Raw genomic sequence first — 137,291 nt, forward strand, 5'->3', positions numbered from 1 at the left:
CTGATCGTTCTGATTGGTCAACGATGCGGAAAAGTCCAAATCAACCCGATTTTGAAATAAATTTTCGCATTTTTGGGCTTCATGGCGGATTAAGCAAGCAAGATACGCACTTGGAAAATTTATTTTGCTAAACATACACAAAGGTAACTAAACACACTTCACCTGTTTGTCTGGCGCACGCTGTGTAAAGGTTGACCCCGAGCAACAAAACCTATCATTTTCCAAATTACTTCCGTGAAAATGAAGAAAATGTGTTCAAAACTTGAACTTCTGTTTCTGTATGATTGTGCTCAAGCGTTTCAGTAATATAGGACGCTCTGTGGAAAAGTTGTGTTTCCTCTAGAGCAGGGGTGGGCAAGGTTTTCGGACCAAGGGCGAAAATTTGGCCCACATAGACTGACGGGCCATGTAAGTGTGACGTAAAAAGTTACATTTTATGAACAATATTTACAGTGTTACAAAAGCAAAAGTGGAAAACAATAAGCTTTGTGCCAAAACTAAATTTAATCGCAATATCAACGCAATTCCTTGAGCTATTTTTTAGTTGAAATCTCAAAATTTGGTTTCAGTTTGGTTGTGACAGCATCAGGTGGGCCAAATTGAATATCTCCAGGGGCCGGAAATGGACCGCGGGCCAAAGTTTGCCCATGTCAGCTTTAAAGTCTAGATTTTAGAATATGTTTTAAATGACAAGGATTCTGTTTCTTTTTGTGGTCAAGCTGTAGCAACATCTACGTATCATTAATTTTTTTAATCACGAAAAAAAATATTATAAATTAGTTTTTTTTTCGTGAGTACGGAACGGTTTGTACTGTGAACGGGTAATACTTAAACCAGGAAGAACAGGCCAGAGGTAAAATTGATCAATTATATCTTATATATAATTTTTGATGATCTATAGATTTCAAGGCCCACCAACCATCATCTTAGTGACAACCTAGCTAGCCTAAAATTAGAGAGTTTTTGCGATTTCCACAATAATGTGAATGAAAGTAATGTATGATCATTCGATATATGAGCCATTTGGCAAAAATTGTATATGTAATGTTAGATTTATAGAAGTTCTTTATGTTTCACTACTCATAATTGAAATTTATTGGAGACCGATTAGAAAATGCTCGACGGCTCACGATTGGGCCTACAAACTTTATATTTTCTAGTTTATTCCTTCACACTTACACTTCTATTTGTATATGTATGTCCTGTTATTTATATTTACAGCCATAGTAAAGTCTTTTATACTAGCCCTACAATCTAGTAATATAATGGAAACTTTGAAGATTGCTTCAATGGTGATTATCAGCCTTTGGATTCAACAGATTGAGTGTCAGAGCGGAAGCGGAGGTTTGTGCAAGGTGTTATTTTTTGTAAAGAATTTTTACACTTCCACTCTAAGCAAGGCTTTATACCAGTGATTCTTGAATTTTCCCCACTTCAAAAATAACTAGCTAACAATAAGCTACAAATATCAGATAGTAAGATGGAAGTATGTTTTATGCAAAAAACACGTTGAAAATACGTGGATGAGACGTAAATATCCAAATTAAAGAAATGTAAATATCCAAAATAAGGCGTGCAAGATCAAATCCTATTATTTTTTAATTGGCTCCACGTCTCCTCATTACATCATTTGCTTTAGATAAACAGTCATTGATACGTAAACAGCTATACTATAGCTGCTATAGTATTATTGTGCAAGACTGGAATTTTTAAATTTTACCACTGTCCGGTTTATTTCATTATAGTTCCGTGAATTCAATTATAGAATGTATATAAAGTAATTTTTATCTTAAAAACTCATTTTAAATTTATTTCAATCAATTCCGATGCAAACTTGAACCATGGATTTATAATGGAAGCTAACTTTCATTCATGCTTGATTCAATATGTTTTTTGTATAAATGACGGAATTATTCAGGGGTTGAGTCAATGTCTAAATTCTAAGATTCATGCATGATGAGACATTTTATCACGTTCACATGTGCTAAGCCAAGGCGGGCTAAGGTTGCGAGATTGAAAAGCCGCTATAATTTTTGAGGAGGCCTTGTGGGTCGCAGTAGGGAAAACCCAAAATGATCAAAATATTGCGATAATAGTTACCACATGGCCCACGCTTGAAAATAGAGGTATATTTTTAATAAAACAATGGCACAAAAACTCAAAAATGTTATGCCAATGCATGTGCTTGGCCAGATATTTGTTTTCTGATGCATGGATTTGATGATGGAGGAAGCCGTGATCGAACTGCGGTTAGGTAAACCACCTTATGACGGCAAGTAGTCCAGCAATTCTTTTGCACATAATTTCTCCAACGGGATTCGAACCTGCGAATTTGCACGAAATGTTTCCGCGGGCTGCATGCGACCCGCGTTTAGAGATTCGGGGCACCCCGTGTTAAACAATGTCAACGTATATAAGTTTATGTTGCATATGTATGTATAGATACCCAAATTATGGTTGGATAACTTCTAAGAAAAATCTTCTGAAATTTTGAAATCTACAATTCAATTTTGTAAATAAAATACTCATCTATAAAACTGCTTGCTCAGAGACTTGTTTTTAGCCGTTGACTTCAAAGGAATTAATCAATGTTCAAAAAAAGCAAAAAATATCCTTTGGGCAAACAGAATTTCCAATAATCGGTGTTTACACGCCTACATTCGCGCTTGCCTTTATTGAACGACAAGCTGTAGGATCGATTGTAATTGTATTTTACTCTAATCGTGTTATGAGGTGGACAAGCTGACCCCAATCATCGTAAAATTACTTTTTCCGCACTTTAGCGCATGTTCTTTTCTCGTCGAACGATGTAAGATATGAAATTAGATACGCATATTTACAGAAGTTAATAATTAAAAATATTTTAATCCAAAACGTTAGCCGTTTCATGCTGTAGGTCTAATCAATGAATGACATAATCAATCACCTAAGGCAATGCTTTCTCAACGTTTTTCAGTTCGCGGTCCACTTTTATTGCCATTTTTTCGGTGCTCCCAAAGTATTCGTACCAAGATGGCGCACAACCTGAACATAGTATGTGTACCAGTTTAGGATTGTTCAGATTGTGCGTCATCTTGGTGCGAATACTACCGGAGCGCCATTTTTTCCGTGCGACCCACAATAGGATAATAATATATGAGGAACGAAATAATGTATCCCCATGTCATTTACTATCAATGCAAAACTTGCATATTGGATATTGGATATTATCAGATCGAGTCTGATAACGACGCACAATTCAAATTGTTACTTTGTTACTTATCGATCTTGATAGGTATTTGTCTGTTTGTCTGTCTGTTAGATGCACACGATATTTCACGAAAGCGAGGTTGAATATGTTCCAAATTTTGCATGTGCATTCATCATATCTCGGACCAGAAGCTCATTGATTTTGGATGAATTATGTCGTATAATTAGCGAGTTATTAATCAATTAGTGATGCGACACGTCACTATAGAGTCACGAATCGAAACCGCAGTTTTGATCGATAAGTCTTCGGTCTCCGACCGATATTCTCGTTTCATAATTGTTATGTAAAGATAATGCCACAATTTCACGATCTAATTGACGACTGTATGTAACATTAGGAAATACTTCCCATATATCTGGTCTCGCGACCCATCTTGTATAGTTTTCCACTGGGTTGGAAGCACTGACTTAAGGCAATGGTTTCGATGGTAGAGTCTAGGGCAGGGGTCGGCAACCTTTTGTCGTTCGGGGGACAAAGTTAAAGGTTGCAAGTCATTGGGGGGCCTCACATATTTTTAGAAAGATAAAAATCGAATGGATGACCGATGAATCACATTGTTTCACACAGATCAGAAGGTAAATTTTAAGCAGCGCGCGAAGACTGGCCATTTGAATATTTTTTGCGCCTTAAACCATTTGCACTTACCTTCAACTTTTCTGCGTTTTGTTGCCATTTGTCTAAATTATAATCAAATTATAAGCTCATTAAACGAGTAATTGTGACTTATATACTTGTTACGTTATAAAATAATTTAGTCTACACGTAAATTCTTTTGCGTAAAGAATATAATCGACTAAACAGCTATAATTTGTTACTATAATTCAGTGAAGCGTCGCGTGCTGGTTTATATTGCTCCGTAGGTTGACGACCCCTGGTATAGGGGTTCTGATTGTTTCCATTAGAATCAGAGAGTCAAATTAATATTTACATATTGTTCCAATATAATCGAATAACAATTCCGTTCGTCACTATTATTAAACTGGTAACACTTTAAAGATCATTTTAGTTTTCCCAGTGCTTCTCTTTTAAATAACATTATTTAATGATATTTTATTAATTAAATGATGTTTTATTTTGCATAAGTCAATTAAAACTATTGTTTAGGGGCAGGGGTGTGCAACCTTTAATTAATACAGGAGGGTTAGATAGAATTAACTGGGTGAAACCGCGGGCCGCCCCTTTGTTTTACATGGGCTTTCTGGTAGTTGCAAGCACAAAACATTTGATTATCGATCTTATGGCATACATACGTTGTTTGCTTCGCACAAGCTAACTGTTAAGACATTGTAAGGGATTGTAATTTTTTCTTGTGGGCCGCATTTGGCCCGCGGGCCGCAGGTTTCACACCTCTGGTTTAGGAGTATCCTCATGCCTTTGAAATGTTGTATTTGGGTTCAGCTCGATTACCAAAACTTAATTAGGGATATATTGGGTACTTTATCAAGTGAACCCTAAAATAAGCTCAATAATGGGCTGAGGCCAAACTAGAAAACTAGGACGTTTTATGAGATGCCACTGGAGCGTAGCGAAAGAGTGTAGCTCAAATTCCTGTTTCTGAAAAAGCCATAACCTATATTCAAAAGCGCTTCTACTTTTTTCATTCAATTTTATTTCAGATCTATGTTATTCTTCAGCAATCAATTAATAATCTTTATCCTTTACAGGGTTTCTCCAAACTATTTTACCACGCCCCACTCGGCACGGCCAACTATTTTCGCGACGCTCAGGAACTGAAATAAAAATAGAGTAAAATTTATTAATACAGAAGATATTAAAAAAATAAAAATGCTTCTGATGAGACCGATGTTCTTGCATTCTTTCCACACAAAAGATCGAATCTTGGCTCTATTTCGATGATGATGGGTTTCGGTACTAATTCCAATTCTTTCAAATTTGATCAATATTTTGTTTTACCGCAACTAATGTCAACAAATCATTTAACGCAACCTCAATGAGCCCCATCGCGGCTCACTGGGGACGGGACTCCAACTTGGAGTAGATCTGGTCTAATATATCAAATCTAAGTCGGGTTAAACCTGAATCCAAATCAGAGTCCAGGTTTCAATTTAATTTGCGAAAATGTGCCTTCATACTCCTGTTTATGAAAGTGCCGTGCTTCTATTTTTATCACTTGATTTTATTTCAGAAAATTGGGGCTGTGAGAACATTACGTTGCCTTTCCACTGCGACGATGGAACATGCGTAAAAAGGAGTCTATTCTGTAATGGAAAACCAAATTGCCCGTAAGTTTGTATGTTATAATATGCATCCTAAGTGATTGAAGACTCTTCCTGAACACTAACACAAATATATTTTTGTAACGTTTCGTCTTACCAAGGTCAGACTTCCTCAGACATACATAGTTCAACACATATATTTGTGTTAGTGTGCAGCAAGACTCTTGAATCACTTAGGATAGTTATCTTTACTCTTTACTCTACATCATTGCAATATATGCATACGGTTCCACCGGTGCAAAAGCATAGAAGACGGTGAAATAGTTGGTCTTGTAGAAACCTAATCGTTAGCGCAATAAAATATATGTTTTAATTTACACTCTTTGCATGTAGTCTAGAGAAATTTTGTATAAAAAAAAAGTGATGCATATGAACGATGCGTGGATTCAGAAGTCTAAAAATGGATTTTCTTTTGCATTTCTCTCTAGTTTTCTCATTTCAGAAAAATATTCTTAACTTGTAGTCAGTCCTATTATTATATATAGGTCATGTTTAATTATATAAGTCACTGTGTATGCTACATTAACATGACACGTTTTACATGAACCTAATACAACACATACGCTGGTCTTCACTGCAGTGCACGTCACTCATTCGCTGCGTTGTGTAACATCTACTATAAAGCAACAAAAATGATACGAGAACATGTACGTGTGTCCCTACGCAGTCTACATTAACGTGACACGTTTTACATGAACCTAATACATTACTTCCGGAACACCAAATAATACGCTGGTCTTCGCTGTGGTGCAAGTTACCCATTCGTTGTGTGTTGTAACGTCTAAAGCTGACATGGTAAACTACGACCCGCGAGCAAATCCGGCCCGTTGGGTAGCCCCATCTGGCCCGCCTGAGAATGCGACAACCAAACTAAAACCAAATTTTGATGTTTCAGATAAAAAGAGTTCGAGAAATTTGTCGAGATTGCGATTAAATTCAATTTTGGCACGAAACTTATTGTTTTCCACTTTTGCATTTGTAACACTGTAAATATTGTTCATAAAATGTAACTTTTTACCTCACACGTACTTCTCACATACTTTTGAAGGTCCTCTATTTTTGCGGAAAGAATTGTTTGTTTTTATTGTAGTTTTATCCTCGAATGAGAAATCTAATGGGCCATTGAATTTTTGTGCAATAATAGTGGTCCACGAAAGAAAAAAGATTGGAAGACACTGGTCTAGTGCCTTATTTAGATCACATGTGCAAAAATACGAGTAGTTACTAAATTCATTAAACATTTTGTAAGAACTAGATATGGCTTAATAATTATGACTAGCAGATGTATAGACTGATATGGGTAATCCTGAAGTATGCGCACCAAGATATCGCACAACCTGAACACTAACCTTGTACACAACCTGAGTTCAGATTGTGGGTTATTGCTTTACATGAACGATTCTATTGGGATTTATTTGGTGTTATTAAGCCTCAATCTCACCCAGGGTGTAAAAAATTGGGTGGGCAGAGCCAATCCGGAAAGATTCCTCTTTTTCCTTACATAGTGAGACATCAGTGGTTGATTGTACATGGCTGCGTTTGCATCGAAGGACTCGAGCGAGCGCCTATAAAAAATCATACAGCCGCAGCGTCTGTGGGAATTAACTCTCGTATAAGTTTTTCTTCATTTGGCGTTCTGGGGGGTATTCAAAAACTTAATAAGAACCCATTTTCAATTTTGTTGGTGAAATCATTTTCTGTCTGATATTGTTTTCAAGTTCCCAAAGTTTTAAACTTTTGTTTTTCAATCTGGTTGAAATTAAAAGGAATTATTTGAATGAAAGCTGTCAAAAATGTCTGAAGATCACCCCAGAATTTTAAATAATTTGAAAAGGAAATATGGATAGACGTTCCATTTATATAAAATATTTTGACGAATGGAATTACGAATTCGAAAGCAGACAAAGAATATATTAAGACCAATTCAAAACTGAAAAAATACTTCAATAAAAGTAAATATCAGTGTCTAAATAAGGTTTAATAACTTTAACATTTTATTACGTCTTTGCATATAAAGGCAATCTTGTGATCAGTGATCTGGAAACCGGGACGTATTTACATTTATTTATAAGACTTATTCGCATTACTGCATATAATTAATACGTTGGAACTTGCCACAAAGCTCCAAAAATGGCTGTAGTGTCATATAAAATACCCCCATAGCAGGTTTCTTGGGCCATTGTTCTATACCCCAAAAAGGGAGTGATAAACACTGAAGTGGTGAGCAGTCAGTAAAGCAGGGGTGCACAACTCAAATGAGGATACGTTACAAAATTTTCAAAATAATCTTGTCGCGTGCCACCCACAATTGTGGTATTGTAAATTAACTCCCGTAAAACGAACAAATTTGCAATAACAATACATAAAAACGAATATCTATTTATTGAAATAATTCAATGTCCTGAAAAAAAACTGCTGATTTTGATATAAACGTGATATTTTATTGTATATCATAATTTTTTTTTTTTACAAAACCGTTCGCGTGCCACGTTTGAGCGTATGGCGTGCCAAATTTGGCACGCGTGCCCCCTGTTGTGCACCCCTGCAGTAAAGGGTTGAAAAAAATGAAAACCACTAATTGATATCAAATTCTCTGGAATTGAAGATGTACAGATGTAAATTCCTACGTTAGTGAGGCTTTAAATATTTGATCTTTCTGTCTATAAAATTAGGCATCGATCTTTTGTTTTCCTGTATATTTGCTTTCAAAATTTATAATCTTGCATTTTTATTTCAGTGACGGTTCAGATGAAACTTTGTACGATCCTATGATACACAATGGTAGCCGTGGGATAGCCTGTCAGTCCATTAGAAACGTCAGCGATTCATTTTGCTTCTTAGATGAAAGATATCGTTGCGATCATGATATAGAATGCATGGGAGGCAAGTGTTTATATGTCTAAGTTTTAAGTATAAATGCAAAACTTTTGGCACTCCCGTCCGAAGTCTATAACATAAAAACTAACTTTATAAACATAACATCGAAGGTTTTCTCTGTCGTCTAGTTGATTCAAACCAAACGTCATAAACATGGAAATTTCCTTCTTCCGCCTAATTAATTAAAATCACACTTCCTAACATGGCATCAAAGTTTTCTTTTGTCGCCTAATTAATTCAAGATTCGGCCAAACCGATTTGTCAGCCCAATAACATTCTTCGCGTGAAAACATTCGAATGATAATTGGGCAATTCTTAACGAGCAAACTCGTGGGTCCGACTCTACGCCAAGTCTCGACATGTATTTTGTCATGATATCGGTAAGAGCTGAAAAATGCTGCCTCCCACATGTAGGTCGTTGCAAAAAACAATAAAATTTAATCATTAATTGCCTTTTCCGACAGAGACGGATATATAAAGACGGGCCATATAAGGTCAGACTGGTCAGAATCTCCCATTCAAGCTTGATCATATGAAGGTGCTCCCCCTCCCCCCAGGTTAGATAATATGAAGACCCCCCCCCCCCCCCCTTCATAAGATCCAAAGTGATTATATAGGCATTTATGGCACAATATCTATATTGATATACTATTGTTTAGCACAATCATTGTTATATATATTGATAACTATTATTACAAGTCGGTTCATATTTGTGATTCAGTCCCTGTGCTGTAAAATTTGCCTGTATAACAGTGCGGGGTCGTGTACAACGACCAGTTCAATTATGTGGTTTACAACAAGCGTGCGTGGATTGGCGAATAAATTGTTTGGCGCAATAACTTGAAAATTATAGCAATCCGATTATAATGCTATATAATCCCAGACTAACTTAATCTATATGGATTAGTTGAATCTGAATTTGCTTTTCTTGAAATCGATGATAAAACAATTTGCCATATATGTTTACTATTTATTATTATTGCAGCGCTTGATCATTGGTTCTCAACATCCATTCTTTTATGGCTTATTTACACCGCCAAAATAAAACTTGCAACCACAATCATTTAATAAAAATTTCAAGTATCATTATAATATTTTTTATTATTACAGACTATACATTAAAATAGGTGAATGATCAAACTAATTCTTCTGTGTATTTATCAGATTGTAGAGATGAACTTTCTAACCGTAGTTCAACCTTAACATTTACATCAGCAGATAACTAACTATAAATTTCAGCAATACATTTTGACCTTGGGGCCTACTCTTCTGTAGACTCTATGAAAACGTCGAAAACGTCGTCCCATTTTTAAAATCCATCACGTTCGGACCACGCTAGATAATGCGCTAGATCACTCTTAACACGACTCTAAATAAGATATTATTCATTACTAAAAATGCCTATGGGTCGTAATCTTTTAATCTCATTTACTAAGCCAAACATGATTTTTTTCACGAAATTTACTTTAAAGGCTTTGTACAATCATCTAGTTATATATAGGAATGCTACACACATGTCACAATTTTGACAAAATCTTTCCGTTTTAGGAAGGCAGATAGATAACTATGAGCGGGATTATTGCATGGATTTTTTGTACATAGCCACCTTCAAAAAAAAAAAAAACATTTCCGCCAACGTTTAAAACGAGAATACCGGTTGGAGACCGAAGACTTATCGATCGAAACTGCGGTTTCCATTCATGACTCCATAGTAACACCGCGTGTCCCATCACTAATTAATTAACAACTCTCTAGTTATACGACATATTTCATCCAAAATCAATAGGCTTCTGGTCCGAGATATGATGAATGCACTACAAAATTTGGAGCAGATTCAACCTCGCCTTCGTGAGTGATCGCATTGATCTAACAGACAAACAAACAAACAAACAGACAAACAGACAGACAAATACCTTTTAACATACTAACGATCTTAATATCGATAAGTAATAAGGAATTTAGTAATTATCTAGTTAGGGTTTGGGTTAAGGTTAGGAATGTATTTGCGCTGGGAATTCAAATTTTCAAATCATTCCAAACCTTAACTCCTACTAGATAATCACTAAAGTTGTTATTTTGAAAAGTGGCGGGGTATGTTTTCTTCAGAACCCACATTTTTGCATTCGTTGCTGAGACTTCGTGAAAAAGACTTGACTTGATAGCTTGACTTCTTGTTTTCCCGTTACCCGTCAATAGGCATTGATTTACCATACGATTAAGCCATTTTATGGCCTTTTATCTCAACCGGAACATTGTGAAATCCTATTTAATTTCATGCTTATTAGTGTTTTTTTAAATAAGTCTTTCCAATGTACGGTCTTACCGTTCACTTAGCCTTTGCTATACTTTCTGGGCGAAAAATAAATAAAAACAATTCGTTGAAATCACTTTAAAAATACTAAAATATTGAATAAAATTTTGAGTTTAGTCAAAAACTATCTTTTCATGAACTTCAAAATTAACATAGTTTATGTAAGTATGTATACTGAGTCCACGGACGAGAGTCGTGGTAACTTAAAAAAAAACGGCGCCCCAGAAGTGTGTGTTCTAATATGGAGGTAACTATTTTTGTTCGCCTACTTTACATCAAGTTGTGTAAAGGGACTGAAACCTATGGTCAGGGGGTATATTCACTTGGCTAACACAGTCCCCGTACTCATAAAAGAACCAAAACAAGGAAAATCGGAATAAAATTAGGGCCTAACCCTAATCTGGTACACACACTACGGGAATACCTAAAAAACTAATATTCTAAATAAAATTTCGATTTAAGTCAAAAGTAATCTTTTCATGTGCTTCAACGTTGCTTTTTTTTTTAAATAATCGTTATTTGTTCATTTATTTCCGTCAAATCGTTCCGACAACTTCTCCCTCAGGATGGCCCATTAGCATTTAACATTATTTCGAGTCTTTTAGGACGTCAAACTTGATAACAAAGCACGTCAATCACGTCTAGTTGATATTTATTTAGTTGAAGTGGGTAAAAGTGCTATCGCAGGTGACCTAACCCTAATCTGGTACACATACTACGTTCCGGTGTCCGCCATCTTGGTTCACATACTTCGGAGTACCTATTATTTTCACAACATAGTGCAAATGCACATTGTATATACAGAATAAAATAAAATTGTATGGCATCATAAAAGAACAGTACTGGTTACTACCGAACAGCGACAATTATGAATAACATTAAATTAAATTATACTAAAGTAAAATAGGGAATCCAACATCATAACAAAGGTTTGGCCTATGAATACGTTCAAACGACCGGATATCTCCAGTATTCACTAGCAACAAACGATTGGCGCTTCGTAAGGCTGGTCATTTCAAATCGAATTTTCGAATCAAATCGAATAGTAAATTATTCGAATCAGTTCAGGGCAAAATTTTGAATTGCCGTCATCTTGTGTTTTTTTTCCGCCAATGGTCGAGATGAATTTTCAAATTTTTTTTTTGAAAAAGCCATATTTTTTCAATGCAATTCCGACATATGACTTTTCTCTGTAGTGATTTATTGATAAAAACGTGTTTTCATTGTGTGGACGCTCAGCAATCTGTCTGAGTGATGTATTCTCTGTTTTCAGTAATTCATGTGTTGACAGGACCAATTACAATAAAAAAGACTCATACAATTACATATTTCTCATTTACTCCCGAGTATTCGAGATTCGATTCGATTCGAAAAACATACTTGATTTGATTTTGAAATCATCAGATATTCGAAAATGCCCAAAATGTCCAGTCCTATTGATTTGGAGTTCTTTCGCCCAATTAATAGCAATACGATTTGTTGCAGGCGTGGATGAATGCGACTGTGAATCAACTTTTCAATGCGACAACGGAGAATGTGCTTTAAAAATCATGTTTTGTGACGGCATAAAGGATTGCACTGATGGAACAGACGAACACGTATATAACAGGTCAGAATGTAGATACAGTATAAGAAAAATGGTACTCCCAAAGTATGTGAACCAAGATGGCGAACAACGTAACGTAGTATGTGTACCAGGTTAGGATTAGGCCATAATTTTATTCCAGTTTTCCTTATTTTAGTTCTATTACGAGTTTGCTAACTAGCCAAGTTACTCTCGTAGTATTTGTACCTGAAATTATGTCCTAACCCTAACCTGGTACACATACTAGGTTCCTGTGTCCGCCATCTTGGTTCACATATTTCGGGAGTACTGAAAAATATAGTCGTCCGTTGTTCTCTCTAAGAAGTTCGCCATTATTTTATACATATAGAATCAGTAGCTTCTGGTACTTGGATGGTCTGCTGTATTCTCGCTCAGAGATCTCGCTTCTTCATTTCTGACTGAGTGCGCGCGACCTTTCTTCGAGCAAATTTCTTTAAAAATAAGAGTCCCCAACCTCATTCGTTCTCTCTGAAAAGTTAGTCATGCAGATAAGTTATGGTGTTTTTCAAAAAAAAGTCGTTAACCATCGGTCGCACCTGTCCCACGCTTGTCTCATTTGTTCCATACTTAAAGATTATGCATTAGATGGGCTGTTGAAGGGGAAACTAGATAGCGATCGGAGACCGCATGTTCGATCTTGCGATTTCGATTACCTTGCTTTGACTCAATAGAAACACCGTGGCTTTTGGTCCGAGATCTGATGAATGCACAGGCAAAATTTGGAGCAGATTCAACCTTGCTTTCGTGAGATATCGCGTGACATACGAAAGTGAAACAAACAAACAAACAAACAGACAAATACCTATCAACATACCTACCGATCGAGATCGATAAGTAATAAATATTGTTGGACGTGAAGTGGACCCTTGAATTGTTTTGTTGAATTGTTTTTGTTCATATTCTTTTTGATATACTTATCGCTTTTCTCTTTAACTACTGGGCCAAATGATTTGAAATTTCCAGTGGGTAAAATTGTTGTTTTTGCTAGAACAGTGGTTGCCAAACTTTTTGATATCGTTAATCTTCAATCGAATTACCACAAGCTCGATTACCGCTTCCATTAAGTATCGTTATCACTTTTACTTTGACCAAAATAGCAATAATACTAACACCTATTGCGACTTTAATATTTTAAACTTGTCCTGGCTCAGCATTTTGGCCCTCGATCTGTACAGAGAAAGGACTATATAAGAGCATTGAATGTTCAGCTTTTCCGCAGAAATCACAAGTACGGAAATTACAATAAAAATTGTTGAAACAGTGAACGTCTGGATTACCCCTAAAAATTGCCAAATTACCTTTTTTGGGCTAATTACCCCCAGTTTGGAAACGGCCCGGGTTCCAAATAGCGACTGTCATAATGGCGACTTCATAATAGCGACGTAATCAAGTGAGCCACTGTCAAAACAGCAACTGTCATAATTGCGACCGCATTAAAACAGCGACTGTTATGATAGCGACTTAACTTTTTGTACAGGAATGACAAAACCAAGTTAGCCCCCCCCCCCCCCCCCACACACCTTCTATCCTCCACACCCTTACCTTAACTTTGTGCAAACCACTGTGCTAGAAGGCTATTACCTTAATTATTTTCAATTTTTGTAGGCTTTATGGAATTCGTTTTTACTGTAAAGTTTAGCGTGACGTCAACATGAATAAAAAATGCGCACAGTGTGTCAGTTCTGCGATCGTATTTAAGCGATTTCGTGGTCAGACTACCGTTACTGTAAATGGTTCGATACCACTTCGCTTTGCCATTCCTGTACATATATATGAGCATTTCTCTCTTGTATTTTATGAATGAACAGGACGTAGAAAAAAAATTGGAAAAAGTTTGTAAAATAAATACAGTACTTGAGGTGAAATAGGAAGTAATTTCACGTCGAAAGATTAGGAATTTGTACGATTTAGGTATATTATCTAAGCGCGTCATAATTCCATAAGATTTCGGAAGCTATTTGCGTTTTAGTGCTTCGCTTAAAGATTAGTCTTTTGGTGACTTTGGTTGAGATAATTGTTCTGAAAAATATTTTTGATTGATTAATTGAAGAAGACTCAATTTCCGAGTAAGGGTAAACGCACTCACTCAGAAGAAACTCATCTTCTGGCAAAGTCATGGAACCAACTGTGTGCTATTTTTAATACCCTATATCGAATCGATATTTTTTGTTATTTTTTTTCATATACGACGCGACTTGCTCCGCTGATATTTAACTGATATTTAACGGTATGCGAGAAACTATTGACGGATCTGTTTTTGTCCGGTTCGGAATTGCCTACTTGATTTATTATATACCCTGGCTGATAAAGGTACTCGACATGAAACTTTAGTATCCGAGATGTGTAACTTGCAAAGCCAACACAGTTAAGTCGATACTCACGAAGTATGTCTACCAGGTTAGGGTTAGGGCATAATTTCATTCCGATTTACCTTATTTTAGTTATATTACGAGTTAGGGGACTGTCTGTGTTAGCCAGGAGAAAATACCCCATGTCCATAGGTTCAGTTCCTTTACACAACTTAATGTAAAGTAGGGGAACAAAGTTAGTTACCTCCATATTGATACACATATTTCTCATTGCTTTATTGTGCCCGACACTGCGCAAAAATGATCTTATGTATAAGTATAATACACAATACAATCTTTTAAATTTTGGATACCGTACAAGAATGATCTACCGTTCTCCGCCTAAAATACGCATTATCATGTTTCATTAATTTAGTTTAAGATGGTAAGCTTGTTTTTAGCACTTGCGTGATCACATCAATTGTCAAAAACTTCTAATAGGTTTTAGACTTCATTATTTCCCAATGTCAACAGAGAAATTCCATTACCTTATCTGTATTTCATAAAAAAAACTCATGTAGTTGAGTACGAGCCAAAAGTTCATTAAATCGTCTTGTTGGCGTCCACACGGACAAGGGTACATTTCGCGCAATCGTGTCTTTTATTGAAGTCCTGTTCATGTATTTCTTTACTGGTATAACGTCTATATATCATGGGGATGATGTTAAATTTTAAGGCAGACAAACATACATATATACACACATTTCGCCATTCAACTAACGCAATTTACAATGTTATCGGTAAAAGAATTCTGGGAAAGTCCAAGTATACATCAGTTGGATTTACTGAAGGCCAACTACTTACCCTTCCTCTATGTATTTGCGATTGTAGATCCGTATGCTTATAATGATGCATCGATGCTGTTGCCATAATTAAGAGGGTTATTATAATATGACTGTCTGGGGAAGTCTGACCTCGGTCATACGAAACGTTACAGAAATACATTTGTGATAGCCTTGTGCAGAAACCTCACAAAAAAATTCAAATTGGGGTGAAAACTAATCATTATAAGAACGGGATAGAAAAAAATTCATTATGGGATTCTTTGAATTTTAGAAGCGAAGGTGGATTCCAGTGTCAAGTTACCAAGAAACATGTTACATTGAGTTGTAGGTTGCCAGATGCCCATGTGTGTGACGGAACTTCAGAATGTCAGTGGGGAACGGATGAATGTTTCTGCGACTTCAGCGGTGGATCGAAAAAGGGAATTCCAATTGACGATGGTAAGCAGAGTTTTTGTACGGCCTTCAAGTAGAACGATGCCATATTTAGATAGTTTCTCATAAATATGAATATATATATACATCCTTTAACGACTTACGCGACTTAAGTGTTTGTTTTGTAATTGCACTGTTTACCTATTCTTGGCACTATTGTGGCCCGCGAACAATTCAAAAATAATTTTGTGGCCCGCGAAGCCGACAACCTTGGACCACCCTGAGGCCCTAGGCCCTAAAGCAGTGGTTCTCAAACGTTTGAGCAGCGCCGACTTTTTAGAATTTGTCAAGCCTCGCGCTCCACCTCAAAAATAACTAGCTTACAATAAGATACAAATAACAGATAGTAAATATCCGAAATACGGCGGGCAAGCTCAAATCCAACGTATATTTTTATTTTTAAGTATCTTCACGCCCTCTCAAAAAATTAATTCGCCCCCCCCCCCCCCCCTAACGGGCTCGCCTCACCGTTTGAGAACCAGTGCCCAAGAGGTTATATCGTCATACTAAACTATGTTGGCATCGCATTTAACATATCTCGGCTTCCAATGCCACGCACTCTCATAGGTAGGGATTTGTTCAAAAAGAATTGTTTCAAAACATTTGTTTCAAATCAAGTTTTTTTTGCCTGTTTTTTTGTTCAAAATGGCTGTACTATTTGATTTTTTTGTATTAAATAGGTTGAAGAAAAATGAATGTAAAAATTCCCAAGCGCTTCCTATTTGCAATAAATCTCTCAAAACGCCACAAATATCGATAGAGGCTCATGCAAAAGCCATTACGTGAATGACCCTGCTGCGATGAAACCACCTTGCGAAAATTAAAATGCGATCGAATAAATGAGTTTGTATAATCTTGAAAAACTCTATCACTTCGACCATAAAAACAAAGTATGCTAAGCATAAATTAACCAAACAGTATTAACCGTAATATTGCCATCATTTTATGAAAAAAATGTCAATACATGAACTCAAAATTCATATTATGGCTCGTGAGCTAATTTTCATGATTTTTCTTACTCAAAACGTCCCTCTGATAACTCGGCTAAACATTCCGGGTAAAATATTGACTTGGACTTTGGTGGAGATACAAACGTGGCGATAAATGTACGCAATAGAAGTAAAAGTCAAAATAAATTTTTTTACTTACATCCCTGAAATTATAATTCCGGCTGCGTGTGCAGCTGCCAGAATGCAACGTTTTGGCGTAGTTTCGCGGCGATGCAAGGGGTATTTCAATAAAAAATACAAAAAATACAGAAAAAATTGGATTTAAAACAAGCCCTTGTTTTAAAACACGATGTTTGTTTTGTTTGCCCGCGAATTCTAATTCTTTTAAGCAGAAAAATAGTTTTTATACGGCCTTCGCGTGTAGAAAATACCGTATTCAAACTATTTCTTAAATATAAAATTATATATATATACACTATTTAACGACGATTGCTGGTAATTTCACTGTTTTTTTTTATTGTAAACGATTTTTCCAACACATCCTACTCTTTGGGATTAAATTTCTGCTAAACAGGTGGAACTACTACTACACTTTAAAATCGTATTTTCGCGGTTCAGCTTTATTACTCATCGGTTTTGAACTTGAGATCTTTCACACGTAATGCCAACATATCTGGGCTATGGCACTCACGATTTGCAAATAAATTAATGAATTTTAGAATTCGTAAATCCTGGGTTCCTAATAAATCCAAATACTGAATGTTTTTTTTTATATCAAATACATGATGTACTGGTTTATTCAATTGAAGACTAACACCAAATCTAAGTATTCTGTACAAACATTTGGAGATTTGCTTTATACCAGTTGTGAGTTTTATTACTGCGTCTTTACGAGTTTCTTAATATTTTGGTACGTATTTTTAGTTGTGATTAATACAGAAATAGGATTTGTGGGTGTGTCAAAATTTGCAGTTTGGTTTGGCAATTGTTTATAAGCGGAAAATAATGTGGCCCGCACGCTACCTTTAACTGTTCGAAAATGACAAACATGGACAAACTCGCGCTTGGGTAATAATCAAATGTCATGTCATCGCATATTTATCTCGCTACATTTTATCTTCAAACGAGACTCGATAGAAACAATTTATTTTGCCAAAATAGTTTTCTATTGTTCTAGAATTGGAGATAAAAAAAGAATTTCAAATTTTGAGTGGGCGGCAATCCTATCACTTTACTCGGCGAGACCATACATTATGCTTTAATGCAGATTTAAATAAAAAATAAAAAGTGTCAAAAAAAAACAAAAATGTCGGGTGTAAAAATTTTCTACTTTTCCTGGAAAAACGTTCTTCTACCGTATCTCAACTCATTTTCATGTGAATTTAATGTGCCTATTTGACCCAGTAGAACATAAAGTTTGTTGACCGTTGTTATGAGCAAACGACGTGAAAAAGTTTCGTATAAAAAATAGGCTTCTTTTTCAGCGTTTTCGAACGACAAATGTTTCCGCTGTTTGGATAAAAGTTTGGTCATTCCCAACAACCGTGTCTGTGACGGAATAATGGATTGCAAAGATCTGTCTGATGAGTGTTTATGTAAACATGAACAAAAGAGATCGGAAGAAACAAAAAAGCTTTGCGACAGCGTTTGCATAGGTAAGTTTAAGTAAAAATAGGGTGTCTATAAAGTCTTAGAACAATTTTAAAATTACAAGAGGACTTTATTGATATCATATATTGTTTTGGAGCTCACAGATATATTAAATGAAGTAAAACTACTTGATTAAAAACAACAAACCTGGTTAAGGTATATTGAGAACAGACTTCATAACAAAATCGAAAGTGTATAGAGACTTCAGGGACACCCTATATATCCCACGTTTTATAACTGGGGAGAAATTGTCTTTCTTTGGGAAGAATTTTGCTTTGCATTTCCTGTAGTATTTTTATTATTGTTTAGTTCTTTATTATTACCATATTTATCTTTTTCCAACTTTTTTTAAAAAATTACTTTAACTGTACAAATACGGGGGTGCGACTTGTGCAAAACATCATTTAAGGGTCCATTGAAGGTTGGCCAGTAAAGTAACTTTTAGGAATAGTGAAGGTCGAATAAACAAAATGAGGAATTTAACGAAAATAGTTTAGAAATACATCAACGCGAAACATTTTTATGCGGGAACAGCATCGCCCTAAGATGACGATGCAAGTCAATAATTCACCTTATATAAAGACAGCTGGTTTGGTTATTAATTTTGGTTAGAGCTAGAAAATGGGAAAAATAAAAAAAAATATTATAAAATAGCCATTTGTAAATTCATTAAATACTATCGAACTCCGTCATCTAAGTCAAGCAATTATGAAAAAAGATATTCTCATGTTTGATCTGTATTTTTCTAAATGTTCTTGAGACAAAATATGAGTCTAAATCATATGTTTTTGACAGGGTTTAATGTACTCGTTATGTAATATGACTCCACTCATTTTAGGTTAGTACATAGAGTCACGGCAAGCGATGTGTATTTCATTCCCACTTCCGAAGAGGACTTTTAGGCTGCTTTGTAGACACGGATTTGGTTTTATTCCATCCATTCTGACATAACTGTATTATAAATTTTGGTCAGAGGAAAAATAGAATTAAGAAAATCTTATTTGTTGAAATATAAAACATAGTATTATATATTAATCAACCTTATATTAACAAAATTTGAAGCATAAGTGTAATAGTCTCGGGTATCTATCTGAAATATTTTTAAAAAATATGTAGAATATTAAATCTTTATTTTTGACAGGTTTTAATATACTTCAAAGGTAGAAAGACAGAGATTTATTTGCGTTTGGTATTACAATTATATTTACCTCGTGAATAAAAAATCGATATTAATTTGAAGAACAAATAAACTGCCGTGTGTTAACATTGAACCTTTTGAAAACGAAATTTGATTTGGTGGCGTGGCATTAAATAGTGGCGCCAGACAGAAGTTGTTATTTAAATAGGAACAATTCGGCTTTGCTGTTATTTGTCAACCGGTTCATCTCAAATATTTAATATTTGTTAATCGAAGATTTGCTGTTGGAAATTACGTGTTTTTGAATCATTTTTTAGTCAGTTAAGGGGACTCCCAAGATATGCGAACCAAGATGGCGGACATGGTACACATACTACGTTCCGGTATCTGCCATCTTGGTTCACATACTTCGGGAGTACCCAATAAATTATTATTACCAGTAATCGTTATTCTAATCTAGAGAAGTGTTTTTCAACCTTTTTGAGGAATTGGAAACCCAACGGACATTACAAAAGTTCGAGGAATCCCGGTGCAATTATTATTCTCTGAATTGTATATTATTTACGGTTTATAATTTATATCGTAGTTCTAGTCACCAGTTTTCCACCAGTGAACCATGGCCCATTGCTGGGCCACAGGTGGGCCACAAATCTATTAAAAATGTTATACTTATTGATAAATTAGTTAAATTTGATTGTATTATAAATGATTGATAATGCTGTGCTTGCTACTAAATAGTAGTTTTAATCTTAATTATCAAAATGGATGTGCCTATCTAAGGCCAAAGGCCAAACTAAGATCATTCACATTCAATTTTTTTGAAATTCATTACACTCTGTCACGCGAATAAAGTCAAGGTCAAGATTAATAATAATGTATATTAACGGAAACGATAAAATTGTCAAATCTGTCTGACTTTCAGAATTAATTGCAAAAATTTGCATTTATAAGACACCAAATAAACCTAACATTTGAATCATGTAATGTAATAGGCTATTATATAAAATTCTAAAACACATAATCATTACGTAAAACGATGCCAATAGATCAAATTTAAAAATAATTGACGGTTTGCGCAATGAATAACTTGTCGGGAACACGTATGCCACCGTACCTCTGATTACCTTGATCAAGTTCGCAGGTTTCAAATCCCAATTCAAGTTCCGGCGCTCTACCAATATGGAGGTTTTTACATCAAGCTGTGTAAAGGGACTGGAACATATGGACACTCGGCAAACACAGACAATCCCCGAACTCGTAATAGAACTCAAATAGGGAAAATCGGAAAAAAATTAGGGCCTAACCCCCAATCTGGGAGGAATGTGGAATCACACGCTATACGGGAGTACCCATATTCCGACATAACCGAGTCGCAACCCCTGTTCACGTTTAAAATGCTAAACAGTTCGAAATATGCAAGCGCGCCACTGGATCCTACGTATTCTATTGAAATCGTGAGATTTATGTTTTGCATCAATTTTTAATAATTGTCTTTCGAATCAAGAGTCAAAAAAGTACAATAGATACAGTACTTTGTGTAAGATTGGTGTACTCTTTGCGACCCCTAAAATTTGTTGCGCGGCCCCCAGTTTGGGAAGACTTGCTCTATAGATGACTGAGCCGTCTTATCCACTTTCCTCTATCCCAGGATAAATACAAAACTCGTACGACCTATATAGGCCTGCCTACGTTTGTCTTGTAAACGTCCTGAAAGAAGTAAATATATGAACCGAACCATCATGTGATAAAAAGGTCATGTAATAAATTTGAAGTTCATATTAAATTCAAAAGATTTTGATTCTTACAAAATCTCCAGTGCTGCTTACATACCCGAAGCTTTGTTTACCCAATAAAACCCCCAAAAAGTACGTATTTGGCCACATTTATAAAGCTTCAGTAAGGAAATAAATTGAGTAATTAATGCCAAATAGAAACACAATGATCCCGATACCACAACAGCCCCCTATGTATTAGTTGAAGCTTATAAAAAAATTGAAAATTGGAACTTGTGGAATTATTTTGGAAAAACTTACTTACGAAAGCTTTTATACATATACATAATTATATGAAATTTAATAAATATGCACTTTTTATTTTTTACACTTCTAGAGCGCCCAAGAATGACGTCTTATCAGCGTCGTGCGTACTCACTCATAAGTAAAATAAACTAATCTATACTTTTTCGTACACCTTTATGAATATTTTGTCAACTTTCATACAGGCGATCAATGCAAATGCCCAGGACAACTTCAATGTCAACCGAGAGTCAATAACGGAACAAAGGGCACAACAGTATGTATCGACCCGGAATCGATTTGCGATGACATGTAAGTGAAAATATACTTTGTTATGACAAACGCTAATTAGGCACGAAGTGAACCTATGAATTGATTTGTAAGTTTTTTGTTGTCGTTGTTGCCTTTCTCCTTAACTACTGGACCAATCGTTTTGAAATTTTCAGTGGTTAAAGATTGCTGTTGTTATTAGAAGGTTATCAGGATGAGGGACTAGTTTTCCAACAATCTCTCATTTCTATTTATTCTTGCCACCGTTGAAGTTAAACAACTTTTCAATTTCAGATATGATTGTGAAAATGGATTTGACGAGTCCTTCTGTCCTTTGGCTGATGATTATTTCACTTGTTTCGACAACAGTACAAGAGTCAGGAAAACAACTTTATGTAACGGTGAGACAATAATGTACTTTATTGCGCACTCCCGTAGTGTGTGTACCAGATTAGGGTTAGGCCATGATTTAATTCCGATTTTTCTTATTTTAGTTTTATTACGAGTTTGTGGACTGTCTGAGTTGACTGTCATTCAAAGGGCGATTGGGACTACAAATTATCCATCCCTTTTCCTAATCTACTTTTTATACGGTGGCAAAATAATCCTTACGGGGGGAGGCAATAAATGGTGATCTTAACAATTTATTCTTCCCCATTCCTAACTTGCTGTTTACCTGAGAGCCCAATAGTCCTCTATGGGGGAAGATTTTCAAATGGCTTATGTCAATACCCCTGTCCACCTCCTAATAATAAGGGGTGGGTATTTTTGAATATTTGATGATTAGAGAATTTAATCGAATATTTTTTCGAATGGAATCGAAAATTTAATTTACCATTCGATTCGATTTGAGATGCCCAACTCTACTAATAATTATGTAGAGTCTACCTAGTGACATGATTTTTACACTTATTCTATTCTACTAACTTAACTTAACCAGTAATAACCATTCCCGACACCCTGGGCGAAATAAACCAATTTTGTGCTATTTATTTTCAGGAATCAAGGATTGTCCTGATGGTTCGGATGAGTACAGATGCCACGAAGACAAACACATTTGCTACATGTATAAACTTGAATCCCTGTGGCCTCATTTGAAAGGTAATAAATGTAGAGAGAGAAGTAATAGAGAATTTCGTTTTGCCAAACATGTGACCAATCTTCGAAAATCAAGTCCAGGAACTCGTAATAAAAATAAAATAAGGAATATAGAAATAAATTTAGGCTCTCACCCTAACCTAGTACTCCAGACTACGGGAGTATCGTTATTACTATAAAATCTTCGTAAATTTATTTACACGATTTTCTATACGTGTCTCGATCTGCAGAAGTCGCCACTGTTAGGTGATGAGCTACTAATACTGAAAGAAAATGAATGAAGAATTTCATCACACTAATCATATGTCCCACGGATATGGATATTTCATAAATAGTGTTTACACGAAGGTTTAGCCGACAGCCGACCAGTCGCACCATCTTTTGGAATGTATCATACATTCATACATACATAGCAATCTTTCGTAATTTTGAAACGCTTATTAGACCCTCAAGACGTTTAAAAACCGCGGATCATCTAGATCAGGGTGGTCCAAGGTTGTCGGCTCCGCGGGACACAAAATGATTTGCATTGTTCGCGGGCCACAATAATGCCAAGAATAGGTAAACAGTGCAATACAAAACAAACAGTTTTATTGTGCAAACACATAGGTAGTTATCAGGCATAGTCATTCTAATCTAACAGAATCCGAATTCAATTTTTAGTTATCTATGATGCCCATATTGTTATCATATATTCCCGACCAAAAAGTTAGAAAGCCAGAACTATTTAGACTGCCAAGCACATCATTCAACTTTGCTAGTTTCCCCAGCTAGCCAAAACACTATTTAATTCAGTGATATTAGTGATCACATTGAAAAAAAAAAAATTTTTGATTAATTTTATGACGAAACAACACGAAATGCAATTTTTTGATTACTCTCGGAATGTGACGCGGGCCACAGATAATGAAGCGGCGGGCCTGACCTGAACGAGTTATTTATAAGTAAATGAATATCGGTTTTCATATTTTTTATATTTGAAAATCTTCTAATTTTTTTTATATTGTAATTTTGTTTTTGATAAGTGAAAATAAAAGACATCCGCAATATAAACCCTGGTGTTATTTTTCAAAAGAAAATTGAAATAAGACCCTGTCCTACATTCAGAAAAACACGGTATTGTAATTTCCTGTAGTGTTTCAATGGTGCTGTATTGCATACATTCATTTAGATCGAGATCGATTTATAAATATGTGCTTTTTTTTGTTTCAGATCTTGATCTCAGCAATGGATATCCACCTTTGAACAGGAGTAAGTGACTTTTATTGTATTATTTTAAGCGGAGAGTGCAATTAATATCAAGACTAGTATAGTATAAACTGTATAAACTGATCTTTTGTGCAGAGACCCGGTGTCTTGAAAATGTCGTGTCCCAGTTGTTTCTATTATATCGTTACTAAGTGGTCAAGTGGGACACGTGGGACATGAGTGGGACAAGTGGTACAAGTGGGACAAGTGGGTCAAGTGGGACAAGTGGGACAAGTGGGACACGTGGGTTAGTGGGACACGTTGGACAACTGGGACACGTGAGACAAGTGGGAAATGACATTTTTGAGAAACCCGCCAAAAAAGACTCCGCCGTTCAAAAGAAAAAAAAAATTGGTTTGCTATCAACCCTTCTTCCGAACAAACCAACCGAGATAGAACTCCGCGCACTTGTATGGCCTAATTAACTTTGACAGCGAAGTACCTCCGTGAAAACCCTTTTCAAAATATCTTCTAATATCAGATTTTGATTGTACCTGGTTTTGTTTGGATCCGAAGACGCGAGTAAACGTCATAATATAAGCCTCCCCCCTCTAAAAAAAACTATTTTTGGATTGATTAATCTCTGATTGGTACATGAGACCCTGAAATTGAATTGATATATTGAAAGAAAGAAGAGAAGGAGGGTGGGGTGGGGCTGAGAGAGAAAAATGAGAAAGAGAGAGATTTATAGTTAATTAATTGAACATAAACTTTTAGTTCTCTATAGTAAACTCTAATCCGCTACATTTTTATTCCAGGTATCATTCTTAAGCAATGGAATCCTTGGCCTTATCATTGGCCATATTACACCGACGCTTGTGATGGAATTCCTCTGTGTTCAGATAGAGACGACGAATGTGATAACGATACATGCCCTGGCGAATTACCAGGCTTTTGTAGCTTCGACGGAAAGTAAAGTATTTTTCTCCCACTTTTTGTTTGTAGAAAGCAAACCTTTACATCCTGTACTTGATTGGCAGCACACTTTTTGAGCAGAATCTCTAAAATTAAACCCACTGTCTTTATGGCATTCCATATTTCCTCAGAGGTCACTAAACTGGTAATTCATATAATTATATAACCATATATTCATGCCTATTTCTAATCTGCTGTCTATATCATAGCCCATTATTCCCTTGTCGTAGAAGTACTTTGGCGATTAGGACCATATATTCCAACGCTCCAAGAATCATTCCTTCCTACGTTCATGTGTCATTTCAAGATATCCTCCACGAAGCAGGGTATTCAAATGGCAATTGGAACCATATACCCATTCAGGCAAAATTTTCATTTGTTATTGTTATAAAATTTGAAGTTTTGAAAACCCTGTACATATCTAATGAGCATGTATTGTTTAGGTTTTTGTTCAAGATTTGTTACCTACAAGTTTTCCAATCAACGTTAATTTTTTACCTCTCAAAACATTTACCGTACCAAAAATAGAATGAAATTAAGAACAAAATTTTTACCATTTGCATTTCAGTTGTCCAAACTCGGGATCTAGGATAAATGGGTATGAAATTTGTGATGGACAGCCGACATGCAACGATACTGCACCTCATACATCCGTAGATGAGTGGGGGTGTCCAGGAAGGTGAGAAAAATAACTATAAAAAAATTCCAAGAGAGACTAGAAAAACGAAAAAGAAATATTCAGATCATGGACACAAAGGGCAAAGGTTATATAGAATGTGTCCATATGCAATATAAACGTGTGCACATTAATTAGAATGACTTGCCAAATTTTGGGAAAACGGGACTCGGAAGAAACTATTTTTTTTTTTTAAATGATAGCCTTCTAGTGCAGGGGTTCTCAAACTTTTGATGTTATGGAGCCCGTGATGCAGTTGACTATTATTCACGGAGCCCCGCAATAAATTTATAAAAATAAAAACATAAAACACATTGTTGCTCACAGATTAATGTTCCTTACTATATTAAAATACATTATTTAATGACTCAGATGTATTTGCTGCTTTTTATTAAAAAAATATTCAGTATTTTTTTGAGTAGACAAATAACTTGAGGATCCCTCAGGTTTTGCTTTGCAGCCTCGGGGCTACGTATGGAGAACTTTGAAAACCTTTGTTCTAAAGGATTTAACTGACTTTAAGTAGCAAAATTTAAAATTGAATGGTGCATTAGTTCTGGAAAAAAGTGATATTTTCAGAACAACAATAACAACAATAGCACTTTGATGTTTGAACCCAATATATTTACCTTGTGATGCTAACATTTCATAAACTGATATAAAGCACAGTGCCAAACATTTCCAAAGCGCTTCTGCTAGAGCAATATTTCTCAATTTTTTTTTCGTCGTGTCCCACCCAAAAATGTCTGTGGCCCGTTAACTTCTTATTGCGAGGGAAAAACTAAAAGTTGCCACTCAGTGCAAAAAAATTTTCAAAATTTTACAATCAAATTTTTGCTGATTTATCAACGAGAATATCGGTCAAAGACCGAAGACTTATCGATCGAAAGTTCAGTGATCCCCAAAACAGCGCTCTCACTCCATAGTGACACCTTGTGTCCCATCACTAATTAATTAATAACTCGCTAATTATACGATATAATTCGCTTAAAATCAATAGGCTTTTGGTCCGAGATATGATGACTGCAAAATCTGGAGCAGATTCAATCTCGCTTTCGTGAGATAACGCATGCATCTAACAGACATACACACACACAGACAGACAAATACCTATCAACATACTTACCGATTAAAATCGATAAGTAATAATATATATCAACACTTTTAGTAGGTTCGTGGCCCACCTGGAAATGTTTCTGTGGCCCAGAAGTGGGTCATGTGGGCCCCTGGTTGATAATCGGTGGGCTGGGGGAATAATTACTATATGCCACTTTACGATATTGTAAATAACTTATATAAAAATGGGGTAAGTCAAGAGCGTGTCGATAATAAAACTATTTTAAAAGTGAATCTAAAAATCATGTTTTTAATGTTACACAAATCGAATATTTTTTTTTGGAGAAATATTGAATAATATAATTATTGAAGAATATAAAAGTACAAAAAACGGCAGTATCTATATAGAAAAAACATGCAATAATCATTTCATCCTCATTCGTTTTATTTCTATACAGGTTTTACTGCAAAAATAATGGCTCGACCAGGTTGCCTATCCATATACCCGAAGAACACAGATGCGACGGTATAGCTGTAAGTAATACTTATCTGTTTTGTATAGTCTTCAACTTGACAACTATTATACAAAAATATCGTTTCCACAATCAGAGCAAAAATTATTGAAACCATAAATTGGGTTCTTTCTCTATGCTTTTGCAATGGATACGTATATATATATATAATATGTGTATGCACAGATGTAATGGTATTGCTCTAGGACTAGGTAATGCTTTTATAGTCTTTAACTTGACAACTACTACACGAAAAGGTCGTTTCTGGGATCATAACAAAAATTAATGTAACCACAGCCAAGCCAAGTCAAGTATTAATCGAACACGAGAAATCAAATTACGGGAAATTGATAATTGCGAAGTTTTTCTGGAGAAGGAAAGTCGCGGGAAACTAAAGCTGGGTATATTCAGCAGCGACACAAAAATTAATTGGATCTTCCTTCGTATATATGTATAATGCGAAAATGCTTCAGCGATTGGCTCTTTGCACTACTTCCTCAGTGCAATATTTATAATACATATATTGTTTGAATTTTACTGGTACTGGTTATACTGCAACGGCTCTATGAAATCTTATATTTATAATCTATAAAAGTTTATCGATTGATTTGTACTTGGCCTACAAATCTCTTATGCCCATGATGTGGCTGATTTATCCTTGCCCGTTGTTGCTGTTATTGACCTCCTGTTCCTAAAATTTATTTGCGAATATTTTCTTCCTGCGATTCGGTTCTAGGCGAACCAAATTTTAAGCTTTGGAGTTTCTCCAGATCAGTGGTTCCCCCCCCCCCCCCCCTTTTTTCGTGGCCCATGGTGCACAAAAGAATCTGTGGCCCATTAACTCCCATAATAAGGGGAAAACTACAGCGAAAAACAAAATTTCACTTGTTAAGATAGACACCTCCACTTTAATACCCAAAATGAGAACTACCAATCAGTAGCAAAAACAGCACCATTATTCGTTGCTACTACAATCAAAGTTCAACTAATTTATCAATAACTATAGCAAATTCTAACAGTTTTGTAGCATAAAAATGTTTCTGTGGCCTCGGAGTGAGCAATGGTACACTGTTTGAAAACCGGTGCTCTAGCTAGAGAAGAGCTGGGCAAGGGGCCCTGAGCCAAATATTTTGCCCATCTAGTCTGACAGGCCATGTACGTGTGACGTAAAAAGTTACATTTTGGTAACAATATTTACAGTGTTACAAAAGCAAAAATAGAAATCAATAATCCTCCAGCTTAAAATCCTCAAAACTCAATTTAATCGCAATCTCAACAAATTCCTTGAGGTATGGTTTAGGATATAACATAGAAATTTGGTTTTAGTTTGGTTGTGGCGGCATCAGGCTGGCCAGATTGAACTACCCAACGAGTCGGATTTGGCCCTCGGGCTGTACTTTTCCCATGTCAGCTCTAGAGCCCCCTCTCTAAAAGTATTATACCGGTATTATAGCCCAGCTACAGACCGTCTGTTAATCTACTAGATGAATATATCATGAAACATTATAAATGTAAAATGTGTTTGTTTCAGGAATGTGACGATCAGAGCGATGAGATGGATTGCAACAAAGACGGAGTTGTAACTCATTTCTATTGCAATGACGAAGGATCAACATTATTTATTCCTATTGAACAGGTAATGAGGGAGAATACTCAAATGTATGGACACTATCTGCGGGTTACTTGAATATACCTTATGAAATCGTGGAATTTAGTAATCGGAAAAAATCCACCTTGCAATTCAAAATTTGGTGGCCCCAGAAATAGTATATATGAAGATTGTCCAAGGTACGCTCCTGCACACACCCCATAAATGCTGATCTTAGAAATTTATGTATAAAATAACCAAAATTATCTAGTAATCGAATGTATGTGTCGCTAGGAGGTTTACTAGGTGGGGCAATTCAAAGCGATCGGCCACGTCTTTTCCCATCAAAAGTTCAAGAGCCAGGAAGAATAACTAAAAATCTCGCATACCCGTCTTAATGATTACTCATATTTAAAAAAATAGTAGTTTCAACTTAAAGTTTTTTGATTTTGGGTCTTGCTTAGAGAGAGAGAGAGAGAGTGTGAAAAACTCTAAAAATTATAATTGATCTCTTTTTTCGACCAGAAATGCGACAGACGAAAAGATTGTAAAGAAGGAAGTGACGAATGCGCAAATTGCGAAATCAACCCGTTTTCTTCAGATGAAAAATTAATCAAATCAAGAGTTTTGGTTGGATTTTTATGGATTATAGGCAAGATTATTCATTTTCTTATCTCTGTTTTATTAGCCCGTAGTTAGTATCATTGCATCAAATGTAATTTTAAGTTGTGCCGTCATTACCTGGCCTATTATGATCCTTTTCGATATATTTGCCTATTTTGATGTTTTTAAACCTGTGTCTCGAAGATGTCGTATCCCACTTGTCCTACTTGGGACACGTAGAACCAGTGGGGCACGTGGGACAACTGGAACAAGAGAAACAAGGGGGACATGGGACACCTCAGTTCTCGTTATTTGTTCAGTTTGTAACGGATCTTAAGCTAATGTTACACCCCCAAGAATACAGAACATTTCTTCCCCGGTCGAGATATCAGCAAGTTAGAGAATTCAGTCCGCAAATGTGGTCAGTACATCGTCATTAGAGGTTACAAATTCCCAATCCTTCCTCAATGCCTTTGCGCTAGTGGATCCGTTGGCGTAAATGCAAGAATACGGTCGCAGGAATGAACATGGCCATACTATGCAATTCAAGAGTTCTGCTGCAGAAAAGTATTTTGTAACTTTTCGTCTGACCAAAATTAGACTTCCTTAGACAAGCCGGTTATGACAATGATAAGAAAAGTAGGATATTTACAGTTTAATATAGTAAAATAAGAGAGAGTAAAGCTTTTAAATCTGAATTGTTCTTCGCATCTTGCGGACTAAACAATGGTTTGTGGGATCAATACAAGTGTTATGGAAGGCTCGTTACTTGCGAATTTATATCTAATTTAACATTTTCCAGGTTTGATGTCCACATTCGGAAACACAGCCATCATTTTTCATCAAATCATCCACATTTACAAAATCAGAAAAACTACAAATCAAGTGGCGTTGAAGAACAGAGTACTTGTGCTGAATCTCGCATGTGCTGATCTATTGACCGGGGTAACTTGATAGCATTGATCGAATAAATCAGGGGTGTGCAACTTTTAATACAGGAAGGCAAATACAAATAACCGGATGAAACCACGGGTCGTACCTTTATTTAACATAGGCTCTCTAACTAAATTTGGTCTATCTTGTGACATGGGTTTCGATTTGCCCAAGCTAGCTGTTAGGACATTGTAACGTCACGTCACGTGATTCAGGTATAAGCTCTTCAACGCGAAGAGATTGGAATTATTAGCACATACCAGATTAAACCAAGTTAAAAACTCGTTTCGCGGACGCACTATTTCTCCTTGTTGACCACAGGTTGCACACCCCTGAAATAAATGAATGACATCATTTTCAAAGATCATTGAAATGACATAAGGATGATTTAAAACAGTCGGATCTTCTGTACAAAGCCCCATCACTAGTGCAAAAATGTGAGATTTGAGAAAAACACCCCTTTCACGTTTTAAAATACGCAAATTAGCAATTATTTAGTGAGGATTAGGAATGCTTTGAAAACTTGCATGGATAAAATAAGCATGGATATTTTTATGTGGCATACATATGCTCACTTTTATACCTAAAAATTTGCATGGATTTAGGCGAGCAAGGAATCCATTACGCAACTGACTAACTGAGACAAAGTGAGAAATAAATAAAAATATAGGATGCAATGTAGATAATAGAGCTAACCAAATGTACAGTTAAATACTAGCAAGTGGGAAATTGGGTGCTCTTTCAGAGAAAATTATGACATCATATTTGGTGTTGTGACAAACATCATTCATATTGTGACGTAAATATTTAATTTTTTAATTTCCCCCTTCCCTATATATTAGAATTACGCTAGTTTGTATATTTTAATATTCACTTCAAACTATATAAGCTGACAATTTACAAAATTTCTTTTTCGTTACAGATTTATCTTATAGCCTTGGGAATAAAAGATGCACAAGTTGAAAAATATTGTTTGGCGGACCAAGAATGGAGAAGTAGTTCGACCTGTTCTGCCCTAGGAGCCATCGCTGTTATTGGAACCCAAGCATCTGTTATGATTTTACTCATCATGACCTCATACAGATTGTATCTGGTTATTAAGTGAGTGTAAAAACAGTATTTGCTTACACTGGGCCTTCTCCTCCATCCATAATAAAGTTTGTCATATCTTTGTTAATTTAATTGTCTGCAGAAAATTACATTGCTGTTTTAATCATAGAAGACTGGCTGTGTGAGCACACCATTTAATTGACTGTAAATGCATATTGAATGTTAGTTGAATATGCATATCCCATACGCTATAATATTCGTATTTGGTTGACTGTATATGTACATGAATGGGCTTTTTACGCCGTTTTGGCTGTATATGTACAACATCTAATTTGACTGGCTTTAAATGCATATTATTGTTGGTTGTATATGCATATCCCATACGCTATATACATATATATATACGTATTTCTTTGGCTGTATATGTACAAGAATTGTCTTTTTACTCCATTTTGACTGTATATGTACATCACTCGATATTATTGGTTGTATATGTATATTAATGTTGACTGTATAGGCATATTCCATATGACAGTGGTTTTCAAACTTGGTTTATGGTCCCGTTGGAAAGGCTCTTAACACTTGTAGGCTAACTTGTTAACACTGCTACAACGTAGGGAATAAGACAAGATGGTTTTAAAAATGCGTCGCCGCGTGTCACACGGGAGATGTACGACGTCATGATAAAAACTAAAATGCGTTTGAGTTTAACTGGTGAATACCCAAAACCTAACACCCGAGTTAGCAATTATAGTGAAAGATTTTGCACCGTGATCGTTTCTTGTAGTCGCTATAAGTGGCCGGGGGCCCAGTATGAAAAACCCGCTCTGCTATATAAGCAAATTTTGACTTTATATAAACCTTTCGCTGTATACGTACATCACGATATCAATCCCACTCAATGGGCAAGCATCAATTAGAATTGAGAATCCTAAATTTTACGCTCCAGCTAAAAAAATATGATTTGCTCACAAGATATGAGGTCTCTATGCATTAAGTTATGTAACAAATTATATTTTCTGTTTTTGTTTTTCAGGCCATTTAAAAGACAGAAGATGTCAATGGTAATATTGTCCGTCATTATTTCTTGGGCTATTGCGATCTTGCTTGGAACTGCCCCTTTGATTTACTCAGCTAAAGAATATTTCGTTTCTTGTGTGTGGTAGGTGTCAGCAGAAATATTTATACTCAAATATTGTATTGTTTAGTTCCATTTAACATCCCTGTTCTTAATTCGCTCGTTTAGTTACCCTCCCTTTCTTACTTTGGCTTATACACTCCCCCATCCTCTTCATATTAAAATGTCTTGTTCCCTGTCCAACTTTCATTGCGCTTAGTACTCGTATCTTATTTTTTCTGTTTATTTCAACATTTTTTTATACTAATCTCTCATTTTATTTTTTCTGTCACTTTCCTTATTCTCTTCCGTATGTACAATGATCTTCAACCTAATTCTTTTTTAATTTTTGCTGACTGGTGGTGAAAGCGTTTATTATGATGCCATCTTACAGTACAATCTCATCTCATACTCACCACCTCACTAAAAGCGTAACAAATTAGGTATGCAATGCCGAAAACAAGAAAATTTCGGACTTTTGAATTACAGTGGCGGCTTGTCCATGCATCGTTGGGAGCTAGGTACAAATAAATAGAGATCGTATAGAAAATTCTGTTCTGTTTTCCCCTTTCCCATTGCCCTTACGCTAATTAATTCCCTTTTCCTTCACATACCATTTACAGTTGCAATAACGCTATCAACAATCATACATTTTCAGGTTCAGAAGTCATCGTTACCTTGGCTATGCTTGTAAAGCAGATATGATTGAATTTACTGAAAGACTCATCGCTTTTGAAGGACCTGACCGATTGTTCAGCAAAGCTGTTGGGTAAGATGTTGATGTTGTTGCAATCACCGTTTCACACGATTCTTCTGCTGTGTTAAGAGAAAATGAAACAAATATATACTTGTACATTGCACATATGCTTTTTCAGAGACAATAAATAATTATTTGGTGTCGTTAGAGTTAAATTCCCAATGATTTGTGTCCTTTTCATTGGTTGACTTTGGCTAATTTGGATTGAATTCAATTTTTTTTTGACTTAGGCTGTTGATGGGCCGCTAAATGCTTCAGACACATCTTTCCGTTTCTTCCAGATTGAAGCACTTTTTGGTAGTTTCCTTGATGATTCCAACAGCAACAGTTTTTATGCATTATGCTGTGTTAAGCCACGTTCGAACTCAATTGAATTGAATTTTGTTGAGTTTTTACTTGCTTTTCCATTAGCTTTTATATGTTCAGATCTGAGTACACCTGGGACTCCATGATCGAAGCACAGAAAGTTTTGAACTCGAGTTACGAACCTGAGAGATATTTCGGATACTACTCTGCACACAGTGTGTGTCTTCCTCGACTGTTTCCAAACACAGAAAACGACAGATCGTGGGGATATTCTTTGTTCTTGGTGCTACTGAATTTCTTTGCATTCGTCTACATCTTACTAAGCTATATATTTATTTATAAGTAAGTATAATGAAAGTACCATGAGGTACAAAATTGGTCAAAAAACGAGTAACGATTACTAAGAATAAAACTCAAATTAAAAGGAAACCGAATCATATTCACGGTTCCATAGTTTCCCAGAAGCTGTCTGCAGTCTTCAATTATAGTATTTCAAAAATTCACAAATAAAATAGATTCATCAATATAATCTCAAAGTTTTGGAATTAACTCAGGGTATCCAAAAGTTTAGCTAAAACGAATATAAGAAAAATTGAAATAAAAGTTTTATTTTGTTCAACTTAAAACAATAATGCCAACAAGTTGCCTGCTAATTCAACTTTCAACGTTTCATCGCCTCCGATATATCTGGACTGTAAGTGAGGTCCTATAAACCTATTGTCTAAGATATACAGTCCCGTGGTAAACGATTGCGCCATTGTGCATTAACATTTTAGAACCGTTAATAAAATTTTCATATTTGGATACATAAATTCATTTGGAGCAGTTAAAATACTTGAATGCAATACATGTTGTGTGCATATGCATATGCTTGAATGCATACATCAGCTAATAAAGACAGCTATATACCAAACATATATTGACAATAATAATATTACCACTATAATAAATTACTAACCTGTGCCCTGAATATTCCAAACTTTGAAAATTATTTTATTCCAGGATTTTTGTGAGATAAACTAAATATCCTATGTATATAGCATTGCTTACAATTGAGATTTAATCACTCGATTATTTCCTTAATTACTTCCTGCTACACAGACGCACAACGTCCAATAAAATATCATCTAACAAAGAAGATCGATCAGCTGTTATGCAACGTAAAGTATCTCGTATTGTCTTGACAGATTTCTGTTGTTGGATGCCGATTTGTATCATGGCTTTCATAACCGTAGCAGGTGAGAATGAAGTTTTTGATGCAAACTTTTGTACAGAAGAGTGCAAAAGCATGTGCAGTCACTAATGCAAAATCATTCAAAAATACTATAAGTATTGGGCGCTCCAGAAGTGTGTGTACCAATATCGGGGTAACTTTGTTTACCTATTTTACATCAAGTTGTGTAAAGAGACTGAGCCTATGGGCAGGGGGGATACTCACTGGCCTAAGTCGTAATAGAACTAAAATAAGGAAAATCGGAACAAAATTATTGCTCAAATTATTCTAGTTCACACACTATGGGAGTGCCCAAAAGGCAAATTATGCATACTTATTTAAAAATACAGAGACACTTTCAAAATTTACAGTAGACATTGATTACTCCAACTGTATTTAGATAATCTGCTCAAAGTTCAGTCAATGGATACATAATGACATTTACCTTTTTATTATATATATTTTTGACGCATCTTTGTAGACGTTAGTAGTTCAGTGGTCGGCCGTCTTGCTAGGAGATACCGAAAACGTTTTGGTTAGTAAATAAAATGTGTCACATAAAATATTTTGAACCTTTGCAATAAAATCGGAATTGCGTTTTCTAGTTTGCAGTTTAGATTTTGATTGATCAATTGATCAAATTGATCAATTTTCAGTTTCAATTTAACTGCGTAGTTTCTATTTTGATTTTATAAAATTGATATATTATGATAACATCATAACGAATATTTTTAAGTGATTCAAGAGTCTTGCTGCACTTAGGGTAGTTATCTTTACTCTTGCTACAGCATCCTTGCATTATATGCATACGGATCCAACGGCACAAAAGCACTGAAGACGGAGAAGTAGTTTGTCTCGAAGAAACCAAATATATAACGAATATTGTTGTTAATTTTTCCTAACAAATATTTCAGACAATGTGCTACCCAAGATGATTTAATATTCGCAATAAAGTCGAAATTGCTCTTGAAACGTGCGGCGTTTAGATTTTTCGTTTTATAAAAATGGTATTTTTTTTTAATACTGGGACCCCAATTATATTTAAGAGTCAAGACGAATACATAAGCTAATTTAAATTCTTTGATATGAAGTCGAATATGCTTACAAAGTGGCAAAACAAATTTTATTGATATTAAAATTTTATATTAAAATTGCACCATTTCACCCAGCAAATATTTTAGACAAATTTTCTGTTACTTCAGGTATTGATATTGGAGACACAGCATACGCCGTAACAGCCATCATTCTGTTACCAATCAATAGCGCTATGAACCCGTTTCTTTACTCTTCACTGCTCGATGTCATCTGGAGCCACTTGGAACCAACTTTCAACCGATTCATTGGTACAAAATTTGGAAGAAGCCTTCAGGCAAGTTTTCAAAAACGAAAAGCAAGCACTGGAATTGGCCAATCTATGGGTAATTTTTGTATTGTCATCGCTTTGCTTAGTTTAGACCCTAGTGCCTAATACTAGGCCAAAACCCTTTCTTCTTTCAGCGCATGTGCATTGATTAGTGAAAATGCTATAGCTTTTTTCTGCATGCGATTATGCATCGAATTTTAGAATAGAATTCGAATGTTTGATAGACTGGGAATATTAATAATACTTTTATAACATATTCATTTGAATGCGTGCCTCTAATCACTAGTTCTCAACATTTTTTTCATGGCCCACTTTTGTTGCACAAAAAGTTCTGTGGCTAATTGACTTTCTCATGCACGGGGAGAAACTATAAGAAAAGCGATAAATTCTTTTTGCAAAGTTGGACTTTGAATATTTAAAATGAGAAATCATTCATTTCAATCAACGTCAACTGATTTATCAACAGCGCTGTCAATTTTTAATAGATTTGTGGCCCACTTCAAAATGTTGTGGCTCAGTTTGGCCCTGTTTGTTTGTGGCCCAGAAGTGGGCCATGGCCCATTGGTTGAGAACTGGTGCTCTTAGTAGAGTCGTTTTCACTTGCTTTCTTTGCTCGACTTTTGCTTGTTAGATTTGATTGAATTATCTAACGTTATCCAGCAGTCATGGGTTTTTGGAATGTCGTGATAATCAGCGAATCTTTTCCTGCTTTTGAAAGTATACACGTTCGGTACTGTTTCTGGTGTCTCCCAAAGTACTTGTCTACAAGTAGTTTTAGTTGGCCTGTCACAACCATTTTTAACCCCCACCTGACAACGTCATCTGAAAATTACGTCACTTCACAGTCACAGTGACGCAATGAGGCCTGTTTCTATAATTTTCAATCCAACTGCATATCACATTTCCTATTAGTTTCAAAGAACATTACGATTTGGACTTAATTATCCAGCTTAGTGCATATAGTCTTTTTCGATTGCATCAGCATTATGCTTTTCATTCGAAGATTGTTATGGTTTAAAGTTTGCAGATGACACTATTCGTGTTACAGTGCCAACCATGATTAGTTAACCCAAAACTTTGGAATTCGTGCCTTTTGCTTCAAACAAGGCTAGGTACAAGAATACACTGATTACAAGCTCACAATTCAGGGAACGATCGGTAATTAGTGAAACGCTCCCGAAGTTACGTTGAATGTTTTCACATATCACATATCCCCATGAAACCAGCATAACATAACAGCATTCATGACTTATTCTGTATTCATTCTATGAAACCTTCCACTTCTGGCGCTCAAGTTTTAGATGGAAACAAATGTACTTATGAGACAGCGTTGTGACGAGGTAACATAATTGTTAAAATATAGCAAGCACATTGGTTGCTGTTCTATGATCTATTCACAAATTGGTTTTTGCAATTTAATTCTTTAGGAGTTTGAATTGATTGTATTGAAGAATTCAAACCAAAAAACTTGGAAAAGAGTTGAATATATTTTGTAGATAATTTGGTACTCCCGTAGTGTGTGTATCAGGTTAAGCCATGATTTCATTTAAATATTCCCTATTTTAGTTCTATTACGAGTTCGAGATTGCCTGTGTTAGCCAAGTAAATATATTCCCTGCCCATAGTTATCAGTCCCTTTACACAACTTGATGTAAAGTAGGCGAACAAAATTAGTTACCTCCACATGGTACACACACTTCTGGAGCACCGGTAACTTTATGCTATATATGAAAGTTTGAGACAAAACTCTTATTAGCATTTGTAAATCATTCAATCCTCTTTAATATTATTTTAAGATCGAAATTAGTTTAGGTGATCCAACCGGGTTAATCAAGCTGAAAAAATTCTATTAAACAAGTTCAAATTAATTCTTAAATGAAAGGTTGCAACAAAATTTCGACCAAGATTTCTCTTATTCATTCAAGAATTTTCATCAATAATTTGATTATGATACACCCAATTGCATTTACAGTTATTGTTCCTAGTTCAAACTAAAACAATTTCAAGCTAAAAATAACTCTTAAAAGAAATAGATAAATTACCGGACATACTTGAATTAGGTGACTCTGATCGACCCAATTCAGTAGCTATTTGACTATGATTTGTATTAACATGATTTTAAATTAACTATTCATCATTTCAAGGATAGAATTGATTTATTTAAAATCATATGGTATGTGTACATTACGGTGCTGTGTGAAATGTTGCAAATGTGTGCAAACAAATTTTGTCAATAAACTTGAAAGGATAACACGTTGAAACGTTGAAGCATTCTTGTAGCGTGTAAACATATACCCAAGTTAAAATCCTTAGTAATATATTCATCGGTATAACCATCCATATGAGCATTGACCATTTTTATGGGTACTCCGGAAGTATGTGAACCAAGATGGCGGACACCGGAACATAGTATGTGTACCATGTGAGGGTTAGACCATAATTACTGGTACAATTACTACGGAAGTCACTTAGCTAGTCCACGAACTCTTAATAGATCTGAAATAGGAAAAATTGGAATAAAAATATGGCCTAACCCTAACCTGGTACACACACTACGTTCCGGTGTCCGCCATCTTGGTTCACATACTCTGGGATTACTTTCTTATGTGTCTGAAAGTGATATAGGAACGCTACCTCATTGCCAAAGTTTTACTTTTTGGTCAATTTGTTAATATCCATTGTCATTCAGACATCGATATGACAAGGCTGTAGCTATTTGTATCACGTTATGCTTTACTCTTGATCACACTCCATTATTCTTGATTCATCATTTTGATTTAAAATGAATGTTTCCCCGAGCACCGACTTCCTTCAAGCATCGACCTCCTATACTTCTATAACATTGGAATATGGGGTGTCCATAAGTCCTTTTACAGTTCCAATTTTGTTATGAAGTCATTCTCATTATATCTTTACCAGGTTTGTTGTTTTTTTAATCCGTAATTGTTCAAGTATTTTCACTCCATTTATTACATCTTCATTTTTATTTCAATTAATACATCTGTGCGGGCCAAAACAATACATAGTATCGGTAAATTCCATTTGCAATTTTACAAAATTTTAAGATTTGTTTGACACCCTATATATTTCGAATGAGAATGATAGTTTGGAACCAGTTTGTTTGTAGGCGCCAACTCGCGAAACCACTCTTAAGATAAACATAAGAAATTTGCAATGGTGAAGTATAGGAAGAATTTTCATGGGATCAAAAAGTCGGGGAAACATTTATAGTAGGTGTTTGTACACGCCATAACTTTATTTTAAGAATTATTGTCGTTAATACAAAAATACGAAAATTATTACATTTGCTTACATTTATCATCTATATGCAATTAACCATCAGTGTCAGTGGTGGTATTTAGAGTGTTCTTCGACTGTTGTGATAACCGAGCAAACCCGATTTGTTTTTCTAGAGCAGTGGTTCTCAAACGGTTGGGCTCGACCCACAAGGGAGGCGTAGACAATTTTTTGAGGGGGGACGGGGGCTAATTGAAATAAAAATAATTGTCAAATTTTATCTTGTTCGCCTTGTTGCCTATGCTCCACAAAAACTTATCATTTATTTCATCATTTACGTTCTATCCACGTATTTTCAACGTGTTTTTGAATGAAACATACTTTCGCCTTACTATCTATTCTTATTGTTATCTAGTTATTTTTAAGGTGGGCCGCTAGACTTGACAAATTCTAAAGAGATGGTGCGGCTCAAAAAGTTTGAGAATCACTGGTACATGTATGCTTGTGCTCATTATTACTGCTATAACTTTGTTACTGCTATACATCACACACGCTCGGCTGAAAATTTTGAATTCACGGTGATCGGTGAGATTCAAAGACTTGTAGATTACCCATTCTTCTAGTTGTTTATATTGCTGTCCTAATAATACAGGTATGTCTAAAAAAATTTGCCAGAATTTATGGTAATAACAATTGTAAATTTGAAGAAATTTTATTGTATGATAAATGAAAACTACAAGCACAATAAAAACTATAAATAAACAAAGAAAAAGAAATTTTAATTGTTATTGCTATAAATTGGGGCGAAATATTTTGGACACCTCGGACAGGTAGATATGTAAAATCTTTGCTACAATAAATTGTCGAGGCAAACTCTATAGCTTTTGTTATAATAATATTATTATATATTTATTTGATATTGTTTATTCACAAGCTATTTTTAAAATCCTGTCTATGGCCATATTACTTCATTTTATATAAATTATTTATACCTAAAGTTTTTGTGTAAGTTCACGAAAATTTACCACTTAAATTACCAGCTAACACGTTCGATGATCCATAGTTAGAATATCAGATACTTTTCTGTTGCATGTCTTATATCAGGGGTGTGCTACCTTTAATACAAGAGGGTCAGATAGAAATAAGTTATCCTTGTGGGCCGCATTTGATCCGCCGACCGCAGGTTGCACACCCCTGTCTTAAATAATGCGAGTGTCTCACCTGAATATTACTACTGTGGTATTATATTCTTGGTTTACTTACTAACCAGGGCTACTTTAACATTACTTCTTTCTCCAGTTACTTCAGTTACCAACATGCAATCTTCGGAAACAGAAAACAGAGGTAATGTATATTTGAAGCATGTGCTTGTATTTTCTCTATTTTACATCTTCTGTGGTTGTGTTTGTGTTTATTCTTTTGCTTGTATATGCTCGCTGTTTGAACCATTAAACGAAACAGTTTTCAGAAAAAGTTGTTGGATAAAAAACACATTTATTTAAATAATACAATTATTACCGTCTGGTCTGTGTGGTCGATGTTTCACGTTGGGTGCTTGAACAAGATAGTATAGATAGAAATATTAATTTCATGCCACGAAATAACAAGTATATATGTAAGAAATCGTAGTGTAAAGTTAAATAGGAATAGCAATCATAAATGGTTGAATTTCTGCGACGCTAAAAATACCCTTTGATGCAACAAAGGAGAAAAAATATGCATGTAACAAAGTATCCCAACAGATTTTAATGTCGTAAATTCATTGTTAATATTTGATTGCATGGTTGAAAAGCTACCATTTTTGTCATGTTTGAACAATAGTGCCAACCAATTACAATGCAACTACTTTTAAAAATAAATAAATAAATTGATCCGTTTTATTTTTAGACAAAATCTCCCCGACCGCAACGCCACGTAATAGCTCAGTGTTTAATGGCGGTAAGAAGCATGCTTATAAAATTCCTATAGAATTCGTATATAATATATAATATAAGTTGTCCATAAAGTCCATTTACAATTTCAATTTTGTTCTGCCTCAAATTTCATAACAAAAATTTTTGCGTATGTGTGCCTTATCTTGATAGACTGTTTAGAAAGTTTAGTAAACCTAATGTTATTTCAATTAAAGTATGAAGGTCCACTCCGACTCCATGGCTTTGTCACTACAGCTCCAAGCATGCGAAATGTGAAATAAAGTTTAGTCTATTTTAGGCTTCATTTTATTTCATCTGTCAGTGTTGTGTAACAACTTCCTTATAACGCTTTTAACTATCCCATAATTATTTATAGAGATATGCTTATGATGTTTGTGAGCTCTTTATGTATTTTAAGTTAGCCCGCCACAACATTAGATAGAATACATGGAGGATTCTGGGTAAGAGGGTGGACCAATTGAATAATATTCCTACATTCGTCGAGCTAACATTTTCCTGTACTCACCAGGCAAATGATATTGGTCATTTTATTGATCCCTGTTTGACTGTGGATGAAATACTTTCATTTTTGTATATGTGTCTTTTATTTCACAGATACGTTTAACAAATTTTACTATTTTTTCTTAAAATTCCAAGTTCTTACCTTACTTACTGTCCTTACAAATACTTGGGTAATGAGCTCAAATGATGTAAAGTATCATAAACACAATCTAACAATTTTAATAACCATATTATTAGTAATAACAAATTTATCTACAATTATTACTCACTCTTATCGGAAATAAAAAACGAAGCTTATTTACGGCTTTCGCCCCGAACAAGGCCTTGTGTAAGAGCCATTGATATATAACAATATGTGAGGAGCTGCTATTTTTGAGAGGACTGAAATATTACCAGTTCAGCATGGCCAAATTACTATGTGGGTGGTGGGAATTCAAACCCGAGATATGTACTCTAATATTCCAAAATGGTTTAGCCTAACTCTTTAACCGCTAGGCCATCGAGCCAAACTTAACCAGAAGTTCGTACTATTTTTGTGATGACCGAAGTATTTCCGATTTGGTGTTGCCACATTTAGAACTGGTCACTTCGAATCGATTCGAATAGTAAATTATTCGAATCGCTTCAAAGCAAAACTTCGAATCGCCGTCATCTTGTTTTTGATCTTACCGCCAATTGTCGAGGTGAATTCCCAAATCTTATTTTATTGAAGCCATATCTTTTCTGTAAGTAAGTAATTCAGACATATGACTCTTTTCTTTAGTGAGTAAGTGTTTTTCATTGCGTGTGAACGCTTCGATATCTGTCTTAGTGGGGTATTCAGTAATTCATTCGTTGACAGGACCAATTACAATAAAAAAGTCGCATACAATTACATATCTCCCATTGACTCCCAAGTATTCGAGATTCGATTCGATTCGAAAAAAAATATTCGATTCGATTCTGAAATCATCAGATGTTCGAAAATGCCCATCTGTAGCCACATTATTGAGTGAGCTTGGCATTTGAACTTGAGATGTGTAACCTGCGATACCAAAACAGTTAAATCTGAAGCTTTCATCGGCATGCGTCCCCTTCATTAAACAAGTAGTTCTACAGAATAAATGTGAATGAACACCATTTAACAGCGGTGTGGCTCATCGTGCTAAGCATTAGGAATACGCTCGTCACCGCACCTCTAATTACTCTGCGTGGGTTCGCAGGTTCGAATCCCATGCGGGATGGTTATGTGCGAGAGAATCGCTGGACTCCTCGCTGCCGTAGGGTGGTTCACGTAACCGCTGGTCGGTTACGGCTTCATCCACCGTCAAGTCCATGCTCCCGAAAAGAAATGAAGATAAGAAATAAATAACTAATCCCATACCCGACATGGACTGGTAATCGGACGAGAGACCGTGGTTCACCATATGGTTAAGCCGTCTTATCGACTTTCTTCTCCCCCGGGATAAATATGTAAATCCTATCCTAAACAACATTTATGGGTGACGCTGCTCGATAACCCGGGTTTATCGCGTTTTCACTCACACTAAAATACATTTTTCTTATCTTCCTCAATCATGTATGTAAAATGTTCACTTTTGGCATGTGAAAAAATAAACCTTTGACTGACTGACTTTTATTATGCTTCGACTACTATTTAACTATTTCTTTACAATCTGATTACAGATAACGGAACCACAGAAAAAATGACATCACAAATGTGATCTGGACATTTCCCTCATCATAGAACTCTACGAATTTGTGAATGAAAACTATGTTTGACATCATAATGTGTACGAATTCTTTGAGAATATTTGAAAGACTTACAGTAGTGGAAAGTTAGGGTTAGAAAATACGACAGGTAACGTGAAATGAAACAATTTGTATCCAATAATATTGGCACAAAACTGACTCTTTTTAAACTTTGAACAACGCATTCAGTATTCTCATGTTATCTGTAAAGTATTGTATTCAAGAACTAACTGAAAATGCTTTTCGATGTTTATATTATTGGGACATTATATTTAACTTTTCATGAAAAAGAGTGGCTTAATCCAGGGGTGTGCCACCTGCGGCCCGCGGGCAAAATACGGCCCGTGAGTGAAAATTATGTTGCCCGCGGAAAAGTGTCAATTTTGAATAGTATGCGGTTCGCGGAAGTTTTCAGTTTGGTTCAATGTGTTAAGTGCCAGTAATTCCAATCCATTTACCAATTTATTCTTCATGCATATGACGTTACAATGCCCTTAATTTTTGTGCTTGTAACTACTAGAATACACCAGTTGTTTGTATCTGGCCCTCCTGTATTAAAGGTTGCACAACCCTGGCTTAATCAATTGCACTGCATTTAACAGTAAGGGTTTTGTAATTTTTTTTTTACTTTTTACTTATTTTCGTTGTGGTATATAATCCGTTTAAATATATTTGCCTTTGTTATTATTTGAAAATTTCACAAATTAGTTTTAAAGCTTGAGTGATTGAAATTGCACATGAATAATATTTATTCCTTTCAGTCACAAAGACTTACTAAGATGACTCCTCGAAGCAATCGCTAATGTTACATAAGTTTCAAATACTGTTAAATTATATTCATAACTGTATTCAGATACGAATTAACACAAACCTATCTAATCTTAATATTTTATATAATTTCAATTTATTCGTTCCTTATTAATTTTTTCGAAGTTGAATATTTTGATACTGCCGTAGTATATGTACCAGGTTAAGGTTAGGCCATAATTTTATTCCGATTTTCCTTATTTTAGTTCTATTACGAATTCGGGGACTGTTTGTTTTAGCCAAGTAAATATACCCCCTGTCCATAGGTTTCAGTCTATTTACACAACTTGATGTCAAGTAGGCGAACAAAATTAGTTACCTCCATATTGGTACACACACTTCTGGAGCGCCAATATTTCAATCCATGCCTCCGTAATTGGTCACGTGTTAAAATACTGTTTATAATGTGACAGTATTTCTCGGTTTTTCCAACTTGATTATACTTTGAATACATTTGAGGAATCTATTGTAAAATAAGTTTCTGTGATTTGTTCGGTGCATATTTATCTTATATATTTGTAATTTTTCTGCTGAGTTCAAAAAATATTTAACAGAAAATCAATCAGTCAAAAATTACGACTGCACATTTTATCTTCAGTGATTTAATAAATGTGATTTATATTGTACAATTAGTTTTTAATTTTGTACAATGTTTAGATCATTAAACTGGTGAGGGCAAAAACAGATTGGAATTTATTCAGAAATGATATATTTTGTTGTTAAGGGCCCGGGCCCTGGCAACTATAAAGACACTCCCTGGTGATTGGTAGCCTGTGATTAACAGATAAGATAACGGATAAACTATTGACTGTTCTAAGCAAATAACTCCAATTACTGTTTTTAAATGCCTTGACATAACTGTATAGACATCTCTGTGGGTGATTCCCAGGATATACCAAACTGATGAAATAACGGATATGGTACTGATAAACTATTAATTGTTCTGAGAAAAGTGACTATATTTACTGTTGATATATGCGTTGACCTAACTATATAGGAATTGCTGGGTGATTAGTAGGTTATGATTAGCAGATAAGATAACGGATATGTCACTGATAAACTAACTGACTGTTCTATTTAAACAACTCAATTTACTGTTGTTAAGTGCATTGGATCAACTATATAGACAGCGCTTGATGATTAGTAGCATATGATAAACATACAAAACACTGATAAACCACTGACAGTTCTTAGTAAATCAGACTTACTTACTGATACGATAACTGATTGGGCACTGATAAACTGAGTATATTAACTCTATTTACTGTTGTGCATGATTGCCACCAGGTAAACTCATGTTGATAATAAATGAAGCACAACCGGTGTTAGCAAAACGATGTAATTTGCCGACGTTTCAAATTTCTATACAGAAAAACTTCATCAGGGCATGATATGGAAAGGACACAAGTATGAAAAAATTATCATGGCGTCAACTCTAATCTAAAAGGATGATGATAAGATAATATGTATAAATAAACAAACTAGCGGAAGTTCAAACAAAAAGGGGACTAATGAATTGTATAAATCATTGTTTAAATAGTCCCCTTTTTGTCTGAACTTGCGCTAGTTTGTTTATTTATACATATTATCTTATCATCATCCCTTTAGATTAGAGTTGACGCCATGATAATTTTTTCATATTTTTCCTGTTTTCTTTTTCTTGCTCTATATATATCCACTTGTGTCCTTTCCATATCATGCCCTGATGAAGTTTTTCTGTATAGAAATTCGAAACGTCGGCAAATTACATCGTTTTGCTAACACCGGTTGTGCTTCATTCATTATCTATTTACTGTTGTTAAGTGCCTTGGCCCAACTGTATAGAATAGACCCAGGTAAATAGCAGGATATACTAAACAGATAATAAGATAACTAATGTTATTAAGCACACTAGCTCCATTTAATAAGTTTACTCTGATTAAAGGTACGAAGATGTTTGAGACATCACCTACCATTGCTTTGATCTGCTTTCCACGTAGAGTAATTGCGTTTGTAGGTAAGTGTATCAATTAGTCTATTATGAATCCAGGTGAATCGTTATAGAAAAATTTACTGTAATATTAGCCTCAACCTGCCTCAAGTTTCATCCGAGGTTAAAAGTAATTTAGCAACATATGAGGTAACCACGAAGACGACCCCGTTACTTCCAAATATAGTAGACTGTTTCCAGAGAGCTCTTTAGAGTGGTTCTGTGGAAGAACACTTACCAGCCAGCCAACCTGCTACTTGCAAAACAGTCAACGAACGAATTATGTGTCATCAAGAAAGGCAATCGCATTGCCATCAAAGTCTATGTAGTATTCGCACTTTTTGCCGAGAGGGAGAGTTTAAAACTGCCATACGTTATATTGATACATGAAGGCTTGTTTTGGAAATTGTAAAAATTGTATCATATATATAGTGTGTCCATAAAGTCTTCATTTTTTTAAAATTGCAAAGGGAATTTATCGATACCGTATATTGTTTTGATTCCCACAGATGTATTAAACTGAGTAAAAATACTTGAACAATTATTGATTAAAAAACAACAAACCTGGTTAAGATATATTGAGAACTGACTTCATAACAAAATTTAAATTGTAAATTCACTCACTGAGTATAGTGCTGTTCTCCATGTATCGACTCGTTACTCTCAAAATACACGTTGTGTCGCTTGGTATGCCCTGTGATGATTTGGGTCCTAGAATCATTCAAAGAATCAAACAGTCACGACATTTGACTCTGCTGATGTATACTGTCGTCCTTCAGAAGCATGGTGTTTTGATTTGAAGCCATTCCCTGGTTCGTGCTGCTTAATTAAGACTCTCAGTTGGCGTTTGAACTAATAAAAACCTAGTATACGAGATTTGAACAACTGAGACCACGCTGAGGTCCGATATGTCCATAACATTGTCTGACATTCTTGTTTTAGGTCGTCCTCAGTTGTTCAAAATGCCGCAGAAACGAGACCGACCAATGGCGTCGATTTGTGAAGAGTGCCAGGACTGGCCAGCAATGACCATCCTGTTTAAGAGAGATAGTACGAGCTTAGGGCATCACGTTTTGTGAGTGTTAGAATAGCTACCCGTACCAATACAAACAATTATCAACACAATCTTTAAAGTATTAACAAATAATATAATAAAAATCGATTTATTGTACAGTTCATGATTGTTTTATGATAACAATAATGCACAAACGCACGGAAAATTCAAAAATCATTAATGTTCAAAACGAATCAAATGTATTCCTAAAAACTATATTTCATGTAAAAAAAAATATCAATAATTTCTAATGGTTTTATTCCCAAGTACAGGATGTCCAAAATAATTGAGACTCACAAAATTGGTAATCATATTAATGGGTTGCAATTTGGGACAACTTGTGTTATTTTTGGTGGAAATAATTTTAGGTGAAAATAGGTTTCTAACTTGTAAAATTTTGCATTGTATTCGAGATAGAATTATATTCATGTTGGGAATACCTATTTGCAATTATAGACATTATGAAACGATTTATATTTGAGTCGTTACTATGTTCGTTTACTATGTTGTAATTGAAGTTAGATATTTGGGAGTGAATTTGAATCAGTGAATCAACTAGTTAGTTCATAATCACAAAACCTCATATTGATAGTTGTACACTAGGTTTAATAGAATTGCAACAATATAGCAAAATATTCCAGTTCCCATCATACGCTTTGATATCTTTAAATCGCTGCTTAGCGGTTCTTTATTCAAGTCAAAAATGAGCTTTCATACTCCTATGTAAAATGAATATAGAGGTTCCTTGTAAAATCGCTACACCAAAACCCAATTAATTCATTTAATTCCAAAAATGAAGAGGAAATGAAGAAAAAAAACAGTTGGAGAAATTTACTGTTTTTGAACACTTTTTAGTCTGAGTCACCGCTTAGCAGTCACTTAATGAATTGTATAAATCATTGTTTAAATAGTCCCCTATTTGTCTGAACTTGCGCTAGTTTGTTTATTTATACATATTAGCTTATCATCATCCCTTTAGATTAGAGTTGACGCCATGATAATTTTTTCCTATTTTTCCTGTTTTCTTTTTCTTGCTCTATATATATCCACTTGTGTCCTTTCCATATCATGCCCTGATGAAGTTTTTCTGTATAGAAATTCGAAACGTCGGCAAATTACATCGTTTTGCTAACACCGGTTGTGCTTCATTCATTATCTATTTACTGTTGTTAAGTGCCTTGGCCCAACTGTATAGAATAGACCCAGGTAAATAGCAGGATATACTAAACAGATAATAAGATAACTAATGTTATTAAGCACACTAGCTCCATTTAATAAGTTTACTCTGATTAAAGGTACGAAGATGTTTGAGACATCACCTACCATTGCTTTGATCTGCTTTCCACGTAGAGTAATTGCGTTTGTAGGTAAGTGTATCAATTAGTCTATTATGAATCCAGGTGAATCGTTATAGAAAAATTTACTGTAATATTAGCCTCAACCTGCCTCAAGTTTCATCCGAGGTTAAAAGTAATTTAGCAACATATGAGGTAACCATGAAGACGACCCCGTTACTTCCAAATATAGTAGACTGTTTCCAGAGAGCTCTTTAGAGTGGTTCTGTGGAAGAACACTTACCAGCCAGCCAACCTGCTACTTGCAAAACAGTCAACGAACGAATTATGTGTCATCAAGAAAGGCAATCGCATTGCCATCAAAGTCTATGTAGTATTCGCACTTTTTGCCGAGTGGACGTTATATTGATACATGAAGGCTTGTTTTGGAAATTGTAAAAATTGTATCATATATATAGTGTGTCCATAAAGTCTTCATTTTTTTAAAATTGCAAAGGGAATTTATCGATACCGTATATTGTTTTGATTCCCACAGATGTATTAAATTGAGTAAAAATACTTGAACAATTATTGATTAAAAAACAACAAACCTGGTTAAGATATATTGAGAACTGACTTCATAACAAAATTTAACTTGTAAATTCACTCACTGAGTATAGTGCTGTTCTCCATGTATCGACTCGTTACTCTCAAAATACACGTTGTGTCGCTTGGTATGCCCTGTGATGATTTGGGTCCTAGAATCATTCAAAGAATCAAACAGTCACGACATTTGACTCTGCTGATGTATACTGTCGTCCTTCAGAACCATGGTGTTTTGATTTGAAGTCATTCCCTGGTTCGTGCTGCTTAATTAAGACTCTCAATTGGCGTTTGAACTAATAAAAACCTAGTATACGAGATTTGAACAACTGAGACCACGCTGAGGTCCGATATGTCCATAACATTGTCTGACATCCTTGTTTTAGGTCGTCCTCAGTTGTTCAAAATGTCGCAGAAACGAGACCGACCAATGGCGTCGATTTGTGAAGAGTGCCAGGACTGGCCAGCAATGACCATCCTGTTTAAGAGAGATAGTACGAGCTTAGGGCATCACGTTTTGTGAGTGTTAGAATAGCTACCCGTACCAATACAAACAATTAGCAACACAATCTTTAAAGTATTAACAAATAATATAATAAAAATCGATTTATTGTACAGTTCATGATTGTTTTATGATAACAATAATGCACAAACGCACGGAAAATTCAAAAATCATTAATGTTCAAAACGAATCAAATGTATTCCTAAAAACTATATTTTATGTAAAAAAAATATCAATAATTTCTAATGGTTTTATTCCCAAGTACAGGATGTCCAAAATAATTGAGACTCACAAAATTGGTAATCATATTAATGGGTTGCAATTTGGGACAACCTGTGTTATTTTTGGTGGAAATAATTTTAGGTGAAAATAGGTTTCTAACTCTAAATTTTGCATTGTATTCGAGATAGAATTATATTCATGTTGGGAATACCTATTTGCAATTATAGACATTATGAAACGATTTATATTTGATTCGTTACTATGTTCGTTTACTATGTTGTAATTGAAGTTAGATATTTGGGAGTGAATTTGAATCAGTGAATCAACTAGTTAGTCCATAATCACAAAACCTCATATTGATAGTTGTACACTAGGTTTAATAGAATTGTAACAATATAGCAAAATATTCCAGTTCCCCAAATACGCTTTGATATTTTTAAATCGCTGCTTAGCGGTTCTTTATTCAAGGCAAAAATGAGCTTTCATACTCCTATGTAAAATGAATATAGAGGTTCCTTGTAAAATCACTAAACCAAAACCCAATTAATTCATTTAATTCCAAAAATGAATAGGAAATGAAGAAAAAAAATAGTTGGAGAAATTTACTGATTTTGAACACTTTTTAATCTGAGTCACCGCTTAGCAGTCACTTGTTCAAGAAGAAAAAGAGCTTCAACACTCCATAAAAATATATATAGGCACTCCATGTGAAATCGATATATTGAAAAACGATGAATATATCATAACTTCAGTCTATTTAAAAAAGAAGATGCAATTAGGAAAAGATAAAAAGATACAGTTCGGGAAATTTACTTTTTTAATCTCATTTTAGTCTGAGTCATCACTTAGCAGTCCCTTGTTCGGGACAAAAATGAGCTTTCACAATTTATACAACAGATATACTATTTTATACGCACATATATAAGTAATACATTTTCTGCAAAATCGATTGATAAAAATTCAATGAAATAGTCCTTACTTCAATCTCTTTTCTATACAATAAAACAGCTGAATATGCAGCAAGGAAAAAAGAGAAGACAAAATATAAAATTCGATAAAAATGATTTTGCAAAAATTATACACAATCAATCAATATGTTGAAGCATTAGAATTAAACTTTTTAAATGTAAATAAAATGAAGAAAAAATATTATATATTTCAGACTATGTGAATTTTATACAGAAAAGAATGTGAAGTACTGTTTTGTGTCTCATACCTGAACATACTCAAAAAATTTTGACTTTTCGATATATCCTGTGTGATAGAACTCCGATACTGCTGTAGTATATAGTACCATGACAAATACGGATTAGGTTATAATTTTATCACGATTTTCGTTAATCTTTCCGGATGAACTGAGAGTGAGTCAAGTGAATATACCCCCTGGCGAACAAAATGGAGCGCTAACACTTTTCCGTTGGTAAATTTTGAAAAATATACGTGAAATTATTATGTGAATTTCTAGAACACCCGATTTTATTATTAGTTATAACTATGTGTATTGTTCACAAAGTTTATATAAAATTACGTTATTTTTAAGGTATTATTTTAGTTAACAAATACATCACAAATTGAAAGTTGGAGTTATAAAGTCAGTATTGAAATATGCTGAATGGTGGGTCAATACAAAGTACAATTGTAATATTTGTAATATTTAATTATCAAATGATTTTAATAAACACCTTGAATTCACTCCGAAAACCAGTGATTTCATATTGAAATCAAATGTAGTTATATTGATCTGAAATTGTTTTTTTCGAAATTATTGCCCTTGAAACGTGACTAAAATGAAAAAAATGAATTGTGTCAAAAAATTTTCAAAATGGTGAGAAGACCAGATGTTGTTAAAATTATAATTCGCTTGGGTTAAAACAGGGGTGTGCAACCTGCGGGTCGTATGCGAGAAAATTGTGTGGCCCGCGGGGCAGTCCCAATTTTGAATGATGTGCGACCCGCAAAACGAGTTAAATAAAGGTGCGGCCCGCGGTTTCAACCAGTTATTTGTATCTGGTCCTATATTGTATTGAAGGTTGCACACCCCTGCTCTGAAATATTGACCTTGGCCCAATAGGCATTATTGAACTCGTGTGCGATATGTCAATTATATCTATTACTCTATATTAACTTTTCTAATGACATTTCCGTCGCACTATAGATTTATACAAGTCGCCTATATTCCATGTAATATAAAAAGTTTAATAATATTTTCCTGAGTAATGATACAGATCTTCAGAGTATTGCAGTTTCGCAATGTGCTGAACGACAGCCATATACAGCCAGTCTTTTGTGAGTGGTTCAAGTCTTTTGTGGATGAGGAGCGCTCGTCTACTAGATTTGTGTGTCTTCTTTTTTATGTCCATTCGATGGGAGTTCTAAAATAGAATGAACTGATAATCAACATTTGATAACTACCAGGTAAATACTTTTTACCTAGAAATGTAGCGATGGATTGAAGAAAGAGAAAGTTTATACTAATATATCAAACAATGATGCGCTTCGCTACGTTACGGGCCGTGGGAGCTGGGGGGGGCCGGTCTTGCGGGTATAAAAAATGTTTCAAGCTACTCCAAAATGGCTGTGAATGCAACACAATTTTTTTTTACATTTTAAAAGGGAGGAGTTCCGACCTACTTCTGAGGGTTTGAAATGATATCAAAGAAGGTCTATTACGAATTTTGCACATTTGTGACTTCCATTGACCGAATTCGAAACAACACCGGCTTGGCCCTTAATTCGCTTTGGCTTACAAACTTAATGAAGGAGTGCAACTTTGGTATTTCATGTATTAATAAGTAAGTAGCTCAAACATAATCTTCAACGTTTTGAAATCACGAAATTTAGGTTTTGGGCTCAGGTTCTCATAACTCCTATCTTAAGGATGCATCTTAACTTTTTTAACTGTGTCTATTTATTAGTGGTATTCTATGTAGAGAAAAGTAAATGAATTATAAATTACACGCCTACCTGTGTTGTGTTGGCCACTGCTTGTCTGGTTTCCACCGGTAGATGGAGCGTTAGTTGTTCCCGTAACACCTAGGAATAAAGAGATAATTTTGTTCAAGATGTTAGCAGAAATGTTACAGTATAATATCACTCAAGAAGACCGTTTAAAGTTGGTTATTGCTCTTGGAATATATCAGGAAAGCAATATGGCTGATGACCATAGCCACGCTCCCTGCTTTTTATGAGTGGTAAATGATCAATTGAACAAGACAATAGCTTATATTTTAAGAAAATTCTTCTTATATTGACTTTGCAAGACGTGTGCCTTCTTTGTGGTGATAGAAAAACGTTTTGTCCAGCAATATTGTATCGTACCCTTAGTCCTCGTTCTTCCAAGAACCCATGTTCTTGGAAGAGAGCAGTTGAATCAAAAAGGACTGGTATATAATCGGCGATTTGGCGCAATCTGCTAAGCGTTAGGATTACGCTTTCCACCGCACCTCTTAATACCTCGCGTGGAATTATGTGAGATAGAATTGCTGGACTCCTCGCCGCTGTAGGGTGCTTCACGTAACTGCTGGTCGGTTACGGCTTCCTTCACAATTAAGTCAATGCATCTGAAAGCAAAATACCTATCTAACTGATCCTATACGCGACATAGACTGTTGGTAGCCGGACGAGATGCAGTGGTTCGACATATGATTAAGATGGGACAAATATATAAATCCTATCCTATCCAAACTGCGTTTTTTTTTTCACTTTGTCTACTAACTAATACGAATCCGTGTGTGGCCGTTGTTTAAGGATGCTTGAACGAGATAGTATAAAAAGATATAATCTCTTTCCACAAAATAGCAGATAGTAGAAATGCGTCGTTCGTTATTCGCTGTTTGACTAAGTTAAATTTTGTTTTGTCTGAAGAGGTTAGACTATGATCTTACGGAAGCTGTCGAACATACTTTCTTTTTCGTGGAAAGACATTATGGTATTCTCCTATATATAATGTATTGGCAATATGATAACTGAGCTGAATTATGAAAAAAAATAACTCTTCAAGTAGACTTGAAGTGGAGTGAAAATCTGAATGAATTAGCAGTTTAATGATTGCACCATGAGCTACAGATATGAATAAAATATTTGAGCCAGTTGTTTCCAATGGAGTTGTTAATGGAGTGGAACCACAATGAAACATTCCAGGGGCAGACTAATATGTTGGATGATGTCTATCTATCGCTGATATGATGATACTCGCTACCTTCTATTGAATCGTGCATTTTTAATAAAGTGAAAGAGTGAAAATGGATGATATGACTAATTAAAGGTATTTTTCCAATTGCAATAAAGATTTTAAATTGCTAGGGAATCTTCATATTTATATCTCCTTAACGTTATTACAAGTCGGTTTTAATTCGAGTCGCCTTGCAAGTCCTGTAAATAAATGTTCGCAAAAATGGCTTCAACCAGTAATCTTCGTTGCAAGCATTGAGTTAGTGTCAAAATTATAATGTGTTAATGGTTAGGTGAACACCTATTGATAATAGTAAATCTGGAGAAGATCCAGAAGCCTGAGAGATATAGAAATCTAAAGCCATTGAATTGCAATTAACGTAATTTGCAGTAGTCGATTTTAAGAACCCAATTTTTGACCTGACGTTTTGAATAATTCTTATTGGTCGACTCAACCTATTTTCCGTTTTCTGTGGCGGCTTTTGTTTTCACAAAAACCTTATTAATTAATTAAAATGAAATTTGACGTGCTCTAAGTGACTTTAATGGTAAAACGTTTGCTTCAAAAGTATGACATATGAGGCAAAAACTTCCCACATTTCAAATTAGAATTAAAATAAAATGTGGTTTTTTTTGCTCCACTTTTTAAAATTACATGAATGAATGTACTTTGCTGTTAAACATGCCTTATGTTAGCAAGCTTCGATTTTGCATAGTTACCCAAATTAGCAATTGGGATCGTTTTCTGTGGAGAGTTCCGAGTTTCAGCTGGAAAAAAGTTTACTCAAACAATTGTAAAACGAAGGAAAATAGAAAAAATATCTATGTTCAATCGTAATATGCATTTTCGAAAAACTTATAAGTATTAGTAGAGTATAAATATGCAATTGCTTTACAGTCTCCTATTGAAAGCTGATTAAGAAAACGATCAAGAAAGTTACCACTTACCAGCGGTTATATGCGATTTAAATAAGTAAATTAAATTTAAATTCAAATAAGTGGGAAATAATTTAAACGCTAAGAGCATGCAAAAATCGAATTCAAAGGCAATACAATATGAAACTTTGGCATAATTGGTTGTATAAAAGTATTCGAATAAATAACGAATACTAAATTGCCTGGGAGACAAAAATTTGTTACGTATATTGTCCCATAAGATAGAAATTAGGGCGATGCGCAACACTCCCTGCTTTTAAAAACATCTTTTATTCGGGTTTTTCATGCTTTGAACTCACTTGACAGTTTGTTTGCTTTATTGATTCAATGATTCTATAGTTTTGACCATTTATCTGTTATGCTAATCATCTAGTCGAAATAAATTATTTTATGTAATTCCCACAATCAAATATTTAATTTACCGGATATCTGTTTAAAACGACTCCTATTACTTTTTCAATTGATTTACCTGAATCAGTGTTAGTTCCATTCCTTTGCCTCATATCAGTCAAATGCTTTTCAATCCCTTGTCCACATGCAGTTCCTCTAAACCAAACACGGAGAGGAAGCATTTTTTCCCAAACCCAGTCTAAGACGTCTGAGTAGAGGAACGGATTCATTGCAGCATTTATAGGCAACAGAATTATGGCGGTAACAGCATATGCAAGATCTGAGACAGGCACTCCTGTTGAAAAATAATTGTATGTTAGTAACATTTCAAAAAAAAGTATCTTGTGAATAAAAGTAGTTGTAAATGATTTCGATTTCCACGCCCTATATTTTACCCAGCGTGTAATAAAAAGGACGGTCAGGTCAAACTGGAAAAATTCTGGTCATTCCTAAAGTATTAACTTCGTACATACCAGTGGCCAATAATATAGTGCAGTGGTTCTCGAACTTTTTATGCCCTTCTTAGAATTTGTCAAGTCTCGCGCCCCAGCTCAAAAATAACTAGCTAACACAATAAGCTGAAAATGAAAAAAAAGGGGAAATCTTCCTCACCTGACACTTTGAGAAAAGCCATGATGCAAATCGGCATCCAGCAGCAGAAGTCAGTCAAAACAATTCGTGTAACTTTTCTCTGCAGAGCAATAATACGATCCTCCGATGTAGCCTTGTTTGCTGATGTCTTTCTGGTCGTTTTTCTGAAGAAAAATCAATTTTTGGTTGCAAGTTTAACTATTAATAAACCATAAGAGTAGGGCTCTGATAAAACAATAATAATGTTACTAAAACTTGCACATTATCGAATAATTGCAAATACCATAATTGGTTTAGCTGATTAATATAACTAATTTATGCTTGCTCTCAAACCTTTGCTGTTAAATGCCTGTACACAAGCGGCTAATTATGACAAAAGAGCTACGTTATGAAAGGGTTGGATTCTTTTTTGTTTGAAGTTGCTATCCAAAATTAATTATTGCACAATAAAATGCTGGGCAGAGTCTTTGAACCTAGTGTTTTCATCTTACAACGACAGCAAGAGTTTTGACCAAGTTTTTTGTAATTCAAAACAACTTTAAGTAAATAAATAAGATAAGTCAAAATCGTACACAGAACATGACTATATTGTGCGACTAATTATTGTAAACTGATCTGCTGAGAAAGTCGGATTTTGGTCAGACGAAACATTTCAGAAATATATTTGTGTTAGTGTGCAGCAGGACTCTTGAACTGCATAGTACAAAGATGACTATGTCTAAATTCTACATATTAGCATCAATGTAATGTAATTGGATAGGTAATATCAAATTTAAAAAAAATAGCGTTTTCAAAAAGATATCGAAGCATTCTTATCTAAACCTTGTGATCAGCAAATGTGGGATTTGATGAAAAAAAAAGCAAATATTTTGACAGCTTTAAAATTCTCAGTTTCTACAGAAATAATTTGTTATAAGATTCATATCATAATTAGAAAAGAAAATATCCACTATCTTGAATATATATTACCTGTAGATGAAAATATAGCTGACGAGGATGAATATGAACGCAAAGAAATTGAGTAAGATCAGAAACAACGAATATCCCCATGAACTGTCTTCGTTTCTGTTTGGAAACAAGCGAGGGAGACACACACTGTGTGCAGAGTAGTATCCGAAATATCGTTCTGGTACGTAAGTCGAGTTGAGTGCCTTGACTGCTGTGATCATATTGCGCCATGTGTAGCCACCGCTGTAAATGATGTAATAATATTTAACATGAAATTGAATAAAAAACAAATCACAGGCATTTAGCTCTTTTTTGATCCAGACTGCCTAATTAGGCTAATTATCCGCTCATATAATTTTGCATATTCCATATTATGCTTCTTAAAATAGGTTCTGAAAGCGACTTAATTTTATGTGAAAAATGTAAGGAAACCAAGAAAATGTATATTAAATTTTCAAAAATATGTCAATGACGTCATGAACATGAAAGTGCCACATGTACATCTTGTTTTGAAAATTACGCCCCATATAGGGATAACGCTCAGACGGACAAGTTCGAACGTTATTGTTATTTTTGGCCTACGAATATATCTTAAGACAATTGTTTGAGGGGGCGTGAATAAAGTTATTTGTTAGATTTGACCTTGCCCGCTATTTTTTGGATATTTTCTGTTTTTTTATTTTGGACATTTACGTTCCATCCACGTATTTTCAACGTGTTTTTTGAATGAAACAAACTTTCGCCTTACTATCTGTCATTTGTAGTTTATTGTTAGATAGGTATTTTTGAGAGTGGCTTGAAAAGATCCACTGCTGTAGTCGTTATAATGGCATCACATCACGGACAGCCTAGTAAATCTCTAGCTGCAATTTATTCAGGAAGTCACGTAAAGTCAACGGCAGACACATCGTTTCATTGACTGTGTTATTAAACAATGATAGGGCCGAATAACCAACAACAGTATAGTGCCTAAATTGCGTGATGCTCGGTAATTTTCGTGATAGTTACTGTTAACTATCTTCCAGTGAATGCTATTGGGATACAACGTAGAGGACATGGTGTGCTTCTAGCCCTGGCATACGCAAACTATGGCCTGCGGGCCAAATCCGGCCCGTGCGGTAGTTCAATCTTGCCCCCACGACCCAACTAAAACAATATTTTTACGTTTCAGCTAAAAATATCTCAAGCAGTTTGTTGAGATCGAGATTAAATTTTGTTTGAGCACGATGCTCATTGCTTTTCACTCCTGCTTTTGTAACACTGTAAATATAATTCTGTTGAAAAAATGCCATTTTTCACGTCACACTTGCATGGCCCGCCAGTAGAGCTAGACAAAATTTTTGGCCTCTCGTCGAAAAACCATGAGTTAATTTACATGTCGGCGATCAGAAGTTAGTTTCAGGTTTGAAGCATATTAAAAACACTATCAGAAATTATACTTTTATCTTTAAATAATTTGGTATTATTGTTTTTATTGCTAATATTATTGACGCGATAAAATTTTAAATTATTCATGAGATATGTGCCTTTTCTTCGTTGGTTTTATACGATCACATCACGTAATTCGTGAGAGATCAAGGAAGTGCATTCCCTCAGGAAGTCGTGCAATGCCAACGGCATTGCCAACGACACATCGTCTGGCAAAATAATGCTGGCGAGGAACAACATCGAGAATATTCAATAAAGCTAATTTTAGTGATTACACTGAATAAACATCAACAGCATAGTTGCTGAAATGTAGTTTGATGAATCGCGTTTAACTATAATTACTGTCTGGGTACTCCCGTAGTGTATGTACCAGGTTAAGGTTAGACCATAATGTTATACTGAATTTCTTTATTTTAGTTCTATTACGAGTTCGGGGACTGTCTGTGTTAGCCAAGTGATTATACCCCCTGTTTATAGGTGTCAGTCCCTTTACACAATGACAACTTCATGTAAATTCGGCAAACAAAATGGTACACACACTTCTTGAGCGCCGAATATTCTACACTGAACAAACATCATCAATATAATTGCTAAAATGTAATTTGATGAATCGTGTTTGACTATAATTATTAGTGTCTGTGTGTTGTATATAGTCGTATGTGATAATATTCAATAGCTTGGTATTGCAATGATCTGTACTTGACTATATTTTATTGCTATTTGTCTAGAACTTTAATAAAATTGGAATAAATCCTGCAATCAACCATGAATGAAAACGTCATCATCATGGGCATAGCTGAGACACTATTTTTTAAACATTTTAATTTCATAAATTCCATTGAGACTGCGTTGTCTATTGTCGTGATATTTTAGCTAAGAATGACATAATTATCATTTTTCATGAACCCAATTCTAGAATAAGCATTTTTCAACTTGTTTACTTGTGACTTGGAGCAGAAATACGAGATATCGTGTAAAAATACATATGAACGATATACCGAATGAAAAACAACGTGGAAAGGAAGCTCCAACGCATTTTTGAACCATTATTTACTTCATCATCAATATTTCAACAAAGTGTGTGAAAAGTATTATTGACTTTGTACCTTAGTGCATTGGTGAATTGATATGACTCTCCACCACGTTTTGCCAATTCCTTGGTGAACGACACCAACTCTGGATGACAAATGCGTCCAAAGAATTCATTGTTGCGATACCTAATATAGAAAAATATAAAGTATCAAACAATTAAAGTTCGTAAAACATCAAAAAGTCATAAAGGTTTAAAAAAAATTGGCAAAGATCTGACAAAACTACTAACAAAATAATTTTGCCAGCACACAAAAACGTTCACAGGGAATGGATGAAAATAAGCATCTGTTTTAGGAGTCTCTCGAACAATTTCCGGGTGAACGAGTACTAACATGTCTGCATATTTATGACTGCTTCTTCAGGCATAAACAGAAAATACCAGTCATACCAGTCAAAGTTTAAAAATGATAACTCAGTATTTAAAAAATAATATCTTTAGTTTTCAATTTGTTGGTGGAGCGAGTTTTTCACAACCTCTGTGGAATAGATGAATTTTTTTGTACACAAAGAAGAATGTAGTAAACTATAAATATATGTAAAAGCAAACCCTATAATGGCAAAAGATAATGATCTTCAAAGTATAACAAGTTTAATATCAGTAAACCTAGTAGGTGTTTAATTATATTGAAATAAAATACATATGATAATGAAGACCAGGGGTGTGCAACTTTTAATACACGAAGGCCAGATACAAATAACTGGCTGAAACCGAGGGCATTTATTCAACATAGACTCTCTTGTAGTTGCATGCAAAAAAATTTGTTGTTATTTTATGACAATGGTTTTAGCTTCGTCCAAGCATAGATGATAAACTGGACTTAGGTATAGGCTTGAAATTACTCGCACCAGATTAAACTAAATTAAAAACTCCTTTCGCGGGCCGCACAGTATTTCCTTGTGAGTCGCATTTGGTCCGAAGGCCGCAGGTTGCACACCCCTGATATTAAATCTCGGATTAAATATAAACGTGCGAAACCCCTGGACTGTAATAGCAAAACCCTATATATAAATGCGAATCCCAACTTACCAAACACATGAAACAAAGTAGTCAGACATTGAATCAGCAAAGGGAAGCAGAGCCAAGAGAAATGAGAAAAACCAAGCAACAACTATGGCAACTTGGAGAAAGATTGTGTTCTGAGTTTTGAAAGGCCTGTATAAAAATTAAGTTACATTGTTAGATTTTGAAATAAACACGCAGAATTTTTGTTCATTTTGGCAAATTGATGCAGATGTTCTGATATTGGCGATTACTTTTGACTTGCATAAAACATGACGCAAAGTAAAGCAATATTCGGAAAAAAAAAATGATAAAATTGTCTCGTAATTTTCTTCAAGAGTCGAATGCAAGAATTTGTTGTAATCTCTGAATACAAAATTATGATTATTGCTGCAAGTGGAAAAAGGATGAAGGAATTTAATCAGATATTTTATTTTTTTATACAGTGCTCAATAGCGCTTTACGCGACGATCAAAGCCATGTACAAGCGGCCATCGATATCTCAGATATGAAAGAAGCCGCTGTTATTTGGAAGAGCTGGAATATTTTCAGTTCGGTATTGCCTACTTAGCTTATTACACCCTGGGTGAGGTTGGTATATTCAGAAATAATGACAAATGATTTGCTCAATGGGCGCTCCATAAGTATGTGTACCAATATGGAGGTAACTGATTTTGTTCGCCTAACTCACATCAAGTTTGATAAAGGGACTGTAACATATGGGCAGGGCTCATGGGTATATTCACATGGCTACCACAGACAGTCCCCGAACACTACTGGTACACACACTACAGGAGTACCACCCAATGTTCATTACTTTTAAATAAAATTCAAGTTATAATTTCCACATACTTTACAACTAGGTACAATCTATAAGCCGTCATGATCATCAATATAAACACCGAAGTCTCCGTTCCAATGAGAGCAATCGTTCCTAGAGCAGAGCAAGTGCTACTACTGCGCCATTCCTGATCAAACAAACAATATTCTCCTATTTTTGCATCTTGTATTCCAAGAGATACCAGATAAATCTAAAAACAAAAATGCAAAAAATTACTGACGACCGTTGAATGATTGGAAATAATATTTTACTGCAAATGCAATAAAGTTCGCTTGTTTACATCATCACTTCAAATGGCGCTCCAGAATCATGTGTACCAAAATAAAGATAACTAGTTTGGCTCGCCATCAAGTTGTGTAAAGGCATTGAATCCTATGGGCAGGGGATATTCACTTGACTAATACAGACAGTCCCAAACTATTAGAATTAAAATAAAAAAATCGGAATAAAATTATGGCCCAACCCTAATCTGGTACACATTTTTCGGAAGTACCCTTTAAACATCTGAGTTATAACTACAACACAACTGATGTCGGTTGATTAATGATTCGGCATACATTTCACTATTAATTGAACAAAGTTTGGTGATTTACTATCAAATTAATAATCTGAATTATAACCAGATCACAATATCTTCATGTTTTTTGTAGCCTACAGTATTTGGCAGAGTTTTACAGTCTTATCGAAATATGAAAATGGAGTATAGAAATTTATCTGCTATCAGAATCGAAGCCGGAGTATTACTCCGGAGACAAGGTTAAGCTCTGTTGGTGCTTAGATCAAAACTACTTTTATCGGATGAGAACGCGTTGAATGTGCAGTCGTATCAAAGCCTGAAATTGAAGGTTTTTGATATTGGAGTCGACAAAATTGAGCTTTCGCAGTACTTAGTTAATAATAACGTCCATCAGTTTCAGGTGCGTTAAAATCATTTTTTTATAAATTCGGATGAAAATCGTGTATACGTTGCTTTACATGTGTTGACTTTTCTTGTGTTAAATTTGGAATTTCTAGTTACAAGTCATTTGAAACTTCTTTTACAAATGTATTGCGAGTTTTAGTATATCTCCCACTCTCATAAGATTATTTCATCATATATAATTGTAGAAACCATTCACAATAATGTTATTGTAAGTAAAAACCCTGATCTATTACCTGAAAGTATAACAAAGGTCCATTGTTTTAACAATATATATATATATATATAGCTAATACCCAACACTATTCTGTAAAAGATTTAGTCAATTCCTCCCAAGTAGCTTGTTCTATATACCGTTAACTGTGAATCTTGAATTTGAGGGAGAGCTGACTCTGACGAACTTATGGTCGTATCGCTCCCGCCAGTCTATACCGAATTAAATTGTGTAATATATCTATATATATATTTGTACCATTGCTTGTTTTCTGGTTGACAAAACAATAAATCTCCCTCTCTGTATCTATTGTCTCGAAATTTTCTCGCAATAATACGATAACTTACCCCGACAAGGATATCCGACAATGAAAGATTCAAGACCAGAGTTCTGTTGATTTTTGCAACCGTGCTCTGGTTTCCATCGGGACGAATCAAGTTCTTCAATTGGTGGATAATGACCAGCAGATTTCCGATTACAGCAACCAAACCTTAGACACGAAAATAAGTTTGAGAACTAAAATTTATTCATTAGACTGAATTAAGTAACCGTATCGGGCTAAGTAATAAAGAAACAATTGACATCGCGGTGATGATTACTCTGCCTGGGTTTCCAGCCTCAGTTTCCGCGTATAGAAGAAATTAGGTTCACATGATTACTGGTTTTGTATTTGTTGGTAAGATTTGAAAGAATTGGTAATTTACCTAACTACTAGAAATTTCTTAATGATGAAATAAATAAATTCAATTTGTTTGAAAATCAAAATATATGACAAACTTCGATTAGATTCGACTAGATTTTCACAGGTGTATTCATTATTCAAAATTATCTAAAGAAAATTATTTTTAACACAACATTCATGCCTAATAAAGAGAGAGGTTAATGTTATGTAAAAAATAATTTTCGAATTCGAATTTTAGAATTCATTAACCTATTAAACTTCTTACCAATAATCCACAAGAATACAATCAGGATTCTTGAACTGATTAAACTTTTATCTGACGAGAAAGGACTCGGATTGCAATTCTGGCATTCGTCGGAACCTTCATCGCAGTCTTGAGTTCCGTCACAGACCTACAACATTGAAAATTGTGGTAAATGTAGTTTATTTGTGGGAAACATAGAAGACCACGGAGGTTTCAAACAAGAGCGTCATTTGTGATGCTGAACTTTTCGTCTATATCTTGTGAAGTTATTATTGTGTAAGACATGGCCTGTTAGGATAATCGCGTCGCACCTGCGATCCTATTGCGTTGTTAGTAATGTGATAAATTGCGAGAATATGACCAAGCTGGCATATGACCGAGTTTCAGGCTCTTTTCAAGCCATAACTGGATACGCAGCGTGGTCGCTAGTAAAGCAGAAAATTTCATGGTCAGATGAGATCACGAATAAAAAGCGTATTGGTATATATTGAATTGGAACGATATTCCACAAGTTACCTTCAAATCGCTACACGCGCTTGGACTAGAATAAGACAATGTTCTGAATTGCACGAACGACATTTTGAGCATCTATGAGTGTAATAAAACATATGCTTTTAATGGAACTTTGTATAAGTTTTTACTTGCTAAAACAAAGAGAAGCTTGAAAAATTTTCTGTTTTCTCGCGACCACCCTGATTTTGTAGTTATTTATGTAGATCCTTAGTATTTTTCCTACTTTTGAATGAGAGCATCAAAATGGGTCAATTTATGAACGAATTGTAAAACTAGATTTCTTTTATTTGTAATATCATGATCAACTTTTAATTAAATTAAAAAGTGAAATTTACCTCAGAACGTCTAACGAACAATGTCGAACCCTTATCTTTACAGTAAAAATGCGAGACATCACTGCAGTTCAATTCATCGCTTTGATCATCGCATTCCTTTAATCGAAAATAAAAAAGAAATCGTAAAAAATAATTCTACTCATAATACCATAAAATAGGTATCAAAGTTACTGAATTCTTAAAAAAATATAGGTGTTTTAGGGATTTATTTCAGGATTAATATAAGATTGATTTTTCCCATCTATGTGTTGAACATTTCCTCTGAATGAGACTGTATGTATACAGCCAATTATAATCCAATGTTCAGAACTACCAGGTCGTCCTGGTCAATCTTATGTTATTCATTCTTGGGTTTTTATTTGCTTTTAAAGGGCATGTAAGGGCTTTATTATATCTTTAAAAGATTTTTGTTATCGTATTCCTTTAACCTGAATATTTTAGCATATATATCAGGAACAGTTAGTATGAAATTTTTTTATGTAACTGGCAATTTAAAATAGCTTTGTAAAATTGTAAAATCTGTACCTGGATGCCATTGCATTGTCCACTCATAGGAATATGGATGGGTCGTCTGGTTGCGCCTTTGTTTGCACAGTAAAATCTGCAGAAGGTGAAATTTTTAAAACTGTGCCGGACCGAGTGGAGGTCAATGAAGGTGTTGAAAAATATTTTAAATAAAGTTTACTTGATAAAACTTTGTACCCTCAGAAATAGGCATTAATACAAAGCACAAAAGGTATATTTATTATCACAAAAAAGTTTTCATTTTCAGAGAAAGATTGAATTTAGTAATTGAACACAATTATGACTCTTTTAAATCTCCTTTTCTCAACAATTCTCATAAACGCATTTTTTGTTTAAATATATGAATACTAAAGCATGAAAGGAAGGGAAATATTTTTAAATTGAGTAAGTCTTCATCGAACGCGCGCAGTCACTCAGAAGCAAAGAAGACTATAAGTAACTATACTAAAGCTGTGAAGAAATTATGGTGGATTAGTGAATACCAATGATTATTTCAACGCGGATCTTTTTTCTCATTTTTGCAAATTTAAATTATCTGTTCTGTACTTCTATACAGAAACTAACCTGTTTGGACAAAACAATTCGTCTTCTGATACTTCAGGTGTTGTATCATTACATGATGGTTTTCCATCGCAAATCTCCCGTCCTACGATTAGGGATCCAGAGACTGGACATCTAGAAGGTATACATTGAATATTATATTGAATTAATAGAGCAGAAATATGGTCATTATAAAATAAACAAGAAAACAAATTAGCAGTGGCTCAAAGAAGTATGGAACACACAGTATGCCGCTCGCTGCTCGATAACCAGTTTTGGATTCCCGCGTCTTTTTTTCCCCAGTAATGTAAATATCATTATTTTCTTATATATATTATTTGCATGTTTTTTGTACTTTACTGGTTGGAAAAAATAAACCTGACTTGAATTGACTATGAAAGGCCGGTAGGTAGGACAAATGTGGATGCAATCTGCCTGCAGTGGCATGAACAAGTAATGATGATGGGCAAAATAAGGGTTTTAATCGGACTGTATTGGTATAAACATGTCCCGATATTGGAATAGTATTTGTTTAATTGATTTCAAACGTTTAATTGATCTCAAACGAATATAGAGTGAATGAAGAGTATTGGAATAAGCAATCAAAACATCTTCAAAATTTATTTGTCAATTTTTATTAGCGGTTCATTTCTTAATGATTAAATACGGATGTAATACCGGAAGTAATTAAAAGGTCGAAATAGATCTCAAAGTCTCAAGTTTCAATTTCCATAGTCTGAAATTTTTTTGTTCAAATATCAATGTTCGGATGGTCTTACTTGGTTTGGCATATGTGTATAGACAGCAGGTGAATGGTGAACTGACGAAAAATCGAATATATGTCATTGTACAAAGAAGATCTTTGCACACTACACAAATGATCGTTCTATAGCCTTTTTCGGACGGAATTTAAAAATCCATCAAATAAAAATGGTTTCTTGCAGAACATCAATGAAGTTTACGTTGCTTCAGAATCAGCTTGTTGCAAATATCTTTTAAAGTAATATTTTTCAATAATAAATAAAAAAAACACTCGATCATACCTAAATGCTTCGCCAAATCCGGATACAAATTTACAATATCCGGGCCTGTTACTTTCGCATTCTTTTGCATAGCATTCGTCATCCAACTCCCCACACATCGGTACTCCATCACATCGAGTTGTGTAAAATGGATAATCAGGTGGAAGTTCTGAAATATGAAAACAAGAATTCGTGCTGGACGATGGATTTGTGATTTAAGTATCTTCGAACTGTGTAACTTACAACTGTGTAGATAAAAGTTTACCATTCATTTGAATAACAGGTCTTCCATTTTTTTTAGCTGAATATCCATTTATCATTTTTCGGACCTAAGTATTTATCTATCATCCTCAAAAATGCCAGAACATTTTTTGTTACCCTGTTATCCTACCCTGTTACCCTGTTGCATGAGATAAAAAAAATGAATATATTTGTGGACGTCCACACCTAATTAATCAAACACGGTTCTTGACGAGCAGACAAATAAAAAAATTCTGTATTTTAGAGGGGAAAACAGGATAGCTTTGTTACGAGAGAAGACGAGATACATGCTGGGAAATTAGGAAATGCATTATCTGATATGAACTTTACACCAGAACATACTTCATTAGCAATAATTTTCAGTGAGTTTCTATAAGTTTTAGTCGGTTTCAGTAAATTTCCATTGGTTTCAGTAAGTTTCAACAAGCCTTAGTAATTTTCAGTGTTAAGCAAGTTCAGAAAAAATATACCGCAATTAGAAGGACAAGCACTTACCCCTGCCGGGTGGTATGCCAACCCACTGATGGCTTGTTTGTGTCACGTTGTCCCAATCTAAATGGAATGAACAAGCAGAGTAGATAAATAGGTCAAAAAACAGAAATATATAAGTATGGTATATTTAATGGTTGAATTATTGGATTTGTGTTGCTCTAGTCGTGTACTGTGCTCTTTGATTAAACACTAAGTTTGTTTATTTTCCAAAAGATTTGCCTCCATTCCTACAATTATTGTGCTATTTTGTTTATAACACCTTTACTTACTCTTTTCGTTTCGAACATTGCAATGTATACGCAGCCACGGATATGTAACAATATGTAAAAAGGTGCAAATTTTCAAAGGACCAGAATTGGATCTCTAGTACAAAGTCTCCGCCAACGTTCATTTTAAGAAAATTAGCGAGTATCCAGTTAGAGTTAGGAATGCAGAATGTTCAGCGAATTCAAATTTTTTTCAAGTCATTTCTAACCCCAACTCTAACCCCAAATGAATAATTACTAACTGTTATTTAAAAACGGGGCGGGAGTGTTTTTATCAAATCTCACAATTTTGCATTAGTGGCGGGATGCTTTGTACAAAAGATCCTCAAAATCTTTCAGATTTGTGACACTGCTTACTCAGTTTCTTACCCCTGGATTGGGTGGTAGACTTGTGATTCGAAACTGCGCAAAAGCACCATCTATACACGTTACGACAAGACCATCTGTTTTTTTTAATATTCATGACATTGCCAGGTTAAATAAAATAAAACAATATACCTGATATAAACGGGAAATTTATTCTGTAATATCTGCAGAAATAATTAGTCAATTCCTTGCAATGCATTTCATCTGAAGCATCGGCGCAATTTGGTATTCCTGTGAAATAAAGATACGTTCAGTGGAATGCACATAAAAAAAATAATGATAACAAGTTTTCAGTAATCAGCAGTTTATTTTTCACCACATAAAAAATATGCACAAGCATACAAATTGCAATAAATTATAAATAGGTCATATTTTAGGGTGAAGGAAACGCGGAAAACCAGTACTGGTAATCGAGCACCGGCACCCATACAATAAGTCGAACCTAATTATATGTAAATTTGTAAATTGAGAAAATAAAATAAAAAATACCTCGAGAAGAGGAGACAGTGCGATGCATGGGACCGGTTAAAATACATGCCGTACGCGTTAGTGCGGCTCAGCAATTAAACCAGTACTGGAAAACACCCAGAATTCTCCACACGGAATTCTCTTAAAACTAATATTCTGCCATATTTTGCAAGCTTGTGAATAGTAAATACGTAGGCAAAAATTCGTGTAACTGCATGTCGTCGTAAATATGTAAGTAAGAAGTTTCTGTGTATGGCAAGATTCCAACTGGGTCAAAATTTACATCCAAGATATTCTTTCTTGGACGGGGTTCTGAAGATGGGGTTGGATTTAAAATATTAAATCCGCGACATCGAAATATTGAGTTAATTGCTCTATCGACTGTTCTACTGAAAAATGGAAGCAAATTTGTAGCAACAGTTCACAATATACGAAATCGAACCGCATTATACCCACCATTGCAAAACAACGATTTTTTAATCTTCGTCTTCTTGTCATAGCATTCAAAAAGTTGATCGTTATCGGCGCAATACATTTCGTCTATTCCGTTTGTACAGTCGATTCTAAAAGACAATTTTGTTGGTATTATAAGCTTATGGTCTTGTCCTATGTTAACCAATTAACCTAATTAACCTATTTAGCCAATTAACAGACTGTCTTGATTTGCGATCTTCGATAGTGTATTGAAAAAAATATAGCTAAATTTTGAATGAAATATCAGTTCTCAAAGAATTCATAGAAAAAGTAGGATAAACTAAAAGTAATAGCGTTGTAGCAAAAAAATACAGTCTTTGAGCACTGAAAAGTTCAGAGCCCATTAGGGAACAATGAATGCGATTTTTTTATAGCAACACGGAAAAAAATACCAACAGAAACAACAACATAATAATATATCCATATATCCATGGGACAAATTTGTGTCCGATAAAATATCGGTCCTTCAAATATTACTATATCCCTGCACATCAATGACTGACTGTACAAAGCCTTGTTCGTAGCGAAACGCGTGAAAACGTAACATTCAATAAATCACTTACACACTGTCACAGATTGCTTCAGAAGACAGACAGACTTTATCACTGTTCGATGGAATAGAAGTTGTCGCCGTGCTTTGTTGCGAACATGTAATTTCACCTTTGCAATCGCAATCAGTACCTGCAATATTTGCCAAAAAAATAAATTGATTATTTTTTACATTTACAATAAATTTGGGCTCTCCCGAAGTATGTGCACCAAGATGTCCCACAACCTGAATCCTAAATTGGTACACATACTATGTTCAGGATGTACGCAATCTTGGTGCACACACTTCTGGGGCTCCAAAATTTGTGCTTTCGAATCTGTTTGATAACGAAGTGAATAAGGATTCTCTGTCTGAATTGTACCATCGTGTTCGTGTCTGTGAAAGTCTTATCAAAACGTTGCAGGAGCTTTTGCTAGTTTGGTATTCCCATAGTGTGTGTGTGTACCAAGTTAGGGTTTGGCCATAATTTTATTCCGATTTTCTTTATTTCAGTGCTGTTACGAGTTCGGGAACTGTCTCTATTACCTAAGTGAATATACGCACTGCCCATAGTAATTAGTCCCTTTACACAACTTGATGTGAAGTAGGCGAAGAAAATTATTTTCCTCCATATTGGTACACACGCTTCTGGAGCGCCAAATTTTTCACGTGAAGTAGGTATCTTATTTTTGCTGCAGCATCTTAGTTAAACCGTAATAGCATTACCAGTATTCTGACTATTAATATTTTCGACCCTACAAATCAGATATTAGAATGTTGCTGCTTGATAACCATCTTTGGTTTTCCCTTCCCCGGTGAGTTGGCTGTTCAATTATATTCTATTAAATTTGGTATGCTATATATTACCGAACGGATATAATGAAATTGAATATAATAATAATATTCGTTTCTTACCGTCACATACTGATCCACAGATATCCAACATAGTGTAATTCTTTTTATCTGTGCATAGACATTCATCAGATAGATCCTGGCAATGCACGATTCCGTCACAAACTTGTGTTATAGGGATAATGAGAGATCGATCGAGACATCGGAAACATTTTTCGTTCGAGTATGCTGAAAAATTGGAAAGGGGTTCAATTTTGAGTCGGCTGAAGCTAGCAAACTGAGCCCGAATGCCTAAAACTTTAAAAGTGTATTTTAAGGACCGGAGAAAACAAGATTTTTTAAATGTCAGCGTCTTTCAATTGATTACAACGGTAATTAGATCAATTTATGGACATAAAGAACAAATGACTAAAGTCAGCAAAATTTCAGTCAAATGTTATAAAAATTATACTGAATATCATATTAATGCGTGCTCATGAAATATATTGAAACGATCAAAATTTAGGGAGAAAGTTAAAATAAGAAAGGCGTTTTGTTTCAAGTTTACGGAGCTTAAAATAACGTTCTTAACCTTTGAACCCATAAATTATTAGTGGTAACACTCAGATACGCGCTTCTTAAACGAGAGGAAGCAATATATCAAATATAATCAAATATCATATTGAGTAATGCGTAATTAAACTCACAAACACGGAAGTCGAATGCCTGATATGGCTTTCGCCATGTCGGTAAAATTACAGCTGAATGTTAAAAAAGTGTAATATAAAAGTATGCAAAAAATCAGAATTTGGGCTAAAATTTTCGTGGGTGTATGACCCAGAAAACATTCGAAAAATTACTGAAAGTACTAGCTTTTTAACAACTTCTGCCAGATTCAAGTATTCGTATTGTAATTGGTATCGATTGGTCGCAGAGTTTTAAAAACGGGATTCCAACGAGAACAACAAAAATTTGCACAACAAGAACTCCCAAAAAAAAAATGCAATCACAGATCTATTCCGAATCAAATAAATTAATTAATTAGCAAAATTATACAAAGAATTAAGTCAAGGCTGTGCACCATACCACGATTAAAACAGTATGCAGAGGGTAATCAAATCACCGACATAATATTCTGAAGTCATTTCGAGTCGACACAGTATTATACGAATTCAAATTGACAAGAGCACACAACAACAGCTACAATTCGGCAAAATGATTCATTCAAATTTCAATTGGACTTCGAGTCCAATAAATTAATTGGAAACCCGATTTTAAAACCCGTTCAAAACCGACAGAGCACACAACAACAACAAAGGAAATATAGCAAAATGATACAAAAATCCACTTCGTGTCCAAGACCTTAATTAGAAACGGTATGAATGGTCGAAACAAAGCTAATTAATGCCTTTAATAATACTATTGGGGGCAAAGTGAATGGGATCAAATCGACAACTTTGGGTAAATAGCATGTTTCAGGGGGGTTCCGCCACACCATAGGGTTCGCAGGTACAGTGCGTAAGTCCGACAAATTCCATTTCAAATCGGATAGTCTACATTAATATACATATATTGTTTGGTTTCATATATCAAAGTTGCTACACTTTTAAAATCATCATGTTTTAGGTTATATATATATTTATAGGTATTACAATCGTTTTTACACCATTACAAGTATCGCACAGGGGTTTCTCAAACTTCCAGAATGTTTCACTAGGGATTCGCTTCGCCAAAAAGATTGAAAACCACTGAAAAATACCATAATGTATCATAAGGCCAACATATACTCACATTCATTCAGATAAACTCCTTTTTCTCCTCCAGCGCTGAAGTCACAAAAGCATTCGTCAATCCCGAGATCACAATCCGACTCGCCATCGCAAACATACCGGTCAGGTAGAATGCAATTATTCGTTTCGTGTGTGCTTGTTACTGGACACTGGAAGCCGATCTTCGTTGTCCTAAAATTTTGTAATCAGTCAGTAGGCAGTCAATAGTTTATTTTTACACATGCCGAAAATACGCATTGCACATACAGAAAAGAAAATATAAAAAAAAAATGCATTCTAGTTTGAAGGGAGATAAACCAGTGTATCGAGACGCGTCACCACTGCTGAACTGGAAGCAATGGCCTGGCGGTTGATGCGATAGATCAAACTATGTTGGAATCGCAGTTAATATTTATTTGTAATGTTGGATTTATAGAACTGTTTTTCTGCATCACTACCATAAATGAAATAATTGGAGGCCCATTAGAACATGCCAGGCAGCCCACGATTGGGCCGCAATCCACAGTTTGCCTATCACTGTACTAGACCACCACGTACACAAGACGAGAGTTAACCTGTTATATTTTCTTTCATCGGTACCATCAGCGCAATCCGTTCTCCCATCGCAAAATGTCACCTTTATCGCACAATCTCCGTTATCGCAGTGAAATGTGTGAGGGCAGCCACATTCATCTAGACCTAACAAATATAAAATTATTTGTAGTTACATCTATAATTTACCTGAGAAGTTTAATATTCCGATCTTTCCGTATCAATACTTGCTAATAAATTTACTTCTGTTTAATAAAAGAATGAAATTGATGCATTTCTATTTGTAAATGAAAATAACACTCTGCAATGACGTCTCAAAATGTCGTTTCAAAAATGTCCTATATATCCCACTCAGCTGTCACTTTTGCAGGGGACAGGTGAGGCGAGTAAAACACGTGGGACAAGTAGATATATTGAGACAAGTGTGGCCGTAAGGACAGTTGGGGAATTGAGACGAGTGGGTAAAGTGACACATTTCAGAAAAGTGTGGCAATTGGGACAAGTGACATATAAGCACGGTGTCTCACAAATTCATGTCTCATGTGTCCGGCTTATCTCTCCCGCTTCTCGTCACGATGCCTCATGCGGTTTAAATAGAAGGTTTACGCTGTCTGGTCGCTCTTAAGTATCGAATCAGAAATTCAAATTTTGTTGTATATCCTCACCTCCGACGCAATCCATCTCATGGTCGCATAAATATCTATCCGGTAGATGGCAGTGTTTATCGATTCTTTCTTGTCGTAGATATTGGCATTTCATTCCCAACTCGCTAGACTTTGATTCGTTGAAAAAATGTTCGTCGCTGTTGTCCCTGAAAAACGTTAAATCATTGGTTTACAATCTCTTTTCTTATATTTATCCCTCTGCCTATTTTCGAAATCTCTACCCCCCCGGATTATGCAAAATAAAATTCGTTTCCGTTATATATGCAATTTTAAATGGATACTTTAGTGTCCCGCAAAAGTCGGGCTCTTGCTTGCTCGATTCGTCTAAACCAGAGGTAGGCAAGGTTTTACGACCAGGGGCCAAACATTTTGCCCACCTAGAGTAGACTGGCGGGCCATGTAAGTGTGACGTAAAAATTTACATTTCATAACCAATATTTACAGTGTTACATAAGCAAAAGTGGAAAACAATAAGCCTCGTGCCACAACTAAATTTAATCACAATCTCAACAATTTTCTTGAGCTATGTTTCAGCTAAAACATCACAATTTGTTTTTAATTTGGTTGAGGCAGCATCAGACGGGCCAGATTGAATTACCCGACTAGCCGGATTTGGCCCGCGGGCCGTAGTTTGCTCATGTCAGGTCCAAACAGATTCGACTAATTTACTGTTCGATTCGAAATGCCTAGACCCAACCACAATAGTGGGTGATTTACCGCTTCCAATACTAATACTTCCAATACCCAGGGCTGGGATTTTTGAATGCCTGATGATTTCAGAGTCGAATTAAATATTTTTTCCCAATCGAATGAAATCTCGAATACTTAGAACATATGTAATTATATGTGACTTTTTTATATTTTAATCGATCATTCATACACATAAATTACTATAAATTAAAGCACCCATCACTCAGACCGTTCAATGAGTATCCACACACAATAAGAAATTTATTTCATCAATAAATCACTAGGAAGAAAATAATTTTATGTCAAAATTGCATATTGAAAACATGGCCTAAAAATAAAGGATTCACTTTGACTATTGGCGGATAAAAAAACAAGATGGCGGCGTTCTAAAATTTTTGTCTGAAACGGTTCGAATATTTTACCACTAGATTCGAAATGCTCGGTTCCACCATTATTCGTTATTTCACTAAAATTTACTCACGGGCATAATGAGGTTCCATTGCAGAATGTATTTCTTTTGACGCAAGTTTTCTCGTCATTACATTGATAAAGAAGTTCAGTCGTTGTGTTGCAAGGAAAGACTAGAAACGAAAAAAAAAATTAAAAGTTCATAATGTTTACACGTTTTCGCTCGGAACAATGCTCTGGACAAGAATCTGGAGTTAGATTACAGTGGTTCTCAAACCTCTTTTTTAGAATTCTTCAAGTCCCGCGCCACCTCTTAAATAACTAGCTAACAATAAGCTACAAATAACAGATAGTAGGGCGAGAGTATGTTTGATTCAAAAACACGTGAAATTAAGTCAATGGAATCGAAATCTTCAAACAATAAAGAAATCTAAATATCCAAGTATGGCGGGCAAATTAAAATCAAACAAATATTTTTATTTTTAATTAGCTTTGCCCCACGTCACCTCAAAAAAAAAAATGTCTACAACCCCGTTGTGGGGCGCTCCATCGTTTAAAGAACCACTGAGTTAGAATTCTCGTAGAAAGACCGAAATCCTTTTTTTGTGTCAGGATTGAAATATTTGACTGGGCTGTCCTAAACGAAACTTTTAAATTTTAAATAAAAAAGTGTTGCACGTTCAAAAATTTTGAAGACTATTATTTGTTCTGTTAGCAACTCCACTGCATTAGTGAATCTTTTTCGTGTGTCGGGGATTGGATTTTTTAATCGCGAGCCAACAGAATTTTTAAAATTTTAGCAAATAAATAAAAATTTTGAAGACTGATATTTGGCATCTCCACATATATAGCAGAGGTAATAACTTGGGAACGTAAATCAATGCAACTATTTGTTTATGTAGTTGCAGTCCTGCGATGATTATTGTAGCCTGTTCAAAATTAGACGACAATAATTGCTGTGCTGTGGTGTGTTGTTACTTTATTTAACTCTACTCGTCGACCCGCTTGCTGTTAGCGTCAGTAGTTGTTGCGCATTTGTTTTTCCTATTTAGTAACATTTACTTGTGTTGTATTTCACTTTATATTCGTTTTAAGTGTGCATTAGATTTAAGTTGGATTAAGCCTTATATCGAGGTACTCAGTTTCCAATTCATAACAGCAAGCACTTATGTGATCTACGACGACAACACAGTTAGGTACATAGCTTTAACCGCTATATCATTGTGTATTGTATACAAATTACTTTAAGGTTATTTATTTGCATCTGGATAATGCTAATTTATCATATAAATGCAAATACGCCAATATGTCTGACAGTGAAATAGGTGTCATTTTTTTCAATTTTCAGGCCTAAACCAATAATAATTCAACTATCAGTTGGAGGTTACGTGAGACACGCTGTCCTTACTCTGTTCCTTTGCGCGAGTGGATCCGTATGAGTGTATGGGTGATACAGCAGAAGTAAAGATGATTAACTTGTTCTATGAAATTCGAGTCTTGTCACACATTAACACAAATGTAAAATTGTAACGTTTTATCCGAGGTCATAGGCGAAACGTTACAGAAATACACTTTGATACTTATTCATTTGACGCTAAGCGATGACGACAAAATTAATAAACTCATGCATGACTTACTCTGGCTTGTCACGTGATGTAAACAAAGTACAAAAGCTGCAAGAAGAAGTAATCCACGATGTGATCCTCGCATTGTGAATTGGTATAATTATTACCTTCTATGTAGTAGATTATTATTACTTCATTAAGATCTAAAAAGTGCCAAATGCAGCACAATGTGATATAATAGTAAAATTTAAATGGTAATTTAATTCAATATTCTGGTATTTTAACTATTATATCGACAAAACTTCATACATCAAGTCGATTCATATTCGTATAATTTCAATCTTATGTTTTTATATTATTGTACCTAATCATGTCCTATACCAGGGCTACTCAACTAGCGGACCGCGGTCCGAATCCGGACCTTTCGATTATTGGATTTGGACCGCACCTAATTATTTATTTGGGATCATTAGCCCACTTTTTGAATTTCCTGTCATAAAATGACTTTCATGTTTTGAATATATACGAAAAGAAATATAACACCATAATAAACAATTTTAATTTGCTACTAATCATTAGTCGGTCGAGGAAGTGCTCATTTAAGGATGCCGAAATATCAGTTCTCGAAAGACCGGACCCAAATAATTTTGAAGTTTTGTTTGCGGACCTTCGATAAAAATAGTTGAGTAGCCTTGTCCTATACTACAAGAAGACTTATATACAAAGAAACGGACGGCCTGGAATGGCAGATAATCGTTCTTATGTTTTAAAGCGCATTGAGAGTTTCGGCAACATTTCCAGATTTCCCTTCGCCTTGCATGTTGTCGTATGTATATAATGGGCGCGCCAAACTTTTTTCGTGATAATAAAAAACACGTCATAGACTGCGCTTAATCACGCAATGGTCAGACGAGAACCTTGGCGGGAAAGGGCATACCGACTTTGTTGACTGACCATCACCACAGTCAGTCAAACAAGACTATGCACGTATTGTCACACGTTACATAAATAAAAACGCATCTCCCTCTTCTAGGCCTGCTGTGTGTATTGTAATGTTTTATATCATGGCGGAATTCAATATAAATTACCGTATTGCACGGCTCATAAGGCGCACTGGGATAAAAGACGCACCAACAATATTTTTTTCCAAAATTGGGATCTGTCTGTACATAAAGCGCATCGAAGGCGCAATCTTGAGTGTAGGCAATAAAGAATGAAGCATTACCTGATCCATACATAAGGCTTATAAGGCGCTCGATCGATTTTTGGGAAAATAGGGTTTAAGCGCGACTTATGGCCCGTAAAATACAATATCTCATCTTATTTCAACAACTCCAGAAACCTCCGAAAGTATGCTTTTGCCCCTGATACACTGAGCACAGAGATGCAATGATTCCACTGTCGGCGCTTTATGGGTATAAAAGAACCTATCGTTTTGCAAACGTATGGAAAGCGCGTATTTGGGTTGTATATTGACATATTGTTTCCGTGCAGGTTCGTACTGTAAACTATAAGTTCAAATAAGTTCACCGCTTGATGGGCTCAGAATTGAAGTGAAATAAAAGATCCCATCGTATCGTTTTGCAAGCATATCGAAAGCGCTTGTTTGTGTTGTAAATTGACATAATATTTCCGCTCAAATTTCCATTAAAAACTACATATCCAAGTACTACTTGAACAACTTTCAAAACAATATTGTCAAACGATCTCGCTTATTTATAGAATCATACAATTTGCTTCAACGTAAATACAATAGACTCATCAACATAGACAGGTACAAACAAAGGGTTTCAGTTCAAAAATGTGATAACGTTGGTTAAACATACAATGTTAACTAACAGTGTGAGTTACCATGCACCGTCATACATTGCAAGGCGTGTGTACGGAAATCGCTTTTCAATATGAGACCGACTTTCAAGTTTTCAAGAACTCAGAGAGTGAAAATTGAAGTTTATGAACATTGAACGCTTCTACAAATTGCAATACATAATAATTGAAACAAATACGACACGAGCTGTACGTTGCACGCCTTGACAACAATCGACATCTGCTCATGAGTTTCGACTGCTTTCGACTTTCTGTTCATGAGTTAAACTCTTCGAGAGACAAGTCGGAATAAACTTGAACGCCTTTCAAACGAGCTAGTATCGCTTAGTTTTTCCGAAGATGCACATTTTTTAAATCTACCCAGGAATTGTGCATGGTTTTGCAAACTCTGAGACTTACACTTCGGGCTATCAATCTAGAATTTTTTTTTTTTTGTGACGATTATCAGATTTTCAGGTTGAGTATTATAAATAATAAAAAGGATGGTCAATATGCATATATCAAAAGAAAGCACAATCTGAGCTATTTAACTGGCTTTCGATGTTAGAGAGCTTTATGAGACAAGAAAATCGGATTTCTAGGTTCAAGAAAGAGATAAATACACAATTTCAAAAATTAGTTTAGGTATATTAGGTATATTAAGTTTAGGTATATTAAACGCAACTAAAAATGGCGATACTCATAATTATCTTAAAATACATCACAGCCTGATCTTTTAAATTCGCATTTAATAGTCTTCGGCAAGGCTTGTAAACCGGCTTTCTGATTGCAAAGCTCATAGTGTGAGAATTGAATTTGATGAACACGCAACTATAGACACTATAATACCTAAAATACTAAATCAAAAGATAGCATTCGCTGCACGTTGCAGGCAATGACAACAATCGACTTCTGTGTAGACTTCCTTCCGAGTAAAACTCTCCGAAGGATTGGTTCATCATTTCCTTTGCAACTCCTACTCGAAACTACAAGTCCAGATACACTTGATTGCCTTCTAAACGAGCTTAAACTTTTTTCAAACTCAGCAAAAAATTGTGATCGTTTTCCGTTTTCCTACGAGACGAAAGGCGGGGGCAAAGAGCTCAATACAATACTATACCAACTTAACAGGGATCTGATATTTATATTTACCATGTTGATTCGTAACATGCAGCGGTCCGCCCGTAGGCTTTGAAACGTGGGGCCTAAAATCGCTTCAAGCTACGAAAAATTTCTATATATGATACAAAAAAACTGCCTTTTTCCTACATTTCAAAAAGGGGGTCCGACCCTTGACCTCTCCTAACTACGATCCTGTAACTCAATCTTATATATAAGATTGCCGGGCCAGGAGCACGTACGATACAATATCATGCATATATAGTTAGTGCATTAATGGTAACTCCTATTTTTAATGGTAACTCCTGATGTCTAAATTTAAGTTTCTTAGGTTCTGTGCTATGCTTACAATCACACGTAAGTGTAATACATATGGAAAGACTTCCGGTCTCCTCAAAAAATTGTAGTTTATCACATCTCAAAAAACTTCAGTTTCTAAATATTACTAAAAAATGGCGATACCTCTATATTGAAGCACAACCCAGTCTCAGTGCACTTTGCGCGCATTAATAACAGCAACAATTTTCTGCAACAAACGAGTTTCCTCTTTTGAAAACGGTATCAAGTCATCCCGGTGTAATAAACCATTGACGCGAGTCACGAAATTTCCATAAGCGTTTCCCATAGAATCTTGAGGTATTGTTTTCAATACGCGTCATATGCAATTAGGCGCCGGTATGGGATTTCATGTAAGAACGTTGATTAAACAGCCATAAATGCCATATGAATAGGCTTCATTTATGATCGTATTCAATATGGTCGCACCAATTTGAGGGTCCATGCAAGGATAAAGCGGAAAATGATAATTATGTACCCTACAAGGTTGCATGGATATCTTTAACTTATCCTCCCGGTTCAAATATTTTACCTAGTCTTTTAACAATGTATGGCAGGAATGCTTTAAGAATTTCGTTTTTCTTTTGATTAATTCACGCTTTATATGAAATTGCGCGCCGATAAGCGACTCCATGCAAACACGGTGATTAAACAATGAAGTGAGGCCATATGGACACGCCTAATTTATCTTCTAGCGGCTACAGCTTTCCCGATCAGTTGAACATCGTATGGCAAGGATGCTTTAAGAATATCGTTTTTGTTTTCACTGATACACGTTATAATCAATTATCCGCCGATTTGGCACTCCATGAAGGGATGATAATCAAAAGCGATTTACTTTTATTAATTCTATTAACCTTGTGAGACCATATGCAAACGCTTAATTTACCAACTTTGAGCCGTATCTACATAAATGAGCGTCCATGACAAAGTTCAAGAATGCGCCATCTTGATCATTGATTGACAATTTTTAACGACTGTTGTTGGATTGAGATACTCGTACATTAGTATTTAAATAAAAATAACGGTACTCCTGAAGTATGCGCACCAAGATGACGCACAACGTGAACTCTGACCTGGTACACAACCTGAGTTCAGGTTGGTTTAGGACTTAGGTTTTTGTATTCACTGATACAATCACGCACCGATATGGGACTCCATGCAAGGATGATATTTACACAGCCATGTGAGGCAATATGAATAAACCTAATTTACCTTACGGGCCCTTTGACCTTACTAACTCTTTTGGCAATGCATGTCAAGGATATTCTAGGAGGTTAAAACAATTCAACGAAATTCGAATTTAAAAAAATAGCCTTCTAGCGACAACAACAATCTGTAACCACTGAAAATTTTGAAGCAATTGGTCTAGTATTTAATGAGCAACAACCGGAGGAAAAATACGAAGAATATTAACAACAACAAAAAAAGAAAATATATCAATAGATCCATTTCGTGTCCAAAAAGCACACTCTAATGGAAAATCGAAATCACTTTTTTTCTTCACGAAATTATCATTTTGCAAGAAATCTCATTTGTATATATTCACTTGGCTAACACAGACAGTCCTCGAACTCGTAATAGAACTAAAATAAGGTAAATCGGAATAAAATTATGGTCTAACCCTAACCTGGTACACACACTATGGGAGTACCCTAAATATATTATCAAAATTATTCAGACATGTCGCATTGAATTTTGCATTGATACGATGTTAAATCACGGTAAACACTTCGCCACTCAACCGTTAACCTATCATAATTATAATGATTTATAGGGATCATAACATTTTAGGTTACGACATAATTTGTCTGGCGCACAGCAAAAGGCAGAAGATAATTTTAGCAATTTGCGACCTAACCCTATTGGTTTTTGATTATTTTTGCACGTTTTAGCAATTCTTGGTGGATTTTTGACGGTTTTTACACGTTCTGGCAAGTTTTTGGTGGTTCTAGTCACTTACTATTGAGTGAATCGAAAAATATTTAATAGCTTACTTTATTACTGCCTCAACAAAACAACTAGCCAGCAGCATCAACACGTAAGCTGCGTTATCCCCAGGTATACATACTGGGTAAAGAGATATCGAAGCAAAAATTCAAATAACTATAATCAGTCAAAATCCATGAAATACATGTAAATTTATTGTGTAACTTTACATAAATTCTCTCCACTGATAATAACAACTACTTTTTCGTCTTCCATGCTTTGGCTGTTTTAGAAACATTTCAATTGGAACTATGTATACAATTATACTAAGTGCATTGATGTCCAAGTATGAACCCAAATGACACAAGACTTGCAATAAAACTAACTATTTCTTCCATCAACTTCATAATTTCAGGATACCTCCAAGTGGACTAATGGAACTGCTCTGTCTGAATCTAACAGTAATCATCACAGCAAGAAGTGCACTGCTGAAAACGTCAAAATTAGTACCCACATTTTACTGATAAATAATGTAGTTACAGTTTTCGTTTTATCGGCTAACCCGTCTACATGTTCCACCATCGATCAAAGATGAGACGAGACAAAATCTATCATTTATACATGGCCACGTGACCGTTTAGGCTTGGCAAGATGTGTACAAATTAATATGATGACATCAAAATTACAGTTAATTTAATTACTTCCAATGAAGTGATTGAAATAGTGAAGGTCATTAATTGCTGTATAATTGAACGATACCTCGGGGTGTTATCGCCAATGCAACGACTATTTAACGAGGTTTCAATGTATTGATATCAAGAGACATTAACAGATTAACGCACCAGACATAGCGGGATTCCAAAGTACGGTACGTTGATCCATATCTGGACTTGTAGTATTTTTTGTATGGGGTGTTCTCTCCCTATTAGACTCTAGACGGCCCGCGGGCTAAATCCAGGGTTCTGGGCACTTCGATTTGGCCCGCCTGATGCTGCCAGGGCCAAAGTAAAGCCAAATTTTGATATTTCAGCTAAAAATAGATCATGGAATTTGTTGAGGTTGCGGTTGAATTCAGTTTTAGCACGTAGCTTACTGTTTTCTGCTTGCATTTGTAATACTGTGAAAATTGTTCAAAAAATATAACTTTTTACGTCACACTTACATGGACGCCAGTCTAGTTAGACAATTTTTTTTAGCCCGCGGTGCAAAACCTTGCCTAACCCTGATTTAGACATACATTCCCTAATACGTATGGGACCACTGTCAAATTCTGGGTAAACGAAACAAAACAAGATTTGCTTAAGTAGACTGTAACAACCTATTTTCTTTCATGAAATGTTCTCTCCAGATTCGGCTCTGGGCAAGAGGCGACTGATACGCAGGGAGCCATTAGCACATTCTTAAAAATGGGTATTGCGGGTATGGATTGTAACAGCTTTTTTTATTAATATGTTTATCAAGTGTTCTCTACGAACCAGGCTCTACATGAGCAGACAGTGTTACGTAGAGAGTCACTACTGCATTCTGAGGTAACAAAGAAAATGGGAGTTGCTGAAGTAGACCGCAACGTCTTATTTTTTACTATGAAATCATCTCAGAACCACCATCACATTAAAAACGCATGTCGCAAGTTAAACTAAAACATCTCATTTGTTTTTAGGCTGTGGCACAGACCGGATACGTAGGAGTCCTCTAGTGCAATCTGAAGAAGAAAAACAAATAGGAAGATGCCGGATCAGACCGCTCAGTTTTTATGGAATATTTGAAACGCTCGCTCTAAATTATGATAAAATATTTTTTTTTTACTGTGTCCATCAGTATTTTAACAAACAATTATTCCGAATTTGTTTGATTTTTTTTAATTTTTTAACGCTTACCCGTGCTTTTCGCTTTAAACAAGATCCTGTATAAATAAAGACCGTGCGACAAAATAGATTGCCGCGACACCGACTCAGTAATTTCCGGACGATTTATCAAAATTTCTCCAAAAAGTCGATGGTGATCGATGTACATTGAATGTGTATAGATAACCTATTCTAACAGACATATAGACGCGTGTTCCATCAATTCTTCGGTTCCTGCGCGAAACTACGTTGCGATAAATCTATTCTCATTGAACCAAACTGTCAAATTTTAAATATTCTGCAGGCTCGCTCCCGTAGTATATTAACCAAGATGGCGAATATCTGAACATAGTATGTGTACCAGGTTAGGGTTAGGCCATAATTTTATTCCAATTTCCCTTATTTTAGTTATATTACAAGTTCGAGAACTAGCCAAGTGACTCCCGTAGTATTTGTAACTGAAATTATTGCTTAACCCTAACCTGGTACACATATTACGTTCCGATGTCCGCCATCTTGGTTCACATACTTTGGAATGTCCATTTTTCACTACATTTACGTTTGTCAAGAAACAGTGCCGAAGCATAGGCTTTAAAGTGATCATGCACTCACTCCTAACTTCCAGAGCTGAGGTTTCAAACTTTATTTTAAGAGTGGAATCCCAATAGCATTCCAGGGTTAATCGGGTTTTATTGTCTGCATTGCATAAACTTTTAAATAAATATAAACAGAAATTGCATAAATATACAATAAAGAAAACCTAACACTGGCAAAACAAAATAATCTTTTTTTAACGGCAACCCTAATTGGCATTTACTTATATTTAAACAATCTACATATATTAGTATAAACTCTCGATGTCGAAACATCTGATCTAGTGATATAGTCTATCTAATTTACGACATAATGCTACCTAGGTATTCTGTTTATTTAATAAATAAAGTAACATAGTCTAATTGGTGAAAATGAGAAGAAGATGACAACATATCTCAAAAATTAAAGCAAGGCGCAAGGGTCAATTCTTTCCAAAAAGGTCGAATTTTCAAATAGAGATGGCAAAAAAGCCTCGCTTATATTAACAGCCTGCTTCTAGTAAACCCTGGCCATAGAACAGACATCGGCAAAGTCCGGTCCGCGGGCCAAATCCGGCCCGTTATGTAATTCAATCTGGCCCAAGCAAACGGAAATCGAATTTTGATGTTTTAGCTAAAAATAGATCAAGGAATTTGTTGAGATTGCGGTAAAATTTAATTTTGGCACGAGGAATATTGTTTTCCACCTTTGCTTTGTAACACTGCAGATATTGTTCTTAATATGTTACTTTTTACGGCACACTTACATAGCCCGCCGTCTAGGTGGGCAAAATGTTTGGCCCCTGGTTCGAAAACCTTGCCCGCCCCTGCTATAAAAGCATATACAGATAGTGTTGTCTAGTCACTAGACTCTAGTGCGATACGTATAGTGAAAAGGGTAGATACTTCACTGTTCTATTATAAATTATGATTTAATAATAGCGCAGTCGGAAACATTTCATTCACAAATAATTACAGGTTTTTTTAACGGATTAGTTACTCAATGAAATTTCACTGATGGAGCAAGTACTTGTTGGCCAACATGATATAATTAATTTCATCATTTGATTTGAAACGATTTGCCGAAGTTGTGAGGGTCGGGTTGATGTCTTTGACAAGTACCGTGTTTTACGTATCACAGGGCGCACTTTAAATCTATTTTTCTCAAAAATCTATCATGCACCCTAAAAGCCGATGCGCATAATGTATGCATCAGGTAATGCTTTATGCTTTATTGCACACAATCATTTTGTTAATGGGCTTAAACGGTAACCAAATATTCCTTAAAAACCGTGTGGCCTTACAACCCGATGCTTTATATGGTACGTAAAATACGGTTAATTATTTTCCACTATCTTACCAATGAATAACACGATCAAAGTATACATTTTTTTATGTATATCAACTTCAACTATACCACAAATCTCCTCTCAAATTCTAACTACTTGCCTCAAAGTTTTATATTTATCTTGACACAGAACGTACCATGAACCCCACTTCATATAATTGAATGCTACTTCATATTATGGTTCCTCTGACTACTTGCCCAAAGTTTTATATTTATCCTAACACAGGATGCCCCTACAAATGCCTCTTTATACCATACTTTGATCATTTAACTAAAGTTTGATATCTTCTTATACCCGGAACATATTCTGATTCGAACCCGATATACTTACTACAAGATTCCATAAAGTTTTATATCTATCCTAACCCAGAGTGTATCATGAAAATTTAATATGTTTACTTCAAAATGCCATAAAGTTTTATGTTCATCCAAACCCACAGAATATCATCACAATTTTAGTCAGCCAAAGTTTTTAACACAGAACATACCACGATTCTCAGTATATATGCTTGGTCTTATCATTTTTCCGAAGTTTCATACTTATCCTTACCCAGAACAATCCCACTTTACATGCTTACTCCAAGCATTTATCTGAGGTTTTATATCTATCCTAACACAGGTCGTGCTATGAATCCCACTCCATATGTTTTCTCAGACCATTCAATGCCACTCTATATGCTCACCCTAAGATTTTAATATCCCTAATCAGAACACACCGTGAAATTTAAGCTTCGAAAAATATCATCAAATTTGATTTAAATCAAACCCTTGTTTTAAAACAGACTGTTTTTTAAGAATTGATAAAAAAGAAAACCCTACTCATTTACATTAAAGAACCAAGCATCTCCTTTCCTCGCAACTAAAACACTTCTGTCTCTTTAATATTTCGTTGTTAAAGACTGGCACCGCTACCTGCTTGAGTAATTTGAAAATTCACTTAATTCACGTAATACTAACTGGCCATCAAAGTGATTACTGTTATGTTTTTTTAATAAATACATATTAAGAAAGTTGAGTGCTTTAGGTTGTTCATATTGAGTAATATGGCGTTCGGAACCGGTAATTATGAACCGTGTTTCATCTATTTATGGTATATTAACTATCACTCAGTAATGAATTCAATGGGTTGTTAATGTAATAATTACCTTGAAAGCGGTTGAAAGCTTGAGTGCTCAAGATGAAAAATATTTGAAAAATTTTACTTTTTTGCCGATTGATAATTGCAGCTCATTGGCCTTAAATGCGGATTATTCTGCATTATGACAAACTTCATTATTTAAATTATTTTTTTTTCAAAAACGCTTAGAAGTTTTTATTCAAAAATAAAGAAAATTAAGAAAATTAAACGCTCTCAGAGCACTCGTTTGAGAATTTAGAAAGTAGATGTTCTCAGTGAGTCTATACAACCAAAGGCGGTGCCTCAAAAATGTCGTTTGCACTTGTCCCGTAGTGTGTCTACCAGGTTAGGGTTAGGCCATAATTTTGTTCCGATTTCTCCTATTTTATTTATATTACGAGTTCGGGGACTGTCTGTTAGCCAAGTGAATATACCCCCTGCTCATAGATTTCAGTCCCTTTACACAACTTGATGTTAAGTAGGCGAACAAAATTAGTTACTTCCATATTGGTACACACACTTCTGGAGCGCTCTTTTTAGCACACTTGCGCCACTTGTTTCACACTTGTCCCACCATCAGTTTTACTCACTTGTTCCAAACCTATCCTTCTTGTTCCATATGAAAGTAAATATGTTATTGCCTTTGAAAAATCGCGATTAACGTTACGCACATGCGCTTGTCCTGTTTCAATATGCAAGCAATAGATATTTACGTTTCTCATGACGCTCACACACACTGTAAAAAATTACTTCTCTTTGAACTGTCATTCAAAAACTCCAAAAAAGCTACATTGTACTATTAGAAAATTTATATATTTATTATTTACTGTAATATAATAGTAAACAAGTAAAAATAATATTGAAATTGTATTGAATTGCATTAATATGACGTAATTACATATCAAATAACAAAAAATTTACAGAAATTCTAACAGTTTTATGTTTTTACATATTATATAATTCAATATATATATATCATATTGTGTATGAGTCACTACCTGTTTTTATTGCGTCACAATGCAAACTAAATGTTTATTTATTTATAATATTCGTCTCGAATTCACGTATTTTGGTCCAAACAAGGGATGGGGGTGCCAACTTTGAATGGCGTGCGGTCCGCGAAACAAATTTTTAGTTTAGGTTTTTCTCGTACATGCGGTTAATTTCAATCCATTTCCGTTGCAAAGCCTATATCTGATGCCTGTGACGTTACATTGTCCTTAACAGCTGGCTTGAAAACTTTTGCGCAACTACTAGAGAAAGCCTATGTTAAATAGAGTTGTGGCCCGCTGTTTCGCCCAGTTATTTGTATCTGGCCCGCATGTAATAAAGGTTGCACACCCCTGTACTAAGCGATTCAAGAGTCTTGCTACACACTAACACAAATAAAATTTTGTAACGTTACGTCTTACCATGGCCAGACATCCCAGACAGGCATAATTCAAATACATTTTGTTAAAAGTTTGTAACTTGCTGCTATGTGTTTATTCAATACAGTAAAGAATCATATGTCTAGTCATATTACCAATTTATCATATGATACTTCATTATCTGCAATATCATCATATATAAAATAACGTGATATCCTTCTAAATTCCTCACTGGGAGCATTTATCATTGTCACAATTTTTTTTTTGAATGAGTAAACTCTAAAATTTCCAAAAATAAGAATGTTACCCTAAGTTTCGATTAGATGATCTATGCCAGGGGTGTGCAACCTTTTTTTTAATACGGCAGGGGGGTAGGGGTGGAGGGGTAGAGTTTTTCATAAGTTATATCACAATCATTATTATTTTAGAGAAAAACATAAGTTTAAAAATTGAGAATAGGATATTCTAACCTTGGCTGAAATAGGATTTACATATTTATCCAGTTGGGGAGGAAATATGATAAGACGACCCGATAATATGGCAAACCACGGCCTCTTGTCAGGTTACATAGTTATTCAGATTAGTTTCAGACACAGCATGATCTTGATGGTAGAGAAAGCCATCAGTATAGCCTACATGGTATTCTATGGCGCATAGACAACACTTTATAAGGGACTCCCGAAGTATGCGAACCAAGATGGCCGACATCGAAATGTAATATGTGTACTAGGTTAGGGTTAGGCCATAATTTTAGGTATAAATACTACGGGAGGCTCTTGGCTAGTCTTCGAACTGATAATAGGACTAAAATAAGAAAAATTGGAAAAAAATTATCGCCTAACCCTAACCTGTTACCCATGTTACGTTGCGATGTCCGCCATCTTGGTTCGCATACTTCGGGAGCACCCTTTATAATAATGTCCAGTTTTACTCACAACTTTCTACATCAGTGTTTCTCAAACGGTGGGGCGCGCCCGGCAAGGGGGGCGTCGTCAATTTTTTGGGGGGACGTGAAACTCTCAAAAAATAAAAATATTCGTTAGATTTGATTTTTCCCGCCTTATTTTGGATATTTACCTTCCATCCACGTATTTCCAAAGTGTTTTTTGAATAAAACATACTTTCGCCTTTCTATCTGTTATTTGTAGGTTATTGCTAGCTAGTTAATTTTGACGTGGGGCACAAAACTTGCCAAATTCTAAGAAGAGCGCGGCTTAAAAAGTTTGAGAACCACCGTGCCATATCAATGCACGGCTCTACACCACACTGTCTACATTCAAATATAAACCTTTCAATACAAATCCGATCGCGTCAATGCCTGCATGTGACGCCCTTACCAGTCAACATCCACTTTTATCTGAGGTTACGAAACCTTGAATTGTACAAACTTATATGCAAAATACAAATGTAATGAAACATTTTCGGAAACCCCAAAACATGAATATCATTTTCTTATCTGATGAATATTGAATTACAAAATGGGATCAAAGAATTACAATCGGGACGAGATCTCGAATAAATTATTCACGTTTATTTCCTGTGTGTTTTTATCGCTGCAATTTAGTTTCAGTTTCGGGTTTAAAAATATTCAGAGTCGCCGATTTTTTCATATAAATTCGGTCAATGCAAGGTTGCGAGCTTTCTAATAAAAGTTAAAAATAGATGATATAAAAATTTAGGTCGATTTTGTGTCTCAAAATAAACAAATTTTCTCTCAAGTAGATTTTTCCAAAAAAAGGTCGTGATATCTCCATTTAGCATAAAAACTGGCGAAACCACAGACGCGCAATTATATTTCAGTAATCAGGAGCGTAGTCAGTTTTCCTTGAGGGTAGCCCCTCCCCCCACCACCTTATTTGTAAATGTAAAAAAGAGCAAGAGCATTTTTCTTATCATATACAGCATTATAGCATATATAACATTTTTAAACCCTCAAGGCTCTTGAAAACTCACTCTAATTTCGAAGTTAAAAATTTCAAAAGTCTCTTTGAAACGCCTTTTTTAATATTCCTGGCTACGCCGCTGTTAATTATATCAAAAAGTTATATATTGTTCATCACTTTAATTACTTGTAAATCTGATATAACGGGGTCATAACCTAAAATAAGTCCTTGCACAAAATGCCCAATGCTGGTTTGAGACCAACGCTTCGATTCCAGCAGAACCTATAGTACAACCTGCTTCACAAAGCTGTCTCAGCTATTTTTGTACGAATTCCTATCATAGATCTATCGCCGTTGCTGATTATGAATTGTTGATTTCATCCTACGACACAAGCAAAGCAAAACTAGCACTATCAATATAGTAGAGTAAGATTTAAAAAGATTTACTTTACGGATGTCTGAATCATTTCTTTTTATTATATTACGCTCAGACTATTATGAATAACACACACCAACTATATATGCAATCTTCGTGATTTCCGTTTCTTACGTGAATCAAGTTAACAAATCCCACTGAAGAGCATTTAAGTTTTTTTTACCTTTTCGCCAAGGGTATGACCAAGCTATCAATATAGAATAAGAAGTTACTACTGCTTCCGCCTTTCGGAACAAGCCATTACAATTTAAAAACTACTTAAAAATATATAGTAGTCAAGATTGAATGCCGAGGCCCTTAAGGCGTGAGCTTACCTTGCCTGATGGTAAATCCGGTCCTCTTTGTTAGCAACCGTGGCCTATATTAATCAATTCTTGGGTGGAGATAGAAACAGTAGGCAACGCGGAACTCTAAATACCTCAGGCCAGCATTGCCAAGATCGGTTAGGCGATGGGAATTATTCAAACATATATTTGTTTCAGAACTACGATTCGCGTCCGTCCATGTCGGGGTTATTTAGCCAGTTATTTGTTTCAGACTCACGGACTTGATGGTGGAGAAAGCCGTAAATGAGCAGCGACTAAATCACCACTCTACGACGAAAACTTGCAAGAACGAGTACTCCGAGCTTAGCAGTACCTAACGCTTAGCACAGGGGCAACTTCTCTAGTCGGCGGGTCGGATGTGGGAAAGTGAAGTTCTCGGTAGGCCGGATTAAAACATGAATAGTATTCAATATCTTAATCCCATATTTATTCGCTTATGCAAGAAAGAAAGTTATAAATCGCGTTTAAAGTAAAGTTTAAACTTTACAAAAAATGGAGACCAAAAAACACATAATGAATTTATCATAATGTACTAAAAGTTTAATTATGTAATATTATATTGTACTGATGTAAAGTCAAAATCTCGTCGCGGGCCGTATGTTGCCCACCCCTGGCTTAGCACGTTGCGCCGCCAATTGTTGACCTCCAATCTGTTGTCAAGCTTACCAGCGCAATGCTATATTACAGTTAAAATTATTGATGATGAGTCTACACTTCGTTAACACAACTTATTTGCATTACTTTAATAAACGTGAACTTCAAGACTCTAAAATATTAAAATTCAGTTTCGTTTGCGTATTGTCTTGTGTGAAACTAGGAACAGATAGGTCACGAGAAGAAACCGGAAGGAAGTATCGTCGAATAAGAAAGCTCTATAAAAGGTCAATAACATGGCCGAGTTTATTACTGATAAAACGTAATATAAGATATCGTGATAAACGGCTTATCATTCGTTGAAAACTTGAAATTTTAAACCAACGATTCCTGAGAAATTATTTTCATAATGGTGTAGGTCTGTAAGCAATTAGCCAAATTCACCAGGATGTAAGACAAAATATTGCGAGCCGTTTTGTGAATTCACATCAATAATTAAAAAAATCTTGTTCTTCAAATTGTGACAATCTTGCATGAATATTTGATTATTATAATAAAATATATCGTAGATATAACTCGAATTCTATAGTACTTCAAGGTCAATCAATTGGAAGAATGGAAAACTGTATCTAAGGGCCATTGACTAGGTCTAACGACATCTAAGAAGCTTCTGCTCTTTGGAAGGACTGAAATCTTTGACGCGTGGGATTTGGACCAGCTATGAACAATCCGCAATAAACATCATCGTTTATTACAACGATTCAAACACTGGCCCATTGCGTCGCTTTGGCACTTATTTTGTCACTTATAAAAGAAAATAAAAGGGGATTATCACCGCTAAAAAGGACCTGAAGATATTAGTCAAACTAGTTACCCGATGTGCATATCCGATGTATGCACTTGAGTCTAGTAGTTTTAATTAGGAATGGATTATTGGCACTGGTGAGCCCAATCGTAGGCCCTCATAAGTCGCAAAGTTTTCTCATCAGTGTCGCATATCGAACTCCAAGGTTTACTATTCCAGTCGCAATAAAGAAGAACTCAACAATGTTGGCATTGCTGATTATATTGCCCATATCCCCCCTTTTATTGCAGACCACGGTTGTTATTGAACGTAGCCGGTTAAATCATAAATTACTATTATTAGGTTAAGTTAATACTGATTTGATGTTATAACGGAAGAAACTAGGAAGCCGAAATACACTGAGATTGAAATTAACGCGCCCTTCAAAGTGCTTATTGATTGATTCAAATTACTGGTAGGCAGTCGGTCAAAGGTTAAATATCGGTTTACATACTTTTCTGAGTTAAAGGCTTTCAACATATAGAAGCTGTTTGTTGATGTATGAAAAAGAGACATGTGGTTATATACATTTAATGTGAAATACATAAATTCAATTTGTTTTATTCAAAAGACATGCAAGGTTGCAAGGCTTGCATGCTTTTTAGGTCCCTAGTTGGTCTCTTTGTGTCACATATGTGGTTGCTACTGACATTGGATATAGACGTCTCTAAACGAGCAGCTTGATTTTTAACACCCATGGTAGAAGAAATCCAAGTTGCAAAATAAAATGACACAGTCAATATGCAAACTTATCGTCAATCAACAACAAGTATTTGAATTTACTGCCTTACATAATAGTTAGAGTAGTTAAATAAATAAAGTTTATTTTCAAAACCGATCCGCGAAAAAATTCTGTTTCAAAACGGTCGTCGATCCGAAAATGATTGCTGCCCCCTGTCTCAAGATATCGTTCAAAAATTCAAATTGCCAATCTAATCGCGCAGTAACGACATGTAACTACATACAAGAATCTCAGAATACATTAAAAATTGTTGAATTATTTATTGATAAAATGTTACACATCCTGTTAAATTATTGCACGAAGCACTTAATGCAATATTGCAGATAAGCTGTACATAGTTAGAAAAGCACTATTTCCCGTGTGAGTCTCTGAGTGAGAAAAATGCAGGTGAACATCTTATCAGAGATTTTAAATTTGAGCAATCTTATTTCAACCGAGGGTACTCCCGAATTATGTGAACCAAAATAGCGGACACCGAAACGTAGTATGTGTACCAGGTTAGGGTTAGGCCATGATTTCAGGTACAAATACTATGGGAGTCAATTGGCTAGTCCCCGAACTCGTAATAGAACCAAAATCAGTAAAATTGGAACCCTAACCTGGTACACATACTACGTTCCGGTGTCCGCCATCTTGGTTCGCATACATTTCGCAACTGTGAAAAAGTCTGGCTGCCACAATTCATCATAGAATTTTTATGTCCAGCAATATTCTTCTTTTCCATACGATATCCAAAATAGTTAAGGTGAAACTTTCTTATAAATAATTGAGTAAATATCATTGATTTGGCAAAGACCGACATAAAATATTTTAATTCTCTGTCAGATGAAAAATTTGCAGCGCGATTTTGGAAAATGAATCCTAAAAATGCCCCTGATTATCTCGTATTATTTTTAAGAAAAAATTCCAATGTTCTTTGAGGCATTTTTGCGATCTGTTGCTGGGACTATACACGAGATTGAAATTCAGGCTTTGCAAAACAGAAAATAAAAATCTTATCTACAAAATTAAATTCTATAATTATTGAAATTATTCTACCTGATGATTTACGCGCCAATTAAATTTATTGTAGACCAGATTGGAGGATCAAAAAGTGATCTAAATGCGCATGATTTCATCGCTCAAACTACATGTTCTATGAGATTGCAATTCATGCTTTGCAGAACATAAAATAAAAACCTTACGTCAAACACAATTTGAATCCTATGTTTGTTAAACTTATTTTATCTGATCAATTACACGTCAATTGAATTTATTGTAAACTATAAAGAGGCCAAGAATTAAATCTGAATACACACGATCTCCCCGCTTGAATCAATTAAATACCTTCCTTATTATTCAAATCGAAAATGTTTAATAATTGACATTTGATTCGATTCCCGTGCACAGGCAGAACGACGCGTTTTTTACTAAAAGTCCTGAACGCATGGTCTCTCCGCTTAAATCAATTAATTACCTGTCCTATTATTCAAATCAAAAAGATTTAATAATTGACATTCGATTGGATTCCTTTGCACAAGCAGAACATCGCGATTGTTACTGAATGCCCTGAACGCACGATTTTCCGCTTAAATCAATTAAATACCTGCCCTACTGACCAATTGCAAATATTTATTAATTGGCATTAATTAATTCGATTCCCGTGCACAAGCAGAACGTCGCAATTGTCACTGAGAGCACAAACGTTTCTAAATAATATATTAATTACAGTTTTTGTAAATTGTAAAAAATTTCGCTATAAAAAATTCTACACCCCTTCAGAAATGCAACTGTAAGTTGGATCAAGTAAAACTTTAGTTGTTGATTTGTTCCTAACAATTCAGCCCACATCCTGATTCTTCTCTGAGACAACAAAACCTGAACTCACTTTGTCGCAATTTTTAATTTATATTCGTTAAACTTCTGCTATAGCTGATGAATCGTGAGGCAATTAAAGTTACTACAAATAAATAATTTATATTCAAAAACTACATGCCCTGGATTTAAATTCAGAAAATAATAAAATATAAAATTGCATTCAAATTGGAATTTTAACCGTTTGTTTATTTTTGAAACAAATTGAAGAAACATCATTAATTTTCGATAAATTTATAAATGAATAAAATATAAAATAATATAATAAAGCTACCTTCAGTTGATTTAAAACCCGGTGCTATTATGTTTACAACACCATTGATGACTATATTGTGTGACCGCAAAATATTTATGCAACGTCCAAAAAACGTGCAAAAAAAAAAAAAATTCATTTGACCTCAGTAATGTGACGGTAATGTCAATTAACACTCTTCCAATTATGACATCACAATGAGATCACTTTCCACGAACCCGCGCTTTTTCTTGTCCGTTGGTTAGCGGAGCAGTAATAATACAATTATTGATTCCAAAGAAAAATCCATCATTTTCACGATGAATGGGAGGTGGATATATTTATACCACCATAAAAACAGCCTGCGTGTGTCTTATTACTGAGCCGATTTTAGCGACGGCTAAGCGGAGAGATATTTCACATCTTGTCACGTAATCTTCCGCGCTAACTACCCACTGGTCAGCACAGTACGGACAGAAAAAGCTCGCGATTCAAATCATACAGCAAACCTATTTTACGAGACCATCGTTTGTTTCAACTTATCCTTTCGAATCAACATTTTTGACATAAACTCAGGATAGGAGGAGATTTACATATTTATCCCGGGGGAGAAGATAGCCGATAGGACAGCTTAACCATATGATAAACCACGGCTTCTCGCCGGTTACCATTCGATGTCGGGTATGGAATTAGTTATTTGTTTCCGGAAGCCTGGACTTGATGGCGAAGGAAGCCTTAACCGACCAGCGGTTACGTGAACCACCCTAAAGCGGCGAGGAGTCCAGCAATCCTTTTGCACATAAGAATCCCCGCATGGGATTCTAACCTGCGAACCTAACGCTTAACACGATGGGCCATAGCGCCGCGACTCACTCCACCAGGAACAAACATGAAACACGCCTCACTGATGAAAATCTGCAAGACCTGCTCAGAGTTACAGTGTCAAGTTACACGTCGGAGTATAATACTCTGCAACATTTGATAGTACAACTCTTAAGTCCATTTTATCTTAGAATTGTGCAGAGTGTTGAAAATCAATTTGAAAACACTCAGTTTTGAAATACGAGTGTAATTGATAGAAATTTATTTGCAACGTTGTGATAATCGTTTGATTTCCTGAAGAATCCTAAAGTTTATTAGTGTCTATACTTCACTAAATACCAGTAATTATATCAATAATTGAAGCTTAATCGAGCAACTGATTTTTTTAGAAGTGTACATTCAACTGGTAGCCCGCAGCTTAATCTGTACTCTAAAAGTAGCCCTCGGCTTCGAAAAGGTTGGTGACCCCTGATCTACAGGGTCGTCGCTAGAAAACAGAAAATTTGTCAAGCAGCTATTTATTTTTCATAAAGAATAATTTTTACAAAGTTTTATACAGGTATATGTTATATTCCCCTTATAGATGATCAAAATGTCGACTGCGTACTCCAGACCAGTGTCTTAATCTGGTCCAAGCGCGTGTAACGCTTCAAATGTCAACATGTCGAATATCGTTCCGATTCCACATATAAATACCTATACGCATTTTATTCGTGACCTCATATAACCTTAAAATTTTCTGCTTTTCTAGCAACTACCCTGTATATGTACTCTTCGTGTCCAATAGTTCACACCCAGACAAAGCAGAGCATCCATAGCAACACAGCGGGCGCATATGTTGCAATAGCCTAAAGCCTGTCATGGTTGCTATAGTCACCACTTTCGCGATCATATTTTAATTGATGATTTTTATGCAACGTTTCTCATTGGCACCATACGAGCTATGTTTCCGACTGCTAAAGCCACAAACAAGACACGCAATACAATACTAGGTATACATTTACAGAAATAAATTTGCCTCAAAAAAAAAAAAAAAATTTGCATATTGAACGCAAAATCATCAAATTGGATTGTTCCAAAGGCCTCGCATCTGCATATAATTGGTGCAAAAAGAATAAGAAACTATCGCAAAAATATTTGCAGCCTCGAACAAAGACACGAATTTGCAAATTATAAATAACCCATACCTTTCCTATTGACAATAACAAACCACAGTGTTCCTATACTATATCACCTGGATGAGTACAATCAAGCATATGGATTTCTATAAGTACACCCATTAAGCCACGCCAGACATAAAACACCATAATACGCCATTGAAAAAAAACGTAAATTCGATAACTATTTGGGGTAATTGTTTCACTACTAGATATAAATTACCATTATCCACCTATGCAAAAACAAGTAAATTTGACAGCAATTTTGGCGTAATCGTTTCACCACTTAATACAAATGACCATGGTTCGTCAATGCAAAAGAACGTAAATTTGATAACAATTTTGTCGTAATTGTTTCACCGCGAGAATTACCATACTTCGTCGAAACAAAAATAAAATTAATGTTATTTTGGCGTAACGGATGAATTTGTGTTGCAAAGATTTCAATAAATCATGCTCGGCCATCATGTTAAAAACCATCTACCGTCTAAACCAGCGGCTCTCGACTTTTTTTCTGTCGTGGCCCATGTTTGTTACACGAAAATCTCATGGTCCATATACTTTTCCATGCTAGGGTAAAACTACAAAAAAAAAAATCTTTCAGCAACATGGACACTTTCACTATAATAATTAGAATGAAAATGATCACTCCGCGGCAGCAGCATTAATTGCTACTCTAATCAAAATCCGTAAATCCGTAAACGAGATTATTGGTCAGAGACCGAAGACTTATCGATCGAAAGTTAGGGGATCCCCCAAAACAGCGCTCTTACTCCATAGTGACACCTTTTGTCCCATCACTAATTAATTAATAACTCGCTAATTATACGACATAATTCGCCCAAAATCACTAGGCTTCTGGTCCGAGATAAGATGAATGCACATACAAAATCTGGAGCAGATTCAATCTCGCTTTCGTGAGATATCGCGTGCATCTAACAGACAAACAGACATACAGACAAATACATATCAACATTCTTACCGATTAAAATCGATAAGTAATAATGGCCAGCCTCTTCACGGGCTTCATAACACCGAGCGTCCGAGAACCCTTGTTCCAGATCACCCTCGAAAGTATGACAGTGCTGCATATTTACGCGACGAAATGCTGTAATTGACCTAAGTGCCGTTAATTAGACACCGTATGGAGTGGCGTTCAGTGTAGAATTTCAACATTCTTTTCTAATGAGGATTTGATAGAGAAATATAATGCAAATGCAAAGCTGAGCAAAGATGTAAAGCACCTCATTTAAAATATTTGCCTCGGAATCGGGGTTAAACATCTAGCAATTGAAATTTATTTTAAGACATCTTTACATATACGAAGAATAAATGGAGATATTTAATGAATAGGTTCACTTTTCACATAGAAAAATTCAAGAGTCAAGGCTGTTAATTTTAAAACGGTTAATTGTTAACGTCTGCAAAATTTGAAACACGAAAGAATATTTATCACTGATCTTCGTTGGAAATTAAAATGATTTAAACTAAAACCCTCAAAAACACAACAAACAATAAAACAGGTGCTTGGTCATCTCCGTGTAGCGAGTCACCCAATAACCTGCAATATCTAAAACACCCAATTTGGCACTCCTGTAGTGTGTGTACCATGTTAGGGACGGGGCATAATTTTATTCTGATTTTCCTTATTTTAGTTTTATTACGAGTTCGGGGACTGTCTGTGTTATCCAAATGAATATACCCCCATAGGTTTAAGTCCCTTTACACAACTCGATGTAAAGTAGGCGAACAAAATTAGTTACCTTCATATTGGTACACACATTACTGAAGCGCCCAAATCTTGTATTTCTCTTACATTTGAAGTCACGTGAGCGATGCAACTTGCCACTTAAAAACAATTATTAATATCTCGTCGAAATATCACATAAAATCCGTATACATCAAAAACAACAATATTTTTAAGATAAGTTTTCTCAAGCCATAGTCGTAGAACAACAACAACATGATAACAGAACAATCTACAGCGTCGTCGCTAGAAAACAGAAAATTTGTCAAGCAGCTATTTATTTTTCATAAAGAATAATTTTTACAAAGTTTTATACAGGTATATGTTATATTCCCCTTATAGATGATCAAAATGTCGACTGCGTACTCCAGACCAGTGTCTTAATCTGGTCCAAGCGCGTGTAACTCTTCAAATGTCAACTTGTCGTATATCGTTCCAATTCCACATAAATATACCTATACGCATTTCATTCGTGACCACATCTAACCTTAAAATTTTCTGCTTTTCTAGCAGCCACCCTGTATATGCACTTTTTGTGTCCAATAGTTCACACCCAGACAAAGCAGAGCATCCAGAGAAACACAGCGGGCGCATATGTTGCAATAGCCTGAAGCCTGTCATGGTTGCTATAGTCACCACTTTCACGATCATATTTTAATTGATGAATTTTATAATTTTTAAACGTTAAGTAAATTTTATAACACAACATGTACAAAATATATGACAATATCACTCTCAGAACAACACTGACTAAGAACGCCAGAATGCACCAAACCCACAATTATCTAGGATTAAATTTATCTAATCTGGTCTTATCTATTAAGACTGTTTTGCGGCTCTGTAAAAACTAAGTAGTTTACTTTGCGATGAGTTTAATGTTTCAGCCCATATCGCCGTCTTGGCTAAATATCCACTGAGGCGATAAAAGTACGATGCTTTTATACCTGTCTTTCACCCGACTGAGTGAGTACGCGTCTAACCGGGGGTTATGCAAAGCATTAATCGTCGATTTGGTTTGCATTTCCTAATTTGTTCTGGTTTGAATTTGTTCATAATGTGCGCTATCGTACAAGTCTTTAAGGCTTGCAGGGCGTAATACTTTGCTGATTTAAATTACTCTTTCTCACTATAGGTGGAGCCGAATTGTCAGACATAAAGTGCGCTGCCGCACAAGTCTTGAAAGTTCGTACGGTGTAATTTCCCAATTGATGAATTTTATAATTTATATACTTTAAATGTTAAATAAATTTTATAATACAACATGTACAAATAAAATGACAATATCAATATAAGATGACGGATGTACGCGAGGAACAACACTGACTAAATCACTAGAATGCACCAAACCCCCAATTATCTAGGATTAAATTTATCTAATCTGGTCTTATCTATTAACACTGTTTTGAGACGCTGTAAAAACTAAGTAGTTTAAATTGCGGTAGGTTTATTGTTTCAGCCCGCATCTCCATCCTGACTAAGTACTAAAACTATAAAGTACGATGCTTTTATACCTGTCTTTTACCCCACTGAGAACGCCTCTAACCGGGGATATGCAAAGGATTATTCGTCAATTTTGGTTTGCATTTCCTAATTTGTTCTGGTTTATATTTGTTCATAATGTGCGCTATCGTACAAGTCTTGAAGGCTCGCAGGGCGTGATACTTTGCTGATTTAAATTACTCTTTCTCACTATATGTGGAGCCGAATTGTCAGACATAAAGTGCGCTGCCGCACAAGTCTTAAAGGTTCGTACGGTGTAATTTCTCAATTGATGAATTCTATAATTTATATACTTTAAATGTTAAATAAATGTTATAATACAACATGTACAAATAAAATGACAATATCAATATAAAACGACGGATGAACGACCAGAACAACACTGACTAAGAACGCCAGAATGCACCAAACCCCCAATTATCTAGGATTAAATTTATCTAATCTGGTCTTATCTATTAACACTGTTTTGAGGCGCAGTAAAAACTAAGTAGTTAAAATTGCGGTAGGTTCAATGTTTCAGCCCGCATCTCCATCCTGACTAAGTACTAAAACTATAAAGTACGATGCTTTTATACCTGTCTTTTACCCCACTGAGTACGCCCTTAACCGGGGATATGCAAAGGATTATTCGTCGATTTGGTTTGCATTTCCTAATTTGTTCTGGTTTATATTTGTTCATAATGTGCGCTATCGTACAAGTCTTGAAGGCTCGCAGGGCGTAATACTTTGCTGATTTAAATTACTCTTTCTCACTATAGGTGGAGCCGAATTGTCAGACCTAAAGTGCGCTGCCGCACAAGTCTTGAAAGTTCGTACGGTATAATTTCCCAATTGATGAATTCTATAATTTATATACCCTAAATGTTAAATAAATTTTATAATACAACATGTACAAATAAAATGACAATATCAATATAAGATGACGGATGTACGCGAAGAACAACACTGACTAAGAAATCTAGAATGCAGCAAACCCCCAATTATCTAGGATTAAATTTATCTAATCTTATCTTATCTGTTAACACTGTTTTGCGGCACAGTAAAAGCTAAATAGTTTATTTTGCGATAAATTCAATGCTTCAGCCCATATTGACATCTCGACTGAATATTCATTGAGGCGAAGAGAGTACGATACCTCACTTTTATACCTGTCTCTTTAAATTAGAGAAAAAATATGGTTGGAATTTGCGTTTCAAGAAAAATGCAAGGAGCGCTAAAATATCAAAATACACAAAGCAAGGCTTTCGAGACAATTTTAATATTTGCGTAATTCAGTCCTATGCGTTGGTCACGGGTTTGAATTTTGAATCAAAAACAAAAATTGTTTAAAAAATGTTTCTAAGTAATCAGTTTTGTATATAATCTTCCATTGCCAATCCACTGTTTCCCGGGATTTGCACTATAACGTATCTTTGAATTAAAGAAAAAATATGGTCGAATTTGCGTTTCAAGAAAAATGCAAAAAACGCTAAAATATTGAAATACACAAAGCAAGGCTTTAGAAACAAATTTTATGGTTTGCCTAATGAAGTATTATGTCTGGGCACGGGTTCGATTTAAAAAAAGAATTCTGAAATTTGGTTTTTCACGATTGGGAATTTGACAACCTATTTAGTTTACACTTTGCATTTATGGTATTTAAGATTGCCGGTAATGGTCATAGGTAGACGTTAAACGATATATATCGGTCTGTGCATGCACTTTTCGAATCACCAAGTTATACGGTAACAGCTAACGGGAAAATTGTGTTTTTTAGGATTCTTGGGGTCAAGCTAAACAATTTGCAATGCATAATGCAGAATAATGAATATTCTTTACCTTTCATCTTCCCCATGGTACTTGACCAGGTCTTGAAGGATTAATCATCTTACAGGCACATATTTCCTAAGTAAGCATAAAATAAGATACCATAATAATGGCTTTGCTATTTTATTATGTTTCAGAGACTGTGAAACATTTTCTAATATACTGCTTCGAAGTTGAAATGTCGCAATTATGGCAATTTTTAATTTGAAGCTATTTAAATCAACTCTTGCATTTTACATTCTCTACTTGATGTTGTAAAGTCCATCAGAAGAACAATATATATGGTATATTAAAAGGTGGCTTTAAATTTCCGGGCTAAAGACCTGGATTGTTAAAAACTTCATATACTCTTATATTACACACACACGTCGCCATGCGCAACCTTCAAATTGGCATATTAGTGCTCTGCCAAACATTGTTATTGTTTCCATACTGGTAAGAATTTTATCTCTCATGGTGTAACTTTTTTTTGATAATTACGGATCAGGACGACAAGTCTGGAATCCAGCCACTTGTCACTAATCAATTCACTATTTACCAGGATTGGCACTAGAACGTATATAACCCACAGTGGGTACTTACTCCATTTATTTTCTAAAAAGGTTAGGAAGGAGAATGTAATTTCACGTTCGGGAATTTGACAACGTATTTTGTGTATTCTCGACATGTTTTAGATCAACGGTGAAGTTTGTAGGCAGACGTTAAATGTCATAGTATATACATGTTAGACAAAAAATAGAATTAATATAAGTTTACATACTGTTACTTTTATTTTACCATACGTTTATGAATTTGCCTCTTTGAGAAGCACAAAAAGTACGATATATATATGTCCATGAAGTCTTTATTAAAATTTTTAAAATTGCAAAGAGAGCTTTTCGATATACCATATATTATTTTGGCCCTCACAGATGTATTAAAAATTAAATGAAGCAAAAATACCTAAATATTTATAGATTAAAAAATAACAATTTTGGTTAAGATATATTGAAAACTGACTTAATAACAAAATTGAAAAGGAACTTTATGGACACCGTGTAACTACAAAAAATTGGAGATTGACGGTAATAAAGTTCATAAGCTGACGTTAAACATTAAATAACGTTCTGTGTCATATTATATACCTAGAATAAAAGGCATGTAATTTGCGTTATAGTAGACGTAAACAAATTTGAATCTTTGGGAAACACAAATTTTTACGAAATATATGCAAAATGATTAATGAAATTTTTGTACAATCAATTTAGAATGTATTATTTTTAACAATGAAGTGTGAGCAAATAGAGAAAGACGTTAAACATTTAAAAAACGACTGTGTAATATTTTATATAAATGTCTGATAAAAAAAAATGGAATAAATATTAAGTTTTTATGTCACGTAGTTTTAGTTGTACTTCTTCTTAACGAATTTGCATCATCAAAAAATGCACTAAATATATACAATATTGGGTGCCCCACAAATGTGATAATTTCATTCAGATTTTCTCTATTTCAGTTCTACTACAAGTTCGGATGCTGCCTGTCTTAGCCAAGTGAATATACCCCCTGCCCATAGACTTCCATCGCTTTACACAACTTGGTGTAAAGTAGGCGAACAAAATTAGAGTGTTTTTATTTTTAACATTGAATTATAAGCAAATAGATTAAAGGTAAAGACTTTTTTCGGTAAATGTCATGTTTTTTTTTATCACAATCGGTATTCTGGGTTTCATAGCGACGCTTGGGCGATAAAGGCCAATAAAGTATATTTCTTGTTCCCTATGCGACACGCATGAAATGTCGGGCGTCAGTATTGGATGTGAACGCACAGAAATAGTACTGACGTAAAACTGACGCTACAGGGAATCAGTGAATTGTGGTAATTCGTAAGAAAGCATGGGTTGCATGGTTGATTCGAATAGCGTGTTCCTATTACTCTTGATCCCTTCTCTCTACCTACGCGGACTTAAAAGATCAAACGTTACAAACATACTGTGAAAGTGGGGTTCGTAATACAACCGACCTATTTGAAATCCCGAAATAGTAGCGTTTCTGATTGTTGTTGGGACGGTTTTGTTGCATAAGTAATCCTAGGTATCATATGTTCAACTAATGTTCTTTTCTCTATGCCTATGCGTTAGTGGACCCATACCCATTGCAAGAATGATAGCAATAAATATAGGTTTTATTTTCGACTTGGAATGGTAACCGGACGAGAGACTGTGGTTCGCCATATGGATAAGCCGTCTTATCAGCTTTCCTCTCACCCGGGATAAATATGTAAATCCTATCCTATGTGAATGATTTGAATAGTATTTTCCTGACTACCTCCACCTTATTTTTGTTATGGTTGATTTAAAATAAAATCTTCTGTAAAATGTTATGCGAGACCTTTGGCTATTAAATTAAGCTGTTGTGTTATTCAAGTGACATATTGGAAATCCAAAAATAGTACCGTTCATGATTTTTGATTCCTCGAACTGTTTCCGTATATAGTTTGCTTTCTTTCTTTTTTTTTGACATAGACTTTTCTAAATTTAAAAAAAAAAATTGATGGCTCCAAGATTATTATATGATAGCTTATCTGCTACTACTAACACTTTTATTTTAGACAAGTCCTTCTAAGTTAGTAAATTGTTACGATTTCGTTAAATTTGCTTATCTGCTGCGCTTAACATTTTATTCTGGGTAAGTCCTTATAACATGGTAAGTTTTTTTGATTAGCTAAATACACAACAAAAACCTAAAATAAACTTGAACCTCAAACTGAACTAAACTCAAAAAAGAATGAAGACTAGAAAACAGAAAAATATTTATAAATGTATATATCTACACACAAAGTCCAAATCGTGCAATGTTCTTAAATCAATCAAACATATAAGTCTGTTGAGAGCCTAAAAAGAATTCGCAAACAATTTAGCAATAATTTAGATAAAACGATCATACCCAATAAAAAATTATTTAACAGAATAAAATTACTACGTTTCGAGTGAACACCTTCATCTATATATATATTAGGAACTTGAATAATATTGACACAATGGTGGGAAATAGTTCATTTTTGTACCTGCAACAGGCGCAGTTTTTTCTTACCAGCAAAATTTGAAACACAACTATGAGACTATAAAAAAAAGCTACAATTTGGCATAATAATCTGATCCAAATAGAATATATGAATAGAAAAATACAACAGAATAACATCATTACGTTTCGATCTATATAACAGATACAAAAAGTCCATTTTCGCACCAACTACTACATACACTTCCTCAACAACGATATAACAGATAATGTGCGCTTTTTGTCCAACGAAATGAAAAAAAAAACATTTTTCATATCTATAGTAGATCTACATTGTTCGGCACGCGAAACGTTGCTAGTCGGATAGTCCACAAATTACATGTAAGTACATATGTACACAAAGTCCAAATCGCGTTATGTTTTTAAAACACGCTAAATAGGACTGAGGAGAGAAAGAATTAGAAAACATATTATAGAATATAGATAATAAGAATACAAAACAGTAAGAGTCTATAGCAATACAAAATTATCAAAATCGGAGTAGATTTTATCTTTCATTTCCCAAATCTAAGCAATATCGCTACAATAGTTGACAAAGATCATTTTTGTACTAACAACTACATAAACTACACCATTACAGCAAGATAGCATTCCGACCGGCGCTCCAGAAGTGTAGCAAAATGGAGGTAACTAATTCTGTTCGCCTTCGTTACATCAAGTTGTATAAAGAGACTGAATCCTATGGGCAGGGGGTATATTCACTTGGCTAACACAGTTCCCGAACTCGTAATAGAACTAAAATAAAGAAAAAGCAAAATAAAATCATGGCCCAACCCTAATGATACATATACTATGGGAGTACCTTCCTACCATCTTCGCGTCCTACGAAATGAAAAAAATCATAAATGCCGTGCATTTTATCTGGTAAATCTACAATGTTTGACACGCAAACCGTTTTCAGTTGAATTGTCCACTAAAATAATTTGGTTGTCGCTTTCAAGTAATCGCGTTCAACCGCCAATTTTAGCAATTTTGTAAAATTGTTGTCGCCTACGAATTTATCTTGTGTAATTTTCAAATTTCACAAAGCCGAAAATTGAGTAAGTGTGAGTTTAATTCAAATACAATTAAATACGTTACAAATCCAATTTTAATTAAAATTCAAGTTTTGGACACGAAATGGACCTGTGGATCGTTTTGTTATCATGTTGTTGTTCTTGTTGGTATTTTTTTTTTCGTGTTGATAAAATATGAAAAAATCGTTTTTCTTATTAACTTATGGATCCAATTGCTTTGGAATTTTTAGTGCATGGTTAAAGATTGTAATTTTCGCTAAATTGCTATTACTTTTTATGCTATTTATTTCATAACTTTCCGTGGGCGCTATGTGATTCGTTTTTCAGCTCATAATTTTGTGTCATGACATCATGAAAATTGACACAAAATATTTGTAGCGGTTCTTCGACTTCTCGCGTGCGACTCACTTGCTAGGCGACCTGGTACTGTACAAGGTAAAGTATTACATCGCTTGGTTCTTCGTGGAAGACCCAATCCTTTTTTTAAATGTGAAAATAAAATTTCTTCATCTTAAATAGCAATTTTTCGTAGCTTGAAACGCTTTTTAGACCCTTAAGATTTTTGAGATATATAAAAATTATCTATTTGTAAGTTCTAATATGCGTTTATAATATTTTGAGGACCTTGGTTTGGCAACTCTTTCTGAAGGCATATTTTCACCTCGGCAGAGGCTTCAAATTGAGCTACAGTAACAACCAAGTCTATTTGCAGTTCACGTGACTTATTTTGTCCAATCACAGTACATAAGACAATTGTGGAGTACACGAGCGATCTATAAATTGTGCAAACGTTACCTATTATCGTTGAGTTTGGGTAACCATGTTCTATAGCATCATTAAGTGCAATCAAACATATTGATTTCCATAAGTACGTCCATTAAGCTATGTTAGACACAAATTACCATACTAAAGCCAATGAAAAAAAGTAAAGTTAATATGGCGTTATCAAGTTATCAATAAGTTACACTCAGCCATCAGGCTAAAACTTTATCTGAGTACTTTATCTATAATACTACTATACTGTTATCGACCCACCACTCATATTCTGGTCTGCTTTGTTCGATTTCGTTTCGGATTAGAGTTTATAATTAGAAAAGTTGGGCAATATTCTAGTCTAAGATACTCAAATCACGAAATTAGTATAATACTGTAAAATACTGTATAATACCGAATACAATTTAATAGACTATATTTTATAAAAGCGTCTAATAATGAGTTATTTAATATTTTTTACAGTTCCCGAAATACATACAATGAATGCTGTTCTATTAATATTGCCCCATTTTCCGGTACTCTTGTAGTATGTGAACCAAGATGGCGGACACCGGAACGTAGTATGTGTACCAGGTTAGGGTTAGGCCATAATTGTATTCCAATTTCCATCATATTAGTTCTACTACGAATTCGGGAACTAGCCAAGTGACTCCCGTAGTATTTGTACCTAGAATTATGGCTTGAGACTAACCTGGTACACATACTACGTTCGTGCGTCCGCCATCTTGGTTCACATACTACGGGAGAACGTCACAGTTAGCGGGGCCGGCCGGAAACTTAGGTTTCGAAAATCAAGAAGTTTTAAAAAGCATTTCAACCAACAATTTTCCTATTAGTGAAATGCTTTAAAATAAACAATTAACCGCATACGCTGAGTTATAAAAAAATTAATTATTGAATTGTTCCTGACTATATACCTGAAGCCTGAAATTCCCAATTGCCAAGTTTGACCGTAACAGTTACTGAGTCAGGCGAGAAGAGTGTTGAGAACCTTTAAAGCGTTTTATGCTACAGTGTTAATATTACTGGAATGCTTTAAAAAAGCTTTGAATGCTTAGGTCGAAACCTCCCTTTTCAAAAATAAAATAGAAACGCTAGCTGTCACGGTCTAACTTGGCAACCAATTCATTCAAATATTCGGACCCAGCCCCGAATCCCCCCGCCTTTTAAAAATTCCTAGCTACGGGCCTTATTCTACCGTATTATTGTCACCACTGATTTTTAATCCAGTTTATTCGATTCTGTATATGCGAGTTAGAATTGAAAATATACGAAAATAGCCTAACTCAACTTATCCTCACTTAATTAAAGGGTTTAACCTGAGATAAACAGAAAGGAGATAAAGAAATAGTTGTGATATTTTTGATGATATTTATAAATTTGATTTGAGAGATATTTATCTACATAATATGTATCATCAGGTAATTGTTACTCATTTGATTTTTATTTTTAAAAGTAAATTCATGTTCCATATACCATCAAATAAAACAGGGACAGGATAGCACCGAAAATACTCTATATGAACTAAGTATAATAATGTAGACTATATTCTACAAAAGCTGGCAATTCGAAGTTTTAAGGGCTCTCAAAATATATATATAAATAAAAACTGAATAAAATTATAGTAATATATCCTAAATCTAAAAATATTTTCGACGTACAATAAAAGTATAGCACAGAAAAATACTTCAAATCATTTAAATAAAATATATATCCTATATTCTGTACTCCCGTAGTATATGTACCAAGTTAGGGTTAGGCCATAATTTTATTCCGACCTTCCTTATTTTAGTTCTGTTACGAGTTCGGGGACTGCCTGAGTTAGCCAAGTGAATATACCCCTTGCCCATAGGTTTCAGTCCCTTTGCACAACTTGATGTAAAATAGGCAAACAAAATCAGTTACCTCCATATGGGCACACACAGTGGTGGGATTCAAACTTTTTGTCAGCCGGTTCCTTCACAAAAGTCATATTTTTCAGCCGGTTCTGTTACAAACAAAATATTGACAGTAACCAGTAATGTTAACCGGTTCGCTGATCTCATAAAATTCTGTGAGGCGGTTCTATAGAACCGGTGCGAACCGGCTGAATTGCACCACTGGGTACACATACTTCTGGGGCGCCCTATATTTTATAAAAACTACAATTTCGGAGTTTTGAAGGTTATCATACCACACCTAAATAAAGACAGATTAAAAAGTCGAAATTTATCTATAAGCTAAATCTACAAAACACATTTGGTATCTTAAACCGTGCCCTGGTAAACGATTCACTAATCCTAAAATTAGTCACGATGAAGCAGATTTCCAATCATTCCCACGACTAGATAAAATAATTCTTTAATAACTCGGAAATAAATAATACTAAAATCTAGGTTGATAATTACACACAAGAATTTAATAAAATGTCACACTTCCTTTCGCAACAATAATAAACCAAGTGTGATAATTGGCTTGAAGTTAGAGTTATGAATATTTTAATTATAATAATTGGTGAAGTAAATGTTCGAAGTTATTTCGTATAATTTCTGGCAATAAATCTACGCACGGCTTTTAATAATTGATAGCAATTCGCAAATATCTGGGGCTTAATTATGAAATCATCAATTTGTCGGTTTAATGAACTATAACTATTTTATAAAAACTATCAGCAAATGAAAACTAGTGAAAATGGCGCTCCAGAAGAGTGTGGACGTAAAAAATTTTGTTCGCCTACTTTACATCAAGTTGTGTAAAGGGACTGAAATCTATGGACAGATTCACTTGGCTAACACAGACAGCTCCTGAACTCGTTAAAGTATTAAATTGAGAAAAATCGGAATAAAATCATGGCCTAACCCTAACCTGGTACACGCAGGGAATACCGAACATGCATCTTACAACTAGTAAAAATAGAGAAATTTCAACTGTCAATACGAAAAGCCAAGCAATTTTTAAAATTCCCAATCCTGGCTATTAGCTTGTAAATTTCTGGTTTACAAAAACACACCGTGAAATTTTTAATCTGACTTCACTGCTTCTTACCCTACTACACAGATAGTTACTACAAAAAGGTGCCATTCTCAAATCCCTATCTTGACATTTTGCCAGCTGGCTGACTATTTTCATATCTCAAGGCCAAATTGCTAATGCTATTTATAAACTTAAATATCTGGTAATTTGATCTCAGCGATAAGGTAGAAGTGACGGACATTTAGATCAATGATAAAATCTTATAATCAATTTAATTATGGAAATGTCGTAGTTCACTATCAATGCTCATAGATATACGCGGTGTCCAAAAAACAGAACCCAGATTTTTCTCAATTACTCTTACAAATTTGGGATAAAATATACTTGGAACTTTTCCAATAACCCTTCTTATTTCGATAAGTTTTCTATTTCCTTTATTTGCTTGCTAATGCTGGAAATATTTTAAATCAAGTCAAATAATGGTGAATGCATTGATAAAGATGAATAAAGAAAATATTTTTATTAGTGAGTGAAAGTACTCATATTTTAAATATCTGTTTTTGCATGATTGGGCTAACAGTTTTTGTAATTAAGGACGAACAAAAGTTGTATTCACATCAGAATATGTTCCAAATGACCTCCGTGGTGCAAAATTATGGATTAAAACAGTTCTAGTGACCGATTGCTAACCAGATAATGGTATTATAAATTCTGCAACGTGAATCATTAGTTTACTATACTTGCGACATATTAGGGTTACTGTGGCTTTTTACCTTAATACTCTATAACTATCTTGGTCATATCATTGCCTCGCTAAATATGATTTGAATAAATCTACTGACCGATTGGTATTTTAACCGGTGGTTATTTTAGGGTAACCTGCAAGGTTAAGCAAAAGTTAAGAGAAAATCATATTTATTGGAGCTTTTGTGTTTGCCTACAAGTTTATATCCATCCTAATTCATATATCTTGTCGGCAGGGCACTGTAACATTGTAAGCAGAAGATGATATATCAAGTCCAGGGTATGCAACCTGCGGCCGCGAGCTAAAATGACATGCAATCCCTTTTTTATAAGAAGGTTTACAACTTTAATCAGGACAGGATCTGAAAGAGAGTTCACTGTTAGATCAGGCTACTTTAATGTTGTCATGGTAACGATCTGAGCAATGGAAACGCAGCAATTTCACATTCAAATCCCAACAATGCTCTGCTGCCCCCCAGTGGTTTTAATCACATAGCAAATTGACATAACTGTGGGGTATCGACAACACGGTACATTTTTGTTTTAATAATTTTATTCAATTTCAATTTATGATCTTCTCTAACATACATGAATCTTAATTTTGTTTATAAGATTTTTGCATTATATTCAATATAAGTTTCCATATATATATATACAGGATGTTCATACAGTCTCTTTACAATCTTAATTTTGTTATGAAGTCAGTTCTCAATATATCTTAACCAGGTTTGTTGTTTTTAAATCAGAAATTGTTTAAGTATTTTTAACAATAACATGGTATAAACAATATATGGTATCGATAAATTCCTTTGTAATTTCAAATTTTAAAAGACTTCATGGACACCCTGTATATTGAATTAGGGCGAGGAGAACTGAGATGATATAAAAATCATTTTAAGTAATGAAAGAGCCTCATCAGTTTTTCTTTCTGTTCCTAGACAAGAAGTGGAACTATAAATTGATTTGGTGAATGATTGATTTGTTATTGATGGAAAATCACCCTTATTTTCAAACAAGGACTCAAGAATTTGGACTTCAACTTTTCTATACTCTGGAAGACATTAGGACTAGCATGATCCAATTAAAACTTTTGTACGTATAGATAGTTCATGAACTTTATCTGAAAATATTTATGAAACGTGAGGTGTTAGATCGTAACACTCACAGTTTAAACATAATATTGATATTTCGCTGAATATATATGTATTGAGCAAGCGCTAGCCAAGTTTGGCAAGAATCTGGCAAAGAGTCATATTAAATCAACAACGACAAAAACATCTATTCAAGCAATTAGTTAAAGATTGATTTTCACCCGTCACATGATATTTCAGCAGTAGCGTTACTTGCTCAAAGCTGACACGATATTGAAATAAAGCATTACAGCTCTGATCATGTTCGAAGAGGACTTTTCAAAACGGTAGATTTTTGTTTGTTTAAGTTGACGTATTGTGTTACAATGCCAAAAAAGTCGTAAAATTACTCTATTTTAAAGATATTCGTTCTACACTTTATTCAGAATTTTTTATTCACTAGTCCAGTAGTTAATTTGTGTGTGTGTGAAGTATGTGAAGTTACTATAGAGATAAATCTCTATAGAGATTTTTTTAGTTCCTATTTCCATGGATTAATCATAGACTACATTTATAATCATTAAAAGATAGGTTATGCTACCTCATTTTTATAATAGTATACTCAGTCTATTTAAACTGTATAGCTCGCAATGAAATCAGTTCATTATAGCAGTTTATAGTGTTTTATGTTTTATGGGAAGAGTTAGATATAGAGATAGATATATGCCCCGATTGCTAATTTTAAGTGACCTATATCCGTGAGAGCTATAATAAAGGTACGGTACTCCTGAAGTAAGCGCACCTGAACCCTAACCAGGTTCAGGTTGTGCGCCATCTTGGACGCATACTTCGGGAGGTCCGAAGGTACTTTATTGACAGTGGGATTTGAGACATACCAATAAATTATTTGAAAATTTTACAATTGCTAATTTTAAGTCACCTGCTTCGAAGATGGCTATAAAGTTATCATATCAGAATTATGGGGCATTTTTATGAGATAGTTGAGTGGAAGTTATATTTCAGACTTGGTAACATGAATTACAAGTAGCCTACTCTATTGGCAGAATTAGCTCTAAACTTTTTGTACAGACGTTAAAATTTGTGACCGAAAATTGTACCAAATATTCGTATTACAGTTCTTTTCCTATATAGTCAGGTGCAAATATGGACAAATCGTAAAATAAACCTCAAAACTATTAAGGTCGTTTTATGGAAAAAAACTTCCAAATTAGGGCCTATCATCCAAAATAAGAAATTAAGTGCGATCTGAAACAAACACTCGTGAGGTACGTATTCGGAGCGCAATCCGCATGTATTTACATGCTGAAAATACAAACAATACCAGATGTTGGTCTTAAGATTGCTACATGTTGAAGCTTGATATGTAATGACTGTATATTTATTTGCTCACATCAAAAAAGCTAAAATATTGGTTGAAGCTGGAACTAGCATTTGTTTTTGGTGAACCAAAAAGCTGTCATGTCCGACGGCCAACAGCGTGATTGTCAATCTGACGCTGGTTTTATATTTCAATATTCATAACCAATGCTATGTAATAATTCAGCTGGGGTGTCTCGAGATAAATGGAACTCACTAATACGATTACCACTTTTGGGAGCTCCAGAAGTATGTGTACCAAAATGACGCACAACCTGAACATAGTATGTGTACCAAATTAGGGTTCTGATTGTGCGCCATCTTGGCGCTCAATTTTGTTGGTTTTATCCATTTTGGGAGTGCTCAATTATTTAAGTTAATTTTTAATCAAAATTTTGTTCGTGAATTATTATAGCTTTACTATGGTAAAATTGTAAAGATAACAATTTGCAGCTCCACAAATAAAACGTAAATTAATAACCCTATTTTTTATATATTTAGAGTCAAACACAGAGTTGAATATAATTTAAAGTCATTCAATAACATATTCAGAATGATGGATTCAACTATCGAATCCGACACTAATCCTCTACTACCAAAATCATCAAACGTAAGCACTCCTTTGTATGGCGAAGGTCCCGGACGTTCAAGAAAGGCTCAACTATTCCAATACGGACTTGCTTTTATATGCACCTCAATGATTCTGATTAATTTTGGATTGGCAATATACCATGGAGTTACAGTTGGACATTATGGACTTATAACAACCCTGATGGGAACAAGCTTAGCTGGATTCGCCGTAGTGCAAATAATTTTGATTATTCTCTTCCGCGCGGGGGAGGTAGAGATGGGTGCTTGGTTTATTTATTTTTTAGCATTAGCTCTCATTGTTCAATCGATTTTTGTCGACATTCAATTTGGAAAACGTAAATAATATTTTGTCATTTTATGTTTACTTCCAGGTTGAATGTATAAAAAATAACTCCCGCCAGTCTTATACTATATTTCTTATTAATTTTTGAATATCAATATGCCAAATTGGTTCCATTTGAAACCAATTTTGTTCGCCTACTTTACATCAAGTTGTGTAAGGGGACTGAAACTTATGGGCAGGGGGTATATTCACTCGGCTAACACAGTCAGTCCCCGAACTCGTAATATAAAAAAATTAGAAAAATCGGAAGGGAATTATGGCCTAACCCGTGAAGCTAATATTTTATTTCAATTTTAAACTCTTATATTTCCTGTTCAACATTGGATATCCAATTTATCACATAATGTGTGGATAACTTGGCTTTTTTTGGAACTGTTTAACTTCCTGTCAACTTCAATCAAAGTTTTCAAACAATGACTAAGGCGCTTGGAGCTAATATGCTTATTTGAATTATAATATTTCATGATTGACATAGTATATATATCTAATTTATTACATAATGTGTAATAAACCTAGCTTTATCTTGAACTGTTTAACTTGCTGAGTATTGACTGTAAAAGTTATATTTTGATGTATGATTCAATCGTACTTGTGATTGGTATGACAACTCAAATATAAGCTGCAAATTGTTCACTATTTGGTCAGATAACTTTTATTATTCATTGAATCTTATTTTCTGCCTTCTTTTATGTCTTGTATCCCTAGTGCTTATTTATTGTTAATATTTTGATTATTATTTTGTGAAACGAGGAGAATGATGATAATAGTGTTTGGTTTTACTTGTCTTCTTGCCCTCTTCCTGTTTCTGTCACAGGGTGTCCATAAAGTCGCTTTACAATTTCAATCTTGTTATGAAGTCAGTTCTCAATATATATATCTTAACCAGGTTTGTTGTTTCTAATCAGTAACTGTGTAAGTATTTATACTTTATTTAATAAATCTGTGAGGAACAAAACTATACACGGTATCGATAAATTTCCTTTGCAATTTAAAAAAATCAAGATTTTATGGACACCCTATATTAATAATATTATATACATCTTATATTAATGATATTTAGATCTGTTATTATCTAAAATAAAACTAGTGATTTTAAAAGTGTTTGATGCTTATTGTCCAGATTAATTGGCGCAGATTTTAGGCCATCTCGGCGAACCGGGAATGTTTTCTTACGTTTTCTTTTGATTATTTTTACATTGCCGTTTTTTATTGTTTTGATTGACTTCCAGCAATTGGATAATGTACGTAGCTGTTGTATCGCCAGTTTACCGAAGACTCACAGATTCGGTTTTTAATTTCAAGTGTATTGAGCACATCTGTGTGTGTTTTCGTGTCGGTTATCATGAGCTTTTGTATTAATCGTGTGTGTTTTTACATCGCCGTGTTTTGTGGCTTTGATTGACTCCCAGCAGACGCAAACGGGTACGTAGCTGTTTTCTCGCCTTTTCCCAGAAGACTTACAGATTTGGGCTTTTGGTTTCAAGTGTATTGAGCACATCTGACATTTGTTTGTTTTTCGTGTATGTTTTACATCGCTGTGAATTAAACTGTCTAATTCAATATAGTCTTTGTCGTGAACTTCTGTTTTGTCAAAATAGATATTCAAAAAATTTAAATGAATATCTTACGGTATAATTGATCATCTTGTTTTATTAAGAAATTTAATATTTGTACTGTGCATATGATTTTTGTTTATAGAAATAAAAACATCGGTATCTTGTTACAGTGACTCATTTTATTTTTACTGCGATGGACTATCTCGAATATATTAAGTGAAATGTAGTAGGCCGTTCATGACTTGAGTTGCGTTAAAATAAGTATAAACAATAACTCAGTATGCAGTGGGACCCTTTGACCAAGTTTGGTTCTATAAAAGGAAAAACTAACAAAATAAATTGGCAGCCGATCAACGTCTTGCAATTGAGATATAATATACGAATATATTTGGCGGATCGGCTGGAAGACCCATTGCCGCAGAAATATTTTCTGATGGGACAAAAACGTATTTAAAATTATTATAGAGTTATTGAGTGATAAATCTATTAATTTTTCTTGTGGTAGCAATGAATGATTAAGCTGTTTTTTACAATTGAGTCGAAAGAATTTTTCGTTCGAAAGACTGGATACAATTGTCACAGTTTTGGATGTCGCAATTAAAATTAATCTGAGCTCAATTAAAAACCATTAAATCACTGCTGATTTTCGTATCACTTACTTCTGTGGGAGAAGCTTTTCGTCGTTACCTCTCATCAAGATTAAATACATCGTGTGAAAGTCAACGCTCTACTTTGCCTTGCAGAAACTTCATCGGAACCGCCGCATGATATCGGAGAGACAGCACCAAATTTTTCTTTAAATTGAATTGTCTGCTTTTGAGTTGCATACTATCTTATTACATTCGTTTAATTATGCATTCTGTTCTTGATATTTTCCGTTGGATGTACAGGTTCATCGGCCCGCAAATTAAAAAAGGTTGAGAACCACTGGTTTAGAGGGAACGAATCTCTTAAGTCTAATCAATTTTTAAGATCCTGTTTTGATATTTGAGAAGTTCAAACCATTCAATGCCAACATGATCAGGTTTAACAGTTGAACCAATCGCCGACACGAATATTTTCGACATCGTTATATTCCGTTCCACGTTTCGCTCACTTCACACTCAGTAAAGGCCAATAATTATGATTGATCTACTGATGCAAAACTGCGAAAGATTTCCCGAAGTTTCACAGATAGTTATTTAATTGTGATTGATGGACCACTACAAAGAATGTGGGTTGCATAACGAATTTTTAAGAATTTTCATCCCTGGAATATCATTTTGGCCTAAATAATTTGAGTTTTTCCCGTCATGTTTCAAAGAAGGAGTGTGCAACCTTAATACAGGAGAGCCAGATACAAATAACTGGGTGAAACCGCGGCCACACCTTTATTTAACATAAGCTTTCTAGTAGTTGCAGGCACAAAAATATTGGTTATTGATCTTATGACATGTGTTGTTCGCTTCGCACAAGCTAGCTGTTGGGCATTGTTAGGGATTGGAATTACTCGAGCCTACTAGATTAAACTAAATTAAAAACTTGTTTCGCGGGCCCCACACTATTCAAAATTGGCCCTTCTCCGCGGGTTGCCAAATTTTTCCTTGTGGACCGCATTTGGCACCGCAGGTTGCACACCACTGTTTTATCAATTCGTGACAAAGTCTTTGTACATTTTGTATAAATCCGTTAAAACTCGCTACTAAAAATGACTAAAAATGACTTTTCAGGACTATTTATGTAATTTATGTAGTATTGATACTACGCTGACGTGTTGAATTGTAGTTGCCAATCGGCCACTTGAATGAACTTCCCATCAGGTCCTATAAGTCGACACAATATAGTCAGCAAGTTTGATAACAAGGCATCTAGGAAGGGTGTGTGTATTGACAGTAAATCGCGTGTCCAAAATTATTGTACGAATGAAATACTAGAAAATGCGAAAGTTTGTGTACCAATATAGAGATAATTAATTTTGCTCGCCTACTTTACATCGAGACCATCAAGTTGTGTGAAGGGACCGAAACCTATTGGTAGGGATATATTCACTTGGCTAACACAGACAGTCCCCAAACTCGTAATAGAACTAAAATAAGGAAAATCAAAATAAAATTATGCCCTAACCCTAACCTGGTACATACACTACCGTAGATGCAACATTATCTGGGTGAGGTTATGAGAATAAGTTCAGACAAAAACTGAGTTATATTCGATGTAATGTAGTCATGTAATTGTGTCGTTTTTAGTCAAAAATACTCGGTGAAATAAAAATAAATTGCATTTGATATACTTGACTATTGTATTATTATTAACGATACTACATTCAGCACGGGATCGTATTCAAATGTTCTGAAGTACTTCGCAATTCCCCTTAACAGCACTACTTCTGAAGTTAACCATACATGCTGAATTTAAGTGGTTTGGGGTATAGTCTATATATTATGTTTGCCAATCTGCACGCACCTTGAAAAGCTCTCCTTCCCGACTTATTTCCCGCCATAAGAAGAAGAAAAACGTGACATGATCATGGACATATTTATATTAATTCAATAAAGAAAGAGTTACATTCGCTACAATTTACTATTCTAATATATTTGATAATACTATGAGATGTACAAAATTATATTCAAATATGGACAATATCACTACTTCAAAAGTAAACCACGCATGCTAAGTTATGGGTTGTTTGAGGCAGGATATGCAATGATCGATAACTTTGGGTCACACATCACATATTGTCCTTCGATAAAACTTTATGCTGAAATATTCTGTTCAAAATAAAAAACAAACATTTTGCGTGGTTCTGTTCCGAATAAAACTGACGAGTTTGGCGAAAAAAGTATCGACCCCTTCTGATTCATTTAACAAGTATGCAAGAACAATACGACTAAGCGCACAAACACTGTAGTGTTTTATTCATTCTGTATCTCATTTGAGAAGTTTTTGAAAACAACCCACGTTGGGACAAGATTTTGTTGTAAGTATTTAACAACAATATACGATTCTGCGCACAAACATGGCAGAATTTTATATATTTTGTATTCTCATTCTAGAAGTTTTTGAAAACAAACTAAAAATGGAACAAGATTAATCATTCATAAAACCATATCACGCTGTTGTGTGTATTTAATAACGATACGACAGGGCGCGCAAACAGCAGAATTTTATACATTTTGTATCTCATTCCAGAATTTTTGAAAACAATCCCGAGTTGGAACAAAATTTATAGTGTTTATACGTCTACAAATTTAGGTTGGGCGTAAAGGTTGAAAAGCATTTTTCAGCATTATATGAATGTGAGCGTATAACATCATTTCAATTACACGGATAATGCAATGAACATATTAACCTTTCAGGTTTTTCGTTGATTAAATAATTGATTTGATTATTAGCCAATTTTCATTACAAAGATAATGTAAATCGCAAAATATTTGATTTGTTGCGACTTGCAACACGTTGAAATTAGGCAAATTAATTTCTTGACGTGTTTCGTTATTCCATCGTTCGATACAAGGCTCCACACAATTGTGTACTAATACTGATAGTTTACATATTAGGATTTTCTTGGTTAGTCATAGCCTATTCAAATAAAAACAAAAGATCTGAGAAAAATGACTAATAAATTTTATGGTGTGTTTTATATAGTACTTCGCTCAGGGGACTCGGGGAAGGAGACCGATATTGATAGTTTAGGCATAAGGGCAGAAAATTTTATAGTTTTGCGTAGCCAACTTCAAATTAAAACAAATACCCTTTACGTTGTTCTGTTAAGAATGCTAACCCACGGGTATTTGGGTGCAATTGAACCCCTAAATTTTTATGCGGAACAGGACTATTGTATTTTATAGCCAGTTTTCCGCATCATCGCATACCGTTTTAGATTTTTTAGAGTCGGTCGCATTTTAAATGTCTGTGTAAATAGGCACAGTATCTAATTAAAATTCGTCTCATTTGAGCAAGTGATGCAAGGACAGGCACAGGGAAATTATTGCTTTAGTGATAATAAAGTAGAGTAAATGAGGAATTTAATATTTTTAATTGTTGATGACATTAGGGCTCTGTCGTGGATGATATGTCAGCAACGTTTTATATTTCTTTCATTTATAGTTTTTAGAATTAAACTTATGTAGATTAATGTAGGTGTGTTGAATTGTTGGGAAATCTATCCTCATGATAGCATTTTTTCCTAGAGGTCTATTTGTGACTTTACTCTGTTTTAGTGGATTCAGTTGTAGTTTTAAATTCACCTTACGTTGACTAAAGTAGCTGCCAAATTTACCTCTTTAATAGCTCAACGCTACGGCTTAATAGCTTAATTTAATCAGTAAGGTATTGGAAGGTATTGTCAGGTATGGAAAATAATGTCTTTCGTAATAAAAAAGTAAATCAAATGAAAAATATATATTTTAATTATTGTTAACGTTCAAGTATTTTAATCGCAACTCCATACAGGAAAGTTTTATTTGAGACCCACTAAGTATTATCATACTCAGTTGTAGTTTCAAATTAAACGTAGATTGACTAGATAGAGTTGGACTGTTCAAGCGGGGGGAAATTTACCTCTATAAGAGCAGCTATTCCGAGAGCTTCATTTGTGACTTTACCCAGTTAAAGTTAGGAATAAATTTATATATAAAGACTTGATCAAGTTTGTAAACTAGAAGTAACTTTGAGCAAGAACAACTTAGCAGATTGCAACTATCTATGTTGCGTTTTAGATAATATTATGCTACATTGAGTTCTTTCCATTTTTTATGGCACTGTGAAAAAAAATTCCGTATACATAATTCTGTGAGGGAAAATTTCGCTTTTAAAATTACCCAAGCAGTAAACGACAGAATATAGGTTATGAACACTTAGACTAGAGCAGTGGTTCCCAAACTGGGGGTAATTACCCCCAAAGGAGCAATGTGCCATTTTAAAGGGATAATTCAGACGTTCGCTATCGTTTGACATTACAGAAACAGTACCACACTTTTTACTGAGATTGAATCCGGAGGTGGTTCTTCTGTTCAGAGATTTTTATGCTCTCGATGTTGTCAAAAGATTAAATAAATTACGAGCTGACAATTTTATTTTTATGGAAGGGGTAATTAGAGGTATGGTAATTTGATTTAAGGGTAACGATATTAAAAAGTTTAGGAACCACTAGAGTAAAGAGGAAAAGTTCTCAAAAATAAAGTAAGGTTCCGCAAAGAAAGGTTTCGTATCAATGCAGAACAACAAAGTTAATAAAGCACAGCAAATAAACCTGTACCATTTGAGATAAAACAATAAAGTTAACTGAATAATATAAAACAAATTATCTGTGTATTGCTTAAATGGGTCTGAATGCATATTCAGTTGACTGTATTATATGTTCCATTAGTGTATGAACATGAAAGGCTGTATATCACAATTTTGGCTGTATATGTACATGGTGTTATCAACACCACTCAAGTAATTATAACACCAGCGAAAATGTAGCATCACTACTTCAATACCACAATGCAAAGACGGTTCAGTGATTTGTAGATCACTATGAGATGCATTGAACAACGTTGTAGGGAATGCCATGCTCTGTATTGAGTTTTACCTGAATAATTTGAAGGGTTTCAATCAGAGAGTCATTGGTTTCACGGAATATTCAAATTAGTTGAATTAGCCGTAAATTACAATTTCGATTTTGTTATGAATTCAGTTCTCAATATATTTTAACCAGGTTTGTTGTTTTTTAATCACGAATTGTACAAGTACTTTTATTTAATACATCCGTGAGGGCCAAAACAATATATGGTATCGATAAATTCCATTTGCAATTTTGAAACATTTCAAGCCTTATGGACATTCTATATATCACACACAAAGTATGGGGTGCTCCAGAAGTATGCGCACCATGATGTCGCACAAACTGAATCCTAACCGGTACACACATACTATGTTTAGGTTGTGCGCCATCTTGGTGCGCATACTTCTGGAGGTCCAAGTATGGTTTATAGACTCGTGTTCACTCGAGAAAGGATTGAAATTGGTTTCCGCAGAAGGAAACAAACACGAAATGAAGTTTAAGCCTTTTTCTGTATAGTCGAAAACGATTAAGCATCATGTTTGTTTTGTGTAAGTGTGGCCCAGCGTGACGAATATTAGTTAAGTTTTACAGCACGCAATCCGAAACGCTCAAAGTCAGTCAATAATCCAATTCTCACTCTAATTTGCATAAGTTGATGATTGTGACTTTTATATCGAGTCCCTCAAATTGCAAAGAATTTTGCAACAAAATACACAGTTTTTATATTTCTCTCAATTTTGTTTCACCGACATTTAAATCGATAGAAGAAGTTCAAAATTTTGCAAAGGTGTCGTTTAATCGATTTTATAAACTCACTAATATTGGGTATTGGGAGTCAATGGTTTATTTTAACACATGCCAAAAGTACACATGGTACATACAGAATTGGGATAGAAAAAAAGCATTTTAGTGTGAAGTGAGACGCAATAAACCAGTGATGGTTATCGAGCAGATGAGAAAGTCGAACATAGAATACTAACTAAATCCGAACTTTAAGATACGTTTGGGCGACATGATATTTCAATGTCGCTCGTTGGAAAGTAGGCAAAGACCCCGGACACGACAGGCGAGGTAACCATGGCAACCGCAGTTCATTGAATAACAAACTGAAGGAAAAATAGTTTTTCATTTACAATTTTTTTGTCATGATCAAACACTTCATACCCGTCTCCAAAATCAGGTATTGAGCCACACAAAATCATACTTACTATATAACACTTTTCTATCACCAATATTTAAAACGACAGAATAAGCGATAAAAGATTGCATCAAATGTAGATTCCGTGGACCCGCCCAGGTCGTTCAGGTTGAGATAATTTAAATTTGAAAATCTTCATACTAGTTTTCCAAATTACTATGACGGCGAAAGACACGAACCAACTTGTTTGTTTGTTTTTCTCTTTTTGTGTGGAATGGAGAAGAATTTTTATTTATTTATTTTTGAATTGTAGGTGGATTTATATTTTAGAGATATAACGAACTAAGACATTTATGAAAATGTTTGTCATTTATTTCTTCTTATATTCTTATCATCACTTCAGGAATTAAATATAAAATTTAAAAAAAATTCGATGACGATTCGAAAAGATTTCGCTTCTTTCAAAATAAACTAATTATTTGGATATTAGTGGCTGCATGCGCAGAGCCTTTTTAAGGGCGAAAGGCATACAAATACGTAGTACAGGGAATGCAGTAAAAGGTTTGGAATAATATTGACAACGAAACATATGTTTGAGAGGAAATAGAGCTTGAGCAAAGTGAAAATGGAGATTTATTGTTTCAATTAACTTGCCTGGAGTCCTTTTATTGCTTGAAAATTATACACCGATGTATACGGGTACTTCCGTAGTGCGTGTACCGGGTTAAGGTTAGATCATAATTTTATTCCGATTTTCCCTATTTAGTTCAATTACGTCTTTACGAGTTCGGGGACTGTTTACGTCTTTACGAGTTCGGGGACTGTCTGTGTGAGCCATGTGAATATATCCCCTGTCCATAGGCTTCCGTCCCTTTACACAACTTGATGTAAAGTAGGCAAACAAAATTAGATACCTCCATATTGGCACATACACTTCTGGAACACATCCGGAATGCACTTGCAAATGCGATTTATGCTACGCACGCTTACTCGTTGTACGCGCATTCCCATAAACATTAGCATAAGTTAGACTTCGGCTTTCTTCGATACCTTGAAAAGTATTTTTTTAACTTCATTCATCTTTTGGTCAACTTTTAGCTTCGGCTGCTTCTCAGTTCTCTATGTCCGACATTCGAGTAATTGGTATATGCTCCTAATAAAATTTATACGAGTTGATGAGTAGCAATCGTCCTTGCTTTGGTATCAAATTCAACAGTTTCTACTTGGGCCAAAGAATGTATGTATGCGTGAGAACTAGAGCAGAGATCTGAAGCTCGAGCCCGACCCGACCCGAAATTTCGTAAAAACACAAAAGTGGTACGCAGTCGTAAAAGGTTGAGTAACACTGGTATATAAAAATACTATCTGCATCTCTCCCAGTATTAATAAAACTGAAATTAATAAACCGTGAAATTCTGAAATTTACTGAAATTTTCATACTGTTTGTCAACGGTTCCAAAATCTCATGAAATAGCATTTTTTATAAAAATATGCGTGCTTGTGAGCCCACCCTGATCGTTCCGGGCGAGTTAAATCGTAAAACCACAAGAAATAGGCGTCAGAAGACATGTTGTGCGTTGTTTATTTTTTACGCTAAATGAAAACCTTTGTGCGTTCAAAATTAGATATATCGAACAGTCGTGATTTATTTTATTTGCTGCGCTGTGGTAAAAGTTAATTGTGAGTTGTACGTGGGTACATACGTGGATTATTACCTCAATTCCAAACAACATATCACAATACGTGATTTACGTGGGCACGGCAGAACGCCGGAGGATCACCTATTTGTAGCGGTACATATATATTTTTTGTAACCAGATTGTAAAATTCAAAAGACTCCGGTCAGTGGAAGTAAATGTTCGCTATTTAATAGTATCGGAATCGATGTCACATTGACTAACCAGGGTTGTGGACATTGATTCGAATCCGAAATCTTCAACCCACAATGCCAAAATAATCAGGCCTAACTGTCTTAGGATAAGTTTTAATTCAAACTCAAATTATTCCGGCAGAACTTATAAATTTAATGAAATCCTCACGACTTTTTGGTAGCTTGTTCTTGGTAGCATTTCTATTTTTGCAAACAAAATATATCGAAGATTTACATTTCTTGTCATTTGTTTACTCTTCCATCTTATGCTGCATCCCCGTACGTTGTTTATTTTTTACGCTCAATGAAACCTTTGTTTGTTCAAAATTAGATATATAGGGCGGTTGTAGTTTATTTTATGCGTGGTAGGTAAAATTAATTTTAAGTTTTACGTACGTACATGCGTAAGACATCACTTTTATTTCAAAAATGTCTATTGCCGTTTGTGTTGACCGACGAATCCTTTTCTGTCAGGGTACATATATATATTTTTAGAACCTGATCGTCAAATTTTGGTTCGAAAATAGAGTATTTTTGATTTTTGTAACTGTCTAAGATTAAGTCTTATTTCAAACTTAAAATATTCTGGCAGAACTTATAATTTTTATTGGATCCTTATGCTTTTTTGGTAGCTTTTTATTGGCTGAATTTCTATTTTTGCAAACAAAATATTAAAAAGATTTACATTTATTGAATTTGTTTGAAGAGTACTCCTAAATCCCATGCTGCATCCGCGTACGTTGTTTATTTGTTATGCTTAATAAAATTCTTCGTGCGTTCAAAATTAGATATATGGGACGGTTGTGATTTATTTTATCTGTGGTAGATAAAATTAATTTTAGACGTACATACGTAAGACATCACTTTTATTTGAAAAATGTCTATGTCATTATGCCCTTTGCGTTGGTACGTCGTCAAATCCGTTTCTGTCACGGTACATATTTATATATTTTTTATAACCTGGTCGTTCAATTTTGGTTCGAAATATAGTATTTTTGATAGTTTTTAGTTTAAACATCGCCCCAATTGGCTGTCATTCTGGGAAAACTGGAATTTTTCGGATTTTATAGTGCCTATACTGTCTTATTTCATTCTGATTGAAATCGTGAGCATTGGAATGGAATCTTTATTTTCTGACCTCCTCCTCTTGATCCATATCATTTTTCATTAGTTTTTTTAATATAAGTTCTGTTTTCGTCTCCTATTGACCTCCTCCTATTTATTGATATTGTATATTTTCATTATATTCATTATATTTACATTAGTCTTCGAATACATTTTTCATTTTCTTCGGATCAATATAAGGCTGATATATCTCCAAATGAAACCAAGTTTCAGAAATATTGTTCTTCCAATCACCTTAAAAATGGATTAATGTGTTCTACATTTCCAACCTCATATATTTTTAGTATTTTGAACAATGTTGAAATTTGTTCTTTGTTGATCGTTTATTTGAAAATAAACTTCGTGTTTTATATAATTTGAAATTTTATTATTTTAACAAGAAATAGGCGTCAGATTACATGTTGTGCGTTGTTTATTTTTACGGTAAACGGAAACCTTTTTCAGCTTGAAATTAGATATATCAATTGCAATATATTATTTATATATTCTATAGTAAGTACAATTAATTTTAGGTTGATGTACACACATGGAAGTCGCTTTCATATCAAAAATGTTTATGTTTATGCGCTTTGCATTATTGGGTGGCGACTCAGCCTTTTATCTCAAAGCGTTGCATGTTGTTTGAAACTCGATCGTAGAATCATCCTTGGCACATTAGTATTCGATTTTTGCACTTATTCACGACTTGTGCTCTTGAAAACGCTCTATGCAAAAGACACTGGTATCTAACTACTACTGCGTTTGAAAGGATCGGGGTTTTTCAAGTTCGTCATTGCCTACTCAATTTACTGTACCGGGAGTGAAATCTTAAAAGTGGGATTTCAATCTGAGACGAGTAACTTGCAATGCCTACAAAGTTAGAGAGAGAGAGAGAGGGAGAGAGAGAGAGATTTATTGCCACAAAAACAAATTCAATACTAATATAAAATTAATACAATAAAGAAAATATTTCAGCAGTAATAACAGATAACAGTGATTGATAATGGTTTTGTGCAGGTCAAAGTGCAGAACAGATTGAGACCATCTAGGCTCCGACCCTCGTGTATATAATGTATATGAGCTCATCATGGCATAATATAGTTTCATGGGTGAATACAGGCAATCACGTATTAATATTTATTAACTAAACCAATTCTGTGTATTCGCATATATTTTTATCGTTTTACTTACTTTGTTGAAAAAATAGTGAAAACTGGTAGCATAGTTGGAAATTTGATCAAACAATAAATTTTTTAATAATAAATAAATTTAATAAAGACAAAAACGTCTTGTTTATATTATGTGGTGAGGTCGTTGTTTCTAGTTAAAAACGTACAGACAAACTTATATGATCTTATTGAAAGTACATATATGTAATTTGTTTAGTCATTTATTGAATTAAAAGTTTGTTTTCGAATGGTCTGTTGAAATTACGGCGCTCCGGAGTATTTGTACCAAGATGACGCACAACCTGAATATCCTAATCTGGTACACATACTATGTTCAGGTTGTGCGCCATCTTAGTACGAACACTTCGGGAGCACCCAAATTTTATCAGGATTGCCTTTAAAGCCAATCCTCAGCGATACGTACGTCTCGAATCTAAATTAGGTAAAATAATTCATGTGTTTTATAGTTCAACATTTTTTAGACAAATTGGTGCACTGTTGATTTTTCTGAGTATGATTTTGTGTTTTTGTTTTAATCTTATTTAAGTTTCCGAGATCGGATTATTTTTGTTACAAAGTCAAAGCTACTTATTTTGCTAAAATGTTCAATTTCCAAAAAAATTTGACAACATTTTCAATGAATATCTCTATGTTGAGGTTAGGAAACCAAGTATTACAAGATTACTTTTTTGACTTATGTGCCCGTGCTTAAAATATGGACAATATGATATACTATTAGAATTGAGTTTATTTTGGTCAGGTACCAGTGCGTGTGTTTGAGGTAAACTCGTGAAAAACTGAACGATTGCATTAATGTTTTTATTACTGAATGCAGCAGAAATTCGACAAAATATTTTGTATTTGGCATCTCAGCTTTCAAGTTCAGTGAACGTCTAGCGTCAAACTTATATACCATTATCACATATCATTAAAAAAGTTGGAGGGATTGACCATTATATAATGTGTTGGATTTGTCATATATGGACAAAGTCGTAGTCAATCTACATTCACATCCAGGCCACCCAAAGCAAGACAATACTGAGTATCTGGTTGCTTAGATTCGGTGAAACATTTTCCAAATTTCGAATATATGAGCGAAAGTCTAAAATTGAATTAATAAAAAATATCATTTATATTTTTTCCTTTTTTACACGCTAATTATAAGGTTCATATACAGGTGCTATGTTAGTTTAAAAAATGGTGCAATAGGTTACATTGAAACACACCCATACAAAAGTTCCTAACCATAAATTACAACTTCCAAGTTAGCTTGAGGCGAATATAACATTCTATTACGATATTATAAGTCAGCGCTTTAATTACACTCCTTCGCGTAACCAGATTCTTAATGAATTGATTATTGCGTTAGTCACATTCTGAACGATTACGCGAAAGAGTACTAATATTTATGGGAAATATTCTTTTCCAGTTTTTTTTGTATATAGTGTATCGTAGACCTAAGGTGGTTTTTCCTAATTGTTGTGTTGTTCATGTTTTTGTTGTTGTCGACCAAAAATCTCCTTTTTATTCATTCAAAAGCTTAATTGATGTTATCTATTCAATAGTTAAATATAGTAACCCTTCCTAGACGGCTATTATTTAAATATTCTCTTGGTGCTCTTTCGGTCTGTTGTTTTACAACAAATTTTGCTTATTTTAACAATAGCAACACCGCGAGGATTATTCGCTGGTCCACTTCCTATATATCATATCCAAAGACGGCTCTCGTTACAGATGTTCTGTAAAAGTGCTCAGTCGTCGTTTCTGCGAGTTCATGTGTTCCTGTTAGCCTCTTATTTTGATAGTTTGTTTCGAACTTTGAACGTGACAAGAAAACACATGAAGAGTTGGTATGTAACAAATACCAGTTTAGATCCGCTTTAATTAAAATTGCCTTCTCATAAGCGTAGACATACACGTAATATCGCCTGGGGCCTATCGCTTAAATCTTAACTTCAAGTGTTTCCCAATAAAAACTTAATAACAGTAAAACATGCCCGGTCCATCGATATGTTGTGTTTTTAGCAAACGTTTTTTATATGGTCCATATCTGTTAACGAAAGTTGGTCATTTAAACGGTTTTCTTCTACTTTAGTATTAGGAGAAATTATTTTGTGACGTGAATGAAAAATAGTAGTATCATCTGGTATCAGTACAAGGTCGAGGAAACGGGAGGACGTTCTGAATATTCCGCTTTGTTTTAGTAAAAACGGTTAGGAAATAGTTGATAAATATGTTTTATTTATCATTCAATTAATCTGTCTCGTATAGATTTTTGATCTTTTATCTTAGATCTTTTTGTTATCAGGTATAACTATATTGGCTTACTTTATATTATGATAAGAGTAAAAGCATACTGTCAATATAATACAGTATATGTTATATAATTGAGTGAGTTGTTTTTAAACTGTTCAATTGTCATTACCTAAATTAAAAATGATGGAAGTGCGTTCAAATATAAAACAATTCAGTTATAGGTAGGGTTTTGTGGATTGTAATGTATCTGAGAAAGTTTAAAGCTAATATAATCATAAATAAAAAAAACAACATGATCTCTCCAAATAATCATATGTCAGTAATTTTTATATACTTGAATTCGTGAGAGTGTGGAAAAATGTTGAGTCAACGGAATTTTAAAATTGCGTTATGATGTATTTTGGTACTATATTTAAAAGTTGGAATTGTGTGTATAACAGGTATAAATCGAATATCTATTTATTCATTTCACAGTCGATTTTTATTATTTACAGAAATCGAACCGATCATTTAAACCTTTTGCCATTCAAAAAGATTTAACCTTATAGCTTATAAAGGCTAATAGTATATAGGACAGGGCTACCCAACTGGCGGGTCGCGGTCCGAATCCGTACATTCGAGTATTTCATTCAGACCGCACTTGATTATTTATGTGTAATGGCGGATGTAGTGCTTTAATAATATCGAAATAAATACTTTTGTTAACATATAATATCCTACATTTTTGTGAAAATCTAGTCTGATTCCCTTCATTTTACCGCCTTTACGATCGTGTTAGATCTGATTCCTATTTGTTCCCGAGCATAAGTGTTTCAAAATTTTCCACAAAGCTTTCACGCTGCTTTATTACGTTATTGAGCAAACCCAAGTTTATACCTGTCTGCAACGCTTGGGCAACAACTCCTATATTTTGTCTCACGTCTTTCAACAACCCGTTTTTATTGGATTTGGTTATGTAAACATTCAACTTTCTATTTTGAAAAATATGTGTATTTTGAAAATATTATTCGGTATGGCCATTCTGAGGTAACTTGACATTTCATGAGATATTAGGTCAAATGTATGTTTATACAGAAATTTTGTTTTGAGGGCGCTCCAGAAGTGTGTGTACCAATATGGAGGTAACTAATTTTGTTTGCCTACTTTACATCAAGTTGCGTAACGTAGGGCCGGAAACCTATGGGCAGGGGGTATATTTACTTGGCTAACACAGACAGTCCCCGAACTCGTAATAGAACAAAAATAAGAAAAATCGGAATAAAATTATGGACTAACCCCTACCTGCATGGTACACAAACTACGGGAGTACAAGTTTTGAGTTGTAAGTTTAGTAGAGACTTAAAAAACGTATACGTATATCTTTATCGATTTTAGGTCGTAGATAGACATTGAAAATAAACTGAATGATTTTAGCTTCTGTTTAATTAAACTTCTAATATGTCGATAGATTTAAAGTTTTACTCTAAAATCTTTATTCAGTCTGCAAAAAGTAGAATCTTTAGTGGAGAGTCAAATGTCAATTTTCCGTAACTAACCCGCAATATTTTAAAACTAAAACTCAGATTTTGAATAAATATTAGAATGGTTTCCAAATTAAAAGTATGCGATATTTTAAATTAATGATTTTAAGAATATTTCATTAGAATAGTTGCACAAAATTTTACAATTTTAAGCAATTGAAGTCTCACAGTATGATCCAAAACACCTGCTGATTTTCTGAAAACTGCATCCAAGAGATTAGGATTTACATATTATTCCGGAGAGAGTAAAGCCCTTAAAGTGGTTTAATCATATGGTGAACCACGGCTATCGTCTGGTTACCAGTCCATGTCGGGTATGGAGTAAGAAAATGAAACGTCACCTGAATGCAATTACAGTAACAACCATTGATAAGCTATGTGCATCTTGTAGGTATTTTGTTTCTTACAATATTCAGAAAAAGTAAAAATACTGACCGTGTGATAACTTAGATCAGAGTGGTCTAAACCCTGGCCCGCGGGACACATGTGGCCCTCAGCTTTATTATCTGTGGCCCGCGTCGGTTTCGGGAGTAATCAAAATCAATGTGTTTGCACAATAGAAGTGTTTGTTTTGTATTCTACTGTTTATCTATTATCGGCACTATTGTGACCCGCGAACAATGCAAAAATATTTTTTTGGTCACCGAAGCCGACAACCTTGAATCACCCTGATATAGATCATCTTCTTTGTCATTTTCGTCTTTTCCCTCTTCAACATAAATTTCACCAAAGCAATTTACAATTTATACAACGTGTATTTTTTATACGATTACGCCTTTTCATTTTTCTAGGAAAGATTTTGTTATAAAATTCATTATTATTTTTCGAAAAATCTCAAAATTCTCCAAATTGAAAACAACCATTAAAAACTCGTATTTGGTTTCACAAATTTCTTTCGCACGAGTTCAAAAGCGGTCACGGTCATATTGTTATGTCATATAGGGTACGTGATACCACTCAAGAAATATTTTATGAAATGCGTAACTGGGAAAATAGACGTCGTAGATTGACGTTTTTTCTGCGTGGGAAGTAATACAAAGTGAGGTTTAACTTGAAGAGACTTCGGTCAGACGCAAAAAGCCCGAAGCGTATAATTGTAATTGGTAATATTAAAATGAAGGCTCAGCGATTGGTACTCCCGTAGTATGTGTACCAAGTTAGGGTTAGGTCATGATTTTATTCCGATTTACTTTATTTTAGTTATATTAATAGACTGTCTGTGTTAGCCAAGTGGATATACCCCCTGCCCACAGGTTTCAGTCCCTTTACACAACTTGATGTAAAGTAGGCGAGAAAATTAGTTACTTTCATATTAATACACACACTTCTGGAGTCCCCGGATCTCTGTCGTGGAGATAAGTCTGTATATAAGATAAGTCGTAATATTTGCGCATTTAGTCCACATTGCTTGCAGTCTTGCAGAACTTAGGATTTTCTGATTGTTGGTAAATTAAAGTGGTTTTTCAATATTTTGGTGATATCTCTTATGCGTAAAATGGATATTGCACATTTTGCTGTGTTTCGGGATTAGTTATATTATGTGCTGCAAAATAAAGCACTATTGATGAAGGCTTCCTCGTAAAAAACTGATTGTCGCTTTTATCTAATACATGGATGTGCGACATTTTTATCGATGGTCCACATAACCAACTTCAGTCATCATGCTCGACAACAAAAAAATTAGCGGGAAAGGCAAAAAAGGAGAATGCAAATATTGCTTAGCCTTACTGTAATAAATGCACCGGAAAAAACGGTGAATGCTTTAACGCAGTGACAAGAGCAAGAAAGCATTAGGTATTTTCATCCACATGAGCGTCTTTTCAAACATAAACATATCGAATTAAGATTTTTATGCTGAGTGTTGGCAAAGGCCACACCAAATAATTTTTAGAGGGTCGGGTTATGGCCAGCGACCGCCTGTTGCACATCCCTGATCTAACACATAAATAGCTTTTTGAGAGATAAAGGGTATGTGCATTAAAACATATGTATTATCTTGCGTGTTGTATAAATGTGACCGTTTTTCATATCTATGCGTAAAATGTATCATTAAAACATATTCTATGATTTGACAAAATAAAGAAACTATTGCCTTTAGAACGTATATTTATTAATAAAAAGACAATTACGTAAAAAATTATTTTGTTGAATGTAATTGCTTAACTATGAAACTTACATTACTATATTCTATACGTTGGGCCAATTTTTTATCGAATTTGACTGTTTTCGACCCTTTTGTACTTTTTATAATTTTATAAAGTTAACCATGATCTCGCGGCATTCATGAGCGATACCAGGTTAGGGCATAATTTTATTCAGAATTTCTATATTTTAGTTCTATTACCAGTCGGGTTCTGTCTGTGTTAGCCAAGTGAATATACCCCATGCACATGGGCTTCAGTCCCTTTACACAACTCGATGTAAAATAGGCGAACAAGATTGAACAACGATTGAAGTTTAAACGCTGTAGAGAGTCGCTAACATTATTGGCACACTCTCATGTTATAAATTTATACGCAAATGTTGCTCAACCGAAACATAGTACTAATGGCAATATAGCGACACGCAATGTTACTATTGTTCGTCTTTTTGATGAAAAATATATTCAAAACAAACTCAAAAAAGATTTTTGTTTTGTCAGTAAGGTTACGACCAAATTAAACATGCTCATTATAATTTTCAGTTTATTTTAGAAGTGAAATTTGAAATTTTTCCAAAATTCTTTTCGCTTATTTGGTGTTAAAATAGCAATACAGTGTATTCTAAGTCAACAAAGGTGTCAAAAACTAGTAAATAAAGCATCATTAGATATAATTGTTATGACTTTGGCCATTGACCCGGTTGTTAATGTCAATGGATCGGAAGATGCCATATTGTTTGTGTTTTACATAAACTCATAAAACGCTAAAAATATATATAATCTGTAAGCCATGAATGCAAAAGAATGTCTTGCAATTATAGTTTTTGAAGTTTTGCTTATATAGCCAATATAACTTACTTTACCAATGTGTAGTGGCAGAATTATAGTGCAAGTGAATTAAAATTAGTAATTTTCATTTACCTCCGATCTAAAAATATTTGCTTCAAGACATGAATGTTAAAATGTCTTGCAACCATAGGCTTTTAAATTTTTTTGTTTCACTTGATGCACCGATGAATAGTACCAGGCTCATAGTCAGAAAATATTAGTTATAAAAATTTGAATTGGCAAGTTAGACTATATCAACCTGCGGCCAGGTTTTCGAGAATCTTGAGAGCCTAAAAGGCGTTTAAAGCTACGAAAATGTTATGTATGACACATAATGTTTTTACATTTTAGAAGAGTGGGGAATTCAGCCTTTTAAACACATTTGGCTACGCCACTGCGGATAAAACTTATCCCGCTTTGCATTTGTAATTTGTTCCTTGTTTAGTATTAAATAACACAACACACGTTATAGGTTTCAGTTTTAATCTCAAATTTGTCTAAAACGGCGTTCACTCCATTTTGTTACATTATCCCCTCTCTATCATAAAATGCTACTTTGGGTAAACAAAAAATCCCTGAAATAAAGTCAGACATCGTCTACCACTAATAGACAATAATTGGGATATTTTCTGATTCACGAGCGTGAAATTATTCAATTATATTATGTTACTTAAAACGGATAATATTTTGGAAAATTTTTGCATTTTATGATGGCAAATGGGCTTTTGTATAATGATGAAGGATTTTCTTACTTTATTCTTTCTTAAAAATAGCATGTTACAGCTTAGTTCAACGAATTAAAAGAAAATCTACTCAAACAAACTTTTTCGCTGTGGGAAAAACTTGAAAAATAAAGCGTTCGACCAGTAATTAAATGTAGGAAATGTACCGATATAACGGGGAAAGATATTGGCGATATCGGCCGTTTCATGTGTGCTTTTCATCTTCATTTCTTCTTCATAGATATTTTACTACTGATTTCATTGAATTTCAGAAAATCAATTTAAGTGTATGCAAATTTAAAAAAAAAAAAGAGCGTCGGGCTATCAGTAATTAATTGTGTGGAGCATTCAAATAGGTAACAAACGAAAGTGTCAAGTTGTGTGAAGGGACTGAAACCGATGGTCAGGGGGTATATTTACTTGGCTAACACAGACTATCCCCGAACTCGTAATAGAACTAAAATAAGGAAAATCGGAATAAAAATATGACTTAACCCTAACCTAGTACACATACTAATGGAGTACGCTAAAAAGTGCGCGGATTCGAGTTCAAAAATATGGATAAAAATTTACTGCCAAAAAATACATACTTAGTTATTCTATTCCTATACAAACTGCAATGTTAAAATTCATCGAATTATTTGATTCTTGAGTAAATTAATAATTTAATTACGTCATTTTTTTTCATACTTTTATGAAAGTAATAAAAAACCGAATTTCACAGTACCAAGAGTGAGTAAGTGAATTGGCGTTTACCGAAGAAATAAAGTGTGTGTGATTCGTTGCATTCTTGCGCGAGTATAGCTTGCATTAAATCATTTTATAATAAAATAGAAATACAATCGACAAATATTTTTCTTGTTCGTGACTTTTCCTTGCATTTACTACGTTTAGAATCAAACATTCGTAATCTACACTTTTTTTGTCACCTAAAACTAACTTAGCGCGCGTATTATTCTTTTATTTTAAAATTGAAATATTAATCCAATTATAAGTTATAATTTCCGCATTAGTTGAGTAATTGCACTAGAAAGAGTGGGGCAATTATTGAATTATCGTATTTGACAACAAAGGCCTTATAAAATATAAACAGTCAAAACAAATAACGGATGCTGGGCAATGCAATTTTAAACATGTGCTATACTTCTAACTATTTGAAGACTGATTGAAAATCGAGACGAGATTCTCGGCTTGAATTTAACATCCAAAACATTTTATCAACAAAGGGATATCGATCAACATTCAAGCCCAGTGGTTTTCGAATGGTAAGGCTCCACCAGGGGGGAGATAATTTTTTGAGGAGCCGTGAAGCGAATTAAAATTTTAAATATTTGTTAGATCTTGCCAGCATTTTTTAAATATTTATATTTCTATATTTTGGATATTTACGTTCCATCCACGTATTTTTTTGGATGAGACTTCCCCCTCACTATCTGTTATTTGTAGCATATTGCCGGCTAGTTATTTTTGAGGGGAGAGGGGGCGAGACTTGACAAACTCCAAAATAGAGACTGGCTTAAAAAGTTCGATAACCACTGTTCTAACCCATTATTTGAGCAGAATAGCTCACGCATCATATTGACACGCGATATTACTTTGATCGAAAAATATCTGATTTCTTTTATCAATTAGCCTTGACTTTGAAAATGTGTAAAAAAAACCTAAGTAGAGAATGCATTTTTAACATGTGCTGTACTTTATGAACTTATTTAGGAGCATGATTAAAAATCTGGCAGACCTTTCCTACCAGGCAGCACATTGAGAGTTCGTATTCACTGTGAAAAACGCATTGTGAATTTAGTAATATAGTTCATATTACATTGATCGAAAAACATCTGCTTTTTACTCATTTCCCGTGTAGAGATTAGCCTTGACAAGGAAATTGTGTGAAAAAACATAAAAACTCAAAACAAAGAAAGTCTTTCCCCTCTAGTATTGTTCATGTCAAGCAGATCTTTTGAGTCGAGTTTTAAATAAAAGAACTTTACCCAGACATTCAAGCGTATATTTTCAAATTGATTTCTTGTTGTCAATATTCATTTTGTCAATATTAAAGTGATATGATGTATCTTTAACAGCATATAAGAAAGCAAATTAAAGTACATTTTCTGTTTTGATTTATCTTGCATTGACGCGCATTGTATGAACTGTTTATTTATTAGGATAATAATCGCATAAACAATCCTTCTTCCGCATTTAAATACTTTGGTGTCGTTTGTGGTAAATCCCCTGAAATAACAGGATAGACCACAATTAAGAATGATTTTTTCTGGCATGTGGTTGATTTTATAAAGCCACTAAAGTATTGCATTGGGGTAATCTAAAGTCTAAACTCTGGAGCAGTGGTTTTCAAACTTTTTGAGCCGCGCGCCTTTTAGAATTTGTCAAGTCTCGTGCTCCACCTCAAAATTACCTAGCTAGGAATAAGCTCCAAATAACGGATAGTGAGGCGAAAGTATGTTTTATTCAAAGATAGATTCATAGTGTCAGAAAATTACTAATCAGAATGAAATGTAGAGACTTCGTAGGTCTATGAATTTATTTATTAATGCCTTATATGTTATTATTACTGATATGTTTCATCAACGGCGAGTCTTCTAGTGATACTCCAACTTGATTCTTTTGGATTCTTGGATACTTACAATATACGCAGAAAATTATAATTAGAGTAAGGCTAAGGTTTAAAAAGATTAGTACATATTTCGTTTGGCATTGTTTCTTAATTTGGTGGTAATAAGTTAAGTTCATGCTAAACGAACTGATAGTGCCACGTTTTAGCTAAGATTTCATTTAAAATTGATTAAATGGTTTTATGTGTAGTGAGAGCGAAATAAAGAAGCACAAAATAGGCGAAAGTATGAATTTAACAAAACTGTTGGGAACCGCTACGTCACTAGATACCATTTTAAATACTATTTGCTTCACCGCCAACTTTCTGCCTAAAATAAAAATGATCACTGAAAGTACGTATCTAGATTTGTTCAACTTTAATCGACGTCCCGTGAGTTCGCTTATAGAGAACAATTTTGAGAACGTTGGCAGACCCCGTTTCGAACACTATTTGCTTCACTGCCAAGTTTCATACCATTTTATCTAAAAGTGCCTGGAAGTATAGGTATAAACAGGGTAGTCGCGAGAAAAGCATACAATTTGAAGCTCAGATTAGATCACGAATAAAATGCGTGCATACTCTTTTTTTTTGATACGCTTTTATTTCTTTTAGGTTTTAGGTTGTTTTAGGTTGATACCTTATACTGCAGGGTGGTCCAAGGATGTCGGCCTCGCGGGCTACACTATTATTTTCATATTGTTCGCGGGCCACAATAGTGTCAAGAATAGGTAAACAGTGCAATACAAAACAAACTCTTTTTATTATTTGTCATTTACCAAGCTAAAATATGCAAAAATCCCATTTAAAACTTGCAAAAAAATTATTTTTATGACGAAACAACACCAAACGCGTTTCTTTACTCTCCCGCCAATGCGACGCGGGCCATAGATAATGTAGCGGCGGGCCACATGTGGCCCGCGGGCCTGGGTTTGGACCACACTGCCTTAAAGGTTCTACCAGGTTAAGACACTGCCCTGAAGTTCGCGGGCGGCAGTTTGAGCATCTACGAGTGTAATATAACATATGGTTTTAAAAAAAACTTTGAAAAAGTTATTCTTTATAAAAAATAAATAGCTACTCGACAAATTTTCTGTATATTTGTTCAACCTTCATCGAGGTCTTGTTTGGTTTGCTTAGAAAAATTTTTGTGAGATGTTTCATATTAACTTAATTGTACGTTACATTTCGTTGTAGTTTCATTTACATAGCAATTATTTTCTTTAATTCAATGTTAAAATTTTTCCGTTTAATTAAGTCGAATCTGCGGTCACTAAACTTTTATACTTGATAATGTTACAGTGTACAGTTTAGTGATTTGTCGTGATATGAGCAAATTCTTAGAGAGTCATATCGACGGATGAGAACAGAACAGGCCTAAGTCACAATTTTGAGTTTTGAGAAAAACGCAAAAAACAATTTGAAATATTTTCATTTTTGAATTTCTGGATATTCACACTTAGTAAAGACCTGAGCTCTGGTTATTTTAATGTGGATGAGAATATCTTTGTAATCAATATTTTTTGGCACTTCAACTTCATTTCTTTCCTGCTTTTTACACCCATAAAGGATTTTGGCCCTTTCTGTTCTCAACAACTTCTGAAATGTTTTGTATGGGATGCAAGGTAAAACAAGGTGACTTAAGCCTAAGTTGCACTGAACAAATTCATAGGGATGT

At 34.7% G+C, this 137,291-nt stretch overlaps 2 protein-coding genes across 7 annotated transcripts; one reads left to right on the forward strand and one right to left on the reverse strand.

Moving 5' to 3' along the window:
• The first annotated feature begins 1,224 nt into the window (after positions 1–1,224).
• Positions 1,225–45,137, forward strand: LOC120326749 (uncharacterized). 5 transcript variants are annotated; one of them, XM_039393090.2, is made up of 25 exons: positions 1,225–1,344; positions 5,397–5,493; positions 8,225–8,370; positions 12,161–12,284; positions 15,686–15,852; positions 18,281–18,451; positions 21,806–21,911; positions 22,164–22,270; positions 22,869–22,970; positions 24,180–24,218; positions 24,974–25,127; positions 25,699–25,809; positions 27,321–27,396; positions 28,906–29,010; positions 29,488–29,614; positions 30,368–30,510; positions 31,421–31,599; positions 32,585–32,710; positions 33,324–33,434; positions 33,849–34,070; positions 34,830–34,966; positions 36,144–36,359; positions 40,841–40,885; positions 41,429–41,479; positions 43,642–45,137. In XM_039393090.2, exons 1-25 carry the CDS (start codon positions 1,266–1,268, stop codon positions 43,677–43,679), a joined length of 2,979 nt encoding a protein of 992 aa, XP_039249024.2. In that variant the 5' UTR covers positions 1,225–1,265; the 3' UTR covers positions 43,680–45,137. The 5 variants fall into 5 exon arrangements, 4 of the variants coding, with proteins under 4 accessions (XP_039249024.2, XP_077967940.1, XP_039249025.2 ...); XR_005567450.2 differs by lacking the exons at positions 41,429–41,479; positions 43,642–45,137 and adding an exon at positions 39,957–40,126; XM_078111814.1 differs by lacking the exon at positions 41,429–41,479.
• A 7,195-nt stretch (positions 45,138–52,332) lies between these two features.
• Positions 52,333–76,072, reverse strand: LOC120326605 (uncharacterized). 2 transcript variants are annotated; one of them, XM_039392926.2, is made up of 25 exons: positions 75,937–76,072; positions 74,373–74,472; positions 73,202–73,347; positions 72,560–72,683; positions 72,007–72,176; positions 70,300–70,464; positions 69,419–69,536; positions 68,838–68,944; positions 68,046–68,144; positions 67,285–67,341; positions 66,550–66,697; positions 65,531–65,641; positions 64,967–65,042; positions 64,442–64,537; positions 63,615–63,741; positions 63,015–63,157; positions 61,546–61,724; positions 60,721–60,846; positions 59,708–59,818; positions 57,195–57,416; positions 56,247–56,389; positions 55,714–55,929; positions 55,029–55,076; positions 53,103–53,171; positions 52,333–52,510 (listed from the first exon to the last, which is right to left on the reverse strand). In XM_039392926.2, exons 1-25 carry the CDS (start codon positions 76,007–76,009, stop codon positions 52,467–52,469), a joined length of 3,018 nt encoding a protein of 1,005 aa, XP_039248860.2. In that variant the 5' UTR covers positions 76,010–76,072; the 3' UTR covers positions 52,333–52,466. The 2 variants fall into 2 exon arrangements, with proteins under 2 accessions (XP_039248860.2, XP_077967958.1); XM_078111832.1 differs by lacking the exon at positions 55,029–55,076.
• Between the last annotated feature and the right edge of the window lie 61,219 nt (positions 76,073–137,291).

This window comes from Styela clava, chromosome 4, assembly GCF_964204865.1.
Source record: "Styela clava chromosome 4, kaStyClav1.hap1.2, whole genome shotgun sequence".
In the NCBI taxonomy this organism is placed as follows: domain Eukaryota; kingdom Metazoa; phylum Chordata; class Ascidiacea; order Stolidobranchia; family Styelidae; genus Styela; species Styela clava.

Excerpts from the sequence above, each read along its gene's own strand:
- LOC120326605 (XM_039392926.2), bottom strand. The coding sequence starts at position 76,009 with ATGCGAGGATCACATCGTGGATTACTTCTTCTTGCAGCTTTTGTACTT. Across the intron at positions 67,342-68,045 it reads AAATTTCCCGTTTATATCAG|ATTGGGACAACGTGACACAA; the intron begins GTATATTGTTTT and ends CATTCCATTTAG. Across the intron at positions 59,819-60,720 it reads TACTTTGTTTCATGTGTTTG|GTATCGCAACAATGAATTCT; the intron begins GTAAGTTGGGAT and ends TTTCTATATTAG.
- LOC120326749 (XM_039393090.2), top strand. The coding sequence starts at position 1,266 with ATGGAAACTTTGAAGATTGCTTCAATGGTGATTATCAGCCTTTGGATT. Across the intron at positions 21,912-22,163 it reads GAATCGATTTGCGATGACAT|ATATGATTGTGAAAATGGAT; the intron begins GTAAGTGAAAAT and ends TTTCAATTTCAG. Across the intron at positions 33,435-33,848 it reads TTGTTCAGCAAAGCTGTTGG|ATCTGAGTACACCTGGGACT; the intron begins GTAAGATGTTGA and ends TTATATGTTCAG.